At 38.0% G+C, this 112856-nt stretch overlaps 3 protein-coding genes across 4 annotated transcripts; 2 read left to right on the forward strand and 1 right to left on the reverse strand.

Annotated features, from left to right (window-relative positions):
* The first annotated feature begins 305 nt into the window (after window positions 1–305).
* On the forward strand, window positions 306–9139 carry dnajc25 (DnaJ heat shock protein family (Hsp40) member C25). The gene is given in 4 exon segments (NM_001011497.2): window positions 306–689; window positions 2256–2408; window positions 6003–6473; window positions 8960–9139. Coding segments are annotated over 4 exon segments (1107 nt in total). The 5' UTR covers window positions 306–329; the 3' UTR covers window positions 9083–9139.
* A 2291-nt stretch (window positions 9140–11430) lies between these two features.
* Window positions 11431–22521, forward strand: gng10 (guanine nucleotide binding protein (G protein), gamma 10). The gene is given in 3 exon segments (NM_001205012.1): window positions 11431–11604; window positions 16986–17136; window positions 22372–22521. Coding segments are annotated over 2 exon segments (207 nt in total). The 5' UTR covers window positions 11431–11523; the 3' UTR covers window positions 17112–17136; window positions 22372–22521.
* A 1302-nt stretch (window positions 22522–23823) lies between these two features.
* Window positions 23824–74299, reverse strand: shoc1 (shortage in chiasmata 1). Of its 2 annotated transcripts, XM_031906521.1 has the most exons (29): window positions 74211–74299; window positions 72841–72913; window positions 72293–72359; window positions 71280–71409; window positions 70253–70343; window positions 69445–69629; window positions 68252–68414; window positions 64933–65017; window positions 63853–63988; window positions 61751–61834; window positions 60626–60758; window positions 58729–58808; window positions 55001–55258; window positions 52201–52656; window positions 50716–50847; window positions 49062–49238; window positions 46476–46583; window positions 44088–44278; window positions 41207–41279; window positions 40389–40455; window positions 38076–38254; window positions 37029–37149; window positions 35448–35559; window positions 32645–32766; window positions 29619–29712; window positions 28573–28704; window positions 26964–27113; window positions 25319–26129; window positions 23824–24057 (listed from the first exon to the last, which is right to left on the reverse strand). In XM_031906521.1, exons 3-29 carry the CDS (start codon window positions 72347–72349, stop codon window positions 23957–23959), a joined length of 4428 nt encoding a protein of 1475 aa, XP_031762381.1. In that variant the 5' UTR covers window positions 72350–72359; window positions 72841–72913; window positions 74211–74299; the 3' UTR covers window positions 23824–23956. The 2 variants fall into 2 exon arrangements, with proteins under 2 accessions (XP_031762381.1, XP_031762386.1); XM_031906526.1 differs by lacking the exon at window positions 74211–74299 and having other exon boundaries at window positions 72841–72961.
* Between the last annotated feature and the right edge of the window lie 38557 nt (window positions 74300–112856).

Consider the following 112856-nt stretch of genomic DNA (forward strand, 5'->3'; position numbering starts at 1 on the left):
TCTTGAGTAAATGTAGTCATTTTGGATGTTCCCAAACAATATGTACTAGACATTATTACTATACACTTCAGGTAATTAATTTTATTATTAAGAACCATTCTCGATTTATACAGCCTCAGGTAAAACGCCTGCTCTTTCCCCACACCTCTCCAACCACTTCCAGCTTAGCCCCGCCCCCCGCGCGCGTCATCGCAGCATCTTTTTCCCACAGGGATCCAATCACTAGCGAAAGGCTAGAAGGGAGATGTTTCCGGAAAGAGTTCCCTCTGGAACAGGAAGTTGTCTCTTTTTACGCGTGTCACGTTGCATGTGATGCTGCTGGTGCTGACATGGCGGCCTTGGGGAAGGCGGAGGAATCGCAAGGCTGCTTTGGTCTTTTCCTCCTCCTTCCCGGGCCCTCCATGCAGCCCAGGTTGTTTGTTTTGGTGGCCCTCTCTGTGCTGCTCCTAAGCGGGCGGGCAGGAGCGCTGACAGAGGGCCTGTACTGTGGGCGGCAGGTGTGCTATGATGTGCTGGGGGTAAGCCGAGATGCAAGCAAGGGGGACATAGCCCGAGCATACCGGCAACTGGCTCGCAAGTATCACCCTGACCGATATCGGCCCGGGGAGCCGCCTGGACCAGACGGGGAAACAAGGGAGAGCGCACAGGAAAAGTTTCTCTTAGTAGCCACAGCATACGAGACATTAAAGGTGAATGAAAAGGGGAGCTGCGCACAACTGGGGGTGTTGGTTGCCTGGCAGTGACAGTGAGGGGTGGGCAATGAAAAGCTGGAAAGGATGTGGTGCGAGGTTGGAGTTATGTGAATCCCACTGGGGTGTGTTATCCCCGAACTCCAGTAACATCTGCTATAAATTGCTGAAAGTAATCCCATATTCCAAATCTGACTATACCCAGGTGCTATGCATGGAGTTATGAACGTCTAGTAGGGTGCTTTCCTATCAGATGTCAATGTCCTTCATGCTATTAGTTATGGAAAAGGATACGACATTCTTTACCTGCTCTTTGTCCTATTGAAGTTCTTCCTGCATTAGCCATTATTAAGTAGTATCCCTATGGTAGGATTATATGGCACAGTCCCTTTAGTTTGGCTCCAGGCTCATAAAGGGAAAATAATAAACGAAAGTAATTTTATGAACCCATTTACTATAAGACTTATAAGTTTTTTGTTATTTGTAAATCTCATTGCTATTGAGCACTTTTTCTCTGTCCCTTTCCTATTCTCTCCACCAGCAGTGGAGAACGGAATAAGCAAACACTTTAACAGCAAATGCATATACATATAACTAAAACCATCAAAGTTTTAATGAAATTGGAATGTTGCTTTAAATACCATTTTTTTTTTATTTTTCCACAACATAATTAATGTTTTCGGTTGCAAATTTTACATTTCTGACATTTTTTATGTTTGTATGCAAACTCTTTCCCTAGTTTCCCCCCCCCATATTTATTCTTAAATGCAGTTGCAGCTTTCATATATCTTGTGTATATATATATATATATATATATATATATATATATATATATATCCCCTGGTTCTGTGATTGTCTGAAAATGCAAAAAGGTACAATTTTGCCAATATGTGCATGGTGACTCTGTAGCTTTCTCATTTGGTTAGCTAGTAAATAGGTGGCAACAGCGATTTTTTTTTTATTTTGACTAAAACAGTTAAAAAATAGAATACTTTTAACCCTTCTATAATATAATACAAAGTCTACTCCATCATAGCTTTTAACTGTGGACATAATAGTGCAGTTGTCCATCAGATCTTTTTAAGGAATGGGGTAGTAGCTCTGCACTTAATTTATACTTCCAAGCTATATAATTTCCTCATTGAGCAAAGCACCAGCCCAATGCAGTTAACAGGTGTATAGATTGCTGGTGAGCATCTCTGATGATGAATGACCGCTTCGGTACAATGAAGCAAACTAAATAGACAGCGCTTGTTTTGGTAGGCTGGAAACGCAACGACCGATGCAGATCCCATAGACATTAATGTAAAACACGACAAGAGCACGTTTTGGGAAAGAGTAGCATGCAAGCACAACTGGTGTTTAAGAAGCTCTGACATTTCACATTAAAGTCTATGGCAGGGCTGCTTCAAGCACCTTGGTGCTGCATTTTCTGGCTATTGAAAAAAAAAAAAAAAAAGTGGTCCTTAATGTCCACAAAGGTGCCCCATGTGCCATTGTCCTAAGGGTGCTAGAATTATTGTTGATTTTGTTTTAAACTTGACATTACTGTTATGTCTTGGTCAGGATGAAGAAACTCGTAAGGATTATGATTACATGTTGGATCACCCTGAAGAATACTACAGGCACTACTATCACTACTACAGCAGACGCCTGGCACCAAAAGTAGATGTGAGAATAGTTATCCTGGTTTCAGTATGTGCCATCTCAATTTTCCAGGTAATACTAAAAATCTATAAATGTTCCTTAAACATGTAACTTCTTTTATTCTTTGTTCAGGCTTGTTTCTTAAAGGTTTGCCCACTTTTAAAAAGCTTTTTTTACTCCACTTATTTTCAGATAGTACCCTAGAAATAGAGAGATTTTTCAGTTGCTTTCTATTTTTTATTATTTTCTGATACTGAAGTTTAAAATTCAATTCATCAACTTCTCCTGTTCTCCTGGAACAGATTTGGCAGGGTGTGTTTACAAACTTAGACTGCTCTAGTTTGATGCATGAGTTGATATATTTTTGTTTTTGCCCCTGCTGAGAAGAATCCCTGAGTTTCATTAAAGGGCACCTGTCACCTAAACTTGTTTACCTCGCCAGAGGTGCAGGCTAATAGAGCTCACTCTCTGGTTAGGGTTATGTGCATAAAGAGTGCGCCATGAGACCCATTATGCGTTTTTGTCTCACATATGCTTACTTTTAGTACAGGGGACACTCATTATGTGTATGTACATCTCTGAACATGGTCCTCTGCACCAGGAGCTCCCTTCCAGTGGAGACCCAGCACTTGAAAGGGGCATTTAAAAAAAATATATACTATTAAGCCTGCTTCTCCGATAATGGAAACAATTTTCGGGGGACAGGTGCCTTTTTAAAGGCAGCTGCTATATTTGAAACAATAACTGCTAACATTTCACAGATTCTGCTGAGAAATGTATCAGTTAATGTAGCCAATTCAATTTTAGAAAAACCCCAAAAAAATGAAAATAAAGAAAAAAGTATTTTCTGTCTTTTTCTGGTGTGGTATCTGAAATACAGGTTTTGGAAGGTAACCATATCTTATGAATCTTATGGTAGCGATGTAGGTGCTGAGGAATTTTCATATTAGTGTTGATGCTAGGCAGATTGCGCCTGTATTATAAGCCTGATAATGTTCAGAAATCCTATATATAGGCAATATATATGCTAGTACAGGTATGGGACATGTTATCCAGAATGGTTGGGACCTGGGGTTTTCCAGATAAGGGATTTTTCTGTAATTTGGATCTCCATACCTTAAGTCTACTAAAAGACGATTCAAACATTAAATAAATGTAGTAGGATTGTTTTGATTCTAATAAGGATTAATTATATTGTAGCTGGGATCAAGTACAATGTTCTGTTTTATTATAACAGAGAAAAAAGAAAACATTTTAAAAAATGTGAATTATTTGCTTATAATGGAGTCTATGGGAGATGGCCTTTCTGTAATTCGGAACTTTCTGGATAGCGGGTTTCCGGATAACAGATCCCATACCTTTACAGTATTGCTTGAATCACTATCACAATGGTTGCACTAAGTTTGCAACCATTGGCTTGTGCTTTCATTTTGCTTTCTCATGAGGAGGTGAAACCTGAACCAAATATACAATATCCAACTGTTTTGATGACTAAGATAAAATCTCGAGATGCCATATACAGTGTTTAGGTATCATTTTCCATGAACAATGGTTTTTAGTGATATTTTGTTATCCATTTTAAGTGCAGCTTGCAGTTAATAGCTAGGTTTCCTTTACTATAATATTTATTTTACCTTTTGTAGTAAAGGCTAGTTTTGATTTTTTTTTTTAAATGTAAGACTTATTTTGGATCACGGAGAGCATATAAAATGGAAAATGTTTCAAAGGTCGATATAATTGCCCAAATAGCATAATAGAAGCTGATAAAGGCATAGGTAGAGTTACAAAGGCGGTATGTCATGGAAAGTAAAAAGAAATCTGTCATTTAACACCACCTCTATTTTTATTTCTGTACAAATCATTCCCGCTGGATATTACAAGAAAGAGGGAAGGTAAGGAAGGTTTTATAAACTTAGTTTAAAGCAAATGCTCAATTTCATTGCATATTCCAAGTGCGTAATTTTTGGAATAGAGGCAAAAAAAAAGATATGCATATATTATTATTTTTATATGGTCATGTAACTGATGGGATATGAAGGCTTTTCCACTTAATAAGTGGGTATGAGACACAGTCTGTGTGCCTGCCATGCTACTACTTAAAATTCCAGTATGTGATTGGTGAACCAAAATAAGCCACTAAAAATGCTAATGGACAGCGAGGTGAACACCTTTGGCACAGCTGTACTGAGTTAGTGTTACCTAGGCCAATGCATTGTGCTTTTTTCCACTATAATATACTATATGACTATATACTACTCACTCTATTCAAATTCTGCTTGTCAACAAGTTGAACTGAAGAAACTGCTCGAGGAAATGAGTGGTAAAACAGACATTATATACTTTATATTATGACCTGGATGAATTTTTCTTTACAGACAAATTAAACACCATAAGGTGCAGAAAATGTTAGCTTTGGCCTATTCTGCTCTTACATTTTAATGTAGACCCCCTGATCTTAAAGGGCAATTAACACCAAGAAATGAAAATTCCTTAAATGACTTCACAAATATTGTTAACATAGCAATTTTGAACGTTATGCATTGGGTTCTTTTAAGACATAAAAAAGGATGAACACAGCAGAGCTGATATATAACAAACTTCACTGAAACCAGAACTTGTTTTTTTGCATTACTGGTACCGTATTTTTTGCCATATAAGACGCACTTTTTCTTCCCCAAAACTGGGGGAGGAAAAGTTGGTGCGTCTTATACGACAAACTGCGTCTTCCTCTATGTGCCACTCTCTGCTACATCCTCTCTTTTATAAGGTTGCGCCCGTGCGTACTGACGTCACACGCACAGGGCGCAACCATATAAAAGCACAGAAGCAGCTGGGAGCCGCGGCACAGAGAGGAAGACATCACGGGAGCCGGAGGCCGCTGGGGGGAGGTTAGGGGGGAAATGGAAGGTGCTTGGGGGCCCTGGGGGAAGCTGAAGAATGCTTGGAGGCCCTGGGGGCGCTGAAGGATACTTGGGGGGGCCCTGGGGGACGCTGAAGGATACATGGGGGGGGCCTGGGGGAAGCTGAAGGATACTTGGGGGGGGCCCTGGGGGAAGCTGAAGGATGCTTGGGGGGGGGCCCTGGGGGAAGCCTCATTATGTGCGAGCCCAGAGACAATTAACTTTATACAGTTGATATAAAATATTTTACTACAGTATTTGGTTCAGAATCTTTTTTTTCTATATTCTCCTCCTTTTAAATTGGGTGCGTCTTATATTCCGGAGCGTCTTATAGGGCGAAAAATACGGTACTTTGTCACACCCTGATAGAATGTTGCAGGTTTTTTAGTCTCTAATGGGAAATGTTCTGTCTTTATAGTACCATTTAGCTTTCATGGCCCCACTAATGTCAGACCATGCCCATATGTCAAGCTTGCTTCCTTTCAAGATAAGATATCATGGATATTAGGATGTTTTTTCTTTATTCTGTCTATTTCTTAGTTAGGAGGGCATGCATTGCTAGGAGCCAGACCTGGAACATATATATCCTGAGGGTGATGGGCATAATATTTTTTTAAATATCTAACTAGACTAGTATTTGTTTACATTAATTTGAGTTTGATGATCATAAAAGCTATAATACATTTACTTTTAAATCCTCCAATGTGAATCTAATGTTAGTATATAAGTATTTACATTTCACTTTTTTTTCTTGCAAATCTTTTAGTACTATAGCTGGTGGAGTAGCTACAATGAAGCCATTAACTATCTGGCAACAGTAACAAAATACAGAATTCAAGCCATGGAAATAGCAAAGCAGCAAGGTTTGCTTAACCGAACCAAAGAAAAGGGAAAAAACAGGCGGTCCAAAGAAGAAATCAAGTCAGAAGAAGAAGAGATAATCAGAGATATAATAAAGAATAAAATAGACATCAAAGGAGGCTATCAAAAGCCTCAAATATTTGATATACTCTTGTTTCAAATAATTTTGTTCCCCTATTACATTTTCAAGTATATCTCCTGGTATGTCCACTGGATATATACCTTCAATATTCAGGGAAAGGAGTATGGTGAGGAAGAAAAGCTATATCTCATTAGGAAATATATGAAGATGTCACAGTCTCAGTTTGACACCCTGGAAGAACACCGTAAAAATTCGTTTCTTGAGCAGAAGCTGTGGATAAAGGAGAATTATGAGGTGAGTGAAATAGGAATTAAACTGGGGAAGTGACAGTGGGGAAATAACTCATGATAAACTTACATGACCGTAGTGTACACTACATTTTGGTTATTTTTCTGAAATTCTGAAATGAAATGTTGCAGTTAAAAGTGACCTGTATGGCTCAAGCTTTAAAAAAAGACAAACAGCACTTACATGAATGTTCTGCCACTTTGTCTTTTTTAAGCCACAGATCGACTTAAGTGGTATATTGAATGTTTCAGGGGGCAAATCCCTCCCTGACTTATTACGTTGTTTGCTTATTAAAAGGCAAACTGTGAGAAGTTTTATATGAGTGCTGTACCTGTTACTACAAGTTGGTATACAGTGATGGCTATCCAGGCCCTGGCAACTGCAATGAGTATACACCATTATGCCCCATTTAAAAGAGCATAAAAAACATCTACATATTATTCTAGTTGGCTGCCACGTGATTGCCAGATCTCCTCCATCACCGTCCCTGGGGTGCTGTTTATTTGGTAGCACCACTGCGCCTTGCTCGAGCATTGACAGAGGGGATCCGGCAGTCCTGTGGCAGCCTGGTTGCTAAGCAATGCAACCGGCTTTGTGTGCCTACTATCAGTCAGCCTGGTCCTGAATGACGTGTCCTCAGGGCACTGTTCTGGGCGCACAAGTACCTCCAGCACCACTGATCTTAGATCGTTTTAGCCTTCCCTACACCGCCATGCAAAATGCTACTGGGAGCACAAGGGGGACTGTGTGAGGGGGCTTCAATGCTATAATTTGCATAGTGTCTCCAGTCGTACTGTTTGTTATATTTTTGTATTTCTTGTCTTACTGTTTTTCTTGTCTTACTGTTTTTCTTTCTCTTGTCTATTTCTTTTCTTTCTTGTGACATTTTTCTTTACGTTTTGGTTGCCTAGCAAAGCCTTTGGCGCCAGTACAGGGATTTAAGCATTTGTAATTTCACTGCTTTGGTCTCCCTGACGAAAGTTCCACTTAGGACCTGAAACGTTGTATGGATAAATAAAACCTCATTTTTTTTTTTTGTTACCTACATGTCTTTTGACTACCTTTGACTCCTCATGTGAGTGCCGTCATTGTTTGTATTTGTATCTTTTTTTTTTTTTCTGCATTCTGCTTTGGCACCTAGGTATGGATTTCAGATTATGGTGTGCTACCTACTCCTTCTTTAAATTCTATATCTTGGTCTGGTACCATACTGCTCAGCTGGCAGGGCAGGGGTACAGTTGAGGCAAGTACACATTCCTGGCTATAATGGGCAGTGCATGCACATATGCACTTCCTTCTGCACAGGAAGTAGCAGTGCATATAAGCCACATAGACTGCAGTTTTCCCAGACAGCTTTCCTTATCAACACAGCACAGTGGAGTACTAGATTTCTCTTCTGCCAGAGGCAATCTTTAAATAATGAATTGGAAATAACAAGTCGAAATTAAGTAAGTGGAGAAAAGACTTCGAGACTCAGAATACATGCCCAGTTCCCATAAAAATAAACTGCTTTTTTAAAGTGACATTTTTTTTAGTTCTTTATGGTGACTAGATTCATATGTGCTTTCTTAGTATAGACAGAATGAAAGCTGTGATTGCTCTACAAGGCACAGCTACGAGTGTCTAATTTTGGAACCTGTACTTTGCTGTTTGGCTGGTGATTTAGGTATCATAGGACATTATAGGGTTGATTCACTAAAGTGCGATAATGCTTATCGCTTGCTTTTGTGCGTTAAAATTGATGCGTGTTTCACTAAAACAATATCGCGTGCGTTAAATAGCGTGCAACTGAATGCGTTAATTTGAATGCATTGCGTTAATTAGCGCGCAGAAATAATACTAACTCATGATTCACAAACACTTAGATGCACAAAATATCGCATTAGTCTGTGCGAAAATTAACACGTACTTGGGGCAGGCGGTAATTATAGAAAAGTACAGTTAATGAGCTTTTGGCAACACAATATGGACTTTGCAGTGTTATTTATTCAAGTATGTGTTGGCCCTAGAGTGATGTAGCCTCCAGTTTGCAGGGAAATGTTCATTTTCAGAACCGTAGTTTTCCAAAAGTAATGGCGTGTATGCCTAAAATGGCGTGCGTTCCTTTGCATGCGGTTACAATTTGTACGCGCTGCGTTAATTTGCACGTGTTGCGTCAAATACCGCACGAAAATAGTCTTTGCGACTTAAATAGCGCAAACAGCATTGCGTCTAAATTAACGCAAGTATCCTTTTAGTGAATCGTGTGTTAAGACGTGGAAAATAAGATGCAATAAAATTTTTAACGCATGCTATAATAGCTCTCGAAATATCGACCTTTAGTGAATCAACCCTTATATGTCTCCTTTAATGTTTGGGTAGTGTCATTTAACTCCGTAAGAATATTAGTTATGCTTCAATATATTTATTTCCATCTCTGTTTACAAATCTGTGTTCCCTTTATAGTTGAGCTGAATTATTTCACTTGAAAAAATTTATTTTTTTCTGTGTAGGTCTACAAACTAGAACAGGAAGAAGAAATGAAAAAGAAAATGGCTTCAGACCCACGATGGAAACGATATCGCAGGTGGATGAAGAATGAAGGGCCAGGCAGACTCACGTTTGCAGATGACTGATGATGATATAATGTTGCAAAAATACATTTTTCATATAAATAAATTAAGTTTTTTTTATTGGCTGCATAATGTCAGTGATCCTAGACTCAAAAACAAATCATGGTGATGTTCCTGTTCTTATACTTCATGTTTACCTGGCAGATATACCAGAGTGGGATCTGGTGTGTTTCACACTAATACCATATCACTGCAAATCTTTTAATAAATACAAATCATTTTAATATGCTGCAACAGCATTAAATAATGTTACCAAACATTAGCTTGAGATCCTTTATGTTAAATTGCAAATGGTATCTTAAGTCTATGCAAAGGATAAATGAGAGCTATAGAAAAATGGTGCACAATCTCAGGACAGAAGGTTGGGTGGGGGTTGAATTTAGTGGGCAATCAAACTCCCCCTGCCAGTGATTTTTAAGTTTTAAAGCAGTTAACCTTTATGTGCATGTGTGACACCACATGCAGGTGTATAAAGAGTGAAAGATATGGCACTTTTCTCAATGTCACGGTATGGCTGCCAGCAAGGGAAGCTCCCTCCCGGTGTGGGTGGTCTAGCCCTAGGGGGGCATTTAGAAACAAAACCCTGAAAACTATTGTTTCCCCCAACTAGAGAGCAGGCTCTATAAGCCCACACCATTTTAGAGTGATAGGGGAAAGGCATAAGGGTGTCTGGGAAAAGGAGGCAGTGGCTTTGTGTGTGGGGAAGGTAGTTGCCCCTGTTACAAGGTAATATTGAACAGAAAAAATAAACAGAGTAAAGAAACCAACTTATAACCACAGAAGCTTTCAGACCGAAAGGAAAGAGGGAGGGAAGGATTCTGTGAGGTAATGGGAAAGCATTTACCACAACTGGCACCGAGAATGTGAATGCCCAAAAATACAAGTATAGAGTATATTTATTCTTCCATAGTGGGACCATGTGCAACAACCTCCATTGACCTAATGAGAAACACAACAGTAGTGGGAAATTCAGATTTTTATGGTACATTTTATCTTCCAAAGAAGTTGCCAGAAAGAATACCTGGTCTGGCTGAAGCGAAATTTCTAATTAACCCCTTGGGCCCATGATATGTATACATAGTGGCTTTCTGGATTGCCAGTTGTGACTGACTGCATCTGGGTAATGTTCCATGGTCATTCCTCAGGTCTGTGGGGTGGGCGTGCCAATGACAGGGCTGCCATCAGAAACCCTCTTCTTCCTCTGGAGCCCCTCTACAAGTGAAGCTGCTTTTACCACCAGGGTTTTAGAAGCCAGGTGACAGTGGAGCCCTTACAGTTGTGCCATATACACACCCTGATTTCTTGCTGATTTGGCTCTAAGGATGGCAGATGCTATTTCCTGTGACATCCACGGTTAATGGTTAGTTGGTACTTCTAATTGACACCTAATGCTGATGTGATGGTAGTGGTAGTTCATTTCTGTCCAAACTGTAGCTGATTTGTTTTTAAATAGGAAGGCAGAGTGCTTTTATACAGGTCATGGTACTGATGACAGAAATTACAAGCACTGATTATAAATAATGACCTCACTAAGCACTGTTTTAAGGATATAATTTACAGGATTTTCATGTTTAAATGTGTTTAAAGTGGCATAAGGTCACTCAGTCGGCCCCCAAACACAAATGATAACCTGAACTCTCAGCCACCGCCCGTACCATGCACCTGACCCCTTCTCCCATGCTTAAGGCAGACAAGCACATACAAGAATAATAGTATGAGGGGTGGTAGCAAGGGTGCCCTAGGCAACCTGTGCATGTTTTTTGTACTTGCATATATGAGATGTGCACATAAATATCCCTGGACAGTGTTGCTACACAGGGAATTAGTTTCCTTCTCAGCAAATACAAAGCACATTGGTTATTATGAGCTATGGCATATAACACGTATTATTTTACAGTTTATACATATTGTTATGAAGTGGATTTACCTTCATATACCACTTTGCATATACCAAATATGACCTGCAAATATGATTTGCATATATCCCACTTATTATTTTACAGCTCATACATATTGTTATGAGGTGGATTTTGGCTACAGGTCAGTTGGGCAGAAAAATGCAACTTCTAACACAAGATCATTAGTAGAGCATTTATTAGTTTTCACTTTCTTCCTGGAACTCTTCTTGCCTCTTTAAACATTGTGCTTTTTCTGCCTACAGCACTCAACTCAATTTTCATTTGCTGCTTTTGAATGCGCAGTCCCACTAGTTGCCAGAAGATGGCTCCCTAAATAACTGTGACACGGAACACTGGACCCTGGGAGCTGCATTACTTTGAGGGCTGCAGGATGGGTAGGAGGGTTGGAGTCAGTTTAGGAGTTTAGAAGCTTGTGAGATCATTTCCTGCCACAGATATCTCCAGGGATCACAACTCAGTGTTGCAGCAGGAGCTGGGTGCAGCTTTCATCATTACTAAACTAACTGTGCATCCCCCCTGGCATAGATGTCTTCCAACTCTAACTTCAGTACAATGCAGAGAGTGGTGGAGCAGCTGAGGCTGGAGGCTAGTGTAGAACGGATTAAGGTAAGGAGACCCAGCTGATGCAGAGAGAAACTTCCTTTGCTTATGTACATTCCCTACTAATCAGTTAATTAGGTTATTTACACCTTTTATAAGTATATTAATTTTGTTTTAGTAGACACTTTTTATTGTTGTTTACATGCTGGGCACCCTTACCCTTGATGCCCCTCACCTACATATTGTGAGTGCTGTAAAGTTAAGTGCTTCTTCTCAAGCTAACGGGCAAATGAATGTTATTTTCTGTATATATTTATAAAAGGATATGCACAGTGCTTGAACCCGCTTCTGCTAAAACTAGACTACAACTCCCAGCATCCACTGACAAAGGTGATGGGATTTATAGCTCATAAGAATGGCAATAGCTTGCAGTTGCCCCTGTGTCTCTCACATCTGTATTGTGCCATTGTCATTTTGAAGCCCTTTATTTCTAAATGTTCCAGACATTTCTATTGCAGTTTTCCTTTCTGTCACACAGAGGAAAAAAACTTTTTTTTTTCCTCAAAATTTTCCAAAGGACTTTACCCCTGTAATTACTGGTTAGAGCAGCTTGCTGCAGTGTTTAACTGACGTTCAAGGCACGGCTCAGGAAACTAAAGCCACATCCACAAGTCATTTGCTTCCATATCAGACTTAATTTTACCTCTAAGCATTCAGAAATAGACACTAATTGTAGTTCCTGCATAGGGAGCAATGTCTTACCAGCATGAAGGCCAAATTTTTCTCTGCCTCAGATATAGAGGAAGCAGACCCTGCAGCTTCTGGAGGAGCCCAGTGGGGCACTGACTGATAAACTGTTTCAATATGGGGTTATGAACAAATGTTCTATTCTCAATGTTAAAGGGGTAGTTCACCTTTAAGTTTAGTAATAGTATGTTACAACAATTCTTAGCAACTTTGAAATTGGTCTTCATTCTTTATTCTTTTTAGTTCTCAAATTATTTACATTTTTCTTCTGACTGGGGGTCATTGACCCCAGATGCCAACACAACTACTGCTTTGTGAGGCTACAATTTTATTGTTAATGATACTTTTTATTACTTATCTTATTATTCAGGCCTCTCCTATATTCCAATCTCTCACTCACAGTACTGGTTGCTAGTGTAATTTGGTCCCTAGCAACCATATGCTGCTGAAATGCCAATCTGTAAAGCTGCCAAACAAAAGGCAAAATAATAAAAAAAAAAAACACACATAATAAGACCAATTGCAAATTCTCCCAAAAAAGCACCTTCTACAGCATGCTAAAAGGTAAACAACTCCTTTAAGCAGGGGTCCAAAAATTATTTTACTAACTTCGAGATACACAATCTTGTAGATTGTAAGCTCTTTTGGGCAGGGCCCTCTTCACCTCTTGTATCGGTTATTGATTGCTTTATATGTTACTCTGTATGTGCAATGTATGAAACCCACTTATTGTACAGCGCTGCGGAATATGTTGTCGCTTTATAAATAAATGTTAATAATAATAATACCTCAGGGCTAGGCAAAAGGGCGGTAAATTAACTAAATAGGACAAAAAGTGCCCCATGGTAACCAATTAGCAGTTAGTTTAATAAAGTGAATGAAAGCAGATTGCTATTAATGTTCTGTGAATTCCCCTCTTATTGTGTTATGGGTGCTACGTGGTGGGGGAGCCGGTAATTTCTGTGCTCTTGTGCCAAACTATTTATACTTCCATTAGTAGAATTAAAGTGCAGATATGGCCCTTATTTTGGTATAGTGTTGTTGTTATAGCAACTTTGTTGAATAAAACTAATATAATTTAAGTGGCCCAGGTCAGGCCTTTGGCCATCTTAGTTTGGCAGCTGTGCATGGGAAAGAATTAGAAGCAGCTGGGAGATGGAGTGTCACAAAGATATGGTGTCTGTCTGAGGGTTAGGTTACAGGGCTTCTATACCTCAGACAGTAGGCCTTAGACAGTAGCAAAAGTGAGGAAAAGAAGGCGTGCTTGTGTTTAGTACATCAGGAGGAATTCTAGCTATTAGACGGAAAGGAATGCTCTCTAGTTTCTTGTGGATAATTGTATCTTGGGTGCTCCCAAGCAAGAGCTGAATTCTGTGTATGTGTTAAGAAATATATGCATGTTATGTGTGTGTGTGTGCACACTGGTGTCATAATTTACACAACACAGAGGAACATTGCTATTGGTAGTTATTCTTGCACCATACATCCTCCAAAGCCGACCAATAGGTTCCCTGTTTGCCAATAAATTCTCTTGTCGGTATTGAGCTCTAATGTTCTGCTAGGAATTGTAGCGAAGTTATAGTTGGCGCCTACTAAATGCCAGAAATGACAGCAGTTAGAACGTTTTCTGATTCACATCAAGACTCAAGTACAAGTGTGTGAATTTTGACACACTGGTTGCAATAGTGTCAAGCACATTTTACCCTAAAGGGGACCAAAATTATGCTGGAAAGGAACACCGTGTTGTGAGTAAAAAAAAAATAAAAAATGCAGTAATCAGTAATTGCATCTGAAAATGCACTTTGCACACTGCTCATCCAAAATGATAATTGGTAGGATCAGGCTAGTCAAGTACAGCAGAAAGGGAGCTGCCCTTGCTAAGTTCCAACAGAAAATTGGTCTGACGTTACACAGTGAGTCCACTCTGCTGCCAGCCAAGTTACAAAATGGCCTACTGTCATGCAGGAGGTTACCAATACCAAAAGAATTATGCGTGTGTTCCCCCTGCTTGGGGCAAGTAGTGCTACACAAGGCTGGAGTCATTAACACGGAATATCACTTAAAGGAGAAGTAAAGGTATCAGTTGTGGGGAAAGGGGATGGACAAAAGTGCATGTAATAGCTTACCTGGGACCGTGTGCCATGCCTATCTAAAAATTGGACAGGCTTGGGGTACTAGTCACCATCTACTTTTCACCATTTTCTATACTTTTTTGTCTTTCCTTCTCCTTTAAAAAGTCAAGTAACTAGCTTAGATGTTAGCTTGCTGACTAGCTATCTGACATTACATTACAGTTTACAACCTCCTCCTTTTACCATTTAATGTGACAGTTTTGTTAGCAGGAGCCCATTAAGTAAGGGGGTTATCTGTGCTTAGTTAGCCAGACAGACTGCACTGTCTTCATGTGCAGTTGTTTTCCTGAATGTATTGGATGCAATTTATTTTTTCTTATATAACATTTCCCATTTTTCCTGTACTTGTGTGTAAGTATTTTATTGAGACTCCCCAAGGTATATCCACTGGACCCAATTAGCTATAAAAACCTTGCAGGTAAGTGTCAGGTTTCTCAATCTCTCCCACAATACAGCAGAGGGTTACAACATGCAGAAGTGCCCTGTGTATGCTGAGTAATGTAGTTACACAACATGTCTGCCTCCAGTATTATTCAACATTGTGTTGTATTTCTTTAGTGGCAAAAGAGAGGAAGTTGCTGTTTATCAGGAGCCACAAGCTTCTGCAAAACATTATACAACTGTGTGACACTGTAATGTCAACATAGACTACAAATTGATGCAGCAAGTCAATTATCTACTTTAGTTAGGTCTTATACACTTTTTATTATCCCTTTCATGACTGCTATATGCAGTAGCATAGCTACCATATGGCTTGGGGGGGGGGGGTGCTCCTGCATTATGTTATCACCCCCAGACCCTTTTGCTGCTTAAACTTGAAAGCTCAAAACAAGCAAGTGTGCAGGGAACTGCTTGCTGGGGCCTCTGAATATTTTTGCAGTGGCCCTGTCTCTTCAAGCTATGCCACTGGCTTTGTGAAAATATATCCATATCCTGAAACTCTTTGTATATTGTTTTCAGTCACCCACCAATGCCTTGCCTGTTTGTTACTGCAATGACTTCTGGCTTGAGATTTTATAGTACTGGTATGGGATGCGTTATCCCGAAACCTGTTATCCAGAAAGCTCAGAATAATGGGAAGGCCATTTCCCATAGACTCCATTTTAATCAAATAATTTACATTTTTAAAACAAATTTTCTTTTTCTGTGTAATAATACCTTGTATTTGATTGTAACTAAGCTACATGGATACATATTGGTAGCAAAACAATCCTTTTGTGTTTAATGTTTAAAGGGTTACGGTATGGAGATCCAAATTACAGAAAGACCCCTTATCTGTCCCCAAGCATTCTGAATAACAGGTCCTATTCTTGTACAAGGATGTCCCAAGGAATGCTTTTTCTGTATTTGGTTATGCCATTGCTCACAGAGGGCAGTGGAACCCGGTGGCATTTATATTTACAAAGTTGTCTTTATACTATAAACACATGTGGGAGATAAAATGTTGTAAAATTTGCATTTAAAGAAAAAACAAGTTGGGGACATGTGTACAGTGATCAAATTCTAAGTTATCACAACTCACCCCCCCCCCCCATCATTTGTCTGTTTAAGATCATGTGATTAAAGCAGTTTTTTCAGACCATGCTAAAATTAATAAAAAAAGGAGAACATCCAGATAAGATGCATAATGGGGAAGTTCTCATATGATTATGTTAATCAGATCTTAAAACCATTTATAGCACAGCAGCTTGGCACAGAGATAGATCTCCTGACCTGTGGCTGCTGTAGCACAAACAGTAAATAGCTGTCAGAGCCTTGGGGGGGTGAGGGTTATTGAAGGGACTTGTGCATTATGGAGAACACCCACGGCCTAAAGGCATCTCTTTGCAACAATCACGGGATTGTATCTGGAACACCAACGGAACCATGAGAAGGGATAAGAAGAGCAGGGGTAACAATGGGTTATTGTCTGACCTACAAATTTGTCGTTTTACACTCATGGGTATGATCAGAAAAAGACCCCAAAATGGTACAAAGAACGGAAATCAAATAAAAACTGCTATTGTTAGCACTGAGAATAAGGTTTCTCTTCTTGCCAATGGCAAAAAGTCACTGGAAATATTTGATGGCACACAAGGTGCATTTGGAGCTGCGTTTCTCAAAGAAGCTGGTGCCCAAAATCACCCCTCTATTGATTTACATTGTGATCGGCAGTCAGACAATAGTAGCACCCCATTCCCAGGTTACTGACGCTTAAAAGTATTGTTAATTTAACTTAATATTTTGGCTGTTTAAAATTGTGGAGCTCAAAGCACCTGAAGGGACCTCATGTGCCGTTACACCTAGGGTATGTTTTAACCCCTTAATGGAATCTGCATAATTTTGGGCAGTTTCATGTAGGAAATTCTTTGCAGCCATACACATAGCCATGGCAGCTAGTCCGGATAAAAATTGGGCCAATTGACCAACATCCTCTACTTGTACATATTTAGCCTGATGCATGTACAATGCAATGTAGTTAATGACCTCTGCAATGCATTTTAATATAATAATTTAAGGCCTAGTGTGTAACCTTTTGGTGGAAAGTGGAGAATGTTTTAACGTATAATTACATGTATTTGTATGTAGGTCTCTCAGGCGGCAGCAGAGCTTCAGCAGTATTGCATGCAGAACGCTTGTAAGGATGCGCTGTTGGTGGGAATGCCTGCTGGAAGCAACCCATTCCGTGAGCCAAGGTCCTGTGCATTGCTCTGAACAACCCCTGCCCTCTGTCACTAATGTAAGTATTGGTATACTGTATTGATGAAACCAAACACACATATAATAGACAAGAGCTTATGATATACAGTAAAATGTATTATGTTTGTCACTTTCTGATTTCTTAGAGTAAAAAATAAAAATATATACTTTAATCATGAAACCTCTAGACTTGAGAAAAAAAGAAACCCCTGGTCCCAGACATTATCCATATATTTCATAGTGGGTTGTGCATTATCCATTATACTTTAAACGGATAGCAATGTATGTCCATATTGAGTATTTTTTCCCCCTTCAGTATATTTCAAAGAAGAGAATCCAGTGACATCAAAATCATAAAAAATGAATAGCATGTTTGCACCCAGCAATTGCTGAATTATGTGTGTGCAAAATTGTGTGCTTGTATACATACGCAGTGAAAAACACTGGATATCCGTTGAGAAGGCCACCATTTTGCTGACTTTCAAAAGTGGCTTATTAGCAACTATGTATGGCCAGTTTCAGACCTGATTGATATAGGCCTAACTGATAATGCAATAACGTATTATGTGGGTGCCATTTGATATTTGTTAATTTCTCTATTATTCCCATAGAGCACATAATTACAGGACAAACACAATAGCTCAGAGCAGCCTTCCTAGTCCTCATATAGATAGTTTACAATTCAAATTCGCAAACCTTTTACATTTCAAATGAACAAATCTTGCTGTCTGTGGATTTGCTTTACATAGGACATAGTCCTTATTGCATGTCATAATTATAATTGTAGTACACTGTCCCTTCCCATTTAGTATGGCTAAAGGTGGACAAAGGCAAGTATTGTATGTTAGTTCTTTTATGGGAATTGTTACTTTCATTAAATGAGACAAACTTGGCTCTGATATTCTGGTACGTGAGCCTGCTATTACTGTGCTCATGTGAGCAGCCTTTTTAGGAAATAGTTGTTAAGCCCTGCAGGTACAGTCCAATGGGGTCAGACTTGAGGATCTGCAATCACATGTTCATTCTCTAATAATAAGAACTTTATGTAAGGAGGAAATAAATTCCTTGCTTGAAGTAATAACTCTTCATCCATTTACTCACACAGATACAGTTTATTTTTTCACTCTACTGCTTTTAATGGATGTTCTGTGTATGTATAATTATTTAATTATAGCTATTTTTTAGAGAACAATAAATGGCTTCCTCTCCCTCAAACTCAAAACCAGTAGCCCAAAGTTAAGTCAAACTTCAAATACCTTTAGGTACAATACACAAAATATTAAATAATAGTCTGGCCCTTTCATTTACAATTTAAGAAACATCAAATATTAACTATTAAGTTAATATGAGAAACCTCTAAAAGCAATAAATGAGAAGTTCATAAATCATTTCTCATATTAAGTTAATTAAGCTGTATACTTCAATATATAAAGGTAGAAAAACACCCAAGTTGAAACGTTCTATTTACTGCAACTAAAATATCAACAATAAATGATCCATAGATAAAACTCCAGTAAATTTGTAGGTGTTTTGGAAAAAATATATATAAAAAGAACATTTTCAGCAATAGCTAAACCTTCAGAGCTGACTAGGGGCCCACATCAAGGGAAGAGACACAAGAACACCACTATTATGACCCACTCCCCCTTCTTCCATATCATAAATGCCCTTCCACACCCTGCTTACTATAAATTTACAGTTTTGCACAGGAAAAGTGGTCTGCAACCCTAGGATCTTCTGTAAAACAAGAGCTTTATTCCAGTTTGATTATAAAATCACCACAAGGCAAGGCCAAAAGCCTGACACGTTACGGGAGCATGTGCCCTTAATCATCGGCTAAATATCACATGGTGTTTTTAACTAACATTGGAGTTGGCATACTGTACATTATATTCATTGTATAATGTACTTTGTCCCTGTGGGCAAGCCAGTCAACCAACAGCCATCCCTATGTGGGGCACCGCTGCGCACAAACCCACCAAGCCAACTTCTTAAGCAACATATATTCTCTCTGCTGTCTGTTATATAGGGGGGGCAATGCTCATACCATCGTGCATGCAAGTGCCCCAGCAACACAAAGAACTGCTCCTTCATCTACTAAAAATACAATACCAAAATGCTCCATGCAAACTAAGCGTTCCCTGGGTTGTACAATGTTTCTAGGGGTGTATGTCACCTGTCCCTCTTCTTTACAGTCACAGTATCCTTCAACAGCACCTTCCCCAAATGAGTTTTCCTTTTATATTGTCAGTATCCAGTGCTGCAGCACCTTCCATCCTCCAGCTATATTAAGCTGAACATCCCCTCACCCTCGCTGGCATTCATCCATCCCAGACCATCATGCTACAGGCAGACAGACTCAGCCACAGAACACGTAGCAGTTTTGTGAACATTATTTCAGTTCCTTTTCCAGACCACAGAGCCATATTTATTTTATGCTTGCTTATTAAAGGAAAATTATACCCTCTGGAATGAATTTTTATCCAACAGATAGTTTATTATCATAATAATAGCTACTATTTTGTGATGCTCTGTGTGCCCCCTCAGTGATCACTTAAAAAAAATAATGCAGCTCTAACTGTAACAGGAAGAAGTGTGGGAGTAAAAGGCAGAACTTTGTCCATGCATTGGCTAATGTGATCTAACATGTGTGTGTGCTCTTGGTTTGTTTGCGTGTGCCGTGAATCCATGCCCAGACTAGCAATCTGTGGATTCTGGCAAATGCCAGAGGGGCTGCTGTAAGATGCCACAGGCAGTCACTATTTAATAGGCAGGTGAGGGGGGGGCTGTTTGGGACTCTGTATACTGCACCTACAAGGGCCTATTTTGAATCCCAGTCCAAGCCTGCGTGAATCATATAATCCTGGGGGGGGGGCTTTTAGTACATAAAATGGCAATTTTCTATTTAAGAATACCCAATGGCACATACAGTGGCTTGCAAAAGTATTCGGCCCCCTTGAACTTTTCCACATTTTGTCACATTACAGCCACAAACATGAATCAATTTTATTGGAATTCCACGTGAAAGACCAATACAAAGTGGTGTACACGTGAGAAGTGGAACGAAAATCATACATGATTCCAAACATTTTTTACAAATAAATAACTGCAAAGTGGGGTGTGCTTAATTATTCAGCCCCCTTTGGTCTGAGTGCATTCAGTTGCCCATAGACATTGCCTGATGAGTGCTAATGACTAAATAGAGTGCACCTGTGTGTAATCTAATGTCAGTACAAATACAGCTGCTCTGTGACGGCCTCAGAGGTTGTCTAAGAGAATATTGGGAGCAACAACACCATGAAGTCCAAAGAACACACCAGACAGGTCAGGGATAACGTTATTGAGAAATTTAAAGCAGGCTTAGGCTACAAAAAGATTTCCAAAGCCTTGAACATCCCACGGAGCACTGTTCAAGCAATCATTCAGAAATGGAAGGAGTATGGCACATCTGTAAACCTACCAAGACAAGGCCGTCCACCTAAACTCACAGGCCGAACAAGGAGAGCGCTGATCAGAAATGCAGCCAAGAGGCCCATGGTGACTCTGGACGAGCTGCAGAGATCTACAGCTCAGGTGGGGGAATCTGTCCATAGGACAACTATTAGTCGTGCACTGCACAAAGTTGGCCTTTATGGAAGAGTGGCAAGAAGAAAGCCATTGTTAACAGAAAACCATAAGAAGTCCCGTTTGCAGTTTGCCACAAGCCATGTGGGGGACACAGCAAACATGTGGAAGAAGGTGCTCTGGTCAGATGAGACCAAAATTGAACTTTTTGGCCAAAATGCAAAACGCTATGTGTGGCGGAAAACTAACACTGCACATCACTCTGAACACACCATCCCCACTGTCAAATATGGTGGTGGCAGCATCATGCTCTGGGGGTGCTTCTTTTCAGCAGGGACAGGGAAGCTGGTCAGAGTTGATGGGAAGATGGATGGAGCCAAATACAGGGCAATCTTGGAAGAAAACCTCTTGGAGTCTGCAAAAGACTTGAGACTGGGGCGGAGGTTCACCTTCCAGCAGGACAACAACCATAAACATAAAGCCAGGGCAACAATGGAATGGTTTAAAACAAAACATATCCATGTGTTAGAATGGCCCAGTCAAAGTCCAGATCTAAATCCAATCGAGAATCTGTGGCAAGATCTGAAAACTGCTGTTCACAAACGCTGTCCATCTAATCTGACTGAGCTGGAGCTGTTTTGCAAAGAAGAATGGGCAAGGATTTCAGTCTGTAGATGTGCAAAGCTGGTAGAGACATACCCTAAAAGACTGGCAGCTGTAATTGCAGCAAAAGGGGCTTCTACAAAGTATTGACTCAGGGGGCTGAATAATTACGCACACCCCACTTTGCAGTTATTTATTTGTAAAAAATGTTTGGAATCATGTATGATTTTCGTTCCACTTCTCACGTGTACACCACTTTGTATTGGTCTTTCACGTGGAATTCCAATAAAATTGATTCATGTTTGTGGCTGTAATGTGACAAAATGTGGAAAAGTTCAAGGGGGCCGAATACTTTTGCAAGCCACTGTACTACTGAAAAAATATATTTTTATGAAAATGGTTTATTTGTATGAAGTAGGGTTTTATATATGAGTTGTTTTATACAATATATTTTTAAAGAGACCTGCGTTATTGGGAGGGGGGGTATAACTTTCCTTTAAGACTAAGGTAGAGGGTGCTCCAGTACACTGCAAACCATACACACTCATCAGTAGCTCCACTGGTAGGCAACATAATGCCCATTAACACTTCCCATTCACATCAGCTGCAATGGCCCAAATCACAGTACGCTTGAATATGTTATTGCCCTTGAAGTGAATGGAAAGTGATTCTGGGTGTTTTGTTTAAACTGACAGATATGCTGCATTGCTAGATTAGGTTTTTAAACATGCCTGGTCCCAGAACCAGGTATCTCAGGTAAGTGAATCACTGGGGGGTGCCTAACATTTTGGAATCCATCAAGTGATTAAACCTTTCCTTCTCCTTTAAAATTATGTACAGTTAGTATATAGTATATAGCATATAAGGGGCAGTGTCAAAAAGTCCTAAACATATTCTCAAGTGGGCACCTATGCTAAAGTTGCTTTTTAAGTCACCTGTAAGATATCCACTATTTGTGTTCTGCCCATCTGTTGAAGGAAATCTGCATCACAGTCTTATCATGGTCAAAAAGATGAATTAAATGCAAAGCCAACGTTTTGGATGTTAACACCAATCTTCCCTGTTTTATATATAACATTATGAAACTGGTTGTTTTTATCTTTTTTAGGTCTGTAGCCCACTTCATGCCTTGAAAGAAGAATGCTTGCCTTCCCTGTGCCTTTCCAACTGATGTGGCAACATCCCTTTCCATATTTATTAATTATTTCATATGGTCTTTCATGGAATATTTTGGTAATATTTGCAAATAAAATTCTATGAAAATTTCGGTTTTTGGTTAATTTTTTTAGGTATCCAAACTGTTTTGGCTAGTTATAAATATTATGTTATTCTGAGAGAATGACTTTTAATAACTTTGAGAACCAACATTTAAGTAGATTTTTACAGTGTCTTACCGTTGGTTTGCCAGATATTGCATGGCACACTAAGGTTTATATACAAAACACAAACTGTAGTACCGTAGTAGTATAATAAAAAGAACACAAATACAAGAGTAGTGTAGAAATGATACCTATATTGGCTAACAATAAAAATACATTGCAAGCTTTCGGAGCTCTAAGGCTCCTTCATCAGGCAAAATACAAATGAAAACTGGAAAGGCACAACATTTATACTGTTAGATCAGAGAGAAGAATAAATTAGGAAGTTACAGATACATAGAGATAACTTGTGAAGATAATAAAAGTAATTAAGGTTTATTAGGGTGGGTTGTAAATAGTTCAGGGGTCTGGATTCAGTCAGGTCAGATAGTGTGACATGAAACCTGACCCCAAATTAAGGCCCTGTCTTAATGTGTTGAATAACTCTATACATTTGAATTCATAGATCTTCCTTTCTCGTTCAGTTCCAAATTTCCCTTTTAGAATTAACACCTTCATGTCCTGAAGGCTGTGGTCCTGATTGCAGAAGTGTTGTCCCACTGGTGTATCACACGCTTTGGTCTTGATCTTGTCTGTGATGTTTCATCCTTGTGCGTAGTTTTTGCCCTGTTTCTCAAATGTACATTCCTCCTGTAGGGCACTTAGTACATATGATCAAGTACACCACATTGGAGGAAGCACTTGAATAGCAGTTCTCATTTGTATTTTGCGTGATGAAAGGGCCTTAGAGCTCCGAAAGCTTGCAATGTATTTTTATTGTTAGCCAATATAGGTATCATTTCTACAATACTCTCGTATTTGTGTTCTTTTTATTATTTAAGGTTTATATATGAACACTGGACAAAGCTTTCTCCATGCTTTATTCAGTAAACATCATATTTACACATTTCTATCTTCTGCGGATCATCATCAAGACGTCATCGGCATGTCCTGATAACGAACCCCCAAATCAGTATCAAAATGAGTAGATGTGATACTTGTAACTGAATATTACAGATGTACCTATTAATATATATGCACACAATTATTTTTTATACTTGTACACACAACCCCGCAGTCTTGTGTTTCTATATGTTCATCGATCACCTTGTTTACTTAATAGCCTTTATATTTTACAGTATGGTATACATTATTCACGATAAAATGTATTCGTTTTAGCAGTACAATAAAGAGACCCTGGAAAGTGTGTAAATGGCTCTTTATTAGGAATGGTTAATAGCTATATTGTTCTGCTTAGGAGGTCACAGCAACATCAAACATACAGTGGTAAAGTCATAACATCAAGGAGATGAAGTCCACCTGAATATATGTCCTTCAGAAGAACTTTAGCCGAGTTTGTCCATCACATCGTCCTGGAATTCTTTCATATAAGAGCTTCCTTCTCTTGGGTTGAAATTGTTGGAAATATTGTTTTCCTGTTTTAAAACATAGTACAGATGAAAATCTCTAATGGTCTTGCATGGAACTGATCTTAAAGTCACACCTATTTTTAATATGCATAAATATTGAAATAAACCATTTGGGGGAAGGAGGGGGCTATATCCACTGCTATTTGACATTGAATTATGGATATATTACTCAGCATATCTAAGGAGCAGGGCTGCAATCAGGAACTGCGGGGCCCTGTACAAGTTATTTATATGGGTCTACCCTCAACACAAATGCACAGTACCAAAATTTTTGTTTATGTCCCTTGTGTGTGCTACAGAACGGTCAACTAGCAATTAGGTAGGTTTTGCCATACTCCCACTGAACATCAGAGCAACATATTTTAATCATAATCTATTTCCTTAGAAAAGCTATTTTATATATATTCCTTTTTTTTCCAAAAATTCTACTAGTCCTGCCCATCTATTCTACTTCCAGCTGCCTCCCTTCCTTTCCCAGGCTGTGCAGGGGAGCCAGCAGCACTCAGCAGACCTGCCGAAGATCCAGGGCAGGGGGCTGCATCTCTAGTGCAGAGAGCGCAATCAATAATAACCGAAAAATTTCAGCCCTTTATGTTACCAGGAGCACTTTTTGCCAACTCTGGTACTTTGTCAAAGGGGCTTTTGTGCTCTGAAAAGTTGCATGTTTTGCCCTCCTTTATTTGCTTTGAGTGCTGGTGCTTACTTTTGTTTGGATTGTTTGGGAGGGTGCCAAGGGTGTCCAGGTAAGATTCCTTTTTTACTACTTTGCTGAGCACTGCCACTTGAGACAAGGTTTTTACCTTGCCTCAAGGTAGCAGCCCCCCTGGTAGCCCGGCTGACTTGATAGGAAACTGAAAACTGTCTTTGCTTGTCTGAATACAGGGCTGCAATTGGCTATCACCCTCCTACTGTACTTCTCTCAAGGTCTGTTAGAACACACCCACTACTGATTTGAGACACAGACAGGGACCATGGCGGATCTATGGAGATCTCCAATAAAGGGGCCATTTTTATATTAATAAAAAAGATCATTTTTAGCCCAGAATGAAACCAGCACTATGTAGAATTCATTATTGCCTACAGGATTGGGGTGGATTTTCAGTTATGCTATATGTCTCCTTTAACACCGGAACCTAGTAAATTATTCCCTAAATAAGGGCATTTTAGGCAAGGGCAAAGGAAAACTGAAAAAAATGATTTATTGTGATGATGCTGAAACCTTATAATTTACAAGTAAAAGATTAAAAACATAATAGAATATGCCTACCTCTTGATTTCTCTGCATCTGTTAAGCTGGTATTTTCAGCATTGCTTAAGTCATAGCATACTTTTGATATATGGGCAAGACAAAATGCCTCAGTTCTTTGATTTGGAGTATACAAGGCTCTTGGCTTTTCTGAAGGCAGAAACACAGCATCTGATAATTCCTTTGGGTTGTACATTGGAGTTTGACTTGGCTTTGGGCTAAATAAGTCTGTAAAGAAGCTCTTTTCATTAGGATGCAAACGTTGTGAATCTTGCCTAGTTCCGTGATTACCTTTGGAAAGATGGTACCCGAAATCTTGATTGTAGTCCTCTGCATCTTTAGCAAAAGCTGTAACACCGAAGTTTCCTTTAGAATATAAAGACATATGGGGCTGTGTTTTTTTGGGTTGGTAAGGATTAATGTCACCTTCTGTCTCTGTGTGAAATGAAGACATTGATGTACCCACTCTCAAAAATGAATAATTTCTTCTTTCCACACTGCTAACAACAGGATGGTTTTTACTCAACATATTTGATTCATTTGCATTGGACTGAATAGTTTGTGTCTCCGAGCATCCGAATAGTTCTTTAAAAGAGACACTTTTTGTTGTGGCTGCTGCTAAAATATCTTCATAAGCATTAATGGCAGCTGCGCTGGAGGTCTGACTGTTGCCAAGTGTTTGGCTATTTGAGCTATCATGTATATTATCAGCAGTTACTGGAGCTGGGACATGGTCATTATCCGTCTGTACACAACTGTCTGTTACATGTGACATATCTTGTTCCTGGGAGGAAGCCCTTAACCGATGTAAGGAAGTAATTTCAGTGAAATGCTGGAAAAAATTACAGTATTGCATTAAAATATGCTTCTTGCTAATTGGCTGATATAGGTGAATACACCTTTATCAAACTTTGAACCTTTCAATACATAACCCCATAAGAGTTTAAACTTTTCTGCCTCCTCCTCCTCACTAGTTTGCCTTTAAACTATATGTCATGATATAGACATTGGTATTCTAAGACTATTTGCAATTGGTCTTCATTTTGAATTTTTTGTCATGGTTTTTCATATATTTAGCTTTTTTTCAGCAGCTCTTCAGTTTGGTATTTCAGCAGTTATATGGTTGCTAGGGTGCAACCAGGCAATGATTTGAACAAGAGTTTGAAATATACTGTAAATCATAAAAAAATTGAAGACGCTGAACTTCCCCTTTAAGTTGAGGGTTAGGAAGGGGAGTGGAATGGGCTGCAAGTTAAGGGCTCCCATCTAAGGGAGATCAGATGCTTTAAATAATGAATCTCCTTTAAGTGAAGCAACTCTTCAAAGCTAATGTATTATTATATTTCTCTGATATTCATAGCTTTATGCCTATTTGACATCTAAACTTCCTTATAGAGGCTGACCTGATGACCATACAATGCTGTAGATAACCATTACTGATCAGCAATTACATTTATATTTAATAAGTCTGCTACAAGTTAGAAAAGTAAAAAACAATCTGATTAGTTTCTATGAGAAACCATACTGGTACAAATGCACACCTCATCCTCTAATGATGTACTGTAAAGGGCTTGTAGCTGGGCTAGTTAAGCACTGTATCAGTAATATGTTTTGAAAAAAATCTTTTGCTCTGCTCTTTTGGGAATGTTTAATGTTTTTGTAAAACCTTTAGCACTTTTGAGGGCACATCTGGCATGATTGCCTGCAGCTGTTCCTTCGATCTTGACAGGAGCCATTTTAAGGATGAGCCTTTACGCAGCATCAGCTGAGCCACCATGGGATTAATGCAAGGAAATGCAAGTAAACACTTTTCTTCCTGTTAAATAAAGTGAAGGAGTGAAGATATTGTATATTTATTATGCTGATGTATGGGATCTATCATCTGGAATGTTGGGAATGTGGGGTTTACTGAATAAGGGGTCTTTTCATTATGTGGTGCACCATGCATTAAGGCTACTGAAAAGCATTGAGACAGAACCCAACTCAAAACAGTGCTTAACCTTGTGGAAAGCCTCCAAAAATTCCCAGGCATTCTGGAAACAATATCCCATACCTGTGCTAGAGTACCTTTAAATGTTTTGGGGCATCTTCTGCAGAGATCTGTTAAAAATGACTTATGTGGTCATTTTTTAATGTAAACCACTATTTTCTGATAATATTTGAAGAGACATTGGAGTCATTTACTGTACAAAGGGGTAGGTGGAAGTGCTCTAAGGGCAGTGTGGCTTAGTGCACTAAGGGCCACAGAATCACAGTCCTTTGAGCCCCATACATGAAACCCCCTCCAGCACTACTATATGTTCTGAAGCACTGACAGGCACAAAGGGGACCTGTACGGAATGCCTGCCATAATGCACTTTATAGAGGAAGGCACAACTCTATGTGCTTTGGGGCTCTTACATGAGCTTGTGAATTCCCCTGCAGTGGATATTTTCACCGTAAGGGAACACTTGAGTTAACACAGACCAATCTTTTCTGTCAGTATGTCTTCATTGTGCTGCAGGAAAGCGCAGGACACAGATGGAACACAACTTGATTAATTCATTGCAGGTCAGTGGAGTTTCCCTAATTTTAAACTCTACACTCATTTTTGTCCCTCTCAAGTTGCTCTGCATTGTCACTGCTTGATAAGTAAAGGTGGCCAAATGAACTGATCTTCTCCTGATATGCCCATCTAAGGTGGGTGATATTGTGCTAATTTGCTCACTTAGCCCTAGGGCCAAATGATTGAATTAAAATGGTAGACCTAGACACTGTCGAACTACATCAACGAGCCTGTGCGGTCCCTGATCCAAGGGTAAAATCAAATGTGCCCGATCGAGAACTGGATAATTTTAGGCCAGATGTTAGTCAGGTAAGTTTCAATGGAAGTTACATACAGAGGCGCTGCATTCATGAGGCAAGCTGAGATTGTTGCCTCAGATGGCAACACCTAGTGGGTTAGCAGGGGCGGCAAAAAGCTGCTCCTGGTAACTTTAAGACCCTAGAATTTACCTGGCACAGTTGTACTTTGCCTACACTCTTGTAGTAAGATTAACAGTAAAGCAAAAGGCAAGTACAGTAGTTTACATAATAATATGGTTATTCTGCACTATGCTCCATTTGATTGGAACCTTTAGATCTCTTGACCCTGGATCTGAGGGGCTTTTTCTTTCCGAGGGGCCCCACCTAAACAGGAAGTTTTAGACATTCTACCAGCAGCATTGATAATAACCCTTGATATATTTACATCAGTCAGTTAAATTGGCTTTTGTATTTGAAAATTGGGCACCAACCTCAGAAGGCATGATAGACAGCCAGGATCTATCCAGCCACTTATAGGGGTCACTCTTATAAGACATAAGTGTGTAGTCAGCGATCTTGCGAATTAGCAAGGCGGTTTCCTCTACCCCCGGCATAATAAAAACCTATACATTAAAATAAAATATTTTTTTCTTATATAATACTAGGAAAGGAAAGCAAAGGACAAGTACAATTAGTTTTTTTAGCATATCATAAAGTGATATGTATATTATAAAAAGAGAACCTTTGACTATGAAATCCCCTGGAATTCCTTGCATTTTCTCAGTCTTTGATGGCATGCAAATATCATGTGTATATCTGTTACCCACAAGAACACTGAAGACTTTGTGTGCATGTTAGCTGGCAGCAAGTATATAGAACACTGAAACTATCAGTGGGGAATAGCTGAGATTGTTTTTAGAGTGCTGCAGTACTTCTAGACATGTAGGCTATAGACAGCCCTATTGGTGGGACAAAAAGTTTTGGAATTTTTGGCTGCAGATAACCATTTTTTAACCCACAAAGCTTTTACAGTTCCAGCATTATTGCAGCTGTGCAGGGAGTAACACCAACCTTATTGTGCCAGATGCTTCAAAACAAATACAACAATACATGTACTTGCATGCAAACAGGTTTAAGGGTTTGGCCACTAACAGTGGCTACTGTGTCACTTCCTGCATGCAGCAACTAAAAAGGCATTAGGGCTTGATTCTTTTGGCAATTTTAAATGGTGACCACATGCAACATGCATTACTTTTAGAGAACACATTTAAAAAGCTATTTGCATCTGAATTCAGACTGTTGGTGGGAAGCTAACAGGGTTTCCCAACACAAATAGGCACAGTTGTGTACCAGCCATTAAAAGAGGCAGGATGGTCTCATTTATGAAGTTGGTTTTTAAGCAAGTATCCTAACAAATTACATTAATATGCACTCATCATTTTTATTTTAGATCCCCTTTAAGCGGATACAGCTAAACTGGTCTTTAGAATTTACACAAATTGTATTACCTTATCAACAAACATATTTATAGTTATACCTTTACTTCCAGTTCATCAGGCTTTGAAGCTAATGGAAGAATTGATGCATAAATTAAGGCCAGACTATTTAGTACATTTCCAGAAAGACTGTATCTGAAATATAAATACATAGATATCTTTAGGTTATGAATTACATTTTCATTTTTATTGAAGGGGCAAAGAATACCAATGTATTGTGCTTTATCTTAATACATAACTTTATGCACTACCTACCACTGAGGTTTCCCACTTATATGAACATTACTCCCCACTTTGATCAACAGTAACTCCACAAGTCCCTCCTTTGTATATAGAAGTTTAAATATATCAATTTGGCACCTGCGTCTGTTCAAATCATGCTCAATGAGAAACAGAAATGTACTTACCTATGAGATGTGATTGATATAATGAATTTAATAGAGAAAAATTGAGCATGTGTGTGTTAATTCATCACCTTTCGATACGGATCAATGAATTAAAATCTCATTTTCTTGATGATTTTTGTTTTTATTGTAAATAAATATGTTTAACATGATGAATTAAAAGTTATGTATTAAGATAAAGCACAAAAATATCCTTTTCGACTACATTTATTAAGTAGGGTGGTATTCACCTTGTGCAATCTCTTTCAACTAGCTTACTGTTTGTTGGTCTCCTTTTTTGTTAAAATTGCAAAGAATACCAAGACAGCTAATAGGATAAGATTTTTTTTTTTATTTAATTTTTTATGCTTTGTATTGGTTGCAAATGCCGATCCCAAGCATTCCAGATAATAATAAATATATTCGATAAATAAAACTTTGGTTGTGCATGCAATTATAATACACTAATATTTGTTTGAACCACAAGACCCTTGGTGCTGGTTGTGTTTGATATATATATATATATATATATACAGTGGTGTGAAAAACTATTTGCCCCCTTCCTGATTTCTTATTCTTTTGCATGTTTGTCACACAAAATGTTTCTGATCATCAAACACATTTAACTATAAGTCAAAGATAACACAAGTAAACACAAAATGCAGTTTTTAAATGAGGGTTTTTATTATTTAGGGAGAAAAAAATCCAAACCTACATGGCCCTGTGTGAAAAAGTAATTGCCCCCTGAACCTAATAACTGGTGGGGCCACCCTTAGCAGCAATAACTGCAATCAAGCGTTTGCGATAACTTGCAACGAGTCTTTTACAGCGCTCTGGAGGAATTTTGGCCCACTCATCTTTGCAGAATTGTTGTAATTCAGCTTTATTTGAGGGTTTTCTAGCATGAACCGCCTTTTTAAGGTCATGCCACAACATCTCAATAGGATTCAGGTCAGGACTTTGACTAGGCCACTCCAAAGTCTTCATTTTGTTTTTCTTCAGCCATTCAGAGGTGGATTTGCTGGTTTGTTTTGGGTCATTGTCCTGCTGCAGCACCCAAGATCGCTTCAGCTTGAGTTGACGAACAGATAGCCGGACATTCTCCTTCAGGATTTTTTGGTAGACAGTAGAATTCATGGTTCCATCTATCACAGCAAGCCTTCCAGGTCCTGAAGCAGCAAAACAACCCCAGACCATCACACTACCGCCACCATATTTTACTGTTGGTATGATGTTCTTTTTCTGAAATGCTGTGTTACTTTTACGCCAGATGTAACGGGACACGCACCTTCCAAAAAGTTCAACTTTTGTCTCGTCGGTCCACAAGATATTTTCCCAAAAGTCTTGGCAATCATTGAGATGTTTTTTAGCAAAATTGAGACGAGCCATAATGTTCTTTTTGCTTAAAAGTGGTTTGCGTCTTGGAAATCTGCCATGCAGGCCGTTTTTGCCCAGTCTCTTTCTTATGGTGGAGTCGTGAACACTGACCTTAATTGAGGCAAGTGAGGCCTGCAGTTCTTTAGATGTTGTCCTGGGGTCTTTTGTGGCCTCTCGGATGAGTTGTCTCTGCGCTCTTGGGGTAATTTTGGTCGGCCGGTCACTCCTGGGAAGGTTCACCACTGTTCCATGTTTTTGCCATTTGTGGATAATGGCTCTCACTGTGGTTCGCTGGAGTCCCAAAGCTTTAGAAATGGCTTTATAACCTTTACCAGACTGATAGATCTCAATTACTTTTGTTCTCATTTGTTCCTCAATTTCTTTGGATCTTGGCATGATGTCTAGCTTTTGAGGTGCTTTTGGGCTACTTCTCTGTGTCAGGTAGCTCCTATTTAAGTGATTTCTTGATTGAAACAGGTGTGGCAGTAATCAGGCCTGGGGGTGACTACAGAAATTGATATTGAAATTGAAAATTGAAATTGATAAACCACAGTTAAGTTATTTTTAAACAAGGGGGGCAATAACTTTTTCACACAGGGCCATGTAGATTTGGAGTTTTTTTTCTCCCTTAATAACGTAAACCTTCATTTAAAAACTGCATTTTGTGTTCAATTATGTTATCTTTGACTAATAGTTAACGGTTTTTGATGAGCAGAAACATTTAAGTGTGACAAACATGCAAAAGAATAAGAAATCAGGAAGGGGGCAAATAGTTTTTCACACCACTGTATATATATACCAACATTTTTTACTATTTCTTTCTTTTTAATTTTTAATTTTTTCCCCTCCACACTAGTAACACAGTTTATTTGTGTACAGTTACCTAGCAACATGTTTTCGCGCCTAAAACACGCATTTAAACGCTGATATGTACTCTGTTTTCCCTGACAAAAGTCCGACTGAAACGTTTGATCATTAAAAAACTCACCACTTGCATATAAGAAATGATTTCTTTATTTTCTCTATTGTGAAAACCCTACGAGTGCCGTCACTTTCTTGCTTATTATATATATATATTATTTTTTTTATATACTACTGCCAAGACGAATAGAATTCTTCCTGTCTAGTAAGTTTTTAAGTTTTAACTTCTATGTTAGTTCATGTTAGTGTTGCCATTTCATGAGCTGCATTTTCATCACAGAAAGAGCACAAAAGAGATTAATGATAATGATTTGATCAGAGAGTATGTCATCTAATCCACTGAAAGTACCTTAAACAAGATCTCATACAATTAAAAAAGTACTTACATAGAATGGTACCTCTGTTTGGAATATAATATGAGCCAACACCAGCTGTACTGCAGAGACAAGGCTACAAGCTTAAGGATTAGTTTCTCTGTAGACGCTATATCCAGCAGTTCCTCTATGTCCTAAGCAAAAAGTGTATATAAACTACAGTTTAGCTTTACAGAGGGACTACTTTTATGCATTTCACACAGTAACATTAGCACTTAAGGTCTGTGAATCTTTTCTATCCACCTAAATTCCAACTCAAACGCCATTTTTCAGTTTTTGGCGAAAGAAAGACAGTTTACAGACACTTTTGTGAATTTGTCTTTAAAACAATATTTTAACAACATTTTTTCTGACATTTTCAAAATCGAGTATGTAGTATGGAGTATGCAGTGTAACTCTAAGCTCTTCTGTTTTGCTTCGTTTCACTCAGTTTTCATTTCACTCCTCTGGTAGGGACACCATTGGGGGATCATTAACATATTAACGGAGATCAGTTTCAATCTTATTTGTAAAAGGTTTTTACCTCTCATTTGCATTATTATGCTAGTTTTAGCTTAATGTGGCATTGATAATGTTTTAAGTAAATATATTGTATAAATCTTTATTTAAAGGAAAAGTAAAGCCTCCCAGGCAAATTGTTAGTTTTAGCAGCAGTATCCCCTCTTTAATCACTTTACTGACACTTTCCCCAACTTATCTGTGGCCCCATAGCAGAAATATAGAGATGCTTGACAGCATTGCCAACCCCCCACCTTTGGCTGTGTCCCTTCTGTTCCCAGCAGCCATCTTGGTTAATAGCAAGCAGCACATACACACTGGCACCCAAACTGGGATATTGGAATACTGTGAATTCAAGGTTGGACTGGCCCAACAGGGCACTGGGGAAAACCTGGCCTTTTCATCAGGCATGTTGGTGAGTGAGCCAGATTGCTGCTGACCAGTAATCAGCAGGGGGGTATAGTAGTGCAAGGGAGGGGGGTCTTGATTCACTTCTTCCCATGAAGAAGGTATTTAAACACTTAAATCTTGTTACAGAAGTGCAATAACACAGAAATATAGAAAACATTAGAAAGCCCAGCAAAATCCTGGTGGCAAAACCATTATTACACGTCTCATGTAGATATGGGGCTGTGGGGCTTGGTTTGATTGCACAACAACAGATTTATTTTAGAGCTTAAGACAAAGTCATAAAAAATTGTCTGTAAAATGACATCTAAAATACAAAATCTGAGAACTGTCACTTTTATTTTGTCTCCATATCACCACTTTTGTGAATTACCCCCTAAGAATCAACAGTGATTTTAAAGAAGTGGTTCTCCTTTAACATAGAATGGCAATTCTAAGCAACTTTTGAATTAGTCTTCATAATTTACATTACATATTATGGTTCTTTTAATTATTTGCCTTCTTCTTCCAACTCTTTGTAATTTTCAAATTGGGGTTACTGACCCCAGCAGCAAAAAAAAACTATTCCTCTGTGAGGCTACAGTTTTATTGTTATTGTTACTTTTTTAGCTTTCTTTTCTATTCAGGCCCTCTCCTGTTCATTTACCAGTCTCTAATCCAAACCACTCCCTGGTTGCTGAGGTAACTTGGACTCTAGCAACCAAATAGCTGATGAAACTCCAAACTGTAGAGCTCCTAAACTTAAAATGAAATAACTAAAAAACTACAAATGAAGACCAATTGCAAATTGTCTTAGAATATCACTCTCTACATAATACTAAAAGTTAATTCAAAGGTGAACAACCCCTTTAATAGAAAAACATAGAATAAATAGAAAAAACACGACAAAATAGAATAGACAATTTATCTTCCCCAATGAAGAAGTAAAGGAACATAAAGCTTCTGGTTCATTCATTTAGCACTAAGTTAATACAAAGACACCTATTATAATAAATACAATAAATTAGTATAAATTTACAGAGATTAATTGCCATGAGGTATGAGATCCCTGCCCTGTAGAGCTTAAAACGTTATGTTTCATATACAATATAATCTAAAGTTAGCATTTTTTATCTCTTAAAAGTTGTCACAATAATCCTTTACTTATCTGCATCAGTTAGACCAGTGCTGTCCAACTGGCGACCCCCCTCTGTGTGGCCCCCCACCTGTCTGGCTGCTTTGATGGCTTTCCTTTGAGTAAGCATTAAATGGTATCAGTACTGAGATTAACTGGCCCCCTGCATGGTTCTCACCTCAGATTCAGGCTGTAATCCCTCTGTATTGTTTAAATATGTAATCCCCTGTGTTTTTCACACCTTTTAATACCTGCATTGTTCACCCCCTGCAGTGTTCACACCTCAAGCTCAGACTGTAATCACTCCCATTGTTCACTTCTTCACACCTCAGACATAGGTACTGTAGGTAGAGTATGGCACATACAGCCATCATAGGGCAGGTAGAGTATGGCACACACAGGCAGGGTAGGTCAGGGAGGGTATGGCACACACAGGCAGCATAGGTCAGGGAGGGTATGGCACACACAGGCAGGGTAGGGCAGGCAGAGTATGGCACACACAGGCAGGGTAGGGCAGGCAGAGTATGGCACACAGAGGCAGCATAGGGAAGGCAGAGTATGGCACACACAGGCAGGGTAGGACAGGCAGAGTATGGAACACACAGACAGCATTTGGGATTTTGCTGTGCTACCACCATTGTGATAAAATAGGTGTGGTTTGAAGTGGGTGTGGTTTCAAAAAGGGGAGTGGTCAAAACTGGCTTCCATTAGCGGCCCTCCACCATGTATGCTAGAGAAATTCCGGCCCTCGGCACCGTAGAAGTTGGACAGCACTGAGTTAGACTATAAGGGTACCTGCATTACAATGCTAGTGCGCCAGTCCAGAGAAATGATTGCATATTGGTCAGTGGCTCCAAACAGCTGCAAGGATGCACTACTGCTTCTCTCAATAAAGGTTATATTGTATCTGCAATGACAATTTAGGAGCTTAGAATACTGCATTCTTAGTAACTGTCAATTTCCTCTAAAAGACTGAAAAGGAAAGACTACAACAGATACATAGTGACAGATTTATTAAAGTTTGTATTTTTTTAGTTTTTCCAAGTCAAGCTTTTTAGCATTAAAAATTGTATGTTTAGATAATTACTCTAAAACACAAGTTTTTCGTAATTAATCAAGTGTAAAAACCACGAAAAACTCAAATACAAAACTTTTTTTAAAAAAACTTTATTTGATACAAAGTTTTAGAGAATTTCAGATTTTTTGCAATTTGTAATATTTGTAATACAATGAAAACTTTTATGAAAACGAGGATTTAAAGGTTTTTGGTTCTTCGTATTTGTTCCATGTTTTTATTCATTTGTGCTTTTTAATAAATTAGTGGACATTTGTGCTTTCTTAAACAGTGAGTTTAGTCATGGAAGAAAAAATTAGAGAAACACAAATTTTAATAGGCCTGCCCCATAGGGTGGTATTTACAAAAGACCTTTGACAGTTGTACAGGAGCACTAAGGGGAGCATTACTTTTTGGTCTGGTGAAACAAATTCAGGGGAAACATACAAACTCCTTGCAGATTGTGCCCAGGTTGGGACTAACACAAAACCCAAGGCCTGCAATGCAGCATTGCTACCCACTGAGCCAATATGCTGGCCATCTTAATTTCCTATGCCCTCAATGATTACTGAAATCATTTGTCTTGCTGTAGACAAAATGCTGTACACGAGCTGTGGCTAGTATGTGGTTCAAGAATGTTTCCTGGGCAATCTGAACGTCATGTGACTCCATCAGTAAAATTATTTCAGTATTAAGTGACAGAAGATTAGATCAAGACACTCCTCTTGCCTCAATCACTTTCACAGAATTATGTAGTACTCATCCTGCCAGCAGGTTTAGATGGCTGTGGGGCCCCAGAAGGCCAAACAAGAAAAATGTATGTAAGTCTTGGGTTTTAGCATAAACATAGCTTAAGTGTTACAAGGGAAATACACCTGGGTTTTTTCTATGCATGTTTCAGTACCATTTTACATTTTTCAGGCTGAGCATAGTTCTGTGATAACATTTGGTAGCAATGCATTATGCACATCAAGTACTGGACTACATAATTATTTTTATAGCCATTTTATTAATAACATGTTCTTGATAATCATTATCCCTGTTTGGTGAATTGTATAAGACATTTTCAGGAGAAAAAATGGTGGGTACAAGTCCTGCCTAACCTGTTAGAGGGGAAACAAGAACCTAAGCATTCCAGACTGATGCTTGTATGTTACCATTTGCCACTATCTCAGGCAGCTTGTTTTCATTTTACTGAATAAGAGACAGATGCAGAAGGGGAATTTGGACAGCCCTGGTGATCCTACAGTAATCAACATATAGTTTTCTTATGCTCCCTTTTTGTTTTAAATAAAAGCACAATGTGCTCATTGTAATGTTACCTGGACTCCATGAGCTGTAGAATTTCTGGCTTGCTTATAAGTCCTTCTGATGTCACAAATACATATGGAACTTTGATATCAAAAAGCATATCAGCAAAACTGATATTTGTAGATTTCCCAGCTAAAAATAAAAAGTAAAGCAACTGTCAGCAATTCATAATTGCCCAGCCCATCTTTTCTCTAAAAACCAATACAAACCATAAAGCTTATTTTGTACATGTAATCAAATACAGCTATGTCATAAGGCTATTAGGAACCAACAGAGTGCCGTGCGCATGCTTTTTTATCTATGCAATCAAAATATTTAATAAAAGCTTATAATTACATTTATTTAATGTATGAAGTGATTGAAGTTGTGATTCTCCCATGCAGGTCTCTCAAGCTTTACCCATGGCATAAAAACAATATGGGTATCTGCCTCAGTAGCTGCTAAAGGACCCATGTGGGACCCATAGGGTCCTCACCGGATTTTGGGCTACTATGGAATAAAAAAGTTTTTCTGTGAGGCCCAGAAAGTCCACTATGCCACTCAAAGGATAAGTAGAATGCCACTCCAAATTATATAGTAGTTAAAGACTGTATTTTTTAGCTTCAGACGAAAGGTATGTAGTGTTAAATGTTAATCTCATATATTTTTTCAACAACAAAGATATTTTTGGGGATACAAAGACTTTCTTTGTCCCTGTGTCAAAGTATCACAGGAAGTCCCAGTCCCTAATATAAACAATACATAAACAGTAATTATAAAATATATACAGTATTGCAGTGATCCCCAACCAGTGGCTCAGGAGCAACATGTTGCTCACCAACTCATTGATGTTGCTCACGGTGGCCTCAAAGCAGGTGCTCATTTTTAAATTTTAGGCTTGGGGCAAGTTTTGGAGGCAAAAAAGGCCAAGTATACTGCAAAACAGAGCCCCCTGTAGGCTGCCAGCCCATATAGGGGCTACCAGATAGTCAATAACAGTCCTTATTTTGAACCTCAGGAACTTTTTTATGCTTGTGTTGTATATTTACAGTGTATATAACATATATATGCAGTTTTACCCATAAAGGCGGAATCCTGTAGGCTGGTTATAAGGGTGACATAATGAAGTTTTAGGTCTTGGCACAGTGTCTGCCAGCAGTCAGTACCATCATACTCAATCACCAGTGAAAAATAAGTCCAAGGAAAATCTCTTCCTATATATTTGTTATTTACTACAATGCAGGAACAGCCTTTTAACCTGGAACACAGTATAACAATTTAGTGAAATAATGTAATTGTCCATTCACTACAAGATAACAGTACATTTATCCAAAGCACATAAAATGGTTCCTTATGCCTGAAATGACCAGATTGCATGGGAGCACTTACTAATGCTGTACTGGCATATGCTTTACATTATGTTTTAATACAAGGCTTGTATTTGCAGTACATGTGTGGCATCGGCTACAATGCAGTGGGACACTGCCTCTACCTATTCAGATTTATACTGCCAACTAGTGCACAGTGTAAACTGTGATAAATCAAGATGGTTTCTTTTTCAACATTTTAGTACAACTAGGAGACATTTCTTAAGGTCCCCATACACGGGCCAATTCTAGCTGCCGATATCGGTCCCTTAGATCGATTCGGAAGCTAATCGGGCCGTGTATGGGCAGTACTGACGGGATGCCCGACCGATATCTGGCCTGAAATTGGGCAGATCTCGATCGGGCAGGTTAGAAAATCTAGTCGGATCGGGGACCGCATCGGCTCGTTGATGCGGTCCCCGGACCGACTTTTCCTGTGCCCATCGTTATAATTCGATTGAATTAGCCTTGATTCTCCCGATATCGCCCACCCGCAGGTGGGGGATATCGGGAGAAGATCCACTCGCTTGGCGATCTTATGTTGTATGGGGACCTTAAGGCTAATGTCCCACAGGGAGATTACTCGCCTGCAATAAATCTCTGCTACAGGTATAGGACCTGTTATCCAGAATGCTCGGGACCAAGGGTATTTCAGGTCTTTCCGTAATTTGGATCTTCATACCTTAAGTATACTAAGAAATCAATAAAACATTAATTAAACCCAATAGGATTGTTTTACATCCAGTAATATATCTTAGTTGGGATCAAATACAAAGCACTGTTTTATTTTTACAGAGAAAAAGGAGATCAATTTTAAAAATCTGAATTATTTGATTAAAATGGCATCTATGGGAAATTAGCTTTCTGTAATTCGGAGCTTTCTGGAAATCGGGCTTCCAAATAACAGATCCCATACCAGTACTACTTTTCTCCCTGAAAAGCCCTTGCAAGGAAACTTTGGGCGACTTAGCGATGCGTATGCCTTCTCACCAGCGTTTCATATTTTTGCTGGTGGGAACGGGACTAATCTCCCCATGGGACATTATCCTAAAGATACACAAGGTTTCTAAATATATGTAATGTATTCCCATGGTGTACCAGCACTCTGGCTCATTATACATGCTTGGCAGGAGAAATTTCCCAAAATGATGGACCATGAGTGCCTTAGGCTCCTAAAACTGAGGTCTGGACCCCATGTATAAGGGTTCATCCACCAGTTAATAATTTTGATGTGCAGCTTTGCCATTAAATTAGTGGCTATTTTGTGTCTCTTATGGAATTTTTTTGGTTACATGGTATAGAATAATTAGTATAGTATAAGCATTCAAATAATCATAGTATAATTGGTCACATAGACCATATGCAGGTTTTCACCTTTGTGCACACACTTGTTATGACTGTGGTTATAAGTTTTAAGCTGGCCATACACGTACTGATATTATTGTATGAAACTTAGGTATCATATTCGGTGTGTGTATGGCGGATCAACAAGATGACCGATATCACAAAAGCTTCGGATATTGGACGTCTCATTGATCGGCTGGGACAAGATTCAACTCTGAACGTCAGTGGAGGGAACAAACAATCTTTCCTGCAAAGATCGTTATTGGTACGTGTATGACCACTTTTAGCCATAGATTTATTCTATGCATGATATATTTTATAATTGTGAAGCTATATTTATATTTTTTACAAATGTCTCTATTGTACTGTTTGGTTAACTGTTAAGTTATATAGTGCACTTTTGAGTTACATTTTTTTTATTAACCTGTCAAACATTTTTATTCAGTGCTTCTGTTTACTGCATGATGGATGTCACGGTGTGGTGATGTCTTGCATGTGTTTTGTGGTGGGTGTCTCTCTGGGTCACTCAATTGGTAATGAGTGCTGACCTAAATACTGACATTTGTATTTTATCAGTTACTTGTTTAAAATGTAACACTGCGGGGCTATGTGAGTTATAGGACAAACATTGTATGAAAATACAGATTAACTGTGAATAATATGAGAACAAATCTTGCTTACCTGTCCAAAACAGTTTTTCTGTTAAGACATGTGTCTTTTGTAGGACATAAACTGACTGTCTTCATACCTGGCAATGAGTTAGTTAAGAATCATAGGGCATTATTGCCACAAGGAAGGCAAGCAAGAATCTGCAATGTACAATCACAAGACACCAGCATGGCACAATTAAGGGCGAAGACACACAGAGCTACTAAGTAGCAGCTACATGTCACGTCTACTAAACGCCAGAAAATACCCTGCCATAGACAATAGACAGAATTGCCTCTGCTAAAACTCAGAGACAATTATCAGTAAATGATCAGCATTGTCTATGTTTGTAGCCATGGCAAGTAGCTGCTACTAGTAGGTCCATGTGTCATTACCTAACACCCTGGCCCAATTTAAGGAAAATGCTAAATGCTACACTTCTAATATCCAGTAGGTGAGCAATAGTTAATAGAAATTTCTATAACAATACTTCAATACATTTTTGATGCCCAATCTGTGATTTCAAAAATCCATTGTTGAGCATTAACTTATAGAATTGTAAACAGAAACATTTTAAGAAACTTGTGTCCTATAAAAACAGTACCCTATAAAAACTGTAGTCATAATAATTTTTGCACCAGTGTCTTAACCCCCTATTTTAAGTATTTAGGGTCAGAAGTATCCTGTAGCTGGCCATACTAAAACACTTGAATGTGTCAGATACTTTTATTCAGAGACTAATATCTAGTGCAGATAGGGTGGCCTGTTTGAGTTGAATTCTATACATACAACATTTCATGAGCAAAATACTGGTGGGTCAATTACAATGAAAACCCAAAACAGTTGCCTACCTTCTGTATTGCTAAGGGCATTAAGAATGATGCATTGGACATCACCTTGGTTTAGCCGTGTTATAATAAGAACCTGACATAAATGAAAAGACAAGTTCAAGCAATAGATACTGTCAATATCAAGCTATTGCTATATTGTTTTGAGGAGTTAAAGGGCACCTATCACCATAAAAATGGTTCACCAGAGGTGCCCGCACTCCGATTGGGGGAAGCAATAGTTTTCTTTATATAAACTTACCCCCCCCCCCACAGCGCAAGGTTGCCCCCACTAGAAGGGAGCTCCCGGTATGGGAAGCCATGTTGCGGCACATGCATGTGCATAATGAGTAAGCAGAGAATCTTAGGGGCTGATTCACTAGAGGTCGATAAAACAAGCGCTATTTATAGCATAGCGTGTTAAGAATTTTATCGCAAATTATTTTACAGGTGTCATAATTAAGACGTGATGTTATTTGCATTATTTAACTTGCGATGAGCGATTTTCTTGCGTTATTTCCTGCCGTGTGCGTTATTTCCTGTCACGCGCGATATATTTTGCCGCATGCGATACTTAGCACACAATATTACGCACGTAACCATTACCTTCTGAAAACTACTGTTATGAAAATTACCATTTCCTTGAAAATTGGAGGATGCATCACTCTAGGGCCAACACATACTTGAAAAAAATCCAACTGCAAACTCCATGTTGTGTTGCCAAAAGCTCAGGAACCGCAATTTTCTTTAAGTACCGCCTGCCCCAACTAGGTGTTAATATTCGCACAGAGTAATGCAATATTTTGCATGTTTAATGATTCATATGCTTTTGTGAATCATGCGTTAGTACTATTTCTATTCGCTAATTAACGCAATGCGTTAGAAATAACGCTTAGCGCTGATGCGTTTTTTTGCGCATGCGATATGTGTCTTAACGCATGCAAAATAACTTTGATGAATCGGTACTTATCTATCACATGCTTTTTAACGCAAAAAAGCATGCGATAAGCGTTATTGACCTTTAGTGAATCGGCCCCTTAGAGTGTTATAAAATGCAATACAGAAATACAGGTATGGGATCCATTATAAAAAAAAAAGAAGCTCTCTCCAAGATTTCTGTTTTCTCTGTGATAATAAAACAGTAGCTTGTACTTCATGGTAACTAAGCTGCATGAATCCATATTGGTGACAAACAATCCTTTTTTTTAATTAGTTTTTGTTGTTTTTCTTTCATTGAAACATGATAAAATGCTTGGACATAAACATATGGAAAAACAATAAAGTATAAATATGTACATGTTCAAAAGAAAATTGTATAAGGTCTCCTATTGTTGAGTTCCATTAAACACACATATATATGGGCTTGCACAAAGCATACCAATGACTTTGACCAAAAGTGTTAATGGTCAGACAATACAATGCAAAAAGAAAAGATTTCTCATTTTTTTAAATGTTGCTGTGGTGATCAAAAATATGTTGTATATATAAAAGCAATTTTGTTATTTCATTTGAATACATGATTATAAACTGTAGTTTTAAAAATCATCACAGCAGGCTTTTGTAGAGCTAGGGTGACACCTAATGGCCACAGCCTATAACTTTCAGCAGATATTTAAAAAGATGTTTGCTACTAATATCAGATCAAGAAGAGATCATCACATATTACAATCTTCTGCTAAAAGGTGTCCATATAGAAACAATGCTTTGTCTGAAGAGACAATCATTTATTAATGAGCTGGAGAGAGTGCAGAGACATGCAACTAAACTGGTAAAGGGGATGGAAGATGTGGGGTTGTTTTCTCTGGAACAAATGTGCTTGCGAGGGGACATGATTACATTATAAATACATTAGAGGTGATTATAGACAGATAAGGGGTGTTCTTGCTTCCCATAAAATGATCAGTGGACCAGAGGCCATCCCTTAAGATTAGACAAAAGGAATTTTCATTTAAAGCAGTGTAGATGGTTTTTCACAGTGAGGGCAGTGAGGTTGGGGAATGCCGTCCTAGTGATGTTGTGATGTCAGATTCTGTTAATGCCTTTAAGAGGGGCCTGGATGAGTTCATGAACAAGCATTATATCCAAGGCTATTGTGATACTATAATCTGCAGTTAGTATTTATGTTGGTATGTATGGTTTATGTACAGTATGTGAGTGTATAGATAGGTCAGAATAGGTTTGTGTGTGCTGGGTTTACTTGGAAGGGTTGAACTTGATGGACAGATACATAGCTAATTGCCTACATATATCCAACATTTGTTTTAAAAAGAATGAATGATAGGCCTCTATGGAGCTATTGCTGGATATGATTTTAACAAGTACGTCTTGCTCTTTATGGAGAATGTGTCAAGCAGCATTAAAGAAGAATTATTCAGGAATATACAGTGATGTAAAATGCCAGGATAACAAAAGCAAATGTTTGATATAATTTCCTAAAGCTGCTGTAAAGGGACTGTAAATCCAAAGCTGTTAACTTCAACTACAATTGCATTGTAGGCTTCTATCTTTATGCATCATTTTGGTACCAGCAGTAAAAATTCTATGAGGGTAATCATGTTGGTATTATGGGAATGTCATATATACAATTAGTTACAGTTCATAGCCAGTCACTTTAGGATAAAATCCTTTGTGACACAAAAAGTGTTGTCCTATATTCTGAACACTGAATTAGTGTATTTTCTATACATCCCTTGCTCTCTGTTGCACAGTTGTATAGCATGGGGCTAGAGTGCAGTCAGAACACTAGGTGATGGCATGTAGCTGCAGTGCACATAAGTAGTGTGTTTGGCTCACCAAAATCAGCCCTGTATTTGTAAGTAATACTGTATGTCTAATGAATTGGCAGGTAATGTTATGGCAAGTTGGAGTTTTGGGCTTATACTATTTTGATTTCATGAATACTTACTTTTGACTGTAAATCCTCACTGTACCTCTTTTCCTTCCACTGTAATAACAGGGCTTTTAATGTTTTGATTTTGGGGTTTTCTTCTCGATCCCTCTCTCCAACAAACTGGATAATCCGTAATTTTCTCCACACACCATCTAAACTGGCTCCCAGTGCACTCTTATATATTTCCTTTGCTTTGCACAAATATACTTTAGAGACACAAGAAATGGTCAAAATGAAAGCCAACAGTTTGCAGGTGTATAGAAACTGGTGAGGGAAAATGTGCATGAGTATATTTTATAAATATATATATTTTTTGTAAACAAGGTTAATTGCTACATCCAATAGTAGTAAGTAAGTAAGTAAGAAAAGCCTAAATGTAGATCCATCAGTTACAGTAACCCCCCAGGGGCCTGGACCATGGAGTCTGGACCTGAAAGCCCCCCTCTCCTGGCACTCCCCTACCTTAGAGCTGGTGGGGGCGGGCACGCAGACAAGTGGGTCAGGGTAAGGGTAGGAGAGGCTGTGCTCCCCAGGCCCCTTTAAATACTTTTTTGTGGCCCTGCTGCACATAGTGATCAGTGATCAGTCATATTCATTCCTACATAGAACCCAAACTATTTATAAGATTTCTAACCAAATACCACATATCTATATCAGAACAATCTATTTAATATACTGAAAATAATCTTTAAAAGGTTATACCCTTCTTTCTAAACCAGATATAAAACTATGAATGTGATCCCCAGATTCAGTGTGGCTCCCTACCAAAACACTGACTTACCAGAACTACAGAATATTTATGAAATGTACTTTATGTCATACATTTGTTCTATTCACATACCAATACCTCTAAAGCTGGGCATACACATACCAATATTATCGTACAAAATGGTGTGTGTATGGTGGCTCGAGGAGGTGACCGATACCGCAGAAGTCTGCGGATATCGGTCCACTCGTCGATCAGCCAGGTAAAAAGATTTTGATTGGGCGCCATTGAAGGTGCCCAAGCAAAGTATACATTCAGGGCTGAATCGCCAGGTGGAGGTAGAATTTCTATTGTTTCTACCTCCATATCTGATGATTCAGCCCTGAATGTCAGTGGAGGGTGGGAACGATCTTTTTATGCAACCAATGTTCACACGAAAGAACGGAATTGCTACGTGTATGGCCACCCTAACTCTCCATGTCTCCTAGTTTTATATCTGTCTTTTCTCACAAATGTCTTCTCCTCAGCCAGCTGTCTGTCACCCCTAATTTTTTAAGTGTCTCACCTTCAATAGGTGTTTGTATCACCTATTACCATCTATCTATCTATCTATCTATCTATCTATCTATCTATTTATCTATCTATCTATCTGTCTGTCTCTATATTTATCTTTTAATTTTGATATCACAAATAAAAATATAACTTTTAACTGGATTTCGGGTACAGTCAAGTGTTACGTTTATGTAACGGTAAAAAGTATTTTTAACAATATGTAACTCCCTTATATATATATATATATATATATATATATAGTTATATCCAGGCTTAGGCTTACCTGTTGCCATGGGACAAACATAAAACACCCTGGGAGTGGGATGTATACAAAGATAATTTGTACCTCCATCTTTTTTGATCCAAGCATACTTTATTTTTTCCTGTTTCCCCTACATGCATATTTATATGTTTCCATTTGTCATCACTTAAACTGAGGCCAATTACACACCAATATTATCATACAAAACTTTATTTCGTATGATAATCAGTAAGTATATGGTGGGAGACGAGGTGACCAATATCAGCAAAGGCCTTGGATATCGGTTGTCTCGTCGATCGGGCCAGTTGGAAAATTTTGACCAGGCGCCTTTGAAGATGCCCGAGCACCGGCAAATGTTTAGTACTGAATCATCAGATAGGGGTAGAATTCTTTTGTTTCTACCTGCATATCTGACAATTCAACTCTGAAAGTTAGTGTATTCTATGAACGATATTTCCAGGGGCGCTTCTGCCATGAGGCGAGTTGAGAAACTCGCCTCAGGCGGCAGAAGCGCCCCAGTTACAAGGGGCGGCAAAAAGCCGCTCCTGGTAACTTTAAGAGCCGAATTTCCGGTTTTTAAACCGGAAATTCGGCTCTTCTAGTGCAGAGAGCGCAATTGCGCTCTCTGCACTAGCGATCAGACCGCCCCCAGATGCCCCTGGCATCCAGGAGCCGCCTCAGGCGGCAAGAGGGGCCCAAACGCCCCTGGATATTTCCTGCAAACATTATTGTAACGTGTATGGCCACCATTAGAGTAAGTTTACAGCCACTTGGGTTACTTTTTCTTTATCAACCTTACTTTAAAAAGAAAGTTTAAAAAATATTCAAAGAAAATAGTTTGTAAATATTAAACTTATGTTAACATCATGTTTTCATACTTTACCTAATGCTTTATCAAATGTGCACATCAGGATAAGATCTCGTAGTGTCACCAGTATATGGAAAAGAGCCGCATACTTAAATATTGTTATCTCCCTGTCTTCTTTCTTACCTGGCAAACACAAACACTTTAAAATTTAAGCTGGCTCACAACTGCAATAAAACCCATAGTATCTTATAACTCAATTGATTTGAATTTGGAATGTCTGGTGAAGGTTAACTTTAAGCTGTCCAATATTATTGAATTAGTTCAATAGCATTTGGGGTCTCTGGTGACCCATGGCAGCTCTGCTTAGTTATATGATACTCCATGGATGTCAGATTTGGGACTCTTAGGCAACCAGTAGTATAGTATAAGAGGGTTTTATAGGTATAAATACTAACTGTTGTATATATTTGTTGGGACTGATATTAATGACATAGTAGTAGTAGAACTTCACTTTAAAAGAATTGTAGCAGTTTTTTCCAACCTGGAACTGAAATTGTTAATTGATTGTGGAGCTAAAGGTCTTTTTTATTCTAAATATACATGTATTGCTTATCTTTATAGACAGGCTCTATCCTATTAATCATCCAGTCTAACATTCAAGTCAAGGCCTGGTTGCCAGAGACAAAACAAGCTGGATAGTGTTAAATACCAAATGGTTAAACAATAAAGCAGAAAATGCTGCTAGTTTTCTTAGAATACCATCATCTATACAATAGTAAATTTAGCAAATATGAAATGGAGCAACGGGTTGTTGTTTAGTCTGACTTGTTCACATGGTGAAATCATTGGTCATTAAATTAGTATTATGCTGCATTGACATAATAAGAAGATTATCATAATGTAATAATCAACTGGGAAATAGTTTTGCTACAGAAACTGGAGAAGGAGAGAAAGTGTAAAAACGAACCATTCACCAAACACAAAACAAAAAAAAAACAACAAAAAAAAAATATATAATATGTAATATATATTATTTCTTTTGTTTAGGTTAAAAGAATTAAACGCATTAAACACATTTTTAACCTTGAACGTAATTCCTATTACCGTTTGCTTGTAAAAATATGGTTATAAAAATGTCATTACATTCAGGATGTGCATGGAGGAAATCAGCTTTACATTTAGCTGAAAAACATTTCCAATTAAAACATCAAATGTAAAAAGACTTCTCAAGAGCAAAAATGATGGGTGTCTCCTCCTTATTATAGCGTGATTAATAATTCACCAAATTGCTGTGCATGGTTTTTGATTAAAAGAAATATCCAGTTCGAATATCTGCTCTATTCCTTAAATGTCCTTCAGAGGTTCTTTGCATTAATTTAGAAAAATAATTACATCTATTAATCATTGTCACTTCTTGAAAACTGTATTAGCTGTCCTATACTTTCCAGTGTAGGAGTGTGACTCTTGCCTAGAATGGCATCTTAAATATTTCTCTTTACATAATTCAGTATGAAAGTCCAAAGGCACAATGGCATTTTGTAGTAAAGGTTTTGAGTACAGACTAAATATCAAGTCCAGAAGTGTTAAAATATGCTCCACATTTGGGTCCAAGCACTGACAGTTCAAATTTGCCAAACTTGTTTGGCATGTGTGTAAAGTTCATAGCAATATCTATATCTTAGTTTATCTATTAGTTATCTATAAGTTATCTATTAGATATTACCCCCTTTAAACAAGCTGAATATTATTGAGGAATGAGTTTCTTTCTACTTTTTAGATTGATATGCTATTAAGGTTTATTGTGAACTTTAAGGCTACTGCCAGACAGAGAAGATTCTTGACAGAAGCACTGACTGAAAATCAGCTGTTTCGCTGCCCTCTGTTTCCAACTGTGTTTGCCCTTACAGATATTGTGTTAGCCTGGGTGCAGATGCACAGAGGGAATTTCAGCACAAAAATGCATACTCGTGTTTCCTACCGAATAAAACTTCATGTGTCTGCACTCTTATGCACGGCTTATGCAGCGCATGTGAGTGCAGACACACAAACAAGTTAGGTCAAGTGGATCTGCAGTCCAGCAGAGTTCAGCTCATCTGCGATAAAACACCTTCTTCTAATCCTTTATACAAAAAAATAACAAAAATATAAATTAACTGCCCTCAGACGTCAATGAAATAAAGAAAGACAAGTCAGGTTATCATCTCTGAAGTATCTCAACCCCCATTCCTGGATAATGAATTATGAATATCTGTCCACAGTGGTCATCAGCAAGTGTATTATAATTTGTCCCGCCTTCTACAGACCTGGGTTAAAGGGCCACTAGATTCCTCTTCCCAAGGCTTGAGAGAACACAATGTATTAATATATATATACAACTAATTTCACTTTAGTGGAAACTGACTGGAAATAACTTGTATAATCAGCTGCAATATTTCTGTATGCAAGATGATTCTACAGGGATGCTATAAAATGTTGTATCTCTAATCTTGCAGTTGAATCTGTATTACCAGACTTAAAAATTAATGCTCTAAATTTCAGCAATTTTATTAATAAAGAGATTAATAGCTGGTGGTCACGTATTTTTTTTTTTCCTAAAAATAAACATTTCAGGATTCTGTATGTTTAGTTTGAAAACATGTATTGTGTTAATCTTGAATTTACCCATATTAAGGATGTCTGTCACAAGTTTTTCTTGTTGCCTTATGAAAAATTGAGTTCTGTCAAAGCAGATAGATGAAAAGTTCCAGTTCATGCATGCAGGTACATTTAGGTCTACCAGTTTGTTCAGTATTGGCAAGGCTTCTGCTTCAAGGATTCTGTATGCCAGACACTGTCTTTCTTTAAAAATAAAATAAGGAAAAATAAAAAAAAAAGCTAATTGAGTTTAAATGAGAATTCAATGTAATATATACAAAATATGTAATATATACAAGCTAATAAAAATAAATCCAAAATTGGCAAATACAATGAATCTTACAGTAATTAAATCTTGCCCCAACTCTTACACAACTATATGTAAATTTGATTCTGCACACTATTTAATGTTTTCCTGCCTAAAATTGTATACATTTATTATATGGTACCAATGGTTTGAAGGAAGGCTGTAATAGTAATTGGTTGACTATTACCTTAAGGCTAAGGTAATAGTCACCAAGGAAAAAAATTGTGCTACCTTGGGTGACTAATCTTCCCAAAATGCCTTTCCACCGGCAACAAAGTTAATCACTGGTGGAAAGGCATACACAACCAAAGTGACACGAACTTGCCTTCGGGGCAATGTGTATGTTATTTGAACATTTGGAGAAAGGAAAGGCTAATAAAGAGTTAATCTCAAGCTATAGGCATACCTTTAGTTCTTTCAATAGTGCCCTTAAGTCTCCCCATATTTCTCCTGTTCAGATGATCAGAAACCAAACAGAAAGAAAAAATGCTGAGCTGTGTAAAGAAAGTTCCCATAATGCCTCGCTCCTGCACCAAGAGCAAGACCGGTGCACATGCTCAGTTACCTAGACTATGAGTCAGCTTCCTGCTGATTGGCTCAGATCCACATTCCTAAGGGGGGGAGAGTGAGTTCTTAGCATTCTTGAGGGAGGGGGGAGCAGGAGAGGGGAGAGGGCAAAGAGCTGTGTGTCTCTGGCACAGAAAAACAGACACAACAAATCTTTTAACAGAGAATTCAGTGCAGCGTTTCTGTGAGTGCTTATGGCTGTATTTACATAGACCTTTCTGATAAAGCTTACTTAGTTTTTACCTTTCTTTCTCCTTCAAGCCATCATACAAACATTATAGCACAGAAAGTAGCAGCTTGGTTTAGGTAATGCCCCACAGAGAGATTAGTTGTCCATGATAAATCTCGGCTACCATGGGCATCTAATCTCCCTAAAATGCCTTTCCACCAGGAACAAAGCGAATCGCTGGTGGAAAGGCATACGCATCACTTTGTTTTTCAGAAGTCACACAAGTTTCCTCCTTCAGGCAATCTACCAGCGACAGTAGATACAGGCTGCTTAGGTTCTGCCAAGCCTTTTTTCAAAAAATGCATCAGTATTGTCAGGAAATTGAAGAATTCCTTTGGTTCCATGGTTTGAATAATTGATGTTACCGAATCATCATGAAATGTCATGATTCTTGAAGGATAGCTGTATCGATTCAGTCTGATCACTGTCTTTTTGACTATGAATAAGTTACTTCCTGATCTTTTAGGATGAAAATAGGACAACAGGTATGGGATGGCTGTGCAATGTGCTATTCATATTATGTTCATGTGAATAAAATGTCATTTTTTATAAGATGACAACTGAACAGATTTGGATACCTGCTGGTGGAATGTTCTTAGACAAAATAAGACATTCTGGTTCATCTTTTGATCTGAGTTCAGTGATACCATCAGATGTGAAGCAGTTAACTAGACTAGATTCTGGACAGGAAGCGTCAACGTCTTTAGTTTCTACAGTTTTCATGAAATAAAAATGAAAAACCAAAATAGTAAATAACATCTCTGAAAGTATGTGACATATTTAGGCACATTCAAAACCTCTTCAAAACATCTGTTTCACAGTACAATACATAATAACAACAGCAATAATAATAATAATAATAATGTATAAGTTATAGCAAGGTCAAGATCATTTTATATTAGAATGATTTACCCCTGTTCTTTGTGTTTAAGGAAAAGGCTATGTGTGAAGCAGATTTATTCAGCATCTGCATGAATGGTAGAAATGCTACACATCTGGGCTCATTTATGTCCACAAGAGCAGTGGGCAACTTAAACTTTTTCTGCATGCATTTGTGCGTAAAACCACTTTCACTAAAAGTACTTGGGTCAAAATGCACTACTTGCTATAGTAGCAATCTGCACCGCTCAGTCCTTCCTGCCTTTCATTCTGAATCGCGCATTGCTGCGCCTATTGACGCAGGGGAACCTCCGGACCAGATTGTAGCTCAAGGGTCCCTTCAGCAACCTGCAGCAATCAGCGCAAGTTACTTAGCTCCTCAACAACTGCCTAGAGCACAAGGAATAGGACACACACAACACTTACACCCGAACACCAGAAATAATGCCAGAAATGATGCTAGGTAGACTTAGAAAATATTTTGTGCAATTGCAATCGCAATAAAGTGCACGTGTAGTTGCATCAATTTTGGCAAATTAAGTGCAACTGCAATAGGTGCAGCACAATTGCATCAAGAGAATTGCCTGTTTGCACCAACAATGGCGCTAGAATTCTGGGGAAAAAAACACTACATTGTGGGAAAAAACAGTGATTGTGCTCGAAATTTCAGTATGTTCACTGCATTTGCAGATGTAATTGTATGTAATTTATATTTAGGGGTTCTCCACCAACCTAAGCCAACCCCAGACCACAGCAGGGAAGATCTGTGCTTCCAAAGATGCCCCAATAGCACCCCATCTTCTTTTTGCTGATTCACTGCACATGCTTACCTGAGCTTAAGGACTGATATGTAAAAATATATATATTTATATATAGAATGTAAAAAGTAGTTAATTTAGATACCATTATGTGGCAGCTCCAACACCAGCGCAATTAGCACGAGAACTTCAAAATTAGCCCTGTAGTATTAGCTAATATGACAGACAAATCTAAATTTTCTTGATGATGTGTCAACATCCTCAACAACTGCCTAGAGCACATGAGCTTGTGTCACTGCTACTTATAACAAAATGCTAAAGATGGTGCGCTCCTGTGACAACTTTGAAGGCACATATCATACCAGTTATAGAGACGACAACATAATGCCTTGCATCACATGCATATATAAATTACATTTATATCACCTTTCAAAGAAGACTCTTTAACATAAATATGGCATGAGTCTTGTGATTTTCTGCTTCTAAGCATTATAAAGTCACTAAGTAGGTCTGATGTATCTGCTGAATGTGTTTGGCTTTCTAAATGACTTGTGTTACAATTGCTTGAGATAGAATTTCCATATGGATTTGTTTTGCTAGGTTCTGATAAGTTGTTACAATTTGTTGAATTAGGCCTTGTCTTCTCTGTGCTTGGACAAGGAATTGGGCTGCATAAATGATCAATTTCCTGTCTATCAATGAGAAATACATCAGGAATTAAGTTATCAGCAGTATCTCCAGAAACCACATTTGGAACCCTTTGTGAAGGGTAACATAAGGGTTTTATCTTTGCAAAGAAACAGTCATTGGATTTAGATTGCTTTTCGCATTTCTGCAATGTGGCTCTTTGTTTTTCAGAGAATGCCATCTCCTCCAGCAATCCTGTTAGAGAAAAAAAAATCAGAGAATGGAAAAAAGTAAGAGCATCAACAGATTCAATTCAGCTGCCGATTTACTGATGATTCTTTCTTTCAGTATAGTCAATGAATCACTAAAATTGGTTGATAGGATGGAGCACGCCAGGACCACTTAATAAATAATTATTTATTAAGTGGACCTGGCGTGCTCCATCCTATCAACCAATTTTTGTCAGTAACCACGCCTGGATCGGCAGCGTTTTTGGATGTGCTAGCACGGGACACTATTGATGCGGAACTACCCGGTGAGTGCTCCCTATGTTGTAGTGTATATAATGAATCACTAAAGCATGAATTGTTATTTTGTTATTAACATTTTTTGGAATTCTACAGGTTATGGCAATTTTATTCTAAGCGTTAAAGTAATTTTGTGGTTGATTATATACCAGTATAACCTTATATAACTAAGGATATAATTCAAGGGATATTCATGGCTCTTATTAAATAATAAAACTGAATACACTTTTTAGTTTAGGATTATTTGCTGTTGTTCATTCAGAGTGTCTTCATTATTTTATTTTCAGCTGCTCTCTTTATTCCCTTCAAGTTTTTGCATTTGTCATGTTTCCATGATGTTATCCAGTAAAGTATAAACTTTAATCTGCATTATCTGAAACTTACAAATGTTATATGTATGCCTAGAAAGGCAGAGAGTCAAAGAGTACTGAGGTTAGATATTCTGGCTAATCCTAGCCATATAATGAATACACTTTTCATGTTTCCAGGTTGCATACAATGCAGATCTTTGCTCACTGAAGTCACACAAGTGGTGGGTCAAGCTTGGCTAACCCAGCCCCTTATCTCTGACAATAACTGGCTTAAACAGGTGACCCATGCAGACAGCAGCGTAACTTAACAGAGCAGGGCTCACAAAAAATCTTTAGGGAAACCAGCTCATGCCCTTATGCTTGGAAACCCTATTTTTCCCAAACATTCTCTACAGCCTGGCCTAATTCCTATCTTTACTAGCACTGATCAAATATCTGACTGGGTCTAGTTAACTATGAGGCTAGGTGATTATTTTGCACTCAGTCACAAGCCAACAGATTATTGCCGCATTAGAGTGGCCATGTTGCCAAACATTGTTTGTGCAGGTATGATAAAGTGCAGACAGAACGAGGTCCTCCATTTCCAGTAACTAAGCTGTATGAATAGAAAACCCCAATCTTTACTGTTGAAAACCATGGACCTACAGTAAACTCTGTTCTCTTTTTAAAAGAATGAAAAGTTATCCCACTAAGTTTTGGTATTCAGTTCCACAAAATAAGTTTTTTGTTCTATTGATATTTTTTTTCAAAAAGATACAGCCTCTATTGCCCCTTGCTACCAATTATAGTCCTATTTACAATAGGTCTGCAGATTTGAAATTGGTCTCTGGCTTTGGAGTCTTCTTGGTGCAACAGGAGCAAAAAAGAATCGCATAACTGAGATGTTACTCTGTGCAATCCCCCTGCACATAGAATGCAGAATAGCCAGCAACCAAGTATTTTTAACTGATTGTTATAAGTAAAGTTCTTTTTGTGCAAAGTTTTACCACTCTGGTAGGGCTTTGCAAAAGGTGAATATTCCCTTAACAGTAGAAGAAAAAAATCTATATTGGTACAGGTATGGGATCCGTTATCCAGAAACCCATTATCCAGAAAGTTCCAAATTATGGGGAGGTAATTTCTCATAGAATCCATTATAAGGAAATAATTAAAATTTTTAGATTTTCTTTTTCTCTGTAATAATAAAACAGTATTTTGTACTTGATCCCATCTAAGATGTAATTACTTCTAACTGGAAGCAAAGCAATACTATATGGTTTAAGTAATGTTTTTATGATTTTGTAGTAGACTTAAGGTATGGAGATCTAAATTATAGAAAGATCCCCAGTTCCCGAGCATTATGGATAACAGATTCCATACCTGTATATGCTTTTTTGAGGGATTTTAACATAATTCCAAAACTTAGTAGATAACTTTTTATGCCCTTACTACATACATGAGCACATATACTTGTAGTGTAGGTATAATGGGAACAAATAACAAAATTAAAACCAGCGTTTCAGAATCAATCTACATGTATCATATCTATTATATGCAAAATCCATTACCTGAAAACCATTGGAATAGAGAAATACCATTTCTTGTACTTGGTAACTAAGCTGCATGAATTCATATTGATGGCAAAACAAACCTGTCATGTTTAAATAATTTTTAGTAGTCTTAAAGTATGGTGATCCAAATTTTGTAAAGACCCCTTATCTGGAAAACTTACAGGCCCCACGCATTCAATATAACAGTTGGCATTACTTAAGTTAGACTTACGTTCAACTTCGCCCATAGAGATTTTTCTGAATGACTCTACAGGTAATTTGCTTGATATTAGATTGCTGGTTAAATTAGTTGCTATCAGTGGCTCTATGGAATGAGTAAGTGTGCACTCCACATTTAATCCGAATTCACTCCACCAGTTACTTGCCATTGGGACAAGAGCTTGTAATTCAACAATCTCCAAACTAATGGACATTAACTCTTTTAGTTTTGAAAGAGTCAAATGACGGAATGTGTACTCAACACATGGAACTGAAAAAGTGAAAAAAAACAAGAACATTTGCAGTTGTACAAAGAATGATCTGCACATTTTACAGATGCTGACTATACTTATCAGTCTTAATCAGTCTTAATTGCACTGTCTCCAGGATCTTGGTTTGCGAAATCTTTTAGTATTTATAACACAAATAAAACAGCAGTCTGTTATTAGTATAAAGCATGCAATTGAATTTAAATGAAACCAACAATTACTAACACATTTGAAATTGATGCTTTTATCTCTAAAATGTGTTTTCAGCCATAATAGAGGTTTAGGCTAAAGTCACACCTTGCATAGGGTCCACTTCTCTCCGCCGGCATTTTGTAGGCAGGCGAAGAGAAGCGGATTCACTCTCATCCACAGCTCCATGTAGTTGCACTGACAGTCATAGTTTTTGTCTCAGTGCAGCTACATGGAGTCGAAATCACCCCCACTTCTCTCCGCCTGCCTACAAAACTCAGACACAAAACTCTAAACAATGTATAATGTTGCCTTAAACATATCTCAGCAGTACTGTTACTGTACTCACTTTGGGATATGTGCTTTGTATATTTAGGATAAACAAACAGTATTTATAGCTGTGTAAGGTAATAAGAGGGACTTTTAGTATCATTTCTCTCCTAAAATATTGGGGAACAGAACGTTACTAGAGCTGCATATTTATTCAAAGTCTATCAGTTAAAGCCAGACCACAAGAGTTTTTAGACTTATCTAGGGTGTATGATCAGTAAAGCATCAGCAGATCTATTTCCTTTTCTTTATCAGTGCAGAACTGAGTATCTGTTAATCAAAAATGATGCCAAAAATGAAAGACCCTCCCTTTTGTGCAGAAAAATATTCCTTACATTAAAAGCAACATTTGGCATTCAGCTTTGCATTAACAATAAAACCATTTAAAGAGGAAATTTTACATTATAAATCATCTACTACAGTGCTGTCCAACTGGCGGCCCGCGACCCCCCTCTGTGTGGCCCCCCACCTGTCTGGCTGCTTTGATGGCTTACTCTTGTGTAAGCTTTAAATGGTATCAGTACTGAGATTAACTGGCCCCCTGCATGGTTCACACCTCAGATTCAGGCTGTAAACCCTCTGTATTGTTTAAAAATGAAATCCCCTGTGTTGTTCACACCTTTTAATCTCTGCATTGTTCAACCCCTGCAGTGTTCACACCTCAGACTCAGGCTGTAATCACCCACATTGTTCCCCTGTCACACACAGGCAGGATAAGGTAGGCAGAGTATGGCACACAGGCAGGGTAGGGGGCAGGCAGAGTATGGCACACACAGGCAGCATAGGGCAGGCAGAGTATGGCACACACAGGCAGGGCAGGGTAGGCAGAGTATGGCACACAGGCAGGGTAGGGCAGGCAGAGTATGGCACACACAGGCAGCATAGGGCAGACAGAGTATGGCACACACAGGCAGGGCAGGGTAGGGCAGGAAGAGTATGGCACACACAGCCAAGTATGGCACAAACCAGCCAAGAATGGCACACACAGTCAAAGTATGGCACACACAGGCAGGGTAGGGAAGGCAGAGTATGGCACACACAGGCAGGGTAGGGCAGGCAGAGTATGGCACACACAGGCAGGGCAGGGTAGGGCAGGCAGAGTATGGCACACACAGGCCAAGTATGGCACAAACCAGCCAAGAATGGCACACACAGTCAAAGTATGGCATACGCAGGCAGGGTAGGGAAGGCAGAGTATAGCACACACAGGCAAGGTAGGGAAGGCAGAGTATGGCACACACAGGCAGGGTAGGGAAGGCAGAGTATGGCACACACAGGCAGGGCAGGGTAGGGCAGGCAGAGTATGGCACACACAGGCAGGGCAGGGAAGGCAGAGTATGGCACACACAGGCAAGGTAGGGAAGGCAGAGTATGGCACACACGGGCAGGGTAGGGAAGGCAGAGTATGGCAGGTTTTTGCTGTACTTCAACCATTAATATGGGTATGGTCATGTGATAACACGGGTGAGGTTTCAAGTGGGTGCGGTTTCAAAAAGGGGAGTGGTCAAAACTGGCTTCCATTATCGGCCCTCCACCACGTAGGTCGGAAAAATTCCGGCCCTCGGTACCACAGAAGTTGGACAGCACTGATCTACTACATTGTAGTGACTTTTTAATAAATATGTTTCACAAATATTCTTGTTAATTGTTTCTTGCAGTTGTATGTATATTTAATGATTTCTTTGTGAATTTGTCAACTAAACAGTTTTTTCTGGCTGCAAAAATTTTTTCTATGTCTTCTATATAATATTACAGATACAGGTATCGGACCCCTTATCTGAAAACCCATTATCCAGAAAGTTACAAATTACGAAAGGCCATCTCCCGTAGACTCCATTTTAATAAAATAATTCACATTTTTAAAAATGGTTTTCTTTTTCTCTGTAATAATACAAAATTCTTTGTGCTTAATCCCAACTAAGATATAATTAATCCTTATTGGAACCAAAACAATCCTATTGGATTTAATTACTTTTAAATATTTTTTTTAATAGACTTAAGGTAGGAGATCCGAATTACAGAAAGACTCCTTATCTGGAATAGCCCAGGTCCCGAGCATTCTGGATAACGGGTACCATACCTGTAATATATAACAGCTTATATATATAATTATAACAGTTATATTATTTAGTAGAGTCTTCTATAGAATGGTTCTTTGAGCTAAGCTGAAACTGTAAACTCAAAATAGACTCTTGCACAACTTGAAAATAAAAGTTCCAAAATACATTTAAAGCTAAATCTAACCCCATACAAATATCCTAGTGTGTTTCATGCTTACCCAACACTTAATCATAGGCTCCATGAAACGTGTTAGCATATTTGTATGGGGTTAATTAAGCTTTTAATATATTTATAATAAAGGTGAACTTTTATTTTCAAGTTGTGCGAGAGTCTGTTTTTAGTATGCAGTTTAACCACTTCAGTCACTGTGGGTTTTCTATGCACAACCCTTTCCTTTTCTTTTGTAAATGAAATTACCTATGGTTGGTTTATGTTATGTGGACTAAGCTGAAACTGTCTCTTGCTACCTTCTATAAGGTGACATTTTAAATGCACCATGATAAATGCAGCATTTGAAAGGAGGAATATAAAAAAGAATACAAATGAAATAAAGAAGACCAACTGAAAGTTGCTTAGACTAAGCTAGGTTTCCCTGTAACATATTAAACATTATTTTAAAGATGAATTTCCTGGTGTTACTGGCTCTGAAATTAGGGTGTAACCCCACTGCTGTTCCCACTACCCCTCCATCCCAATTGCTCACTCACACAAGCTACACATATTGAGCTACATATGTCATCTTGCAAAAAATATTACTGGGTTAGCATTTTGCAGTTGAGCCTTGTACTTCTACTTATTAAAATGTAATTTGTATATAAAAAGGCTATATTAATTACAATATCCTTGCAGCATGCTACAAATAATACCTCAACTGAATTGTACTATAGTTTACCTTTAAGCAAAAGAGGGTAAATCTCTGAATTTAATGTCAGGTTTTCCAGTATATCTTTGGATGTATCTGTGATTTGTAAGCTAAGGAAAAAAGAGACAAAAGCATAATATGAGTTATTATGAAGAAAGCTTTTTTAGGCTCTACAACACTAAAAAAAACAATTCAATGGCAACCTCTCCATTGAGATTTCTATTTGAGTTGCACTCACCCCCAGATGTAACTATCCCGTGATGTTGTTAATATTATATATATTTATGTATGTGTACATGAAATAAAGATGTGGCAGGGTCCTAAATTACTGTAGTAACTGATGGTGTTAAAGTAAACATGGTAGCATACTTTAAAAAGACACAACTCCCTTGCATCCACCAATGCTGTAGTCTGTGATAATGTGCTCACATCAAATTTTTGGTTGATTTTCTTAACCTTTGTCTTAGATAAACCTAGATTATATCACTCATACTGTTGCTTAAGGAGTTATTGCCCAGTGCCTGTTAAAAAATTCACCTCTTCTCCAGGGTGCCTTCTAAAGTTCTAAGGTCCTGCATGGGTGAACATGAGCCTATGATAGGACCTAAAGAGTACTGTTTGAATGGTATGTATCCGACAGAGGACACAGGCTGTAAGGGGGCCCTGTCTTAATGCCTACGGCTAGTCTGTTCTGTGGGCACAATGTAAACCCCATTACTGCTCTTATTAGTGCTTATGCCAAGTGGGAATAGTAAATGACCCTTATCTAAACCTTCTGAAATATATTTGTTTTTCAAACAGACAAATCTGATTCCAGATATGTAAAGGAAAAACTAATATTCTGTCTCTGTTTGCAAGGATGAGTTCATACTCCCTTAAACACACAGTGTAATGCAAACTCTTCCTCACCTTGTTACAATGTAATATGATGGATTCTGGCACTTAAAGGGGTAGTTCACCTTTAAATTAGCTTTAAATATGATGTAGACATTGATGAGGCAATTTGCAATTGGTTTTCATTTTTTATTTTATGTGTTTTTTCAGTTATTTAGCTTTTTGTTCAATAGCTATCCAGTTTGGAATTTCAGTAGCTAACTGGTGGCTTTGGTCTTACCTTAGCAACCAAAAAGTGAGTTAAATGAAAGACTGCAATATGAATAGGAGAGGGTCTGAATAGTAATATAAGTAATAAAAAGTAACAATATTAATACATTTGTAAGCGCACAAAGCAATAGTTTTTGGCTATTGGGGTCAGTGAACCCCATTTGGAAGCTGGTAAAATGTAGAAGTGAAAGGGAAATAGTTTGAAAACTATTAAAAATAGATCATGAAGACCAATTGCAAAGTTACATACTAACAGTTAATATAAAGGTGAACCACCCCTTTAAGGCTCACAGAAAACCTGGGCAGCACCCACTATTGAAAGGAAAGGGTGAGGGATGGGTTGCAGTATACTATAAATCTGACTGATGTTAGGAAATAGTTTGTTAGAGTATCATGGCTTCCGTTTAATCTGTGGAATCAGGTTTGTTTGTGTATAAAGAAAATACAGTTATATTTATTTCTTGAAGGTCAAACGGAGGAGGGGTGTATATTTTCCCTTTTAGTCAATTTTGAAATGGTTACAATGGTATACTTTAGTACAAATGCCTAAAACTTAAAATTATATTTTAGCCAGTTATATGCAAAATTTAATCTTATTATCTGCAGATGTGAACAGAGGATGAAAGGCCAGTGAAAGGTTGAGCTGCATTCCATTTCATGACATGGGTAAGCTATTCTGACTCAAGTCCCATGTTAGACAAGAAAACAACTGATTTTCTATTATGTGAAGATAGTCAAATGTTTAATTACTCCTATTTTTGCAACTTTCAGGCCTCTAAACTGATTCGAAAGAGCTGAAAATGCATACAAGATTAACACTTACATATGAGGAGCAGGTGACATTTCTTCTGGTACAAGATTAACATACAGAGGTGAAATGTGGTCATACTCCTGAGGAGGAAGTGGTGGAGTAAATGGGACTTCCAGCTCACCCTCTTGGTAAGAAAAGAATGAAGCTGAAAGCATGCAATACATTATATTAAGTGCTTATTGGAAACACAACAGGCAATACACAGACATGCACTCATTTTCCTTTTAAAAAATAACTTTAACAAGATAAAGTACTATCCAATTACATTTATTAATAACAGAGGCAGTTCCATTAAGTAATGTCTGTCTTCCTCTTAAAGTGTTCCATGCCTCACAGTGCCCTTAAGGGTCCACAGAGCCCTTGCCCTAGCTTTTTACTAGAATTTGTATATGACCTTTCCCATATTGTTTTTAGGTCTTTTGCCAGCAGTTTGATGGCTCATAACTGCTTGAGTTTAATTACTATGAAAATGTTCTTATGGGGAACACACAGCAGTGAACTAAAAAAAATGAGCTGGCAGTGAAATTAAAACAGTGAACTGGTAGTGAAGCCAGTTTAATGCATGTCAGATGAAATGTCTAATGATAAAACAGTCACAAAGAACTTGTGAAAAAAGGGGCAAATGTAACTCTTTTCCTGGTTGGCCTATGGCTAATTCCCTTTCTATTTATTAAAGATGTCCCTCTTAATATTAACCTATACATACCATGGTCTCTAGCTTTACTTTACTGCTTTTCCAGTAAAAATAAGATCTACCCATTCAAAGATGGTTCTGACAAGATAATAACTCTTCTCTGTAGTGGCTTGCGGGCTAGACAACTTCTGCTTTCCTTTATTAAAGTACTTTTATCATTCCCATGGCAGCTATAGTGCTGTGCATTTTATACAGTTCCCACATATGTTCACACACAAACACTGAACACAAACAGATTTATTTAGGGCAGTGGTTCTCAACCTTCCCTTTAATACAGTTCCTCATGTTGTGGTGACCCCCAACCATAAAATTATTCCTAAGACCATCGGAAATATGTGTTTTCCGATGGTCTTAGGCAACCCCTGTGAAAGGGTCTTTCGACCCCCAAAGGGGTCCCGACCCACAGGTTGAGAACCCGATGATTTAGGGGGTGTAGAGCTTACCTATGTCTAACAGTACTTCACAGCTCTCAGATTCAGAGCATTTTTCTATAAAAGATTCCAATTTAAACACTGCTTTCATCAAATCTGAAAACAAGAATGAAGATTATTACAAATTAGAAGCAATATACATATTTGAACCCTAAACTAATTTATTCCCATGGTGCCTGAGCCAGGAAATTTTCCTAGCAAATATAGTACGTAATGTGGGTTTTTAAGGATCAGGAGGGTATTGTAAAGTTTGTCGAAAATTCTGTATAATCCAGCTGTTAGGAAAGTAATTTGCAAGCCTCACTGAATGGTCCTTTCCTTCATCAGTTGTTCCATCAAAGAAAGCTTGGACAAAGAAATAAGGTTACCCAGTTAGCACAATACATTCACAAGATATGGAGACCTCTGAAGGTGCAGATTGACTATAATGAAAGTAAGAGACTACACTATAAAGAGCATGTGTGTATATGTATGAATAATTCAGAAATTAACAATTCGTTCACAAGACAAAGTAACTAGAGCTCTGTGCAATGCTGGTATAGTGGTTGATTGATCACAATATTCCATAAAAATTAATTGAATAGAGATTAAAAAGATTAATAAACAGAAAGTTAATTTCTATCTAGGACTATTTAGTCCTAGTACTAGTACTAGTCTAGTACTAATACGTTTCCATTAACGTAGATATTTAGCCTCAAAAAGGTTGTCCTAGTGCCTGTTTCGCCAGAAGCTTTACTCTAATGGGAGCTGACCTTTCTGGATACTGAGTTTCCAGATGAGGGAGCCCTTTACGCAACTTTTGTTATGTTTTGTATCAAACATTTTACCACATAACTAATTTTACAATAATGATCCATTTAGGCATAGCTGCTATTTAATAAAGATTTGTCATTGTATAGATGTTTTTTTAGTTATATGAAACAGTAAATTAGAAAATGGAATGAAGATTTTAGGGCTCATTTGCAATTGTGGTCATGCAAATTTGCCTGTAGTTGTTGCATGGAATAAAATACTTGTGTAAAAGAGCTAGTACCAAATAGCTAAGCTCTGCGCCGTTCTGTCTGTCCTGCCTCCTGTTCCTAATTGAACAGTGTCCTTACTGATGCTGGGGAACACTGGAGCTACCACCACCTACAGAGGATTCCCACAGCAGCAGTAGCACCTAGGTCATTTTGAGGGAAAGCTTTGTATGTGATACCATCCAGACAAAAAATCTTCAGCCAAATTGTGTGCCCACAATTGCATCACGGCCATTACTGTCTCACAGCTACTATTATACTTAGGTTTATAGGAAAAAATGCTGACTTGCATTTAAATGACATGGCAACTGGGTCTGAAAATATACTAGGACGCAGAACTTGCATGTAATAAATTACCCCTTTCGAGTGTTATGTTGAGCAGGGCCAAAAGTGCATACAAATCATTTTATGTTTTTCAATTCCACCTTATATTCTGAGAACATTTGAGGACTATTAACCTGACTATGGCATATCTATATAGTGAAAGGGTTATGCAATATAAAGCACACAATTTGCTACAGATCTAATCAACTTAGAAAAAGCAATCAGCGTGCAGCATATACTGGTCACCTGTTTAAAATCAAACATCTTATTGGTTACGGGTTACGAGTCATTGCACCTGGGTAAACGTTGTACCTTTTATTACATATGGTATGTTTTCTTGTAAATTTATTATGTATGTCATGAGCAATGTGACTGGCCTATACTTTTATCAAGACACAATGACAGAAACTAGAAAGTGTTCCATCAGCCTTAAAGATTGTTAGAAGATAATGTGAATCTTGAGAAGTTAAACATTTACCAGTATAGATTAGGTCTTTAATGAAACAATGACACACAACAGCTCCAAATGGCAATATTGAGCTACAGAATATTAAATAGTTCAGCTGTAATCAATAAAATGTGTGGTTAAATGAAACACAAAACCATGTATGCAGCATTGCTAATAGGGGATATTAGATTTTATAAGTTTTGCTGCTTGTTAGCCCAAATTAGTGTTGCCCATATCAAGGTTATTGAAAACAGGCTAATTGCTAAGGCAGGCTAAAACATTTAATTATGTTGTGGCTATATTACTTTAGCTCTCAACTTTACCTGCAGTCTGTCCTTCTTTCAACTCTAGTGCAACATATTCAGGAGTCAGCTCCATTACTCTGATAAGATCTGTTACAGAGGTTCCACTTGCTCTTGTTTTATTGCTGACTTTGAGTTTAAAAGGCAGCATGAGATCCTGGAAAACATAAATGCAACTCTGTATTAAGGTTCATTGATGATGCACTTGTTAATCAGGCTTTTGATTTTTAACCCTTGAATCGTCTGGGCATTAACATTGCTGTAAATTGAAGTGGGAGATTCTAGGCAAGTAAAAGGTAACCTATTTAAAACTGTTGTGGTTTATGGTGGCCAGTGCATAGTGAACTGGCAGATAAGTAAGCAAAAGGAGCTTCAGCTCCTCTTTCTTTCCTGCTGTTTAATTGTTTGTGGACACTGCACAAGTAGGCCATTATATGCTTGTGTCACCCCTCGTACAATTACTTACTTTTTAGCCCCTGGGCCGATTGGTAGGTGAGAATAAGAGATCTGCAGTGCCTTTAGGATCATAAGATCTGTTTAATGCAGCAACTGTGTGCCCATGGTTTACTAAGCTAGAGATAAAAGACATAATTTGTGATACAGTATTTGTAAGCTACAATCAAAATCATGGGCTGTACAACTCTTTAATACTACCGATAAATCTGTTGTGTATAAATTGCCAAACTCCATGTATTTATTTCCTGAACCCATTTATAAGGCTACAGCTGAATTACAGTAAGGTCTGTTAGACTAGTTTTATATTAAAAAATCACCATAGATCTAGCCCAAGCCAGTCTAACACAGTCAAGACATGTCTACCATTTTCTCTTTAAAACTGTTAGTGTGGAAAAGTCTTACAGTGTTAAATGATGCATGTAAGAACTGCATAATCTGCAAAAAAAGCTGATAGGCAATTATTAAAATCAGATGAAGTGATGCATGTATTGCAGCCAAATCATGCCAATAATAGAAGTAAAAGGAAGAAGGAACTGAACTGTAACACTCTTTAATAGGGTAATGGCTGACAGTACAGTAGTTTAATTTTCCAATAAATATTTTGAATATGAAAGTTACAACACACCTGTATTTGACCAAACTTACCTTTTCATGTTCTAGGGGCATTGCATGGAATTGTTCTGTAGAGAAATCTGCAATTGTTTTTTCACTTTCCTTAAAAGCTTCCATTCTACAACAGTGAAATATTAAAAAAATTATATAAAATGGGCATGTGAAACTCAACAACATGGAGGGACAAAATAAGGGACTTAGTAATAGCCACATTACCTTTAAATAAATTGCACATACATTGAAGTATATAAATATATCAGTCCAAAAATATCCACAGGGACTACTGCATTTAAGCGTATAATAGCTCTCTGTACAGTGGTTTGGGGTTGCCACTTCCAAAATAATGGATCAAATATGCACCTCTGCTGCACCAGAGGAAGGACCCATGTGGTCCGAAACATGCACCTAGTATCTAACACTTCAGTCTGTACCCATCAATTTAGCATTCAGCACTAGATAAAGTCTATACCAATTCCTACATAATATGGAATAGTACTGTCCAATGCACTATTGTTTACACCTTTTCCACAATTAGTATTACTCTGCATTTATGCGTAGTTAACTAACCAACATTGTATAACTAAAAGCAGTAGCTGCACCTTTATTTGATCTTACATGGCTATGTTTTGGGCCTTTGGAGCTTCCAGAAGAAAACAAGGGGGCATAAACTAATACCAAGGCACAAATGCATAAGCGCTAACAGTCTCAGAATCATGGATCTTAGAGCTCCATGTACAAAATATGCCTTTAAGCACTTTACTGTGCTTTGATCTTACCCTGTTTTTCTAAATAAGGGTGTAGGATGTTTATTCTACATATTTTTAACATAGTCCTAGATTTCCATATTCTGTTTCACTCCTCCATAACAGGAAGTCGTCGAAGTCTGTGAGTGCTGACGATCTTAACAAACCATACAAGCAAAAGTGTTTGTGAAGGCTTAAGAAAGTGAGTTAATTTAGTAAGGGATGTACCTTGCAGGGTGGATGGTCTTTCAGCAATAAATAATGAGATCCATAGCTATTATAAAAAAATCCACTAAACTTACATAAGGTTAAAAAGACCAGAGTCCATCAAGTTCAACACTTCCAAGTAAACCCAGCACACATGAACCTAAACTGACCTATCTTTACACTCACATATATAAACTATATATACCAGTATCAATACCAGTTGTGGATTTTAGTATCACAATAGCCTTGAATCAAAAAATCATGCTTATTCAAAAAATCATCCAAGCCCCTCTTAAAGGCATTAACAGAATCTGCCATCACAATATCACTAGGAAGGGCATTCCACAATCTCACTGCCCTCACTGTGAAAAACCCACCTACGCTGCTTCAAATGCTTCAAGTTCCGTTCCTCTAATCTAAAGGGGTGGCCTCTGGTGTGCTGATCGTTTTTATGGGAAAAATGAACACCACCCTATCTGTCTATAATCCCCTCTAATGTATTTATACAAAGTAATCATGTCCCCTCACAAGCGCCTAACCTCATAGTTTAAATCTTCCATCTCCTTTACCAGTTTAGTTGCACGTCTCTGCACTCTCTCCAGCTCATTAATATCCTCCTTAAGGACTGGAGCCCAAAACTGCACTGCATACTCAAGGTGAAGTGTTATCAGAGACCTATAAAAAGGCAAAATGATGTTCTCCTCCCTTGAGTCAATGCCCTTTTTTATGCAAGACAGTACTTTATTTGATTTTGTAGCCACTGAATGACATTGGCTAGAATTAGACGACTTGTTATCTACAAAAATCCCCAGATCTTTCTCAGTTATGGATCCCCCCAAAATACTACCATTTAATGTATAACTTGCATTAATATTATATCTGCCAAAATGCACTTTTCAACATCGAACCTCATTTTCTATTTTGCTGCCCAGTTTTCCAATTTTGGCAAATCGCTCTGCAAAGTGGCAGCATCCTGCATGGAACTTTTATAGTTTAGCACAATTTAGTATTGTCAGCAAAAATTAGTTAAAAAGCAAAGGACCAAGGACAGACCCCTATGGTACTCCACTAACAACACTGGCCCAATTAGAAAATGTTCTATTTATCACCACTCTTTGTAATCTATCCTTCAGCCAGTTCTCTATCCAAGTACAAATAATATGTTCCAGGCCAATGTTCCTCAATCCTCATTAACTTTCTGTGAGGTACTGTATCAAATGCTTTAGCAAAGTCCAAGTAGATGACATCCTCTGCCATTCCAGCATCAAGGTTCCTGCTTACCTCCTCAAAAAGGCAATTAAATTAGACTTTTTTGGATTCTTCATGTTTTCACATTTTATGAAAATGTTTTTATTACAGTTTTTTTTTAGGTATAAATGGTTTGCAATGAATATAGTGTGCAAGCTAACCTTATCTTTTCTATGCTGTAAGTAGTAACTCAGTGAATCACAGTTTTTGTGGAGTGTTTTTAGGTTTAGCAACTCACATATAAATAATTTAATATAATCAAAGGAAAGAAAAAATTATAGTTTAGTACATTTTTATAATAATAGGAGGTGCCCCTTTTAACCTCAGCTCTGTAGCAATATTATGGGAAATCTAAGAAATATTTATTAGTCAGAAAGGAACACTGGGCATCTTTCCTAGATTTACCCTAGGTTTACAGGAAATGCAGCATTTTAATGATAGCAATATTCCCATGGGAAAACATCAATGGTCAAAATTCTCTGGCCCAATGGCAGCTGCATACAATTTATGGGAATTGAATGCTTAAAGGAAAACAATATAAATAATATAGACATCCAAGTTCTCTGCCATTTGATGCTCTACAGTTGAAAAGGCGGTTAACTCTAATAAGAGTGTTGGCTTGAATAAGTTCCCATGTATTTTATACCAAACTGTTTATAAATGGTTATATTTTGTTGATTTAAATTGCATTTCTATCCATGTAACACTACAGTGTTAAAAGGTCAGAATACCCTCTTATTCACCATCAATTCAGTGACCAGGTATTGTGCTAGCCATTTTTTTAAATTATGAAAAAATATTATGTTTTCTGTTATTCTTTAAACAGGTCAAATAGGGAAACTGTTGCTACTCCGTGTTTGGTCCTCATGAGGTAAATACATAGATTACTTGTGCACAGATAATCCCTCTGCATAACATACTCTTGCTAACAAAATACTTACAACACAGAGTGAAAAGAGGGGGTTGCCTACTGGTAATCTAATGTTGTACCTCACATTAAGCAAATATGCAATAATGTCAATTTCCCTGTTTAAATAACAAAAAGCATAAACTTTTGGTGATTATAACTTAGGGCAAAATGTATGCTCAGCCCATCCCTGTTTATTAAACTTATGTTGAATAAGGGAATATACTGCCCCTTTAAGACACTGTACCTGAGATGGTGTTCCTGTGAAGAACAGACCTTGTGCCAAATAGTAAAAGGGTCTTCTACAGGGATCATTTTCAGGCGGCTTAGGAGGACCGACAGATTTGGCATATGATGCCTAAAAAGAGCAAGATGATCAACAAACACAACGTCCTCTCGAAGAACATAATCTGAAAGAAGACATTATGAATATTTATATAGAAGTGTAAAAGTGCAATGTGATTTCTTGCCCCCAGAATGCCATAAAGAAAGCAAATTGCTTTTCTAATCTTAAGTAGGCTTGTGTATAAACATAAATAACTATCCTAGTTATTAAAACTAAAAGTTTTTAATGTAATCTACTAGCTATGCCAATTATTTACAATGACTTGGGAGCCCATTTACTAAACAATTTTGAGATATATTCGTATTTTTTCTAAATTATAGAACATTTTGGAATGTATGCGAAAATTTCAGTAAAATTCCACGAGTTTTTCACGGTTTTCGGTAAATTTTACGCATTTTGCACAAAGAATATGAACATTTCAGTATTCGTTAACGCTTTGGTTACACTTTCATCTGGACTATATTTTCGCCAGGTTTGATCTTTCCAGTGCCAGTGAGTCCTATGAAAGGCTTCCAAAGCCAGACATGGAAGGCTTCAAAGCCAGAAAGGTTTTTGTGGTATTTCCGAACTTTTTGGGCCAAAAATGTAGCGACTTTCAGAAGGCAATTGCAATATTTTCGTACGAACGATAAAAGCATTGTCGAGACATTTTAGAACTACAGACATTATTGTGGTTACTTCAAATTTATACCATATTGCGTTTCAAGGCCAGAAAAAAAATGCATTTTAGTAAATGTGCCCCTAAATCTGTGGGGCTTTGGTTAAATTTATTTTAGTTGACCTAGTAAAGTTAATTTATGGACTTATGCACCATGTTAAGTATAGGGCTCCCCTAAACCTGGATAAGGCCCAGAAACAGTAACTGGTGTAAATATGGGAGCTCGGTGTATGGACCCTAAGGGGCAAACTTTTGAATTGCTCCAGCACTTGTGTCTCACAGTTGGAAATGGTTTCATTTACAACTAGAATTTAAGTAATGGGTTCATTTACAACTAGCATTTAAGTATTTACTTCTGAAATTATATATGATCTATGCATTTTACATTCCTTGCATTAGCATTTCCAAAAATAAAGTTTAATGTATTTGTCCTTACCTTCAAAAGGCTTTTCCACTAAGCAGTCTGTACCAGTCTTCCAACAGTCTTCATAATTTGTCTCGCTTTTTATAGTATCATTCTCTGTAGTGGAGATCTCCACCAAGTCTAACTGGGAGCTGGGGTTTGAACTTGGTATAACCTCAAAAAGTGTACCCTTATGACAAAATACTGATATGTGGTACCTAGAAGCAAACATTAGTAATAAAGTTACATATTATGACATAGGTTGTAAATAGCTGGAGAAAGTGTGGCACAGAAGAACCTGTTATGTATGTGTAGGATAGATGCAGTGTACTGTAAAGATGTAGTATACCAGGCACATTATGACATGAAATACAGGATGTCTGTAGGACAGCAAATTAACTGTGAGGGGTCACATAACAAACTACAGCACTATGATCAATTCCCCCTAATTAGGTTAACAGTGAATAATGGTTCAAATCTTCAGCTTGCCATATATGTGATTGCTTTCTTTATGTAACGGTGAGATATTACCCAAAGTTCCAGCAGCTTCAGAATCAGAACATTGTTTAACAACAAGCAGATAAAAATCTACATGTAATTTCTTGTATCATAATTATTTTTTTTTTTTATTTAAGAACAAAGAATATTTGTACTGGACAATTATGAATTTTAAAAGCAGTACATTTTCTGCAAAGCTTTTCTTGGTGGTTAACAAGTGTGCTCATGTCTTCATAGTGGGAAATATATTACAAGCCCCACACATATCAATATATACACATTTTAGAAAACATTTCAAGAAAAAGAAAACCATTTTTATTATATAGAGCATGTGTTTACTTACTTATCCAAAAAAACATCAGAGTTGAAGCAGTTTTTCCACTCATCGAACATAGAATCTTCATGTTGCACATCACAGCCTGAGAGTGTTTTAGCTAGACAAAGATGATAGCAGTCGTGAATAATGTACAACATAATTTTTTTTTGGTAAAAACCATGCGGTTCATTTTATACTGGTTGTATCTATGCCAGTTGATTTGCTGCCTTCTACCCCTTTTATGGGGCAGATTTATGAAAGTGTAATATTAGGGCTCACCACAGAAAAATTCACCCACTTTCTATTCATTCCCATGAGATTTTTAGAAGTGTATTTATCAGATGATGAACTCTTTCAGCCACTTATAAATATGCTTCTAAAATGAATAGAAAGTGGACGGATATTTCTGTGGTAAACTCTAATTTCATATTTATAAAATCTGCCACTATCTAAGTGCACTGAGAGGCACAGGATTGGCCTGTGTGAACACACACAGAATAAATCTCAGTACAAAAATGCATACTTTAGTGTTTCTGCACCAAAATCTGCTGTGTGTGTAAGCTCTCACAGGCCAATCCTGTGCCTGCCGGTGCAAACAGATGGAGGGGCAGAATGTAATTGGTAGGATTTTCTCCACTGATGTAGCTACACCAGCAGTGAAAATTACCTCTGTGCTATTAGCCTTAGAAGCAAAAAATCTAACTATGATTTATAACATAATCCTGGCATTTTCCCAGTAGTTTTCATTTTATTATATTTTTTACTAGGATTGTTAATTATTTTTATTAATCTTAAATAAGTTAATGATTTTGCTCATTTATCAAAGCATTTCCCCTCTTCCCTTACTGCCTTTTTATAAATAAATAAATAAAAAATAGTAAATAAATAAATTCCATTGTTTCCTAGGTCGGTAACCATTGTTACTACTGAAAAAGAAAAAACATCCTTTGAAAATATGAATAATACTTTCTGGCATCATCTCTTGCAGTACTTAATAGTTCATTGCCAATATGAAAATGTCAATTTCAAGGAGACAATGAAAGGAAATACACACTCCTTGTCCATGGTCTTCGGTAGTTATCATTGGTGAAGATCCTGCTGTGACAGTAGTTTTCATTTTTTTGGATTCCTTTAGGAAATGGAATAATCATCCAAGACATGGAAATCTTTTGCCTTATAAGATTCTATTAGAAAAAAAATAAGTTCAATAAATAGTATGAAAAATTCTTTTGTGTTTGTTTGTGGTTGCTTATCATAAAAACGTATGTACATTACAAGCTTTTAGGGCTGTGGCACACGGGGAGATTAGTCGCCCGCGAACAGGGAGTTTTGTCGCAGGCCCTAATCTCCCCGTGTGCCAGAGCCCTTAGTGTATACCTTTACTTCATTTAGTGAATACCTATACTTCATTTAAAAGGTATATAGGGCAGGGACCTCCTTTATCTTATCTCTTTAACACTTGAACTTTAATGTAACTGTACTTTGTCTTTATTTGTATTTATTATTGTGTTTTGTTTTGCTGTACAGTGCTGCCTACATAAGTAGTGTTATTATCAGGATGAAACGCATTGGGCTGAATACTGTATTGCTTGAGGATCGTGTGTAATACATTGCAAATTGCAAGTGCATTATTTTATTTTATGCTTCACCAGAGAGTGTGCCCTTCTTTTTGTGTTTTCTATATAGATTATAAATTCACCTTGGTTTTACTGCCTTTAATTCAGGATCTATTATTTCCAACACCTGGGAAATCTATGCTATGCATTAACCAACCATTCAACCACAGGGCTACATGGCTCCAAAATGCCTGTTAATGTTGGCCTTTACTGTAGTCCCTGGTAATTAAGATTTACATACTTGTGGCCTACCGAGTCATAAATGGCACTTAGCCAGGTGATTAGATCTAATTAGTGATGTCACTTGTTATAAAAATAAAATAAAAAAGTCACCTTGGTGTTCCATGATTGGTCTAAAAGCATTTGGCTTTATGTGGTTATATGGCATGGAATGCCATGGTAACTTCTACATTATTCCCTATATGTGCATAAACAGAATAATGCACTGTACCTCATATGCATAGTCCAAAGCATGAAATTTAAAGGCTGGGAACATAACTGTGTCCATTACAGCATTTCTGAAAGAAACAAAAAGATATAATACATCATTGCACACAAACAGCAGAACGAGAAAATATAAAACATTAAATAATGGATTGTTAACTTTTGGATAAGTGCTACTATTTAGATAAAAACTGAACTATAAAGGTTTTGAACAATTATAGTTAAGCTGCAATTTTTAGAGTTCTTAACAAATAAGGGTTTAAAAGAACAGAAGGTTTATGGGGATATGCTGGTCCAAGTTGTATTGCCTTGGGTTTGGGATTCACTTGACCCCAGACTTATCTCTCTGTAGCTACACAGCTTTTCTTATTTTTAATAGACCATTATTTGATGGCTTTATCCATGTAATAATGCTATGTAAAACCTTGCAAACATTCCTACAACTCCCATATACAGCTCCCATATACCACAAAAAAGCCTATCTGTGGCATAGCAGTTAACGTAAATATAAAAAATATTGGTTTACTTGTGTTATTAATAAATTATACTCCACACCTTCTCCAGCTCTCCGCATTGCTTTCAGGCCATTTCAGCTCCAGGTAGCCCCTTCCCTTCTGGGTGGGGTAAACTTAAATGGAAAGAGGTCAGGGAAAAGCAGTCAGCAATGTGAAGTACATGGAGGCTGGATTATTACTGTCTTTTTCTTGGACTCCTTTACACTTCAACTCCTTCCCAGCACTACAGAAAACTGCAAGTACCAGCTAATGTATGATTTTAACCTGCTGCTTTCCTCATGTTTAATTGTAAGTTAGAAGTGTATAAAGCATAATGTTCCAGACAAGTTAAGGTAAAGTTACAAAAAGCTTAGCCTTCCAAGCCTTCATTAAAATCCACCTAAGATTCAGGGGAGTATCTAGAAAGGCAGCAGACCTTGTGGTTGCAGGGGGGCCTGAAGTGTAGATGGCACTGTAAGGCCCTAATTAATGAACAATTTATCAATAAATTTTGGTAAAAGAGGTCAACTAACTGGGCCCTAAATTAAAACTGTAGGGCCCAGAAAGATCAAGTTACTCCACCGTGTAGGTGCTTTATCTTAATTGTAGATTATTTTTTCTTGTGGTGTCCTATGTAGAGGTGACATGTGAGGATCTGCGTGCAGCAATTAAATGATAAGATCTCTGAGCTGATTTAATACACTGTGTTAACATTTGCCTGCATGATGGTAGTACTGCCACAAATTTCTTTGGGTGGCTGCGAGGGCCCATAAATAAGATCTTTGCCCTGGGCTTACAGATACCTTAAAATGGCCCTATGTTTAAAAAGCAAACAAAAATCTGTCAAGCAAGCTACAGAATATGCTTATTTAAGTTTCTAAACAAGTTTTACTTGAAATAACTAGATAAACAGGTGATATGCTCCATCAGAACACCCTGCTTGAACCTAGTGACACAAGTAGGAATTTTATCTGCTTACACACACACATACAGTATGTATACAATAAGTGAGTTCCATGATATCACTAGTACTGTTCTAGCCCTTTTGTTGCATCAGCTACTCAGGCCACATTAGTGACTTATGCTTTAGGAAAAGCTGCTGAACAGCATTTTAAAAAGGTAGCAAGTGACATTATAATAGATGAACATCTAGACAGGAGAATGCAGTTGCATTAACTGAATCACGTGGAAGCTGTACTTGTCAGTGCGGTTTTACTGAGGTGCGTAAGGGAGTGGATTTACTTTTCTCTGCCTGCAAATGCTACGTGTGCCCTCAGCCTAAATGTAATAGGGACTGATGTTAATGGAGTATAATTCCTGTTAAGTGCTATAGAAAATGTCTGCACTATGTAACAAAATGATATATATATATATATACTATTGTTTGTTTTTTTATATACTGCTTTTTATATACTGCTCCTTCATCCTTACCTCACAGTAAAGTGTTAAATGTATGCCTGTAGTGTCCCTGCTGTTAGCTAAAACATACTCTGCTATTTACTTGTTTCCACAACAGTTCTGTGTGCCTACTGCTTCCTGGTTCTGCAGGAGGATTAACAATAATCCCCAGCATGCCTCTGTCTTTAGGGATTGTATTGTAGGAGGAGCCTAAGGCAACAGTTTGTTCCTGTGCCTGGTAGACAATCATTTTCTAAACACTTTGTTGCTTGCTTGACTGTGTTGGTAGCCAATCTGGTGATCATTTGCACAACACAGTTAATTGTTCAGGTTTTATACACAAAACCAGTCCCTTATTCAGTATAATGCCGGTATCTCTCTATGCATGAAACCTGAGGTGAACACTGTTTCCTGGTGCTTGAATGGTTTCCTGTTGATAAGAAATAAAAAACTGACTGAAATCATATACATTTTTTTTCATATACATGCATTTTACCCAGTGGTTACAGTGCCAGGCCCTAGGCAACCTGGTCAGCTTGGCCCACCTACCCCTCCCCCCCCCATGTCTGTGTGCACGTGAGTGAGCACAATGGGCACACACAGGGAACCTGGGTTGCCTGGTGACTGAAGTGAGGGGGGAAAGTGCCCAGAACTAGGGGTAGGAGAAAGAAGAGGTACCTGCCTGGTGCCCCCCCACCGTTGCGGCGTAGTTCCGGCCCTGAGTGGTTATATAGCTTCTTTAACTCAGACTTTGTTTTCTTATGAAATACAACACATGGGCTTCGACTATATAATCAACTGAAACAAAAATTGCACAGAAACCAGAGCAAAATGTCATAATCTACATGATTTTCAACAGTATTGGAGACCTACAAATGTGTGCCAGGAGTTCAGGGAGCTGTAGTTCATAATAGCTTCAATATAGAAGCGGCCCACTCCTAGTTACTATGCAATTTATTTCAAAGAAAGCAACGACGGGCATGCTACTCAATAGCAGTGTTGTAAACATTATTTAATAGGAAATTTATTTTAAACCCAAGTAGCAATAAATTACAGGCCTGGATTTGTGGCCAAGCCACAATGGCCTGGGCCTAGTGCAGCGGATCTGGGGGCAGCTTGCCGCTTGCTGGCCGCATCTGAACTGGCGACTGGAAGGGAGATTTTGACAGCTGTTTGAATCTCTCAACCGGCCAGTCCCCAGTTCTGGTGATAGGAGGAATGCTGTAGAAGTGAGAGAAAGTGAGGGTTATACACCAAGTGGGGGTGGAGGTGCGAGTGGCCTAAGGGCGCACCATCTTTAAATCCAACAATGCTATATTTAAAAAATGACAATGCTATATTCACATTTTTTATGGAGCTGGCTTTGAGATATTCCAGAACTTTAGCCACCAGCATTCCAACACTGTACAATTCAATTAAATTTGTCTCTGCCTGTGTGGACTTTGTGCTATTAAAATCATCCACAATATGGTGTCTGATCATGTATGACTGAACATTATGGAGGACATCTGAGCAAATATTAGTACAAGTTGGCCATACACATTGAAGGCTAATAATATATGATTCTTATAATGACAGTCCACATTCCTCAGAAAAATTTGGTGAATTGCTACTCCATATCAAGAGCAAACCATGAGCAGTGTGTCAGTGCTTCTCTGAGTGTTACATGGGCAGGTCACCTTGGAATCTTTAGTATGAGCTAGATTGCTTTTTGCTTTTTAGAGATATAGCAAGATTACTTACATAACAATGTTTTCTTATAATAGACTTTTGTTTAGGTACTTGCTACCTTTATAGACTTTTTTCTTTTTAAATTAGATGACATACCATTTTGATCATAACCACCTAAATTCCCTTTATCATAAACTCAACATAACTTTTCATGGACCTTGTGACTTTTTTCTCCCTTTTTCTGACTCGTGTCATCTTGTGTGTTGTCTTGCCTATGTTTGGCATCCTTTCATTTATATTCCATGTCTTTTTATATTACTTTGTAGGTGTATTAACTCCACACTGTTTTATTTCTACCTGTATCCTGTCTCTGTTTTTTTACATTGAACACCTTTGAAAATGTCACTGCAACACATTTTTATTGTGATTCCCTCAATCAATATGAATTTTTGGAGTCAAATCTCTTTAGTGTTGGTGTCACCTTTTAAGTTTTAAAATTTCTCAGCTGACACATTAGTATCCAAACTCCCTACTACCTTGAAGTTGTGGTTGGAGGAAAGCTCAACCAGTCAAGTTGTCAGCAACTGTGAACAGGTGAGAGTAGTCATTAGAGAACTTTTCTGTTTGCAAAGTTGGCCATACACATCGAAGGCCAATTATAATAATATGTGCTTCTTACAGTCACTTACAGTGACAGTCCACATTATTTAATAAAAATTGACCGTGTTTTGTTTTTTTGTTAGTCTACTCCAAATCTAGAGCAAATCATGAGCAGTGTTATTACATGGGCAGGTCACCTTTAAATATTTAGTATGAGCTCCATGGCTTTTCCCTTTTCTAGATACATAGCAAATCACTTACTAATATCTGTCCTTCATGTTTATATTGTAAAGACAATGGCAATACGGGCATCACTATTAATTTATTCCCTTTCTCATCATTATCTGCTGCCCCAGTGTTTAGCATACATACTTTACTGCATCTCGCCTGCAGAGGGCAGCAGCATATAAGTATTGCTTTATTTCTCTTGCTTTTCTCATTGCTGCATGACAAAATGCAGTAAGTGGGCTTTGGACTTGTATTTCCCATGTAAATGGAATTTTTAGGAATGATCATGAGCCTTATTGCACAATTCCTTCTGCTTTGCATAAGAATGAAAAAGGTATTTTTTACACACAAATATTTAAAAAAAATAGCAAATGTTAGTGTTTGTTTATGATATTTCCACATCATGTTTTTTTTTTGTTTTAAAAAATATTGCAATTCTATATCACTTTCACACACTAGAGGGCATGGATAATGGGATGCTTATGCCCCACTCAAGTAATGCCTGTTACCGTGCAAATAAAAAATGTATAAATCAGTGTAGGGATTGCTCATACATTGGTGAATTTCTTGCACATGGTGGTGCCAAATTCTGCAGCAGGTGCAATGATACTGTAATTTGGAGAAAATATACACTGTGGCAAAAAATGAATGGCAAATTGTGTTGACCATTTGAATCGACCATAAATGATGAAATCATATTGCACTGGAAGATTTTAACTGCTACCTAATGATATGATATATACAATAAAGTATATATAGAAAGTAATTTTATTAATGGAAAATTAAACCCTAAATAACAAATATGGCTTTAATGTTGTATTTTATATGAATAATTTACTGAACCCTGCTTTCATCATCCCTTTAATAGAAATGAAAAGAGCACATCCATATAGGAGTGTCAGTGACACTGAACATACTCATTGTGCTTTGGGCAACTGTCAAGAAGCTAAGATTAGAGTGTTGTCATCCAGCAGAAAATGAGGTCCATCTGTCATAGAAGCTGATGCTACAGGACTAATTGAATTCTAACGCATGCCACATTGATTAACATGCTGGCATGTAATGTGAATCTGAATAGATTATGTGACTTTTATATTCTATATATGCAGTATATTTTAAGTCGGTCTTATCTCAGGAAACTGACAGCAACACAGAGCTTGTGCAGTGAATCAGCGGAAAAGTAGATAGGGAGCTACCGGGGCATCAACAGAATCTTGGGCTGGCAAAGAACCCTAAAACATAATGTAAAGCATTTCAGCCCTACTCTTTTGTTAAGCTTTAGTTCTCTTTTAACTGGTCAACATCTTATGCAGGGGCCTCTTTTTATGCAACTAAAAAGTAAAGTGAAAATAAAAGGTAAAAAAAGCTTCTCTTTAATGTTCATGTTGCAGCTTTGTTCCATATGCGAATGTACACAGAAACCAGCAATGTCCCTGTGTGCAACAGATACTTTTTTAAGGGTTGCTCATTGATAGCTTGTTCCTTCTGTTTGCAGACATGTAACCAAGGAGTTGTCTATATATTGTATATTAATACTTGACATAGCTTGAAGTATTTGGCACAATATAATGTGCATATTTTGAAGTAGCACTTCACAATTGTTAAAGTAAAATAATCTGTGGCCCTGGAATTAAGAAACATTGCAATTATAAATAGACTGTGTTAAAATAAAATGGAAAAAAATACCAAAGGATCTGTCATTCCATTCCCTTATAAACTTTGTAAAAGCAGTTGCTACAGTATGTCTGGAAAAATTTTTATGTTGGTTAATGTTGTTGCTTATATCTATTCGTAAAAATATAAGTAAATAAATAGTGAACACTGTATTCCCTACGGTAAAATATAAGTCATCAAGGAATTCCATGACCATATATAGGAATAAGTTGACTAATTACCTTAAATTTTACAACAGTGGGCACATTATTGTTTTTAGAATTTACAAGTTTCAGTGATTCATGTGACACAAATCACTAAGCACCGAAAATAACTGATGTCATCACTCAGCACCAATTAAAAAGATATATTTTACAGGGTGCTCATGACTCTTGTGTATATTCAGTACAGTGTACAGTACAGGTATCGGACCCCTTATCCGGAAACCCATTATCCAGAAAGCTCCGAATTACGGAAAGCCCGCCTCCCATAGACTCCATTTTAATCAAATAATTCAGAATTTTAAAACTGATTTCCTTTTTCTATGTAGAAAAAAATCAGTACCTTGTAATTGATCCCAACTAAGATATAAATAATCCTTATTGGATGCAAAACAATCCTATTGGGTTTAATTCATGTTTTACTGATTTTTTAGTAGACTTAAGGTATGGAGATCCAAATTACGGAAAGACCCCTTATCCGGAATACCCTTGGTCCCGAGCATTCTGGGTCCTATACCTGTACAATGAAGAATATGTATAAAAAAAAATTCCAGAATCTGAAGAGTTTACAATTAGAATTGGTGGAGTGGTGGTTGTTTAAGTTTTTAAAGAACTGCTAAAAAAAAAAAAAAAAATAAAAAAAATATATATATTTATATATATATATATATATAAAAATGAATAGATGCCGCACTCACAGGTCTTAGTGAAAAAATAAAGAAGAATTTATTATATCAAACTAACGTTTCGGCTGACTCCACAGCCTTTCTCAAAGTGAGTGAAAAGGCTGTGGAGTCAGCCGAAACGTTAGTTTGATATAATAAATTCTTCTTTATTTTTTCACTAAGACCTGTGAGTGCGGCATCTATTCATTTTTGTACTATACTATATTATATACTGCACCCAGGCATCTGTGACCTTTTTGTGACGTGAGTGCCTGCTTTTCCTCTTTTTTGATATATATATATATATATATAGTCTTGTAAAGAATCGGCACTCACCAGTATCGGGGCAACGGCTGGGTGCTGACAAAAATAATGCATCAAACTCAACAGTAGAAAGCACTCACAGCTATAGCATCAATCAAGTCAGTGATTTATTTCAGCATACCATCTACGCGTTTCGATCACCACAGGGTCATCATCAGCGTTTCGATCACCACAGGGTCATCATCAGGATGTCATTAGTTACAAACAGTGTTTATTGATAGCACATAAAGTCGCACAAACTATCAAAATGTGGGTATTAAAGGCTGTAAAAGAAATCCCTTGAAATCCACATATTAGAATTCATCAGAATGCATTGGCTCATTGGTGCGGTCCTCAACCTGATCCTTGGAGGATGGATACACATAGGGGCCTATTTATTATGCTTATTATGCAGTGTAAAAAACGGAAACAAGATTTGCCACACACAGTAGGATTTTGCCACGTTTTTCTTATAAACTGCATTAAAAAAAAACTGCCATTCAGACTTCAAAATTCAACATTTATTTTAAACAGCTTTTTACAGTGGGGCTGTAACTAGTGGTTGGCAGTAGAAGTTTGTGTTTAGGGCGCAATTGGGGGAGTGCAGGTCTGCTAGCAGTGATAAAGCAAGGTAGAAGGCATGCAAGTAAATGGCAACTGAGCTGGAACTAGGAGTAGGCAGAGGAGAGACCTGCATAGGGCACAACAATGGGGGGTGCTTGGCAGATACTTCTTCTGCCTACCCCTAGTCCGCACTCTCTTTTCTCCACCACAGCTGCCTTGTGGGGAAGCAGCAGGGTTACAGGACTTGTAGTATCAATAAAAATGTTTTTAAAAGTAAGAAATTATTTAATATTTGGCAAAAGTTTAAACGTTTAAAAAAAGGGACAGGATCATACTTGTGGGTAGTAGTGCTAAGGCTGGACTGTTTGGCAAGTTTTGTAAATGTGTGTGTGCATGTCAGGTATCATAATTGATATGTCTCGTTATTAACCTACCAAATTGGTTAATTTAGCTCTGCAGTCCAGACTGCAAAGGAACCCGGGGGATGAGTGATATTTTATCAAACAGATTTTATTCTGTATTGATTGGGCACTGTAAAGAATGGCTAATATAAAAGCAGTCGCACAAAATAAACCACACCATAGACCTGCATAATAAAAAGCACAATTTTATTACTTTTTCATAAAATGATCCTATAAAATAGGGATGAGTATAGGCTACTGATTAGTATTCCCTTTTAATCTCCACATGACTGGCTTGATAAGTATCACCCATGGGTGGCAATATGGTAAATAGGGTCCTGCAAACAGTGTCAATTTAATTATAAGCTACTGCTTTCTAAGCATAATAAATAGTTATAATTAGCAACTTATTTTAATAATGATATTTTATGTCAAAGTTTCCACTGTTTATTCTTTGAAGAATGATACATACAGTCCTTAAATACTAAGGCAATAATAGGCAAGGCGGAATGTAAGCACAACAAGAACCAGATTATAAGCAGAAGCTACTTGTTTGAAATATTTTCCATATCTGGAACTAATCTGGAAAAGAAACACTTCACCTCCTAAGACATATTTTCAGAGCTGCATGATCACGCCAAAACAACTGGTATAACTGAACTGGGGCTCATTTATGAACACAATTACTCACTTGCACAAGTGCAATTGCCATTAGCAACCAATCAGGCCTTTGCTTTATTTTCTAAATTGAAGTAGACTGCTGAAAACAAATTGCTGGCTGGTTGGTATTAGACTAGTACAAGAAAGACCCAAAGGCTCAAATTACCTTAGCAACCAGGAAGGGGTTTGAATGAGAAACTGATATTTTTATAGGAGAGGACTTAAATAGAAAAATAAGTAATAAAAAGTAACAATAACAAAAAAAATGTAGCCTCACAGAGTAATAGATAGACAGCCCATATTTCAAAAACTTTAAGGAATAATAAAGACAAGTTGTTTTAATGAAATTATGAAGAAATAATGAAGAAAAGATGCTTAGAATTTGCTATTCTATAACATACTAAAAGTTAACTTAAATTTGAACCATCTCCTTAAAGCAGAAGGAAAGGCTACATCGATGGGGGGTGCCCCCCTCTGATTGTAATCACTTATGTATGAAGTAATGTTTTGTATGATTATATCAGTGTGTGTATGGCCAGATTTAGTCAGAATCCAATTAATCTACTTGTGCTAGGTGAATCCAATTAACCTACTTGTATGTTGTGGAGTGTGAGAGGAAACCCATGCAAACACAGGGAGAACATACAAAACTTGTGCAGATAGTGCCCTGGCTGGGATTAAACTCAGGACCCCAGCACTGCAAGGCAACAGTGCTAAACACTATGCAACGCTCCTATAGGAAAGCCCTGGAGCTATAATTGGAGCATAATTGGCACTAGCTTCAGGTTGGGTTTTTTGCCTTCCTCTGGATCAAAACAGTGGATATATGATATTATATTTTAAATTTTATTTGTCACAGCAGCTGTAGGACCTTGCCAGAGTACTGCACAGGTAATTTTAGCAGAGGGAGAAAGCAGGTTCTCTCCTGTGACTGCACAGTGGATTGATAGATACAGATGCTACTACTGCTTGTGCTAGGTGACAGCCTGCTTGGATTTCCTATCATCGAGACACTGCAGATCCAGGACCGGCAGCAGGGCTGCTGAACTTCTCTCATGGTTGGTAATGCAGCCCCTGCTAGTAGCAGAGTTTGGGGCCATCCTCTCTGTAGGTAGAGGCAGTCTAATACTCATTCAAGTCTTCAGCGAGTAGTGACCTCTTATGGAATTATGGCTTTAGAATATTGCCTTGGGTAAGGCTGGCAAGGTCCTATTTATTTGATAAAATGTGAATAAATGCTGTGGCCATTTTCTCTACCTCTGGCTCCTGGTGTTTCATTAAGGTATGTAACAAGGGGGTTCAGTGGGGTCCCTCTAGGCGAACGGTCAATTGAGGAGTACCCTTGTCATGGGAAAACAATACTACAGGTAGCAAGTGCTATGCCAAGGGATCTCCCAGTGCTGGTGACCAGGTAAGACCCAAGCAGTAGAACAGCACTGTACATAGAAGCTTTACATTTGTTTATTTAGTATCTAGGGACAGTACCACTCTTCAAAATGCTTTCTTTATTGTTGTGATGTTTTCCCCTGATAAGCGATCTATTTTATTTCTATAGCTCTTGTTTTGGCAGTAACTTGTAGTGTTTCTGCCCCTGCCCCCTCCCTACTGTAGTAAAAAAACTCGATAAAGGCTTATAGCTATTATCCTGGCTGTGACACTGCTATACTTCTAGGATTATCCAGGCCAATAAATAAATATCTTCCTCAAATTCCTTGACAACTGACCATCAGGCTGGGCTACATTATACATTGCGTGGGGCCCAATGCAGACCAGACACAAAGTTTATGGACCTGCCCGTTGCTCCACTGAGAAAGATTGAATATGGGGCGCTAGGGGATACCTTGTACATTTGATCTGTGCTTTATTCTAAGGTGAAAGGATAAGTTTGTGTCCTGTGTTCAGTAAACAAAGAACCCTGGAATTATCACCAGAGCAGGTACTAGTTACAGGGCCCTGCTCAGACACACTAATGACATCTACATGAAGTTGCTTAACTTGTTCACATGATGGGTACAGTTTCGTTAGCTATCCTGCAATTAGGATGCAGCAGTGTGGCAGTTTTTAGTCACTGACTTTTAAAGAAAAAAAATGGGTGTGTTTCTTTATTATATAGTTAATGTAAACTATAGAATTTTGTAGTACTATGGTATATCCACACTTTAAGTCAAGGCCTTCCAAAACATCAGCTATTTCTAGAAAGCACAAACTAACTAGCATATAAAGACACTACAACTAAAATGAAATCATTTATAATAAGAGCATCTATAATGTCACAGTTCTCAATCTGATCTACAGTACAGTGCTTAAGGGATCTATACATGACCCCTGTATTGACTCATGAGTCGTCAGTTTATTTGTACTTGCTGCATAGCTTCCTGCTATTGTTCCATGTTAAATATTGCTTGGTATTAAGGGACCTTTTGCTGCATAAATAACAATGGTATTGTACAGAAATCAGAGTTATTCTACCCTGTAGTGAATAAACAGAAAGCACAAGACAGAACTTGTTTCCTTTTTTTGCTTAACCTGGTCTATTTGTGGACACACAATAGCTGCCTCTTACTCAGAATGCTTTGTGTAACCGGAGTTTCACTGTGAGTGATCTGAGGCTGATCTGAAATACTGGCTGGGTGAGTTCTGCCTTCACTGGTTAAAAAAAATGGTCTTGTGATTTGCAAAAGGATTTCCTGTTTCACTCACTTGGTCAGCTACATTTTTTTATATTTAGCCAGAAAAATGTGAAGAAAGTCAGATAAATAATCTCTTTCACTAATAGTCCCAAGTGAATCAGGCTACTACTACTCTGCATTGGGCCCCTCCAAGATTTTTTTTTTTATGGGGGATCCGGTGCAGAGTAGTTATGCCTCTGGCGGTCGCATATGTAGTGAAAATATTGAATCTGATAGATGCCTGAAGTAGCTTTAAAAACTCAAGTATTTTATTTTATAGTAGACATACAGTAGGAGGATAAATTACAAATTGCCATTGCCATTTTAACAGCTATTGTTTATGCACTTTGCCCCACCCTTAGCATCCATTAACACTTTTGTATTTATTCATAAGGGGCAGGTTAAGGGCTGTATGTGGAAATCCCTTTGGAAACTCCTCAGCTTACATATTATTTAGATGTACCGTGAGCTGGGGCACACATGCGCTTAATGAGCGATTGTCATAGTTTAGCAATATGTGAATATGTATGATGCAAAAATCATCTGATGTGCATGTGCATATTGGAACAACTTCAATAAATCTGTCTGGGTATATTTTACCCAGATGTAAATCTAGGGCAGCACTGACACATGGATCCGGGGCTTTGTTAATTTAAAGAGCGCTGGTGCATTACAGGTAAAGTAAAAGTACAAAGTAAAGTTGTCCCTTCTAAGCAAAAGCAATAACTGGAATCCATTGGTCTTAGTCCCACTAAATGTATTTTTATTATTAGATATGTGGTTAAACAATATTTTAGGTATTTACTGTACTTGTTCAGGCTCTGTGATAAGTGGTAATCTATTAGAAAAAGATTTGTTTGAGCATGTCTGGTGTAGATTTGTCTAAATTGCTTACTCTACCAAGACAATAAATTCACATTCCTTTCAAATAAGCCTGTACATTGATTGTATAGCATACTTGCTTTCTCAGCCACAATAATCTCCGCAAGAGTGCACAACTATACTGTAAATGCTTGAGTGAATATTTATTTTTTGGGAGTGCCATTTAAACAATGCAGGTCTATACCTTGCCTGGGATACTTCGGTCAATGGGTGCATGGACAATCTTCCCATCTGTTTGTATAAATTATAAGAGATGACACTTTGTGGGTACTTTGGTTAGATGCTGAGAAAGATCAGCTTGCAGGTCATATAATTTGCATAATTCATAGTAGTTCTTAATGACTGTGGTTGTACAGACATTTTGCTTGTTACTCTATAGTCACAGCCAATCTGCAGATTCTGGCAAATTCCAGAGGGGCTGTGTTAAGATCCCACAGACAGTCACTATTTAGTGGTCTGGTTGGGGGCTGTTTGGGCCTGCCAGAGATTTCAAGGCAAAATGCAATAATAATGAGAATCTGCAATCATAGGCAATTGTGTTATCTATTTAGATGTCCAAGTTGCATGCATAGTTTGCACCACTTGATTGCATATTCAGTAATGGGGGTTCCTAGGCAACTCCCAATTATCCAACTAGATGATTATTTCTACTAGCTGGTGTTTGGTTGCTATTGGTTACTAGATTAGTTGCACCTTATATTACCCTTAGTATAATTAAAATCTTGTTATAAGCTACAAGAAGCTGAAGAAATGTTGGCTTAGAAAAGACAAGCTTGGACTAGGAACACAGACTATCTCGCATAATCAAAATATAATCATGTAATCAGAGTTCTCCTGCAGTGAAGCTGTCATTTAAAGCATTCAGTCAAAAATACAGAAAAAATACAGGTCATTGGTCTGAATAAGAGAATTCAATGCACCAAAGTTAATGTGTAGCTACCAAACTGTAGGGTCCTGGGGGTCCAGTTATAAGGCAATTTTGGGTGTCTAATTGCTTTTCCGGATTCTGTAGGAAGTCCAAGTTTATGTTCATTTAAAGTTGATTTGGGTTGAACTCTTTTTTGGTGTTGTAAATATTACTGGAACTATAACTTCATATTTGTATATATCTGCAATGTAAATGTTGGACCTCAAACAACTAGCCAAATGTTGGACTTTAAAGAGGTACTTGAACTTATAAATTCATAAGACCACGTCTTTACATTCTTTTGGGGGGAGGGCGCCCATATAGGTGGCAATGACGAAATAGGGTAGAGCAATAACGCAAGAAAGCAAGTGTGGATTACAGTGGGCGGTCCAATGGATCAACTTAAGGGTAAATTTGTATTGCCAGTACATTTGTAATACCAGCCCCTGGCCCTGGCAGGTGTTTTACTGGCTAGACTGGTAAAATACTGATGGGTGTCCACCCTATTTGAGAGTCTTGAGTTTACAGCAACATAAGTAACCATATAAGTGATCCTTAACATATGAGTTCAAATAGCTATTCCAGAAAGCTGTATGTACTACTTCCATGAGGATAGTTGTTACATAGCATAACGGGGAGCCAGAATCCTCCATATAAAAATTAGAGATTGGTGTCCATGTACTATATGGTTTCTTTTATTTTAAAGCAAACAAGGGCAAGTTTTTTTTTAATTAAAAAGTGATAAAAAGCAACATATGAACTTCCCTTACGCTTTCCACTGGACGGTTTCTCATCTTACACCACCTACCTGATCCACACCTGACTCCCTGGTCTGCACCCATGGTTCACTACTTTTAATCCTAGCAACCATGGCAACATTTCTGAAACCTGTATAAGTATTCCTGTCTGCTCTTCATGTATTTTTGATGTTGTTTTTTTTTTTTAATTTGCTTGAGGCCATCTGCTAGGAGTTAGGTAGCTTTTAGTAAAAATTTATTGGGGTATTTTCCCTATCATAATCTGAAACTGCTTTAGTTTTTTTGTTATAATGCTGTCCTGGGGTTATCATAACATAAATATGATTGCTTGCGTATTCAGCTAATTGTTTTCACTTAAGCCAGTGACACACTAAGGGGCACATTTACTAACCCACGAACGGGCCGAATGCGTCCGATTGCGTTTTTTTCGTAATGATCGGTATTTTGCGATTTTTTCGGAAAATTATCGTGACTTTTTCGTTACCAATACGATTTTTGCGAAAAAACGCGAGTTTTTCGTAGCCATTCCGAAAGTTGCGATTTTTTTGTAGCGTTAAAACTTGCGCAAAAAGTTGCGATTTTTTCGTAGTGTTAAAACTTGCGCGAAACGTCTCGCCTTTTAAGTTTTAACGCTACGAAAAAAGCGCAACTTTTCGCGCAAGTTTTAACGCTACGAAAAAATCGCAACTTTCGGAATGGCTACGAAAAACTCGCGTTTTTTTGCGCAAATCGTATTGGTAACGAAAAAGTCGCGATAATTTCCGAAAAGTCGTAAAGGCGCCGAAAAAATCGCAAAAATACGAAAAAGTCGCAAAATGTTCGTTTTCAAATCGGATTTTTCCAATTCGGACTCACTGATATTTTCTTAGTAATGATAATGTTTGTAAAAAAATACGATTCCCTATTCAATAATGTATTTTCTGCACTGGACCAGCTTGTTCCAGAGTGGATCTAATTGTTTGAATACTTTCTCATAGACGACACTAGAACAATATTAACAGCTATATCTATAGCTTTGCCCAAGGTGGATAATTATAAGAGGAGTAGACCAGTAGCTACACCACTGGTGGTTTTATTTAGCATTACTGCAAAACTGGTAACATTATGTTTTTCTTAAAAAAAAAAGAATTCTACTGTACTGTGTATTAACTGGTAAAAAACACCTTAAGGATAAACGTAAGGACAACAATCCTATTCTGTCTTTTCTTAGAACTGATAGATGTACTATACATCAAAACTACATGCTGCAGATTGATAGTTAAAAGAAAATTAAAAATACAAGGTAAGCCATAATTATAAGAGCTCTGCTAGACAAACATTACAATGGGGTCTATTTATAAAACTGTATATAATTATTCATGTGAGAAAAACGGCACAAAAAATGTGGTTTAAAATAAATGGTGTATTTTAATAGTCCTGTATTTCTCCTTATATGTTATTTTACATTGTTCATCATGATCACTGAAATCATCATTAAAGAGAACTAGAAGCAATTAATGTGATTATTTTACACCATTTAGACCTGGAAAGGACCTGCAGCGAGTCAGGTACCCGCAGATTACTCGCAAGAAAAGCAGGTACCCTGTGGGTTGCAGGTAGTATTTCCAAATGAAGGTATACATGCGGGTCTGAGGGTCTTATCTGTGTTTCTTATTTTATAGCATATTATCAATATTTTACTAATTCAAATTTTTTTTGAACATTTTTTTCTACTCCCACCCACTTCTGATTATGTCAGTTTGCAGCAACAGCACTTCCTGTTTAATGGTGGTCAGCGGGATTGGGTCAGGTTTCAAAAATTGGTTCTGAGCAGGACTCTAGCATGAACCCATGCCTGGATTTGTAGCAAGGCCACAAAGGCCTGGGCCTTGGGCAGCATAAATTTAGGCTCAGCATGCTACCCAGCCACATTATAATTTGCTCGCACATGGAGCACTGGTTGTTTGGACGCACAAAAACTTCAGCATGTCCTGTCCCCTGTGTGCTCGGCAAGTGAGTGAAAAAGGGATGCGCATGCGTGCCATCTGGGTTGGGGGGGAGTGTTTGGGGGTAGTGGCGAATGGGGCAGCCTCTGGGTCCCGGAAACGCAAATCCGGCGCTGCACGAACCTCTTAAACCGATACACATTTTTTAGACAGCAGGAAAATGATAGCATCAAAGTGGTGTATAAAGCATTGATGGTAAATTACATTTTTGCAAGTTTTTGAGCAACCACGGCACACAAAATTGGCGGGGGAGAGGCAGGCCTTTACTTAAAAGGGGGTGATCGGCAATGGAAAGGGTTAGGGAATGGAGAGATTTATAGGCAGGTTTGCCACCCTTAAAAATACATTTCTAATACTGGCTGGGTGGCAACCCTACTTTTAAATGAAAATAGATGGCAGGTGAAGAAATGACCTGCCCACACAGCACTATGCATAGGGATAAAAATGTCTACTTTGTTTTTTTTGTATATTATGGTTCATAAAATAATACAACAAATTCTGCACTCTTAAAAATAGCAAAGTAATTAAAATAATTTTAAAAGAATACATCATTGTATGTTGAAACAATCTTGATTCTAATGCAATCTTTCCATCTAATTCTATTTTACTGGTAAAAAAATAATCTTGTATTTACAAGGTCTTATACCATTTAATATGGAACAATTTGCTGAGATGTCAATTTTACATTGATCCTAGGCTGACAAGCCTTGCCATGTGATTTGTCACAAGATCGTCATGCGTAATAGAAACTTTTATGATTAGGCTCTCCCAGCTTGTTTAACAGATTAGTCTCTGTGTGATCACTATGTGCTTCTCAGCATTCCTCAGCCATTTGTACAAGTATTTCTTTGAGCACACTGACATTATCTGTGAGTCAAGACCAATAGAAAAGGTGTGAATGTTGTTGTTGTGAGTAACCAGGACAGTGGAGAATAAAGAACCAAACAATGCATTTCAGAAGGACAAAGAACACACCTTCCCTGGAATAATGAATAATGTCCATCCCAAAGGACTGTGTAGAAGGAATGGGCTATGGTATTACATAGGGACTTGGGGTTTTGACCTTGAGGTAATTTTTATTTCTTCATTCTCTAAATGTGCCCTAAAAAAACCAAAAGACTGTTTTTTATTGCATACTCTATTGTTGTCACGCATGGAAAACCCAAACCCCTGGGGGGTATATGGATTCCTGTCTAGGTGTTCTTTTCTGCCTGTTACGGCCACCTTTGGTTCTGAGCCTGACCCTCAGCTACTTAGGTGCTGCCAGGACATACAGCATGAAAATCCAGTGACTCCCACAAGGGTAGGAAAGAAAGCCAAACTTATACTGCAGAAAATGAGCCAGTAAGGACAGAGTTGTAGGTAGTCTGACAGGGCAGGGCAGAAGCAGATAAGAACCGTAGAATGGTAAGACTCACAGCAGCAGCAATAAGAAATCCTATCAGAGCTTGACACAAAATAGGCAGTGAGTGAGTTCAGAGCTAGGGATATTATAGGCAGGCTGATGGTAACTCTGAGGACCTGTTGCCAAACTGACAATAGTCATGCCTGTCTAAAAACTCAAAGACACCATGGATCTCATGTGCCAGCCATATTATTGTACTGAACAATATTAAAAAAAAAAGTTTAGATAGAGGAGAATCATACTAGAGGGGCAGAGCTGCACTCAGATTCAAGGTGCTGCACCCAATCAGGCACAGTTTAAAGACTTTACAGGGCTTCTATAGCTCCCTCCACCTAGAGCAGGGCCTTTTCCATAGCCTTGCAACACAATAATGTTTAGAATTAATCATGAAATTCAAAATAACTACTGTCTATTGTGAGGAACACATTTCTCTGAATGCGATCTATTTTTTTGGGCGCAATACTTTTAACAAGATTCTGTGTCCTACTGAAAACCTGCTGGAATGGCCAGCCTGCATCCCTTCCCAGCCTAGTCTCTTATTCATAACACCTGCAAGGGCATTCAGGGTACATAGATCCATAATAGCAAATCTTTGCGAGGGGGCCCAAGGGACAGAGAGGCCTAGACAACGGGGTCTGCTGTATAAACTTTGTTGCAAGCCATAAAAAAGCTGAGTGGACTACGCCACTGAGGGAAAACTATACAGCATGCTGGAAAAACATTAACCCTGGTCCAGGAAGATGAATAGAGCACTTTGCACTGTATTTATGAAATATATATACACTTCAGGAAACCATTCATGTCAGAATTAACTTTGTCCAGAGCTGTTCTATGTTTGCAGTACAATATCTTAGCAAAATGTCCGTTTTTCCTGAATAAAACTAGCCATTTAGCCAGTGTGTCCTGTTTCTTATTAAAGATTTTATTTAAAAAAAGACATCCTGTTATTTAACAGGGAAATTCACTGTCACAAAATTTACTATAGCTCATTTATGACCACAAGTGCAGTGTGTGCAGTGACTCCATTTTAATCAAATAATTCACATTTTTTAAAATGGTTTCCTTTTTCTTGGTAATAATAAAACAGTACCTTGTACTTGATCCCAACAAACAATAATCCTTATTGGAGCCAAAACAATCCTATTGGGTTTAATTACTATTTATATAATTTTTTAGCAGACTTAGGGGCTGATTTACTAACCCACGAATCCGACCCGAATTGGAAAAGTTCCGACTTGAAAACGAACATTTTGCGATTACTTTGCGATTTTTTCGTATGTTTTGCGATTTTTTCGGATTCTGTACGAATTTTTCGTTACCAATACGATTTTTGCGTAAAAACGCGAGTTTTTCGTATCCATTACGAAAGTTGCGTAAAAAGTTGCGCATTTTTCGTAGCGTTAAAACTTACGCGAAAAGTTGCGCATTTTTCGTAGCGTTAAAACTTAACGCTACGAAAAATGCGCAACTTTTCGCGTAAGTTTTAACGCTACGCAAAATGCGCAACTTTTTACGCAACTTTCGTAATGGATAGGAAAACTCGCGCTTTTACGCAAAAATCGTATTGGATCCGAAAAATTCGTAAAGAATCCGAAAAAATCGCAAAACATACGAAAAAATCGCAAAGTACCGATCATTACGAAAAAAACGCAATCGGACTCCATTCGACCCGTTCGTGGGTTAGTAAATCAGCCCCTTAAGGTAGGAGATCTGAATTACGGAAAGACTGCTTATCCGGAAAATCCCAGGTCCCGAATATTCTGGATAACGGGTCCCATACCGTTACCATGTTTTTAACCACAATGCAGTATTCTTTCACAATTCTAGCATAATTGCAGGCACTAGGTGATGATGCACCTGGTGCAATTGTGGTTGGTACATATGTGCTTCAACATGATTCCGATTTAACTGCTCTGAAAGTTTTTGGTGCTTGGAATTTTTAGGACTTGCTGCTAAAATTACAGATGAGCCTTGAAGGCAGTAGCTTTTTGGTTCCTACAGAGCTTTGAGCCAATTTACAGTATACAGGAACACAGTGTACTTGCACCTAAAGAATCATGTGGAGACAGCAATGTCGTATCCCAACACCAATTGTTTTCAGCAAAATTTTGTCTAATTTGTGTTCAAGTGTACATGCAGTCCTGCAGTTGCATCAGATGCATTACTACCTTGCAGCTGCTATTACACTGGAATTGTGACAAAATCACTGCATTGTGGGTAAAAAAAAGTGGCAACTTGCATCTGAAATGGCATTTTTAATTTATCCCTTTAATGTCTATGGGGAATTCTCATTCTTAAATGTACAATTCTGGTCTTTTGGCAGTTTGTCATAAAGGGCCTAGGTAGTCCATGGAGCTGAAAGTTGCATTTAGGAGGGTAGCTGCCATTAGCAGCTCAGAATTCCCAACTTGCTTGATAAAACTATGTTCAGTCATGCTTTCTCAACCTATGTGATTATATAGCTCATCTTGCAGCTACAGTTTTTGTAATTCTTATAACTTTTATTTCAATCAAGCTGCAGCCAATTTTCAACCTCAACATTTTATAAATACACCCCTTAACAAGCCTTATTATATGACATGCTAAGAAAACTCAGTCAGAAGTTTAGAAAAAGCAAGAAAGAGTATTGCCAAAACATTACTTCACTTTACCTCAACACAACTGAATGCCCTTAATGACCTGTGTAAAATGAAATATTTAAAACTTCCAAACTACACTGCCATGTTATAGGTAACCCAATGTAATTGTCCCAGCTATTTAGATCTGGTTGTATTTTTTGTAGGCTGGCATCTCCCTTTTGGGCACATTTATTACCAAATGACTAGCAAATGTAGGCTAGATATTGATGCCTGAAGGCCGTCCCAGCAAGTGTCACTAGAGACTTGTCCCTATCCTATGCTGCAAGCACTGGGGAACACTGCAAAACAATTTTAAACTTTAACAACTTTCATATGGCCCTTAAGTGAAAGTCTCTCATCAGGTCTTGCTCTTAAAGCAAGCACCAGCGAATGTCCTTTAAGAGATATGTCAAAACTATTCACATATGCTAATAAAGTCTACTCTATTTTACAGGACTGACATCTACCATTGTTTACTATTTACTGTACTTTTCCAGTCTGTTGTTATATTTATAGTTTGCAAAGACCTTAGATTTATCAGCAAGGGCAGCTAGTATGAATGTCAAAGTGTTAATATACAGGATCATCAAGTCACAAATATGTTCTATTGTACTACTAAGCAAACCACACAGACAGGCTTTGTAAAAACACTTCATTAGCACAGCTTGGTTTATCTTTCCACAATGATGGTATATCCATGGCCTGATGCTACACTGTTAGCTAGCACATCCACCTTCATATAAACTGGGAAATATCATCCCTCAGACAACACTAGTGGGTGTACTAAGATAAATTTAAAAAGGTAGCTTTTCAGCAAGTGTTAATTACACCATACTAAAAGTTAATTGTAAGTTGATATTTCCCTTTAGGACAAGGTTGGAAGAGGTCACCCCTACAATTAAACAATCTTCTAGTTCTGCCTGCACCCAGAAGCACTGAATCCAACCGGGTGCAGGTACACACAGCTGATATCCACCAACAAACGTGAGACTTGGTGTTTGTTGGCAGATATGGGCTGCATGTGCCTGGCCTGGGCAGATTTAATGCTTCTGGGTGCAGGCAGAACTAGAAGATTCTTTAAGTGTAGGGACAGATTGTTAGCCTGTGCTTATCCGCAGGTTGACAAGCCACCCTGTGTGACCTCCCCCTTAAAAAGTTTATTCGTTTTTTTTTAGCATTGCCAAAAATGAAGAAGGTTTTTTAATCAAAAATCTCATTAACTCCTTCTGTGGTGAGTATTTATGGCTCAGCGAGCACTTATTTGTGAGCAAATAATTAGTGATTAATAAATGAGGGTAGTAGATAAGGGACCATTCCCTAGGACAGTGCTGTCCAACTGGCGACCCCCCTCTGTGTGGCCCCCCACCTGTCTGGCTGCTTTGATGGTTTACCTTTGAGTAAGCATTAAATGGTATCAGTACTGAGATTAACTGGCCCCCTGCATGGTTCTCACCTCAGATTCAGGCTGTAATCCCTCTGTATTGTTTAAAAATGTAATCCCCTGTGTTTTTCACACCTTTTATTACCTGCATTGTTCACCCCCTGCAGTGTTCACACCTCAGGCTCAGGCTGTAATCACTCCCATTGTTCACTTCTTCACACCTCAGACATAGGTACTGTAGGCAGAGTATGGCACATACAGCCAGCATAGGGCAGGTAGAGTATGGCACACACAGGCAGCATAGGTCAGGGAGGGTATGGCACACACAGGAAGGGTAGGGCAGGCAGAGTATGGCACACACAGGCAGGGTAGGGCAGGCAGAGTATGGCACACAGAAGCAGCATAGGGAAGGCAGAGTATGGCACACACAGGCAGGGTAGGACAGGCAGAGTATGGCACACACAGACAGCATAGGACAGGCAGAATGCTGCCTTTGTGTGCCATACTCTGCTTGCCCTATGCTGCTTGTGGGAGGTGAACCTGGCAGGGGTTTGTTGTGGGAGTTTGTTAGCAGTTGGAAATAGCCATTAAATGGTTCCTAAGGTGTGTAATTATGTACTGGGGGTTGCTCTGCTATCCACAGGGGAGGAGGAGGCATATGGAATTTAAGGGTATATCTTAATATGACATAATTCTTTCACATATGAATGATGGTTGATATCCCCACAGTAAGGACCAAGCATTTGGGATTTTGCTGCGCTACCACCATTGTGATAAAATAGGTGTGGTTTGAAGTGGGTGTGGTTTCAAAAAGGGGAGTGGCCAAAACTGGCTTCCATTAGCGGCCCTCCACCATGTATGCTAGAGAAATTCCGGCCCTCGGCACCGTAGAAGTTGGACAGCACTGCCCTAGGAGGTCTTTACATGCATTTTAACGCAGCAGGACCTGCACTGAATTAATAATTTAACCTTGACGATGTATATTCTAATGGTGCCCACGGCAAGTCTTACAAGCCTTTCTACATAAGACTCAGTAATTAAATTTTCTTATTGTTTTATCCTGCATCTTTAAACTACATGCAACATATTGTGAAGAGCAGGAAAGCTTAAAGGTTTGATTGTACTGCTCAGAATGGGTACACTCCACGCTTAATGCAATTACCTCCAATGTATACTTTAATAAATATCACCAATGCTAACAATGATATTAGGCAGCTTAGGGGAAATAGGAGTGACAAGAGAAGAAGTGCACAAATAAGCATTTGGGAAAGGAGGCTAAAAATACTGTAGGCTCTCTATTAAGGGGAACTTCGACTTCCAAACCAAAATTTGTTAAAGAGCCCCACACAACAAAGAAGCCCCATATATATCTATTACTGTAATATGTTCCTTCAAAGAGTATGAATTAATACCATTTTATATGCTGAAATCCAGCTGCAAAACATTTGTTTTCTTTCTGCATCATTTGAAATCCTGGCAGAGAAGGAAGGACTAAAACATTGATGTTACAAATTGTAACAACTTCTCCACACCTTACAGACAATATGCAGGAAGTACATTGCACTGTAATATTCCTCTCCTTATTGACATCACGTGTGCAGGGAATTGTGGGATTTGGAGGATGCAGGATGAAGGCAGGCTAAGGATAGTTAACTACTGTTACATTTTTTTTGAGTCTCAAAGTAGTCAGCCAGATCAGCAGGAGAACAGGGGTCTGGTAACTTTTCCAAACCATATTATTACATTAAAATTCATGAAAAGGCTGCATATTTTTTAAGTGATGTATATGGCAAAGTTGCTTGAAATTACATTTTCTTTTCAAAAAGCTTAAGGTGTGTTTAGGTGGAGTTTCCCTTTAAACATTAGGCTTAAGCTATGTGGAGCTGATTCTCTTTCTGTGGATAAATGAAGATTGAAAATCCACCCCTATGATCCAATCAGTTTTCTGATGTGTTTGCACCTGGAGCCACTGCATCAGCCTGGGTACAGGCACACAGAGTAGATTACAGCACTGAAACCTGCATTTTGGAGCCAAAATCGATGCCTTGTGCTTACACCTGAGCTGATGCAGTAGCACAGGGGCAGGCAGGCAAGGCTGTTCAGAGTGTAGTCGGATTCTCATCCTGCGTTTATCCTCTGGTCGACAATCAGCAACATGTGGCCGAAGCCTAAACCAAAATAACACAAACAACCTGCAGGAGTTTGCATATGAGTTGAAGAGGTCAGCAGGGAGGCTATTGTTCATGAAGTCTTGTTTTTATTAAGGTGTGAAAATGATCACACAATACAAGCTGGCCATACACGCACTGATATAATCATATGAAACATAGATTTGTACAATTTTCGGACTGTGTGTGGGCTCCAAACTATCATCCTGATAATTTTTCTACCATGGTGATTGTTCATTTAGTTGATCGGACTGGATAGAAAATTTCAGTCGTATAGCGATAAAATCTGTGCATGTATTGTGTATCTGACAACATCCTTCAGTTGTCCTACAATGCATTTCCGGGACATCACTTTCACATCACATCACAATTATTATGGTGAGAACATCCTCCGATTTGTTATTTTTTAGTCCTTTATCCCATAAATTTAATATGAATGTTACTTTTAGATTGTTGCATTTAAACGTATTCTGAACATATGTTAGAAGGAGACTAAAATCTGAATGTGTATGGCCACCTTAAGGAGAAGGAGATATGAATACACTATGGTGTGTGGGAATAGGTAGGTGTATGTATATAAAGGTGTACCTATCTTATACAAACTAAGTCATAATGATCCTATAATGTATAGAGAGGCAAGGCATATCCACCAAGATGCTTGGGGCTTGCAGAAATTGCACCATCCATTTGGTTAAATAATTTATTCTATTTAAAATCTATTTAAACTGTGTTATAAAGAGCTTTGAGTTAGTAGTCCAGAGAAAACATATATGTCTTGTTTGAAGAATGACCTATATTTAACTGTAAATAAAGGGCAGAAAGGAATTTAGAGACTATGTGATGCAAGATACATAACTACTAGGTTGAGAAAAACTCAAGGAGATTAGCAGCTCAATGGGTGATGGGCAAAATGTTCTGAATTGTTCACCATTTACTTGTCCAGAAATTGCCTGCAAGTGTAAAAGCATTAGTTTGTCAGATGCTGTCAGGTTTAGTTTTGAAACACTGACTGCCATGTTTCCAATTGCCTGACAGAATGTACTTATGATTGCAGGTTATAGCCATTTAAGTGAATGATAAGGCAATTTTGAGCATTTTTCCCATGTGCTACTAATTCCTTCTTGGACAAGACATACCCATGTGCCACCACCCTCTACCTAATGGCAGTGTCATGTGGCAATAGGTTTCCACCTTTCCTGGAAAAAAATACCACCTATATTTTTATCTTTGTTTTTCTGTTATTAACTTTGATATTTTAACATTTTTACCTTCCAGGCCAGTATAATACCACTGAGCTAGGAAGTAGCCAGTAGCCCTAAGTTTTAAATGTTGGACTGAATCTCAGTGTTTTTGAATTACATTGAGATACAGGTATAGGACCCATTATCCAGAATGCTCGGGACCAAGGGTATTCCGGATAAGGGGTCTTTCCGTAATTTGGATCTCCATACCTAAAAAATTAATAAAACATTAATTAAACCCAATAGGATTGTTTTGCATCCAATAAGGATTATTTATATCTTAGTTGGGATCAATTACAAGGTTCTGTTTTATTTCTACATAAAAAAAGGAAATCAGTTTTAAAATTCTGAATTATTTGCTTATAATGGAGTCTATGGGAGACGGGCTTTCCGTAATTTGGAGCTTTCTGGATAACGGGTTTCCGGATAAGGGGTCCGATACCTGTATATGTTCTTGTGCCTGTTTGTTAATACATTGTATACTGTAAACAAAACTGCTGGTATTGTGGTCACATAGGAAATTTGACAGCTAGTAGGGGCATGGAGGACCCTTGTTTGTTTTGATTTTAAAGGGCAGTGTCTTATGGTCTGCATTAAGATAAGATACCCATTTATGAATGTTTAATGGGTACAGAATGCAAAGTATTAATAGTATTTGATTTAAATGAGCCCATGGGCTCCTTCCTCCTTGCTAGAGTATAGAAAACTCTCCCTAAAGGCCTAGGTTTTCATACTCATTAACCCTTTGGGTACTCCCAGAAAACTTGCAAGTGGAGTTTAGGTTTGTTAGTTCAGGCAAGTATAAGATATATACAACATGTGCTTTGTATGGACTTGGACAGAGCCCAATTTTGGTCTGTCTTCTGAAAGAGGGTCTCTAATGAAATCTGGCTTCTCTTGCTGGACTTGCTCTGAGACTTATGGCTTGGTATCTCAGGGAACATTTCTGTCATTTGTATCTGGTGAGATACACCAGATCATAGCTTTTCTGGATATCTCCTTATTCATATCCCTTTCCTGCTACACACAGAATATTTACAATATGTATTCAGCCCTCCTGCACTTTATTAGCGGCACTTTCCTGCTATTGTATCTGACTTCAATTTGAATAAATGCACAGACCTGTCATTTCACACTGATCCTATCTTGTGTGTGTTTCTGATGTGCCTGTGCAAGTGTGTGTTTTAGACTACAAATCTGGATTTTTTTAATATGGCCTGACGTCAATTTGTTGTGGGAATGTCTTTTAGGGCTGTGACACACAGGGAGATTAGTCACCACGCGACAAATCTCCCTGAAATGCCATCCCACTGGCTAGAATGTAAATCACCGGTGGGATGGCATACACGGCAAATGATTTTTGAATCATTTGCATTATTTCTTCTGCAGCTTCAAGACTTGGAATGGAAACTGGTTGTTAGGGGTTAATAGCTCTAGCAAAAAGGGAGCAGTTTTGAAAAGAAATAATGAGATGAATAGGGCAGGATCTGGAAAGAAAGATAAGCAATAAAAGATAAGAATAACAATAAAATTGAAGTCTCACAGTCAATCTGTTTTTGGCTGACAACAAACAGATTTCATTTTCAGCTGCAGGGCTGAAAAAGCCAGAATAGGAAGTCTAAAATTACAAAATAAATCATGAAAACCAAATAAAAATTTGCTTAGAACACATGCATCTATAATGTATTAAAAATTATTTTAAAGGCAAACTTCCCCACTGATTTCATCCAGTAGGGTTCTAAGGGGAAGATTTATTGAAATGTCAGATGAGAGATAGCCGCAGACATAGCCGAGAAATTCACATACTTTCTATTAATTCCTATGGGATTTTTAGAAGCATATTTATCAATGGGTGATAGAGTTTAGCATTTGATAAACATGTTTCTAAAAATCCTGTGACATTGGTGCAGGTGGCATCATGTGTACGCTACACGTGACATCACAAGTAAAATGTAGATGCGCGTGACATCACTGTAAGTTGGTGATCCAAGGGTCCCTTTTAGAATCTCACAAGTTACCCAGCTTCTAGGGAGTAATTTAAGGGTTCATTTGAGCTACTTACCCCTACACTCTAATCTCTGGCATTAAAAGAGAACTAAAGCTTAAAGAAGCTAAAGAAGGGCTGTACATTATGTTCTGAGACTCGTCCAGGGTGACCACAACCCTTTCCCATGGAAAATCTGTCCAAAGATGCCCCCAGTAGCTTCCCATCTTATTTTCTGCTAATTCACTGCACATGCTCAGTTCTACTGTCAATTACTGAGCTTAGGCACTGATGCACAATATACTGTATATACAGAATATAAATGTTACGATATAATGCTGATTAGTAATTAATTTAGATTCACATTTCATGGCACCACGGAAACCAGCACCATTAGTATTAGAATGTAATAATCATCCCTGTAGCATCAGCTTCCATGACATGTGAACCTAATTTTCTGCTTGATAATTTGTGATGACCCCTAAGCTAAACTTTTCAACAGCTGCCCAGAACGCACTGAGCATGTGAGTGTCACTGACACTTCTAACAGAATACAAGATGGGGAGCTCCTGTGACAACTTTAAAGGCCTAAATCATAATTGTTATAGGGATTCTAAAACTTTAGGCTGGTGCAGTAAGTTCCATATTTAAAATACAGAAATTCTACCCATTTTAGTTTTTAGTTATCCCTTAAGTCATGATATTTGCTATCAGAATACTAGGACTGACATATGAGCAGGTTTCTAAAAGTCTCTACCATGAACACTACTGAGTAAGGTTTCTTTCAGATATGTTTAGTTGTGGTTAAGTAACAGGAACCTAGAAAAGTAGAAATTAGAACAGAAGCCATGAAAGTAAATAATGAGTCGTTTTTACTTGCACATAACTACCACTACATAGATCCATGTAATCACATAATTACTAAAGTTTGGGGAAAAAAAAAAGCCCAAGCATCAATGAAATTAAATTAAAACCAGGCCTATTTACTGCTAATCCAGAAAGACAGGGAAACAAATCCATCTGAGGTCACTTGGAATTTTTCTTTCAAAAGAGGAAAAAGGAAACATATGCTATGTTTTAAAAGAGGAGCTCGTATATTGTGCTACAGAGATTAAAACAATTGTCACTTGTGAATATATATTATAATGATTAACTTGAGCACAGCCATCAGCATTTTACATAATATAAAAGTATAAAAAATCCTTGTACAAACCCCTACCCCTTGGTTAGTTAGGAGTATCCCTAATATTCTGCAAGCTGTCATCCCTAACTACAGAAAAATCCTAGGTGAGCCCTCAACCCCTTGGATAAGGGGGGTAATGTAATAAAAGTCACAAAGTTTTAACTAACTCATAGCTGGTAGCCTCAGCAAAAGTGAACTGCTTATTACATGTTGCTAGACCTGGTGCAAACTTTGCATTTTTTTTTTAATTATATTAACTGTAAAAACTGTTAACATGTAATGATTACGCCATTACACTCAGTATGTAATAAAATGCACAAGTTTTCCCAGGTAAAGTAAACCACAGCAAATAAGATACATTAAGATTGCTTTTAAACAGGTAAACTAGTAAATGCACACCTTATTCAACATAAAGGTCCCCATACACTATAAGATCCGCTCGCTTGGCGATGTCGCCAAGCGAGCTGATGTTCACCCGATATCCCCACCTACGGGTGGGCGATATTAGGGGGCATGTACGCGAATTTGATCGTTTGGCCCTGGGGCCAAACGATCGAATTCTAAACGCGGCAATGGGGCTGTCGGTTTGGGGACCACATCAACGAGCCGATGTGGTCCCGATCCGACTGGATTTTCTAACCTGGCCGATCGATATCTGCCCAATTTCAGGCCAGATATCGGTCGGCCAGGCCCCTCGGTTCTGCCTCTACACGGGAAGATAATCTGCCGAATCGGTCCAAGGGACCGATATCGGCAGCTTCTATCTGCCCGTGTATGGGGACCTTTAGTTCAATGCATGGGGCTTTTGCTTAAAGAAGTTACAATTACTGAATCTAGATAAAAATTACTGGGGGAGGTGCCTAATATTTTGGAACCCCCCAGTAATTTTAACTTTGTTCTCATTTAACCTATTTAAAGTTGGAACATTTGCTTATATATACTTTATACAGAAGCAAAACATATAGATGTTGAAAATGTGTTCTGCCTTTTCTTTTTACTTGAGAAATGTATCTTATTGTTGTTTTATCTTTATTCCTCTCCCTGTAATGGGATTTTTGCTTAGAATAACCACATAATGTTGGAAATAACAAAAAAGATAGATATTTCCAACATGTGTAAAGGTATGTTTAGTACAAGCCATATTTATTTAACATGTGATGGATAAAGTGGTATACTGGCCTTTTAAGAGGTAATATAATAAAAGTCACAAAGATAGCATAATTTCTAGCAACCCAATAGATGTTTACAGGGTAGGAGTGTATGCCACCTACTGACTGGTTGGTGTTGGTTACTAGATCTGACAGAAACTATGTGACTTCTTACATAACTATATTATACCTTTACACTGCATGTGCAACTTGTTCTTTCATAGAAAAGCAGCATATTGTTAAAGATTGTTTTCCTTTCAAGAGATTGTTACCAAGGCTGTATTGTTACACCTCAAAGACCTTCAAGGGTTTGGTGACCAAATTCTTTATGTATGAATAATTATTCCAATACATCCAGCTTTTGCAAGAGGGAAGCAGTGACATGTGAAAGAGAATCCCAGAATTTACGTCATGGTAATGCTGAGTAATGCAACCAAGACTTTCACACAAAAGTAAAGGCAAGGCAGTCATATGACTAGTATCATCTGTGGAAGTATGATACAGGCTGGGCAAAGTTCCAGGAAGGGCTATGTGCTGCTTGCTTGGCTTTCTTTTTGCCTTACAATTAAGAGAGTTACTGGGGTACAATCTACAGCAATTTTAGGTACTGTATATTAAGGGGATACTGACACCAGAAATTAACCCTTTTTTACATCTATCATAACATTATCTTTGCATGCTATTTATAAATATGCAATAAAAGTATTTGCCTGGAGCTTTTACATAACCTATCTGATCCCCCGTGTTCCTCTATGGGGAGGCTGCCATATTTGTGCAGCAGGAGTCCGTTAGCATTGGAAGCTGTAACTGGCAGGTTGAAAAGGGACAGTCAGGCAGGTTTAGGGACTTCAAGTAACAATTACTTACAGAAGCAGCCCTATCAGTGAAAAACTACTATATTTTGAAAAGTAGTTTTAGTGTCAGTGTCACTTTAACTACCTAGTTTCTAGAATTTAAGTTCTATGAATATGTTTTTAAGGCCATTCAAAACAAGCAGCAATATTTCTTAAGATAATGGAGGACAATATTCTATTTAAGCCTTTATAAGTCACAGTTTTAGTAGAGACAGATATAAGGGATCATTTACTATGACCCTGGATGCAAGTGCTGGGGCACTAAAAGGGCAAAATTGTGCCCCTCAGTGCTTATTTAATAAGCACGTTTATCCAGGATATGGTGCAATGTACAGAGGGACAGAGCTGGCTGTCACAAGTCTTGTAACCACTGTCCAGCTGCATTTCCCAAATTTATGTGATTTGACACCTACTTGGCTCCCCCACCATCCTTGGCATTGGATTGGCATTCAAAATAGGCCCTGGCATTTTAAGTACAGGGATCCAAACAGCCCCTCAGCCCAATATATACTGACTGTCAATGGCATCTTACAGCAGGCCCTGCCAGAATCCACAGATTGCCAGTCGTGGCCTGGGGAGAAGTTCAGGTCCTTCTGCTGTATGGTGAAGTGTAAGGACCTGTGCCCATGGGTGCTGGGGGCAGGAAAAGATGCTGTTTATTATATGTCTCCAGGTTGTTGTAAACATTAAGGAAGGTTGTAGAGATTAAATGCAGGAGTGATTCATTTCTACTGAAGGTAAAACCGCCAAAGGACACTTGTTGCCACATTGCTACCATAAAATGTGAAAAGAGCTACATTGGGCTAGACGAAAACATTAAATACACACTGTTCATTTTAGACATCCCGTATAAAATATAATGAAAAAATATATTTGCACAGAGCAAATATTTATTGGAAAAAAATATCTGCATTTAGGAAGAAAATGTGCAGTATAGTAAAGCTTTCCAGTTTTAGTAAACGGCATATGGCCAAATTTATGCTAGGGGCTCCTGGAAACTGGAGGTTAGACGGTGGCAGGGTGCTTGCTTGGAATCTTTGGAACAAGAGTTCAATAATTTGTCACTAAAATGTTCTGCATAATAATGGTGTGTGATTAACTGGGCACATAAAGGGAACATGCTATGGCTTGAGGCTTGTCTGCTACTGAAGTACTGTGCTCTCCTCCTACGTGAAACCTTAGGATCACTTGCTACATCTATTTCTGCAGCGTCTAGAAGGTAGACAGTGCAATATTTGTGCATTTATAGCTGCATAAACTAAATATAAAAGTTAATACATGGGTGGACAAGTTTGGCTAGAGCGTTTAGCATCCCATTATACATGTAAAGAAGTGATCTAGTTATGCAAGTGTAATTTTCATTACAATTGAAATACACACCTATATTTACCCAGCTCTATTTTTTTCTGCATACAAAATGTACATGAAGAACAGGACAATACAGAGAAAATACAGAAAAGTTCTGGTAATTTTAATATCCATAAAAACCTTTTTTGCTTTAAATTAAATAAGGCAAAGTGAATTTCAGCAAGAAGACTATATTATTGTAAGGAATATTCTGCCTAATATAATGAACCAATCTGAACATACATGGTATAAGACACAGATATATGTAACATAGTTTGACAATATTTATATTACATTGCATACAACCTTATAGTTATTTAGTGTTTTGTTCAGCAGCTCTCCAGCTATGAATTTCAGTAGCTATTTGGTTTTACCCTAGCAACCAAGCAGTGGTTTAAATGAGAGATTGAAAGATAACAGGATAGGGTCTAAATAAATATACAAAACCAGTAGATAAGTAATAAAAATAAACAATAATATTGTAGCTGTAGAAACCAACAGTTTTTGACTTTCAGGGTCAGTGACCTCATTTCAAGTAATTCAAAAACTATAATAAAATCAATAATGAGGACCAACTGAAAAGCTGCTAGGAATAGGACATTCTATAACATCCTAAAAGTGAACACAAAGTTGAACCACACCTTTAAGGGCTCTGGCACACGGGGAGATTAGTCGCCCGCGGCAAAACTCCCTGTTCGCGGGCGACTAATCTCCCCGAGTTGCCTACCCCTGCCACCCCACCGGCGAACATGTAAGTCGCCGGCGGGATGGCAGACGCGGCAGCGCGATTTCACGCAGGGAGTTTTGCCGCGGGCGACTAATCTCCCCGTGTGCCAGAGCCCTAAGGGTCACAGAGGCAACAGCAATCAAAAAAAACTGCTGTGCTAAACCACTTGGGACAAAAAGTGTCTGATCCTTTTTGTTGTCTGCTACAGATGTGGGTATTCTAGAACTTAGGTGTAGCATGGTAGCCCCTTGTGATCCCCTTAAGCCTAAAGAAAATGTTATTTTTTAAAGGCCATAACTTCGTCTGAAAACACTTTCACTTAGCAACTAAAACCAAAGTCACTAAAAAGATATATTTTCACTAATCCTATTAGTTGCTATTCATTTGATCTAGTCTTGGCTAGAGTACAGTGTTTGACAGAGCTGAGCTGTGCCTGACACTCCTTTGACTCAAAAAATAAACTCGAGTAGAGAAGCCTGTCTCATGTTCAGAGTTGTTTTTAAAAATGGCTATAACTTAGCAACCATACATATACTTTATTGCACAAATGCCATTAACAATGCATACCTCAAAGTCTCTTTGTTTGCAATATGGTCCTGTCCAATTAATATTTCATGTAAGTTCACCAAAGCTGAGCACTTAAGATAAAAGGGACCTGTATAAAATACTTTGTGTTGTAACTCAAAATAAAAGCCACAATTTAATTAGTTTCTTCTGTGCTATTCTGTAAGTGGATTTGTAGAATACCAATTAAAAATAATTCATTTTACATGCCAAATATATATATGTATATATATATATATATATATCTACATATATGTACCAATGGAAATGTTAAAACCATTTTTAAACAGTTCTATTTAATTTATATTTAAACATTTAATTGCATTGTAATTTTGAGTAAAACCAGATACTAAATTGCTTTCTTTTTATCTATTTGACGATAATGTGCATGGCTTTTGCCATGCCACTGACATTTAACAGCAACATTTTTTGCTGACTGTCGACTACCATCTACCTCTGTCATGATGTAAGAAACATAAATATACTACATTAATAGAAAAAGTTTAAAAAAAGGTTTCATGAAAGAATGTCCAGTGTTCATCATTAGTAAATATTTATTTATAACATAGTTCTTAAAACTCACACAGTTCAGTATAGTTTTTCTTAATTGTATCTCTTTGTATATACAGTTCTAGGATTTGACTTACTAGGGTTATGACTTATGCCCCCATATGTAATAAAATTATGAGGACAGGTTTAAGCATAAGTATACATTAAGCTGAGGCCTTCCTAGATATTCTAGGTCTAAACTAACTAAAGTTTGGATAAGTTGTTCGAAATATTCTATATAAGCTCTACGGGGCAGGGACCTCCATCCTCTTGTGTCTTTGACTCTTAACTTATTGCAACTGTAACTGTATCTTGTATTTATTTGTATTTATTGTTATACTTTGTATTTATCTATTATCTTATTAACCCCCTGTTTGTATTAATGTATTCTACTGTACAGCGCTGCGTACATAAGTAGCGCTTTAGAAATAAAGATATACATACATAAGTTGTTTAGAGATAAGTTATATTCTTCGCATTTGTTTTGCAAAAACTTTAAGAACATTCTGAATCATTTGCCAACACCCCACGTTATCGAAACACCCCAGATGTCACATGATGTCTCGAAAAGTCCAGACTAGTGTTATCACAAGAGGTCAAGTATCAAAACAAGTGTCATGAAAGATAAACTGATAACAACGGGAATATTGGACTATGATTGGACAATACATGAGGGGAGCAGTGGGGGCAATTGGAAATCCCCCACAAAGGGTTATTAATAGACACGAAAAGATGTAAACATTTGGAAATCTAATGTACAACATTAAATTGTACATTGTTTCCCTGCCGGTGTAATAAAAGGTGGTGTTCTTGTGCAATTTAACCTAATGTACAATTTAATGTTGTACATTAGATTTCCAAATGTTTACATCTTTTCGTGTCTATTAATAACCCTTTGTGGGGGATTTCCACCCGCTCTGCTCCCGTCCCCCCTTGCCTCTCCCCCTACCAGCACCTGTGTCTCATGCTGCCGCTGCCATGGCAACCAGACGCTAGGGGGAGCCTCCTGTTTCTGCGCATGCGCCGCCTACAGTCCCAAGTCGCCAAGTCTGGGGAGGAGCGATGCATTATGGGAATCTTCTCTACCCAGCTCAGCGTTTTTCCTTACTGTTTGGCTTCTGATCCTCTGAACGGGAGAAATATGGGGAGACTTAAGGGCATTATTGAGACAACTGAATGTATGCCTGCATTTTGAGATTAACTCTTTACTAGCCTTTCCTTCTCCTTTAAGCAGGTGACCAGTAAATGCTACCTGCTAATTGGTTGCTATTGGTTACTGCTCCTGGGCAAACTTTGCGCCGTTTATTACATAACCCCCATGGTGTCTTAATCCCCACAACAGCCTTGAAAATAAAGCAACTACTGTGGAATGATTGATTTGGTGGGATTCTCACAGTACAGTCAATTATTGGGCGCATATTCTCAAGTGGTAAACACCTATGCTGGGAGAAATTTCAAATCAATCTGCAGCAGATTTTATTTCGCTGTAAAATTCACAAAATGCCAAGAAGATTTACGCCCATTTTAACATGACAGCACCTATTTTGATGCGACTGCGACTTTTATTGACACACAATGAATTTTGCCACGGACTATTTTCGCAAAACAATTTGGCAATGGCGAAATACGGAAATTCGCTGCGAATGCATGCCTGGCGAAAAAAATTTGCTTATCACTAACTGCAACTTCAGTTGTAGATATGCTAAGTTGGTATGTAAAGCTGCTCCTTGCACCCTCATTGTTGTGCTGAGCTCCTGTTCAGTCACACTGAAAATCATTCACAAGTGTGCCTTTTGATGCACGGGAACCCTGTATCCACCTCCACCCACATAGGTGGTGGTAGCTTCACGGTTCAAACAGCAGCTTGTATCAATAGATGCAGTAAACTTGCACCTAAACAATTGTGCACAGACATTTGCTAGCAATGACGTACAAGTACATTTGTGCATGTTTAAACACATCACCTGCAATTGTGGCAGGCACATCTCCTCATGGCAACAGCAACAGTGCTGGATTTATGTGGGTAAAAAGTAGGTTGTCTTGTGCTTGAAATTGCACTTTGTACACTGCACTTGTAGTTGTAAATGAACCCTCATGTGCTCTGTATGCCTCATATTAATGCATAATTATCTGCTTAGCTTTCCAATTACCTTATACCTTGCTAAAAATTAAATTTTGCTCTATACTCATTTCTGTACTCCCAGACACACTGGTGTGACTGGTGTAAAACATTGTGCACGCTTAAGCGCAATTCCAGTGAGCTGCATACAGTAAGGCTGTGCCTCTGCCACCCATGCCCCATCAGCACTAGTTACATTTTTGTGCAGGCCTCGCTGTATTTCTACAAAATATTTATAATTACTGTATATAGCTACTATTGCTGGCATTAAACAAGTATGTGCCAACCTAGCTATTTGGCATAGCCTAGCATTATATTTTGTTTGTTAAATTACCAAAGGGAGTTTATTCAACCCATAGCTGATAACTTTATTCTTTATTAAGTTTCCTACTATTGAAGGCCCCTCCGGAGAAAACAGATGCAATCTTATTCACAATACTCATTAGTGTAGCTTTCACAGGCAACACTCTTCCAATACAAGAACATAATTCTCCCTGAAGTATCTAGATTGGCATCTAGGGACACTGAAGGCAGATTTTCTGGCTCTAATTTTGCTTGACATTTTATTTTCAATTACTATTAGGCAGTTAATATTAAGCATTCTGATTCTTGACAGAATAATATAAATACATTTTAGACACATATAGATAGAAAGAAACAGAGCAAAACAGATGTAAACACACCAGTTCCAAAGCTTGCCATTCAAAGAAAAGGCAACTGTACTTTCTCAAGAAACAGCTGTTCCAGAGTACTGTAGAATGTCTACATAGTCTATGTTCATGAACATAAGTATCAGAACAGTACATAACATCAGAACATAACACAGAAAATGTTGGAACACACAAAATCTAGCAATGGCCCACCTGTATGTAAGAGTGGATAAGCAATGCAATGGTAACATAATTTAATAACAGATTGATAGGGTTAGTTTATCTTTAAGTTAATTGCTAGTATGTGCAGCATGTCCTATTCTTAGCACCTTTTCTTGTCTGTAATTTTTATAGTTTTTAAATTATCTGCCATCCTTCTGCCTGTTTTCAGCTTTCAAATGGGTGTCACTCAAACTACCAGAGTTAATTTTTATTACTTATTTTTCTATTCACACCCTCTCCTAGTTATCGTATAGACTCTCATTAAAAACACTGCCTGGTTGCTATCTTGGACCATAGCAGCCAAATAATTACATGTTTTTGAGTGGGTGTAGTAAACGAAAACTCAGCCTGGGGCCGATGACCCCCTCAGTACCATAAAAGCCTTTACCACCTACATGTGGGTACAAAACATGCTATACTGCTGTGATTGTTGCACTTTGCCTTTATAACAATATCAGTATTACATTGTAATGCAATTAATTATTATATTTCCAATTACTAAATTTATACATCTAGTACGGCTTTAAGGTTCTCAGTGCAATTAATGTTACTTTTTTCCAGCACTCTTTCCCTAGGGCAGTGATCCCCAACCAGTGGCTTGTGAGCAACATGCTCTCAGTGCCCCCAAACCGGGTAGTTGTTTTTGAATTTCTGACTTGGTGGCAAGTTTTGGTTGAATAAAAACGATTTACTACCAAATAAAGCCTCCTGTAAGCTGATAGTGTGCATAGAGGCTGCCTAGTAGCCAATCTTAGCCCTTATTTGGCAACTCCATGAACTTTTATGATGCTTGTACTGCTCTCCAAGTCTTTTTACATTTGACTGTGGCTCCTGAGTAAGACAGGGTATACACAGAAACAGAAAAAGTGTACTAATTACCTTTATAACAGCTGGGACTCAAGCTTGTTAGGAACCTTGTTTAGGCTAATTCCACACAAGGTGTAGGGTGGATATTTTCGGCAAGCATAAAAGCGCTGAAAATTCCGCCCAACGCCTCCTACATGTGCCTGTACCCGAATGAATGAGATACGTTCAATTGCAGGCACATATAGCCGATATACGCATGAAAACGCGTGACCTTGCATTATCTCGCGTTTTCATGCGTATATCGGCTACATGTGCCTGCACCCGGGTGTATCTCATTCATTCGAGTGCACGCACATGTAGGAAGCGTAGGGCGGAATTTTAAGCAAGCGCTTTTACGCTTGCAGAAAATATCCACCCTACGCCTTGTGTGGCATTAGCCTTAGGCATATCCTATTATATGTATGCCTAGCATGTAACCCAGTCTAGCTCAGATGTTAAAATCAAGGACATTTAAGTCATTCATCTATATTTCAAATGGTGACTTGTTCAAAACTTGGCAGACTCCAGGAAAGTGAAGGATAAAATGAGATACTGCTTCTCACTGGGAATGTTTCAAGTTCTATTTAAATGTATTAATATATCATGTCCAGATTTCTGGGTCACAAATACAGGGGCCTAGAAAAGCAGCAGACTCATTAACGCACGCAAGCATTGTAAAATGGAGGTTTAATTGCACACATTAACACCATTCATAAAATAAACACTTAGGGGCACATTTACTAATCCACGAACGTCCGAAAAGCGCCCGAATGCGTTTTTTTCGTAATGATCGGTAATTTGCGATTTTTTTGTAAATTGTCGCGACTTTTTCGTAGACGTTACGACTTTTTCGTAAATTGTCACGACTTTTTCGTAGCGTTACAACTTGCGCGAATTGTCGCGACTTTTTCGTAGCTGTCGCGCCGAGTACGAAAGTTTTGGATTCATTCAAGCTTCAGTATTGTGACTTTCCTTGGGCCAGGTTGGCGCTGCAGAGTGCCATTGAGTCCTATGGGAGGCTTCCAAAATCATGCAAAGTCTGAAAGTTTTGCCCGCCGTTTACGAGCGCTCAATACGAAAAAGTCACGACAATATACGAGCAAATCGTAACGGCTACGAAAAAGTCGTGACAATTTACGAAAAAGTCGTAACGGCGACGAAAAAATCACAAATGTATATGTTCACAAAACGAAAAAGTCGCAAAATGTTCGTTTCCAATCCGAATTTTTCCCATTCAGATTCGTGGATTAGTAAATCTGCCCCACAGTATGGAGCCATAATTCTGGGAAAAGATGCTGCATTGTGGCACAGTAAGTACATGGTAAATACTTTCCTATGATAATCCCTATGTAGCAACCAAAAATCCAATCCAAATAAATTTTGCCCATTTAGTAATACATAATGGAACTGCTGTTTTATTGTTATTGTCTAAAAATATATATATATACCTAGGAGGAAATATGTTTAACTAAATACAAGGGCAACACAAAGAACAGGCAGAAAGTACATCCACAAGACGGATCAAAAAAGTTTTCACACAGAAACTTTTTTGATCCCGCATATGGATGCTCAACTGGTAGCATTGCATATGCAAGGTATTTTTCTAATAAAAGAGGTACCTTAGAGGGAGTATGTTGATGAATATGAACAAAAAGGAGACAAAAGGGAAGCTATTGAAACTGGAGGAAAGGTGGTTTCCCCATACGCATAAGAAGGCTTTCTGAACTAAGGAGGCAGTCAGGTAATGAATTGAGGAGGCAGATTTACTAAAAATCTAATTTTTCAAATAAACTAAATTCCACGAATGTCTGACATTTATCAAAAAAACTGAAATGGAAAAGTATGTGCGGGAAAAAGTTGTGGAAAAGTCACAAAACCTGTGACTTTTTCAAATTGCCGCACAAAAGCCAGCATCAAATATCCGAAAAACTCGAAGCAAAAAAAGATCTTCCAGAAAAGGGAAGGGACATCTGCCATTGACTTCTACATTAATGTGACAACTTTTAGGTGGAGTATTGTAGCGGTTTTGTCGCATAACAAAAGGTTGTAATGAGGGCTTGGTATCAAGGTAATAATTGTGAGCAAAATAGACTTTTTAAAACATTTTGTGATGTGGTCTTTTTAATTATTCTAATAAAAATATTAACATATTGTCCAAGTGTTGTGTAAGGTAGTTATTGTGCTGGTATTCATTCCAGTACATTTTTTAAGTGTTTCTTAAGTCTTTATTGTGTCCCTTAACAGGTTAGTATATCCCCATTTTCACCATTCAAAATTAAAGTTTTGCCTATTATTTAATTAGGAATATTTGTGGTTTTTGTTATTTCCTGCACTAAACAAGTGACAAATTTGAAAAGTAAAGTCACATTCTACATCTGGTACAAACAAAACAAATCAACAGTGCACTGAGCAGCTCTCTGAATAATGTCAGGGTATTATAAAGACTGCTGTTTTTTGATTGTTCTCAAAAGAACCTAAAGTAAAATATGACCTTTCTTTTTGTTTCAGACCTTGCCCAATTTAGTGTAAAAAATAACAAAAAACATACATATTTTTTATTTAAACAATATACAAAATGTATGTGCAGCACAAGCTGTATTTATTAAAATAATGTTGAAATGGAGGGTATACTTCCCCTATGAATGATTTCATTAGTAATGGCTACCCAGTAACTATAAAAAGAAACTAAGCACATCTGCTGTACAGGATTGTGTACATAAGCAACACTATATAAATACAAATATTTGTGAAGCACCAAATCCAGGATTCAGCCAATATTTGGCCTTTTTTAGCAGGATTCAGATCTGGACAAGCGGAATCTGAATCCTTAAAATCGTGTGACTTTTTGTCACATAAACACAGAATTTGAAAATTTTTCACCAGGCGGTTCTCTTTAACCTCTCTGGTGCATAATTTGATGAATCTTTCACAAAGGATTCAGGGTTCAGGCATATCCAAAAATAGTGGATTTCGGTGCATCCCTAAAAAAATATACATACATAACCTCTGTTATCTCCTCATAACAGGTTACCTCTCCATAACCCTATTTCATGTGGTGGATGAATAACCGACAATCCCTAGTGCAAACCACCACCAATGTATTTGTATACCCATCTACCCCTGCCCTCTGCTCTAGGGTACTAATAAATATATCATAAATACAAAAAACAGACCTTATCCATACCTAAGGGCCCTATGGTGGTCCTATAGCACTAAAAACTAAATTCCAAACAGGTCAGGAACCACCACTACTCATGACCACTCAATAATTTTAATAATAATTGGGGTGAGGGGTCAGAGATGGATTTATGACCCTTAATAATTAAGAACACTTGCAGAAAGTTAATAACCATAACACTACATAAAGCAATGTACAAACGGTGTGTCCTATTAGTAGACCTCCCCCATGAGGAAACTTTGGGCAATTTAGCGATGTGTACGCCTTTGTGAGGAAACTTTGGCCGATTTACCCATGTGTATGCCTTCCCACCTGCAGTCCACATTAT

Source organism: Xenopus tropicalis, chromosome 1, assembly GCF_000004195.4.
Source record: "Xenopus tropicalis strain Nigerian chromosome 1, UCB_Xtro_10.0, whole genome shotgun sequence".
NCBI classification, from domain to species: domain Eukaryota; kingdom Metazoa; phylum Chordata; class Amphibia; order Anura; family Pipidae; genus Xenopus; species Xenopus tropicalis.

Coding starts and splice junctions, on each gene's coding strand:
- shoc1 (XM_031906521.1), bottom strand. CDS start 72,349: ATGGACACAGTTATGTTCCCAGCCTTTAAATTTCATGCTTTGGACTAT. Junction 70,344..71,279: donor CCGAAGACCATGGACAAGGA/GTGTGTATTTCC, acceptor ATCTTTGTCTAG/CTAAAACACTCTCAGGCTGT. Junction 24,058..25,318: donor AGATGCAGAGAAATCAAGAG/GTAGGCATATTC, acceptor GTTTTAAAACAG/GAAAACAATATTTCCAACAA.